The sequence below is a fragment of the Suncus etruscus genome, chromosome 4, assembly GCF_024139225.1.
Source record: "Suncus etruscus isolate mSunEtr1 chromosome 4, mSunEtr1.pri.cur, whole genome shotgun sequence".
Classification (NCBI taxonomy): domain Eukaryota; kingdom Metazoa; phylum Chordata; class Mammalia; order Eulipotyphla; family Soricidae; genus Suncus; species Suncus etruscus.
The window spans coordinates 14924777-15063868 of NC_064851.1; the positions used below are offsets into that span (position 1 = coordinate 14924777).

The 139092-nt window shown below is 50.1% G+C and overlaps 7 protein-coding genes and 3 non-coding genes across 10 annotated transcripts in view; 6 read left to right on the forward strand and 4 right to left on the reverse strand.

Moving 5' to 3' along the window:
* Positions 1 to 1730: 1730 nt before the first annotated feature.
* ATN1 (atrophin 1) lies at positions 1731 to 17858 on the forward strand. Its single transcript, XM_049771957.1, is given in 11 exon segments — positions 1731 to 1911; positions 7091 to 7272; positions 7414 to 7551; positions 7686 to 7799; positions 8616 to 10055; positions 10057 to 10691; positions 12037 to 12259; positions 13090 to 13786; positions 16420 to 16563; positions 17001 to 17181; positions 17309 to 17858. Coding segments are annotated over 10 exon segments (3633 nt in total). The 5' UTR covers positions 1731 to 1911; positions 7091 to 7245; the 3' UTR covers positions 17343 to 17858.
* On the reverse strand, positions 15175 to 15277 carry LOC126008377 (U6 spliceosomal RNA). Its single transcript, XR_007495713.1, has one exon. It is a non-coding gene; the product is annotated as a U6 spliceosomal RNA (small nuclear RNA).
* Positions 17859 to 19299: 1441 nt separating the features above from the next.
* Positions 19300 to 19361, forward strand: LOC126007662 (U7 small nuclear RNA). The gene has a single exon (XR_007495164.1). It is a non-coding gene; the product is annotated as a U7 small nuclear RNA (small nuclear RNA).
* A 216-nt stretch (positions 19362 to 19577) lies between these two features.
* Positions 19578 to 21365, forward strand: C4H12orf57 (chromosome 4 C12orf57 homolog). The gene is made up of 3 exons (XM_049772137.1): positions 19578 to 19712; positions 19958 to 20134; positions 21136 to 21365. Exons 1-3 carry the CDS (start codon positions 19661 to 19663, stop codon positions 21288 to 21290), a joined length of 384 nt encoding a protein of 127 aa, XP_049628094.1. The 5' UTR covers positions 19578 to 19660; the 3' UTR covers positions 21291 to 21365.
* An 11007-nt stretch (positions 21366 to 32372) lies between these two features.
* Positions 32373 to 49258, forward strand: PTPN6 (protein tyrosine phosphatase non-receptor type 6). Its single transcript, XM_049772012.1, has 16 exons — positions 32373 to 32672; positions 32773 to 32895; positions 33116 to 33310; positions 35814 to 36003; positions 36288 to 36404; positions 36501 to 36614; positions 36719 to 36815; positions 39070 to 39149; positions 39488 to 39637; positions 41924 to 42055; positions 42167 to 42321; positions 47029 to 47096; positions 47209 to 47360; positions 47452 to 47543; positions 48804 to 48940; positions 49076 to 49258. Exons 1-15 carry the CDS (start codon positions 32665 to 32667, stop codon positions 48916 to 48918), a joined length of 1788 nt encoding a protein of 595 aa, XP_049627969.1. The 5' UTR covers positions 32373 to 32664; the 3' UTR covers positions 48919 to 48940; positions 49076 to 49258.
* A 7683-nt stretch (positions 49259 to 56941) lies between these two features.
* Positions 56942 to 61966, reverse strand: PHB2 (prohibitin 2). Its single transcript, XM_049772095.1, has 8 exons — positions 61684 to 61966; positions 61453 to 61537; positions 61114 to 61193; positions 59355 to 59539; positions 58521 to 58650; positions 58325 to 58428; positions 57826 to 57903; positions 56942 to 57050 (listed from the first exon to the last, which is right to left on the reverse strand). The coding sequence occupies exons 1-8, from the start codon at positions 61808 to 61810 to the stop codon at positions 56970 to 56972; spliced, it is 870 nt and encodes a 289-aa protein (XP_049628052.1). The 5' UTR covers positions 61811 to 61966; the 3' UTR covers positions 56942 to 56969.
* On the reverse strand, positions 57983 to 58256 carry LOC126008080 (small nucleolar RNA U89). Its single transcript, XR_007495494.1, has one exon. It is a non-coding gene; the product is annotated as a small nucleolar RNA U89 (small nucleolar RNA).
* A 284-nt stretch (positions 61967 to 62250) lies between the features above and the next one.
* EMG1 (EMG1 N1-specific pseudouridine methyltransferase) lies at positions 62251 to 69647 on the forward strand. The gene is made up of 6 exons (XM_049772115.1): positions 62251 to 62427; positions 67823 to 67924; positions 68018 to 68159; positions 68801 to 68859; positions 68948 to 69097; positions 69391 to 69647. Exons 1-6 carry the CDS (start codon positions 62257 to 62259, stop codon positions 69502 to 69504), a joined length of 738 nt encoding a protein of 245 aa, XP_049628072.1. The 5' UTR covers positions 62251 to 62256; the 3' UTR covers positions 69505 to 69647.
* A 407-nt stretch (positions 69648 to 70054) lies between these two features.
* LPCAT3 (lysophosphatidylcholine acyltransferase 3) lies at positions 70055 to 108807 on the reverse strand. Its single transcript, XM_049772162.1, has 13 exons — positions 108631 to 108807; positions 77284 to 77391; positions 76405 to 76511; positions 75143 to 75236; positions 74940 to 74977; positions 74306 to 74484; positions 72746 to 72854; positions 72213 to 72299; positions 71960 to 72126; positions 71199 to 71346; positions 70933 to 71091; positions 70713 to 70841; positions 70055 to 70427 (listed from the first exon to the last, which is right to left on the reverse strand). Exons 1-12 carry the CDS (start codon positions 108782 to 108784, stop codon positions 70725 to 70727), a joined length of 1467 nt encoding a protein of 488 aa, XP_049628119.1. The 5' UTR covers positions 108785 to 108807; the 3' UTR covers positions 70055 to 70427; positions 70713 to 70724.
* A 21471-nt stretch (positions 108808 to 130278) lies between these two features.
* C1S (complement C1s) overlaps positions 130279 to 139092 on the forward strand; it is a 17401-nt gene continuing 8587 nt past the window's right edge. The window contains 8 exon segments of the mRNA XM_049772154.1: positions 130279 to 130468; positions 131640 to 131788; positions 134713 to 134920; positions 135103 to 135153; positions 135155 to 135281; positions 137860 to 137985; positions 138434 to 138632; positions 138979 to 139092. The exon segment at positions 138979 to 139092 is cut by the window's right edge and continues 41 nt beyond it. Of these exon segments, the coding sequence (XP_049628111.1) occupies positions 131748 to 131788; positions 134713 to 134920; positions 135103 to 135153; positions 135155 to 135281; positions 137860 to 137985; positions 138434 to 138632; positions 138979 to 139092 (866 nt within the window). The 5' untranslated portion in view covers positions 130279 to 130468; positions 131640 to 131747.

The following is a 139092-nucleotide window of genomic DNA, read 5'->3' on the forward strand; positions in this document are numbered from 1 at the left end:
CTGTCCTTTGTCCTGGGAGACGATTGTGCTTGGGGTGGGGGGACCAGGAAGACAGAGTCCCCCCAAGAAGACCCTGGAGGGCCCCCAGGAAGGCCCTACCCTGGTAGTATTCTGGGGGAGATGCAATTTCCAGGCCGGGAGTGGCCGGTGGCCCCTCTCACCGTCAGAAGCTGCTGGGGTGCAGTGGAAGGAGAAGCCTGCTGTTGTAGCATCCGGCTCCCCCCCCCCCCCCCAGTTCTAAAGTTGAGGTCCAGAGCACATTGACACTTTAGGAACTGGCTGCATCTGGAGCCTCGTCCCACCCAGAGCCATCACGGATGGATGGCTTCCAGGTCTGGGAAGGAAAATGGAGATAGCCTGGACAAGTAGGGTATTGGGGTGCTGCCTTGTACCCTGGTTACCCACTCTTCCCATGGCCGCTCTGCCCATAGCTGCCCCCCCACTGTCCCCAAAGATCTGGCTTATCTTCACCCCCTCTCACCTTCATGCCTGCCCCCCTCAGTCCCCGGGACCCCACCCCAGAATCCACTGCATCATTGTATCCCCCCCCCCACAACATTCCTTTACTATCTAGGAGCCTAAAAAAAAAAACCCTAGAATATGTATATCTGACTCTCATTCCCTCACCCCCATCTCCTAACTTCTCTCTTGACTTCCCAACATCACCCCCAACCACCCCAAATTCTTAAGATATCTTCTTTTCCTCCACCTACTCAACCCCAAACTCTTCCAGGTACCCCCAGGCCTCCCAGAAGGGCCCCATCCTTTCCTTCCTTCCTTTCCTTCCTCATCCCAAAGCTTCCATCCCTTTAATCCCAAATCGCCCCCCAGCCGGGGTCACACCCCCAGCTTCTTTCCCCTCCTCAAATCTCCAGGCCCTCGCCTCCCCAATCTCGAAGCTTCCCATCCCTTTAATCCAAAAATCGCCCCCCAAGACTGGGATCACACTCCCAGCAGCATGCTTCTTTCTCTTCCTCGAAAATTTCCAGACCCTCGGGCACCATCCCCACACCCTCACACCCCCCACTCTTTCCAGCCGAACCCTATCCGTCACGACCCCCCAAATGCAAATCTGGGCTGGGCTCCCCAAACCAAACCCCTCCATGCATCACCTTCTTTTTCCACCTCCCGGGGCCCCCCCCCAAACTTGGTGGTCCCTAGAGCCTTCCTTCCCTGCCTCCCTCCCTTCTAAGTAAGGGCTTGCAAGGCTCCCTCCCGGGCACCCCACATTCCGCCCCGGCCGCGGCCCCCTCGGCTCCGGCCTCGGCCTCGGTCTCGGCCAACTCGCGTCGCACGGCGCCGCCCCCGCCCGGCCCTGCCCCTCGCCCGCCCGGCGCGCCGCCTCCCTCTCCCCGCTCCCCGCGGCCCCTCGGCGCTCCCCGCTTTCTCCCGCTCGCTCCCCGCCGCTTCCTCCCGCTCCCATCCCCCGCGCGAGCGAGCCAGCGAGCCAGCGAGCCGAGCCGCGCCCGCCCGCCCGCCCGCAGCCCCGCGTCGGGCCGGGGCCCTGGGCCGGGACTCCCGCATCTGGGGGGGTGCACACGCCGCATCTGGGGGCGTCGGGAGGGAGGGAGCAAAGGAGCAAAGGAGGAGCGGAGGCGAGGAGGAGAGGAGGGCCGGGCTCGCGCCGGTGCGGGCCCGGGCGGGCGGGAGGGACAGAGATCCGCAGCGGCGGGGCGATCGGGGGGCGATCGGGGCGATCGGGGATGGGGCCCGGCCTCCGGGGGTGTCGGGGCCGCCGCCGCCGCCGTCCGGGCGGCCTCTGAAGCCGGGGAGACAGGCCTAGAGGGGGCCGGGGGAGCGGCAGCCGCCGCCCCCCGAAGGTGCCGTGCCCGGCCCGGCCCGGCGCGGCCCGAGCCACACCGCCAGCCGGCCCCGCAAGGCCGGGCCCAGTCGAGCCCAGGCTCCGTCCAGGTAAGCTGCAGCCCGGACCAAGCTCGGGGTTCGGGGTTCGGGACTCGGGCCTAGGGCTCCCCACCCCCACCCCCACCCACCCCGCCGTCGCCTCCATTTGTTGTATTTTTTTTCCCTCTAGCCGGGCCGCCCCCCCCCCCTAATCTCTGCAGGCATTGCCGGGCCTGGGAGCTGGGGGGCTCCTTGGAGAGATATTGGGGGACCCCCTCCCCCGGCTCTCCGGGTCGAGTGTTGGTTGCTTGGGGGAGGTAGGTAGGTGCTCCGGAGGAAACTGCGGGGCTACACTGCGTTGGCCCGGGAGGGAGGGAGGGAAGGAAGGAAGGAGGGACCCCGGCCGGGCCCCGAAGCGGAACGCCGAGGTGTGTGGAGGAGGGTTGGCGGTGGAGAAAACGGGGTGTCCTGCCCGTGAAAGGGGGCTTTGGGGAGAAGGTAAAAAAAAAAGGAGGGGAGACATGGCAGCGAGGTGGGGCGCCAGGGAGGGCCCCCTCCGCGGAAAAGCCTCCCTCCCGCGAGCCAAATTTGGCTTTTTTTGGGGTGCTCGGAGAAGAGAGGTGGGGAAGGGTGTGTGTGATGGGTGAGCGGGGGGACTGGGGTGCCCAGGGCTGGACCCACCTTTGCAAAGGGAAGCGTCCCAGTGCTTTTGGGGGGGGAGGAAGTGGGGAGGCCCGCCTTTGTGCCTCGATTTTTCTCCTGCCAGTCTGCCTGCCTGCGAGGGGGGACCCCTCTCCCCATTCCTCCACCTAGTTACTTCTTGGAGGGGCGTGCAGCGGCCGGGGATTGGGGTGTAGGCCTTGCGCAAACTAAGGAGGGAAAGAGAGTTGGGAGAAAGGGTTTCTGGGGTTGTGGCACCCGCGGGAGAATTGGGCAATCCGGCAGGCCGGGCCGGGAAACAAGTTGGGACCTCCACCCCAGCCCACCCCCGTTCCCCAGAGCCCCTTCTGCCCCCCCTTGGTTTCCAAGGAGTGTTCTGGGCTCCCGGTTCCCTTTGTGCCCGGCTTGATTTCTACTGGGGGTCGGCCCTCCAGCGCCCCGTTCGTTTCTCTGGGGGTGCCGGGGAGGTAGGAGTTGCTTTGGCAACTGGAGGAGGTGTGGCTGGCAGGTGGACCCCTGGGGATGGACTCTGGAGGGGCCGGTCTGCCATTCCGTTGCCATGGTAATAATCCAGTGGGATGTCCTAGAGGTGTGTGCTTAGGGGGGTTCAGAAGCTTGACTGGGCCGCAGCCTTCTAGCGGTGTGTGTCCTTGGAACTGTCAGCCGGTTCCGGAGGATGTTTCTGGAGACCTTTACGGGAGGTCCACCCCCTTCCTGCAGGTAGGCCTGTGACAGGTCAGAGGTGTGCCTCCAGCCCCGCCCTAAGTTGGGCTGGTAGGCGGGAACCTGTTAAAATGATTCCAGCTTTTGGCTCTTCTTTCTGGCTGGATCTCCCTCAAGATCAGGACTTGAGGTCTAGCCAGGTTTTATTCCTGCTGACAGTCTTCTCGTGTTTTCTCACATTGGAGCCTCTCTTTTCATGTCTCCCCTTTTCCCATCCAGGCGATCCCCCCCACCCCAAGTGACTGTCCCTTAGCAAACTAACCTCTGACCTTCTATTTCCGCCTCCCTTCTTGTAGGAAGCTTTGGGCCCTCCAGGACCCGGGGACTGTTGTCGAGGATGAGATGGAAATACTCCCGGGTGGGACCTAGGCTGTTCCTCTCATTCTCACCGTGACCTTGGCCAAGTCACTTCTCTTTCTCTTGGAGCTTTCGCATTTTTTGTAAAAGCCAGGAAGGGTCTAGATAAGGTGATCTGGAGGGCCCCCCTCTGGTCACCTGAGGCTGAGATAGTCCTTTCCTCTGCCTCATCCTTATCTCCTGGGCTGTTATCTCAGTCCCTTTGGACTGACTGGTTGGTTATTCTGAAATGATAGGGGCAGGAATCCTAAAATACACCCTGCTGGCCTCGGCTGTGATTACATTCCTTCTGACATCCTTTGAAGATTTCTCTTCATTCCTTTTTTCAGTCTTGACTGAAGAGATTCTTTCCCTATGTCTCACTTTTCCTTTTTTTGTTTGTTTTATTTCTGGCCTTCACCCATCCATGCCTTACTCTGGACTCTGCACTCAAGGATTACTCTTTTAGCAGGGTTTTGGGGACCATTTGTGGTGCTAGGAATTAAACCTGGGTGCATGCAAGGCAAACATTCCACTTGCTGTATTATTGCTGGGGGGGGGGCCCTATTTCTCACTTTTTTTTTCTACCTCACTTTCCCCATTATTCTGACCTAAGGCATGCTGTTTTAGGTGCTTTATGGGAGGTGGGATTCACTGTAAGATCTCTAGAAAGAGGAAAGAGGGTGCTCTGCTACCCAGGAGAGGGCGGGTGGTGCACCTTTGTGGGTGTTGAAACCCGCCAGGCTCAGAAACATATAAAACCCCACCCAAATTCCTTCCCCCCACCCCCACTTCTTATCCTCAGATCACCTATCCTTTTATGAGTGCATTTCTCCTAGGCAAGCCTCTCCCTGCTCATTTTTATCAGATTTCAGCTTATTTAGAAAAAAAAAATGAGGTGGGGGAGGGACACCCTGTTCTTTTTTTTTTTTTTTTTTTCTTTTGGTTTTTGGGCCACACCCGGCAGTGCTCAGGGGTTACTCCTGGCTGTCTGCTCAGAAATAGCTCCTGGCAGGCATGGGGGACCATATGGGACACCAGGATTCGAACCAACCACCTTAAGTCCCGGATCGGCTGCTTGCAAGGCAAACGCCACTGTGCTATTTCTTCGGGCCCAACACCCTGTTCTTAAGGCATTTTTCTATTGCCTTTGGGTCCCCAAGCTGCCTCTGATTGGTGAGGCAAGTTCTGGGAAGTGGACATGGACACCCTCCTCTTTTTTTTTTTTGATTCTTGGGCTACACCTGGTGGCGTTCAGGGGTCAGGTGATGCTTTACCCCTTGCAGCACCGCTCTGGCCTCAGACACCCTCTTGTTGACGAGGTCCCAAAGACCCCCTGTTGCAGACTCATCTCTGCTGGGCTAGTGTGAGGATGCACTTCCCTTTAGTTATGTTGGACTTTGTTTCCTGGGTTCCTTTCCTTTTTGGGGGGTGGGGTAGCAAGGCTTAAATACCAGTCTCCACACACACACACTCAACAATGGGGTGCTAGTTGGAGTTGAAGGGAAGCCTTTGGCCATGGGCATAGACTGGAGGTTCGGGAGCCCTGGAACTCGGTCCCAGCTATTCTGTGGTTCAGACCAATGTCACTCAGTGAGTCAGTCACTTACCCCTCACCGCCCTCCTTGGCAGGGGTTGGGGGAGGTGAGCAAAAGTCTATGAGTCTACACCTTAGGGGGAAATGGCACAGACCCTCCAGAAACAAAGGCCTCCTACCTTATTCAAGTCTGTGAGGTTTTTTTTGGTTTGTTTGTTTTTGCCATACCTGGAAAGTCAGGGCTTACTCCTGGCTCTGCACTCAGGAATCATTCCTGCAGGCCTTTGGGGACCCTATGTATTGCTGGGGTTTGAACCAGGGTTGAAGACAAGCGCCCTACCCACTGTACTATCACTCTGGCTCTGAACTTTGTGAGTCAAACTCATAGGTTATGACCACAGTGGAGAAACAAAACAGATGATACTTTTTTTGTTGTTTGGTGGGGAACATGGAGAGGGGCCACATGGGGTGAAGGGTGGAAGAAATGTGGACAGAGTGGGGCACCCACGGGTGTGCTCTGTGGGCAGGTACCGACAGATGCTGCTAGGAGTTTTCTGGTGAGGGGTACAAATCTTAAGTGTGTGCTACAGGGTGGGGGCATATCTTCCATTACTCAAAGCTTACTTCTGATCACTTTCGGTCGCGCTCACAGGACCATATGGTGTGCCAGTTTGCCCATGCAAGGCAAACACTTTACCCTGCATTATCTCTCTTGCCCCCGAGAAAGCCCATTTTGGGGGGTTTGGTTTTATGTTTTAGGGCCACACCTTGCAGTGCTTTACCCCTTGTATGTATGGTCTCTGGCTCCAGAAGGCTCTTTCTGGGCATTCAGGGCTCAGGCTATGCACTTGGAGGAGCCTGAGTTCACCAAGGTTCTACACTTGGTATTTTTTTTTAGTGGGAGGGCACACCTGGGCAGCTCCTGTGTTGGGACTCAGAGGTCACTCCTGGGAATTCTGAGCCTTTTGGGCTCTCCCTCCATCCCCCCAGGGCAGTAGAATGGGGCATTCTTTCTTCTGCTTTTCAGATCTCTGGGACCTTCTGAGAAATCTCCCATCAGCTTCTGATGGAGCGTAGCAAAGCAGAGAAGCAGAAGCATAGATTCTGAAGGAAGGGGGAGACAGGCTCCTATCTGGTTCAGTGACCCAGTTCCTGGTTCTTTGCCCTGCATCTACTTGAAGTGGGTTGGAGCCAGTTGCCATCTGTTGCAGTCTGTAGGCCTCAGTTTCCTCCCTAAGATAACCGGGTTAAGATAACCCTTTCAGAACTGGAGGGGATAGTACAGCCAGTAGGGTGCTTGTCTGGCAGGTTTGATCCCTAACCCCCCCTTAGGGCCCTCTGAGCCTGCCTGAATGCAGAGCCTTGAGTAAGCTGTGAGCACTGCCTGGTTCGGACCAGAAAACCAAACAATGAAAAAAAAAAAAAAGTCTTCATTTCCGGTCTGGTTGTAAAGACTGAAATAAATTGTTTTCAGTGCCTTTTTTTTTTTTTAATTTTTTTTAATTTTTTTTTTATTTTGGCCACATCCAGCGACGCTGGGGTTACTCCTGGCTCTGCACTCAGAAATCGCTCCTGGGACCATATGGGATCTGGGCATTGAACCCAGGTCCATTCCAGGTCTGCCACATGCCTTACCACTGTGTTATCACTCCAGCCCCAATGCTTGTTTAGGTCAAGGAGCTGCAAAGCCCAGTGAATATGTGAGCTGTGTTTCTTTGTGCTGCTTTGTAAGGCGCTGGTATTTCTGTGCACACACTTATTGCCTAGGGATCACCAAGGGGGGAAAAAACAATGTGAGCTCAGGATCCAGCGCTCCGGGTGCATTTCTGCATTCCCTTGAGAGGAGACCTGAGAATGTGGCGAGGTGGGGGGCAGCGCTCTGGTGCCAGTGTCTGCGCTTTGGGCCAGGGTGGCCCCTTCCTCTGTCCCTGGGCAGAGCCCCCTTTAGATGCTGCTCATCCACGTGGGACCCTCTGATGCTTTTCCCAACAGGCTGCCCTGAAACACAGCCTGCAGGTTCCTGGCACCAGCAGAGAACCTCAGAGTACCTGCGACCTGCTTCCCAGGCCTCCGCTTGGGGTGAAGCAGAGAAGTTTCTGTATTCAGCTGCCCAGGCAGAGGAGAATGGGGTCTCCACAGCCTGAAGAATGAAGACGCGACAGAATAAAGACTCAGTGAGTAGCGGCTCACTGGAGACAGACAGAGAAGGGGCCACGAAGCTCCGGCGCCGGGCCCGGAGACGGGGCGCAGAGAAAGGACCTCCCCGGGCGACCTGCGGACAGCGGCCTTCAGCTGCCTCCTGCCTTCTCCTGCAGATGTCAATGAGGAGTGGACGGAAGAAAGAGGCCCCTGGGCCCCGGGAAGAACTGAGATCGAGGGGCCGGGCCTCCCCTGGAGGGGTCAGCACGTCCAGCAGTGATGGCAAAGCCGAGAAGTCAAGGCAGACAGCTAAGGTGCTTGTCCTTGGGGTCTTCTGCAGGTTGTACGAGCACTATGCTGGGGATGGGTGTGTGTGGGTTGGGGCGGAGGGCGGTGGGAAAGCAGGCATGGGGGTCCAAGACAGGAATCGTTGCTTTTTCTCCCACAGAAAGCCCGAGTAGAGGAGGCCTCTGCCCCGAAGGTCAGTAAGCAGGGCCGGACCGAAGAAATCTCAGAGAGTGAGAGTGAGGAGACCAGTGCCCCCAAAAAGACCAAGACAGAGGTGGGAGACCCTTGCCATCCCCAGTCCCTATTCTAAGTCCCTTTTCTGCCCTAGGTTGTGCAGGGAAAGCCAGGGCCCCAGGCCAGACCAGAGGGGGCCAGTAGAGACTGGAAGAATCCTGGAAGGCAGGGGCCTGGGATGGGGGGTGGGTGTACCTCTCCTGTCCTGGGTTTTGATTTTCCCGGGTTTTGGTGTACCTCTCCTGTCCTGTGGGTTTTTTTATGGCTTGGAGGACCATATGGGAAGCCAGGGGATGGAACCATGGTCCATCCTAGGCTAGCACTGGCAAGGCAGACACCTTACCTTTAGCGCCACCACGCCGGCCCCATGTCCTGTGTTTTTGTTTTTGTTTTTGGGCCACATCCTGCGGTGCTCAGAGGTTACTCCTGGCTGTCTGCTCAGAAATAGCTCCTGGCAGGCATGGGGAACACCGGGATTTGAACCAACCACCTTAGGTCCTGGATCGGCTGCTTGCAAGGCAAACACCGCTGTGCTATCTCTCCGGGCCCATGTCCTGTGTTTTGATTCACTGGCTGGGAAGAAGTTTTAGGGGAAGAAGTCAGTAGTAGATCAGGAGGAGGGGCGGTAAGAGCTCTGCAGCTGAAGGCGGGGATTTAGGTTCCCAAGGGACAGGGGAAAACTGCTGGAGGAAACTTGAGGAAAGAATAGAGTTTTCCAGGGAGGGACAGTGCTGGGGAGCAGTTGAGGACATGGGGGCCCCAGGAGGCTTAAATTCCAGGGTGCTGCAAGGGGGAGTGGGGCCTAATCTATTGGGATGCTGATAGGAAAGGGGAAAACCATCTCCCTCTCCTGCAGCAGGAGCTCCCTCGGCCTCAGTCTCCCTCGGACTTGGATAGTTTAGATGGGAGGAGCCTCAATGATGACGGCAGCAGCGACCCTCGGGACATCGACCAGGACAACCGCAGCACGTCCCCTAGCATCTACAGCCCCGGAAGTGTGGAGAATGACTCCGACTCCTCCTCCGGCCTGTCCCAGGGCCCAGCCCGCCCCTACCACCCCCCTCCGCTCTTCCCTCCCTCCCCATCACCAGCAGACAGCACCCCCCGACCGCCCGAGCCGGGCTTTGAGCCCCATCCTTCGGTGACACCCACTGGCTATCATGCCCCCGTGGAGGCTCCCCCATCTCGAATGTTCCCGGCCCCTCCCGGGGCCCCTCCTCCTCACCCACAGCTCTACCCTGGGGGTGCCAGCGTTTTGTCCGGACCCCCAATGGGTCCCAAGGCTGGAGGGGCTGCCTCTTCAGTGGGGGCCCCTGGTGGGGGTAAGCAGCACCCCCCACCCACCACTCCCATTTCCATCCCAAGCTCCGGGGCTGGTGGTGCCCCCCCGACCAAGCCACCCAACCCTCCAGTGGGTGGTGGGAACCTGTCCTCCGTGCCCCCGCCAGCCACCTTCCCCCATGTGACACCAAACCTGCCTCCCCCGCCAGCCCTGAGACCCCTGAACAATGCCTCGGCCTCTCCTCCAGGCCTGGGGGCCCAGCCGCTGCCTGGGCATCTGCCCTCGCCCCATGGCATAGGGCAGGGTCTGACCGGACTGCCTCCTGGCCCCGAGAAGGGCCCCACTCTGGCTCCTTCACCCCACCCTCTGCCCCCCACTTCTTCTGCCACGGCCCCACCCATGCGGTATCCCTACTCGGCCTCCAGCTCTGCCGCTGGCTCCTCGGTCAGCTCCTCTTCCTCCTCCTCTGCCTCCTCTGCCTCGGCCTCCTCTTCCTCCTCCTCCTCAGCCTCCCAGTACCCGGCTTCCCAGGCACTGCCCAGTTACCCCCACTCCTTCCCGCCCCCCACCAGCCTCTCCGTCTCCAATCAGCCCCCCAAGTATACACAGCCCTCCCTCCCCTCCCAGGCCGTGTGGAGCCAGGGCCCGCCGCCACCTCCTCCCTACGGCCGGCTCTTAGCCAACAGCAATGCCCACCCCGGCCCCTACCCTCCTAACGCGGGGGGCCAGTCCTCTGCCCACCCACCAGCCGCCACACACCACCACCACCACCAGCAGCCACAGCAGCAGCAGCAGCCAGCACCGCAGCAGCACCATGGAAGCTCGGGCCCCCCTCCACCTGGGGCGTACCCCCACCCTCTGGAGAGCGGTGGCACCCACCATGCACACCCTTATGCCATGTCTCCATCCCTGGGGTCCCTGAGGCCCTACCCGCCCGGGCCTGGCCCTGCACACCTGCCTCCACCACCGCACGGCCAGGCGGCCTACAGCCAAGCGGGCCCCAATGTGCCCCCCCACAGCCGCTGCCTCGGCCTCTTCCAACACCTCCTCTTCCTCCTCCTCTTCCTCGCAAGGGCCCTACCCTTGCTCACATCCCACCCAGCAGAGCCAGGGTGGCCAAGGCGCCCCGTACCCCTTCCCGCCGGGCCCACCGGTCACCACCTCTTCGGCCACCCTATCCACGGTCATCGCCACGGTGGCCTCCTCGCCGGCCGGCTACAAGACCGCCTCGCCCCCGGGCCCCCCAACCTACGGCAAGAGGGCTCCTTCCCCTGGGGCCTACAAGACCGCCACCCCACCGGGCTACAAGCCAGGGTCACCACCTGCTGCTTTCCGCACGGGGACCCCGCCTGGCTACCGAGGCGCCTCGCCTCCTGCTGCACCCGGGACTTTCAAGCCGGGCTCGCCCACCTTGGGGCCCGGACCCCTGTCCACTGCGGGGGCTTCTGGCCTGCCACCTCCACCACCACCGCCGCCTCCTCCATCGCAGCCTGCCGCCCCGGCGTCCGGGCCGGCCCTGAACGCCACGCAGATCAAACAGGAGCCGGCCGAAGAGTATGAGACCCCCGAAAGCCCGGTGCCCCCTGCCCGCAGCCCCTCGCCGCCCCCCAAGGTGGTGGATGTGCCCAGCCATGCCAGCCAGTCGGCCAGGTGAGTTACCCGGGCCTGGGTGGGCCAAAACCCCCAAAAATTGAGATCGGGAGTGGGCTGGAGAGGAGAGAGAGCACAGCGGTAGACCATTTGCCTTGCAGCAGCCAACCCAGGAGGGACCTGGCTGGGCTCGATCCCTGGCATCCCATATGGTCCCCAGCCTGCCAGGAAGAGATTTCTGAGCGCAGAGTTAGGAGCAACCCCTGAGCACCTCCTGGTGTGATCCCAAAACAAAACCAAAAAACATTGGGAGGAGCTGGAGAGGTAGCACAGCGGTAGGGCCTTTGCTTTGCATGCAGAAAACCCAGAAGGGACCTAGGTTCGATTCCCAGTATCCCATATGGTCCCCAAAATGGCAGGAGCGATTTCTGGGTGCAGAGCTAGGAGTAACCCCTGAGAACCGCCGGGTGTAACCCTAAAACAAAACAAAAAACTGAGATCGGGAGGAGCTGGAGAGGTGGCACAGCAGTAGGGCCTTTTGCCTTGCATGCAGACAACCCAGGAGGGGGCTAGGTTCGATCCCTGGCATTTTATATAGTCCCCAAACTGCCAATAGCAATTTCTGAGCGCAGGGCCAGGAGTAACTCCTGAGCACCGCCGGGTATGACCCCGAAAACAAACAAACAAACAAAAAAAATGAGATTTGGGGCCAGAGAGATAGCATGGAGGCAGGGCGTTTGCCTTCCATGCATTAGGACTGTGGTTCGAATCCCAACATCCCATATGGTCCCCCAAACTGCCAGGGGGAAATTTCTGAGTGCAGAGCCAGGGAACAAACCCTGAGCACCGCCGGGTGTGACTCCAAAACAAAACAAAACATAAAAAACGAAATCAGGAAGACTTGGAAAGATAGTACAACGGGAGGCCGTTTGCCTTGCATGCAGCCAACCCAAGATGGACCTGGGTTCGATCCCTCGCATCCATTATGGTCCCCCAAATGTCAGGAGCAATTTCTGGAGTGCAGAGCCAGGAACAAACCCTGAGCACCGCCGGGTGTGACCCCAAAACAAAACAAAACAAAACCAAACCATAAAAACGAAATCAGGAAGACTTGGGAGAGATAGCACAACGGTAGGCCATTTGCCTTGCATGCAGCCAACCCAAGATGGACCTGGGTTCGATCCCTCGCATCCACTATGGCCCCCCAAATGCCAGGAGCAATTTCTGGAGTGCAGAGCCAGGAGTAACCCCTGTAAACACTGTGGGGGTGTGACCCCAACACAAACAAAAAGATGGGGGAGAGGAGTGGGCACGGGCGTGGAGGGTCCCCCATGGTGCTTTGCACAAGAACGTTGTTTGCTTCCCTGCCACAAACTGAGCCCCTGCGGTGCACGGCCCCCGCCAGGTTCAACAAACACCTGGACCGCGGCTTCAACTCGTGCGCGCGCAGCGACCTGTACTTCGTGCCGCTCGAGGGCTCCAAGCTGGCCAAGAAGCGCGCCGACCTGGTGGAGAAGGTGCGGCGCGAGGCCGAGCAGCGCGCGCGCGAGGAGAAGGAGCGCGAGCGCGAGCGGGAGCGCGAGAAGGAGCGCGAGCGCGAGAAGGAGCGCGAGCTGGAGCGCAGCGTGGTGAGTGCGCCACTTCCGGCGCGCCTGAACTCAAGGCGCCGCGTCTTGGGGGGCATCGCGCCCCCTGCCGAATGGGCGGAGGAACCGCGGGCCTTGGAATTGCAGGGAGGGATGCGGTTGCATGACATGGGGGTTTTTCTTTTCCCCTTCTTTCTACCGGGTTGCAAAGAGGGGAAGGGGGCAGGTGCTCCAGGCCTTCCTGGGAAGCCTGGCAGCGCTAGGAACCTGCGGAGGAAGAGAGTGTTAGGGTGTGCCCGGAGAGATAGCACAGCGGCGTTTGCCTTGCAAGCAGCCGATCCAGGACCTAAGGTGGTTGGTTCGAATCCCGGTGTCCCATATGGTCCCCCGTGCCTGCCAGGAGCTATTTCTGAGCAGACAGCCAGGAGTAACCCCTGAGCACCGCTGGGTGTGGCCCAAAAACAACAACAACAACAAAAAGATTGTTAGGGTAGGAGTAGCCAGCCAGTCCCCCCCCCCCCCCCATTGCCCTTGAGTTCTCTCCAGGGTGGTGATGCTTTTGGGGAGGCATTGGGCCAGACAGGCCTAACTTACTCATTCTTTTTTCTTTTCTTCTCTTCTTTCTCTTTCTCCTTTTTATTTCTGTTTCTTCTTTCCTTTTCTTTCTTTTTCTTCCTTTTCCTTCCATTCTTTTTCTTCCTTTTTTCCTTTCTTCCCCTTCCTTCCTTCCTTCCTTCCTTCCTTCCTTCCTTCCTTCCTTCCTTCCTTCCTTCCTTCCTTCCTTCCTTCCTTCCTTCCTTCCTTCCTTCCTTCCTTCCTTCCTTCCTTCCCCCTTTCCTTACCCTTTCCCTTTCCCTCTCCCCTTCTTCCAGAAATTGGCCCAGGAGGGCCGCGCCCCCGTGGAGTGCCCGTCTCTCGGACCCGTGCCACATCGCCCTCCGTTTGAGCCGGGCAGCGCCGTGGCCACGGTGCCCCCCTACCTGGGGCCGGACACCCCGGCCCTGCGCACGCTGAGCGAGTACGCGCGGCCGCACGTCATGTCTCCGGGCAATCGCAACCACCCGTTCTACGTGCCCCTGGGTGCAGTGGACCCGGGGCTTCTGGGCTACAACGTCCCGGCCCTCTATAGCAGCGACCCGGCGGCCCGGGAGCGGGAGCGGGAGGCCCGGGAGCGAGACCTCCGGGACCGCCTCAAGCCCGGCTTCGAGGTGAAGCCCAGCGAGCTGGAACCCCTGCACGGGGTCCCCGGGCCCGGCCTGGACCCCTTCCCGCGACACGGGGGCCTGGCCCTGCAGCCGGGGCCGCCCGGCCTGCACCCCTTCCCCTTCCACCCCAGCCTGGGGCCCCTGGAGAGAGAACGTCTGGCCCTGGCGGCCGGGCCGGCCCTGCGGCCTGACATGTCCTACGCCGAGCGGCTGGCCGCCGAGAGGCAGCACGCGGAAAGGGTGGCCGCCCTGGGCAATGACCCCCTGGCCCGCCTGCAGATGCTCAACGTGACCCCGCATCATCACCAGCACTCCCACATCCACTCCCACCTGCACCTCCACCAGCAGGATGCCATCCACGCAGGTGAGACGTGGTGGTCCTACCCACATGCCCGCCCTGCCACCCCTGGCAGGATTGGCTCTATCAGGTCCCAAAGATATCTCCTCGAACCCCAGCTCTCTTTTCACTGCAGCCCCGACTGGAGACCTTTGAGGGACTCCTGCAGTCTACTGCTTTTATCTCTCTCTCTTTTTGGCTGCTTCTCTGGATTCACCACTCTTGTCCTTTCTTGCCATCCCCTCCTTCCACCATCCTTACCTCCACTTGCTCTTTTTGTTCAGTTTTGCTTGGTTTGGGGTCACACCCGGCAGTTATTCCTGGGAGTTAATCCTGACTTTGCACTCAGAATTATGCCTGGCAGGCTCAGGAGACCATAAGGGATGCCAGGGACCAAACCCTGGTTGGCCATGTGCTAGGCATCCACCCTACCAGCCATATAGCTCGAGCCCCTCAACTTGCTTTTTTCTGTAACTCATTGCACTTCTTTTTTGTTGTTGTTGTTGGTTTTTGAGCCACACCCGGTGATGTTCAGAGGTTACTCCTGGCTCTGTGCTCAGAAATAGCTCCTGGCTTAGGGGCCCATATCAAACCATATCGGGCTAGGGATTGAACCCAGATCCGTCCTGGGTCAGCCATGTGCAAGGCAAATGCCCTACCACTGTGCTATCATTCCTGTCCCTCATTGCACTTTGTTTTTCTTCTCTTCCCCTCCCTCCCTTCCCTTTCCCTCCCTTCTCTCCCTTTTCTTGATTCAAGAATCACTCATGAGGGGCCATAGGGTAGGGCATTTGCCTCGCACATTGATGATCTGGGACAGACCCCGGATTTGATTCCCAGCATCCCATATGGTCCCCAGAGCCTGCCGGGGGCAGTAACCCCTGAGTGCCACCGAGTGAGGCCCCAAAACAGAAAAAACAAACAAAAAGAAGGAATCACTCATGAACGCATGCATGAGAGTGCTCAGGGGGCCATATGGGTTGTCGAGGATTGAAGGTGGGTCAGTCAAAGGCAAGGCAAATACCTTACTGGTTGTGCTATTTATTGCTCCAGACCTATCTTCTTTTTAAAAAGGAAAAACAACGGAGCAGTGGCACAGTGGTAGGGCATTTGCCTTGCACGCAGCTGACCCAGGACAGATCTTGGTTCTATCCCCTGCGTCCCATATGGTCCCCCAAACCAGGAGAGATTTATTTCTTTTTCTTTTTCTTTTTCTTTTTCTTTTTTTTGGTTTTTGGGCCACACCCGACGTTGCTCAGGGGTTACTCCTGGCTGTCTGCTCAGAAATAGCTCCTGGCAGGCACGGGGGACCATATGGGACACCGGTATTCGAACCAACCACCTTTGGTCCTGGATCAGCTGCTTGCAAGGCAAACGCCGCTGTGCTATGTCTCCGGGCCCTCTTTCTTTTTCTTTAAAATATGGAACGCTTCACAAATTTGCATGTCATCCTTGCGCAGGGGCCATGCTAATCTTCTCTGTATCGTTCCAATTTTAGCATATGTGCTGCCGAAGCTCCTGGCAGGAGAGATTTCTGAGCACATAGCCTGGAGTAACCCCTGAGCATCACCTTGTGTGGCCCAAAAACACAAAAGAAAAGGAAAAGCAAAAGCGAAAAACAACTCTTGGATTTTTATTTAGTCACCGTGAAATTACAAAGTTATTCATACTTGTATTTCAGGCATACAGTGTTTCAACATCAATCCCTTCAGCAGTGCTCACCCATTTGCCTCCCCATTTGCCTTCCTACCAGTCTACTTCTACTAGAGCTCCTTTTTAATTTTTTTGGTTGTTGTTTTAATTTTTTTCCTTTGTGGGGGGGCACTCCCAGCAGTGATCTGGGGTTATTCCTGGCTCTGTGCTCAGAAGTCACTGCACCGTTGCTCAGGAGACCATATAGGATGGCAGGGATTGAACTGGGTCTGTAAGGCAAACTTCTTACTCCACTATACAGTCACTCCGGCCTGTTGTGCTTTGTTTTGTTTGGGGGCCACACAGCAGCTCTCAGATGTTACTCCTGGCTTTGTGTTCAGAAATTACTCCTGGTGGGATTATATGGGATGCTGGGGGATCGAAACCAGGTCAGCTGTATGCAAGACAAACGCTCTACCCACTGTGCTATTGCTCTGGCCCCCTATGTATAATATATAATAATATTAATAATATACATTATACACATACACACACATATATGGTTTTTGGGTCACACCCAGCGGCGTTCAGGAGTTACTCCTGGCTCTGCGCTCAGAAGTTGCTCCTGGCAAGCTTGGGACCATATGGAATGCCAGGATTCTAAACAGGATCCGTCCTGTGTTGGCTGCATGCAAGGCAAATGCTTTTCCACTTTTTTTTTTTTTTTTTTGAGTCACATCTGGAAGCACTCAGGAGTTACTCCTTGCTTTGTGCTCAGAAATCGCTTCTGGCAGGCTGGGGGACCATATGGGATGCCAGAATTCAAATCATCATCTGTCCTAGATTGGCTGTGCAAGGCAAACGCCCTGCCGCTGTGCTATCTCTCCGGCCCCATGTTTACTTTTTTTTTTTTTAATAAATTTTTCACTGTGTTTTACAGGACTTGCTGATAGGGCTTCATACATTACATTACCTGTCAGCAGCACACTGCCCCTGTGGGTGACACTTTTCTTCTCTCTCCCCTCCAGCTTCTGCCTCGGTGCACCCTCTCATTGATCCCCTGGCCTCAGGGTCTCACCTTACCCGGATCCCCTACCCGGCCGGGACCCTCCCCAACCCCCTACTTCCTCATCCTCTGCACGAGAACGAAGTTCTTCGTCACCAGCTCTTTGGTAAGGATAGAGGTGGACAGAGAAGAGAAGGGCGGGAAGGAGGAAGATCCGGGAGGATTGAAGAGGTGCCCTAAAGAGCAGGGGTTGATGGCAGTGCGGTGGGCTGACACCTGGGCCTAGCAAGGTTCAGGCGTTTTTTTTTTGTCTGTATTAAGTCGCTCCTGGCAGGCTCAGGTGATCATATGGGATGCCGGGATTCCAACTGGGGCCCATCCTGTATTGGCCGCGTGCAAGGCAAACGCCTTACTGCGGTGCTATCTCTCTGCCCCCAAGGTGCAGGCTTTTTATTAAGGGAGAGCAGGTTTGAGTCCTGACCTATAGCTCCCAGCAGCCTCTTCACCACCACCACCACCACCCTGCGCCTGCCCATGAGATCCTGGGGTGTGAAGTTGCAGGCCAACATCTGTCTTGTGTCCCCGGCCCCTTTCTGCCAACAGCTGCTCCATACCGGGACCTGCCAGCCTCGCTCTCGGCCCCCATGTCGGCCGCCCACCAGCTACAGGCCATGCACGCCCAGTCGGCCGAGCTTCAGCGCCTGGCCCTGGAGCAGCAGCAGTGGCTGCATGCGCACCACCCGCTGCACAGCGTTCCACTCCCTGCCCAGGAGGACTACTACAGGTAGTAGGGAGGACATGGGGGAGGCCATCCTCCTGGGTATCTGCAGGGAGGGGAAGCCAGGAGCTGGCAGCCGGTTGGACCTCAGTCTCATCTCTTTTGCTCTGCACCCTGCTTTTTTCCTCCCCAGTCATCTGAAGAAGGAAAGCGACAAGCCGCTGTAGAGTCTGCACGCCCGAGAGCACCCATGGCCCCTGCACCTGCCGCCTAAGAAAACGGGGTGCCGCCCAGTTGCAGGGTCTCGCCACTGGGCAGCCGAAGGCAGGAAGGGACAGCTGGAAGGCCAGAGCTCCTGCAGCCTGCGGAGGTGGAGAGGTGGCAGGGTGGGGGCAGAAAGCGCACAGAATCTTGGACCAGAACACCCTCTTCCTTGTCCCCCTCGCTTTCTTCCACCCTCGTGCCCACCCGACACCCACCACCCCAGTTGCCACCGCCCTCTCCCCTCGCCCCGTTGGTGTGATTATTTCATCTGTTAGATGTGGCTGTTTTGCGTAGCATCTTGTGCGCCCCACCCCCGGCACCCCCAGTTCCCCTCAACCCCCTGTGTGCGCGCCCTCTGCGATGTATGCCCCTTGCCCCTACTCCCACATTAATAATTTATATATATAAATATCTATATGACGCTCTTTAAAAAACGTCCCAACCCAAGCCAAACAAAAACATCTTCACAATTCCCCAGGTATTCGGCTGTGTCCGTTTATTTTGTGGGCTAAGTGGTCGTCGGGGTGGGAAGGTAGCAGGGGGAACTTACTGCGCCTCCAAAGGGTTTTCCAGGGGCTGGAGCAGTGGCGCAAGCGGTAGGGCGTTTGCCTTGCATGCACTAACCTAGGACAGACAGACCGCCGGTTTGATCCGCCGACGTTTAATGTGGTCCCCCAAGTCAGGGGCGATTTCTGAGCACGTAGCCAGGAGTAACCCCTGTGCGTCACCGCATGTGACCCCCAAAACCAATACAACAACAAAAGAAACACACACCAAAAAAGGGGGGAGTTCCTGCAAAATTTGTAAAAGATGGGGTGAGAAGGGCCAGGTCTTCCAAAGACCCTGGGGTTAGGGACCCCGCAGATCAGCAGAGCTGGCACCAGATTGGCAGAGAATTCTCCTGGCATGCCATCTGGTGCCCGTTCACAAGTTTCTTCCCTGGTTGGGAAGTCAGCATTAGGGAGGGCTCGCCCTAAAGCAGCGGTCTCAAACTCAATTTACCTGGGGGCCGCAGCGTGATCCTTGAGTTCAAAGTCAGTAGTAAGCCTTGAACATTGGGGGGTGTGACTCAAACAACTAAAACAAAACAAAACAAAAACGATTCCTCTAGGGCAGGGCCACAAAACGTTGTACGGAGGGCCGCAAATGGCCGGCCTCGAGTTTGAGACCCCTGCCCTAAAGCAACTCGCACCACTGTTCCGGCTGCCGGGCCCTTGAATCCTTTCCGCAGGATACTTTGCAGAACGGGTAGGAAGCCGAGGAGTAAGCATTGAACAGGATTAGAACTCTGGGTGCAGGCCAGTAGAGATAAGATAGCACAGCGGTAGGGCGTTTGCCTTGCACACACTGATCTAGGGCAGAAGGCAGTTTGAATCCCGGCATCCCATGGTTCCCGAGCCTGCCAGGAGCTATTTGTGAGTGAAGAGCCAGGAGAACCCCTGAGTGCCACTGGATGTGAGGCCCCGAAACCAAAACAACAAAAAAAAGAACTGGTGCTTATGCTTGCAAGAGTTAGGGACCTGCAGTGCTTATCAATTTCAATGGGCGGGAAAAGAAACTGGAAAGCGACCGGGTGAAACTCACACCCCTTCACCCCGCCTCTCCTAGTCCGGATCCCTAAGCCACGCCCACCCCAGAGCATCCGCCAATCACAGCCTTCCTTAATCACGCAGGGGGCGGAAGCGTGCCTTCGGCCAATCAGAACGGCCTAATTTGCATATCATTTAAACTTTCATCCACTCTAAAAAAAAAGAGGGATTTCAGAAGTTTCTGGACCACCGCTCAACCTTCAGCAAGATGGGGTGTGTTTGCCTCGTGGCTTAAACCCTAGGAGACGTTCCAAAGCAACCCCAACTATGCTCACCCTCACCGAAAGTGGAGTCCGTGGATCTCCCGTCTTCTCTGCGGGGCTTAAATCCTCAGTGTTACAGCTCTTTTAGAATTTGTCCAGCAGGCCTTCTGGTCTCCACCGGAAGGCCCCCCACCTCTATCTATCGTACCCAATGACAGGCTAAGCTTATTTTTCGCTAATAGTTCAGCGCTGTTTGCAAGCTACTGTACACTGAAAGCATCTCAGCGTTTGAATGTGCTCATGGAGCTGGGGAGGGCCTGAAGCGCTTCCGGCCCGGGCTGATGCTGCTTCCCTTCCGCCGCCCCTGCCGGTCTGCATGAGCTTTCTTTTCTTTTCTTTTTTTTTTTTATTCTTCCTGAGCCTTTTTGTTTTCTCGGGTTCACCCCTGCACGTGCATTGGGAAGTGCAGTGGCAGCCTTTGTTACCCCCATGACGTCCGCCGCGGCCCCTGCTGCGGCCCTGAGCGCCGAGCAGGCCAAGGGTGAGAAGCAAACCAGGCTCGGGTGGACTTTTAGGGCAGAATTGGGAAGAGATGAGATGGAGGTGCTCCGGGGACCCAGATGAGACAGCAGCTGCTGGGTGGGGTGGGTGGATGGGATGGGGTTGGGGAGGTGGGAGGCCGAGTTTCTCGGGTGTCTCTAGCTAGAGTCGCCGCTCAATTCCCCCTTCGTGCCCACCCTCCCCGGGACCCTCCCTCGGCGGCCTTGCTCGCATCTGCGGCCCCAGTGGTCCTGGCCGAGGTGATCCAGGCCTTCTCGGCCCCGGAGAACGCCGTGCGCATGGACGAGGCCCGGGACAACGCGTGCAACGACATGGGCAAGATGCTACAGTTCGTGCTGCCCGTGGCCACGCAGATCCAACAGGAGGTTATCAAGGCCTATGGCTTCAGCTGCGACGGGGAAGGTGCGGTCGGTCGGTGGGTGGCTCGGCCCGGGGTGGGTTGGGTCCCGAGTCTATAGTTAGTTCCCCTTCTGGCCACTGGGTGACAGTCGCAGCCCGACACTGCCGGGGCTTAGCGCGCTGGGGCCCAGTGATTTGGGGGAGGGAGTTCCTTTTCTCTATTTTTTTTTTAATTTTGGTTTTGGGGGTCACACCCGGCGGCACTCAGGGGTTACTCCTGGCTCTACGCTTCAGAAATCACTCCTGGCAGACACAGGAAACCATATGCGATGCTGGGATTCGAGCCACTGTCCTTCTGCATGCAAAGCAATCGCCCTACCACTGTGCTAGATCTCCGGCCCCTCTTTTTCTCTACTTTTTTTTTTTTTTATCAATCTCGTTTTCTAGGAGAAAACCGGCTCTGCTAGGAAATGCGAGCCAGAACACAGCACCGCTCCGTTTGAGAGTTGGCAGTGCAGTTTTCGGGCTGTGATCTAGGGGGAATCCCCCCCCCCCCGGGGGTGTCTCTAGACCTCCCTCCTGGCTGTCACCTAGGTCTCTTGTGGGTGTTCAGATTTTGGGTGCATTGCTTTAGGGAAATTTTCTTTTTTTTTTTTTTTTTTTTTTTGGTTTTTGGGCCACACCCGGTAACGCTCAGGGGTTACTCCTGGCTATGCGCTCAGAAGTCGCTCCTGGCTTGGGGGACCATATGGGACGCCGGGGGATCGAACTGCGGTCCGTCTCCTAGGCTAGCGCAGGTAAGGCAGGCACCTTACCTCCAGCGCCACCGCCCGGCCCCTGCTTTAGGGAAATTTTCATGCAGCACATCCCCGACAGTTTTGCCTGCTTGGGGTAGCCCAGGAAGTGGCACCCTGTCTGCACCCACGTTTTTCTACTTTGCCTGGACAGTGGGGGAGAGGGCAAGGAGGGTGCCCCTCTCCCATCGGACAGACCCTGAACCTGGGCGCCCCATGGTAGGGGGGAGGTGGCAGGGAAGGTTGACCAGCCCTCCCCTTTTCTTGCAGGTGTCCTTAAGTTTGCCCGCTTGGTGAAGTCCTACGAAGCACAGGACCCCGAGATTGCCAGCCTGGCGGGCAAGCTGAAGGCCCTGTTCCTGCCCCCCATGACACTGCCACCCCACGGGCCTGCTTCAGGGGGCAGCAGCGTAGCTGCCTCCTAAGGCTGGGGGCATCCCCCCACAACTGGGAGAGGAGCCCGGGCTGTGCTCAAGGATAATAAACGTGCCTGCCTGTGACTTAGCCTCCACCTGCGTCTCCTGGCCCCCCAAGGACGCCCCAAGCGCCTGGGCTGAGCTTGCCAAGAACCTTGCTAAGCTCCAGGGCAATGGGAGGGGACAGACTGGCGCCTTTGCTCCCTGGCCTGTGCGCATGCGTGTCTGTGTGTATTGGTGGGGTGGGGGTGGGTCAGGGGTGTGGGGGGGGACCTGCCCAGGTGGCTGGCCCCTGAAGAGTGGGGCTTCCTGGGCTCTTTCCAGCCATCCCATTGGAGGGTGCTCCTGGGATGGCCTGCCTGCCAGGCCGCCTTGCTCTTTGCCCTTCCCGCCCCTCTGCAGTGCCAGCTGGAGAGCCAGGTGGCTCCACCCAGCCAAGGGGAGGTGACCGCTGGGGCCAGCAGGTGGCTGGAAGAGAGAGCCACAGGCGACTGTGGGCGGTCTGAGGCCAGCCCCGCCCCACCTGTCCCTTTTCCGGGGACCATTAGCACAGGGGCCTGTCCCTGCAGAACCATTGGTCTGGCAGGCAGCACCGGGGAGGAAGTGGTTGAGACTGGGCGCTGAGTGGCTCCTGGATCTGCATTGGGTCCCTGTTTCTTCGTGTCTTTGCCCCAAAGGGTCATTTCCTGTGACCCCCCCTACCACCCAGCCCCTGGAGATGCTGGCCCGTGGGTAAGTCCCCTGCCTCACCTGGGTACCCTGTTAGGTTGGGAGGGAAGGTAGTTTCCAGGTTGCCTCCTGGCTACTGTGGCCAGTAGCACCTGCTTTCTGATGGTCCAGAACCACAGGCTTCAGCACTAACTCCTGGACAGATGTGTTTGACTTGAGCCTCACTCACCCCTGTATGATCTGCCAGTTTCTGTCCCCGGAGGAAACCCCTGTCACTGAAATGCAAACCCAAGGAAGCTTCACTGGGCTCCTGCTCTGACCCCCCATGGTCCCACCTTCTGCTGTTTCCTCCCCACCTGCATTATTCATTCCTAGATGCAAGTCATGGGTCTCTGCTGCATACCGGGCAATTTTCAAGGGACTGACAACACAGGTGTACAGGATGCCCGCTGGTCAGGCCCTTTTTAGAGATCTTCATTCTGGGGGGAAGTAGCAGGCTGCACAGTGAATTCAAGAGAGAGTCATGCCATGAATCTTTGATGCATGTTCCAGTTGTGGGATATGGACATCCATGGCATCAGCAACTGCAGGGTTCCAGGAAGAGGAGGAGGAGGAGGAGGAAGAAGAAAAATCAGCACCCCCAACATTGCTCAGGACTTACTCCTGGCTCTGTATCACTCCTGGTGGGGCTCAGGAATCCATATAGGGTATTGGGATTGAGCTGGGGTCAGCTGTGTGCAAGGCAAACACTTTGCTGCAGTACTGTCCAGTTTCACTGGCCCCTCTGTCTCACACCCCCACACCACCTTGCTGAGGTTCTAGTCCCTGATGCAGCTCCTGCTGCAGATATTTTTCTACCAGGTAGCTGGCAAAGCTTCCCCAGGGCAGAAGCTTTTTGTATTCTTCAGCTTGGCCTGTGTGCCTCCAGCAGCAGTCCTCCTCCTCTCTGCGGCTGCCCCTTCACACTCAAGGCAGGCACAATGCTGCCTTTACAGAGGCCACCTCCAGAGGACACTGCTTCTCTGTCTTCAATGATGGGCTAATGCTTGAGCTCTTCCTATGGTCCTGCAGAAACCTGCTGAGTGTTCAAAGGGCCTTCTAGGCCTTGGCCTCCAACTTCCTGGCTTGTGACCTTGGGCATTACTTAGCTTCTCTGAGCTTTAGTACTGGTTTCTGATATCTTGCAAATAACTTAGGGGTTGGAGCGAAGAACAGCAGGTAGGCACTTGCCTGGTTCTTGTTGTTTTTTGTGTGTTTTTTTTTTTTTTTGGGTGGGGGTTACCCCTGGCTCTGCTCTCAGAAATTACTCCTGGCAGTCTTGGGAGACCATATGGGATGCTGGGGAGTCAAACCTAGGTTTGCTTCCTGTGCAAGGCAAACACACACACACACACACACACACACACACACACACACACACACACACACACACACACACACACACCACCTTGCTGTGCTCCAGTCCCAGGCACTTGCCTTGCACATAGCCAAACCCGAATCCCAAATGATTCCCTGAGCACTGCCAGGAGTGATTCCTGAAATGCAAGCCCCCATTTCACCCCCACCCCCCAAGAAAGCAACATAAAAGCTGTTGGCAAGGGACAAAGAGATAATTCAGCGGGTAAGGCACTTATAGCCTCCACTCTCCCAACGCCTCCTCCAGCGCCACACTGGTCTCCCTCCCAGCCTATCTCCCTGCTTCCCTAAATAATTTATTTTCTTAATTAACAGGCACTGACTTCTGTAGCTAGGTCTGTCTCTCTCACCCAGTGATGTTCAGAGGTTACTTTTGGCTCAGCATTCAGGAATTATTCCTAGCAATGTTCTAGAGATAATATCATGTTGCGGACTAAAGCCAGGAAGGCCACATGCAAGCCCTACTCACTGTACTGTCATTCTGGCCCCTATGTCTCTTATCTTAATGACTGTCTGCATCTTGGCTTGGCAGCCATTAGAAATCCCTGAATGCAAGTTTCTATGTGCCTAGTTTCTTCCCAACAAATGGGTTTAGAGCTTGGAAGGCTATGGCTGGTGTTTGATGCAGATTTGGGGTTTTAATGTATGGTCAGGATTAATCGGTATGTGTGAACAGGGCGTGTTTGTGTGTGTATCTTATGTATGTTTACATGTGTAAACCTAAACCCACTCATTTGTGTATGACAAGCAGAGCATATGAGTAGGCTGGCTTTGTGATCATGCATGTACCTGGGAACTGCTAAACCTCTGAAAGTTTTTGGTTTAGGGTTGGAAAGATAGTACAGGAGGTAAAGCACTTTCTTGCATGGAGTTCCATCCCCAAGACCCACCAGCAGTGAACCCTGAGCAATGAACCAGGAGAAAGCCCTGAGCACCACTGATATGACCCAAAGACTACTCCCCACAAAAAACAATTAAAGCTTTTTGGTTTGGGGACCATACCTAGCAGTGCTCAGGGGCCACTCCTGGCTTAGTGCTGGGATTGGAGAGGTCAGACCTGGTGGTACTGGGGGACCTGACCTGGCACTCTGCATTCCACTCTTTAAGCCCATGTCTGGACCCGTGATGAGCTATTACTCTGTGTGGGGCCGTGTGTTGAGCTTTGAGTCTTTGCAGTGGTGTCAAAGCCAGTGTTGTTCATGGTACACTCCTCATGGCCAGGCAGCAATGTAGACACTCTTTCTGCCTTGGGTCATGGAGGTGGTTTGTGGATGTTTCAGGCTGTTGAAGGTTGGAGAGATGGACAGTCAGCATTGGACTCCAATCAACATACCAAGCAAGTTCCCCAGAGTGAAATAAGAGACCCCTTTTTTATTGATCAGGGGAGGGAATAAGAGAAAAAGATATTTGATGTTTCATAAAATGATCTAGAGGGGCCAGACAATTAGCATAGTGGGAGGGCCTTTCACTTGCACATAGCCAACCTGGGTTTGATCCCCGGCATTCCATAGGGTTCCCTGAACCTGCCAGGAATAATTGCTGATCACAGAGCCAGGAGTAACTTCTGAGTGCAGCTGGGTATAGCCCCAAAACACATACACACACACACACACACAAACACAGAGAGAGAAAGAGAGAGAGAGAGAGAGAGAGAGAGAGAGAGAGAGAGAGAGAGAGAGAGAGAGAGAGAGAGAGAGAGAGAGAGAGAGAGAGAACTAGGAAATAGAGCAAGAGTACAGTGGATAGGGCATTTGCCTTATATGCAGCAGACCCTGGACTGACACAGGTTTGATCCCCAGCATCCCATATAGTCCCCCAAGACTGCCAGGAGTAATTTCTGATCACAGAATCAGGTATAACCCCTGGACGCCACTGGGTGAGGTCCCAAAACAAAACCAACAAAAGATCTAGAGCAAAAAGGATGTAGCCCAGTGGAAGAGCACCTGCTTTGCATGTTTGCGAATTGAGACCCTGGATTTGATCCCCGCCACACCCTGGCCTCCAGAAAGTAGATAGCATAGGAAAAATACTGTCTTGGGTCCAGACCCAGCAGCAATGCAGGTGGGTGTTGACTCCTGTCTGGGAGCAGGGGCCTCTGATTCCCTGATAAGACTGAACCCAGGGCTCCCAGTATGCAAAGCAGGAACCCCTCCCTGTTGAACTCTCTCTGGCCCAGGAAAAATGGCCTTTTGTTGGGCTTCAGCACTTCCCTTATTCCCTATTATTCATTGTGCTTCCTCCCTGCTTCCCCCCTGCACTTCACTGCTATAGCAATGATCAGGGCTATACATCAGCCTGGCTGAGCTACTCACACAGTTCTGAGCCATGGTGCTTGCCCCAGGTGACACATCGGGCCATGGTGCTCACTGAGCCCAGTGCTCCTTTAGTTGTAATGTTTGCACACGGGAGTCACACTCTGTTTTGTTTTTGGAGCTACCTCTGGCTGTGCTCAGGGATTACTCCTGGCTCAGTGCTCAGGGATCCATCCCTGCTGGCGGGGCTCAGGAGACAATCTGAATGCTGAATGCTGAAGATCCAACCCAGCTTGGTCGCGTGCAAGGCAAGCGGCTTACCACTGTCCTGTCATTTTGGCCCCAGGTCACACTTTTAGTTGACATCCACAGAAGTGACACTTGTAGTGTAGTCCAGAGGTGGCTGTGGCTCTGAGTGAGGGTTTGCACCAGTTTGTCGTGGTGCTCACACATACCTGGCTCCTGGAAAATCACCTGAGAAAAAAAAATCACCTGTGAAAAAGCCCTTGAGGGCCCGGAGAGATAGCACAGCAGCGTTTGCCTTGTAAGCAGCCGATCCAGGACCAAAGGTGGTTGGTTCGAATCCCGGTGTCCCATATGGTCCCCCGTGCCTGCCCGGAGCTATTTCTGAGCAGACAGCCAGGAGTAACCCCTGAGCATCGCCCAGTGTAGCCCAAAAACAAAAAAAACAAAAAAACAAAAAAAAAAAAGAAAAAGCCCTTGAGATCATAGACAGCAGATATGCCAGAAGCCATGCTGGAATAATGGGGGTGGGGGTGCTAGTTATTTGTTTGATTTTGTTTTTAGATTTTGGTGCCAAGGGATCAAGCTTGGGGCTCCAGCAGCAAAGCTTGTGCTCTTTTTGAGCTTTTTTTTTTTTTTTCTTAGTTTTTGGGTCACACCCGGCAGTGCTCAGGAATTACTCCTGGCTCTATGGCTCAGAAATCGCTCCTGGCAGGCTCAGGGGACCATATGGGATGCCGGGATTTGAACCGCCATCCTTATGCATGCAAGGCAAACATTTTACCTCCATGCTATCTCTCTTTTTTTTTTTTTTGGTTTTTGGGCCACACCCGGTGACGCTCAGGGTTACTCCTGGCTATGCGCTCAGAAGTCGCTCCTGGATTGGGGGACCATATGGGACACCGGGGATCGAACCGCGGTCCGTCCTAGGCTAGCGCAGGCAAGGCAGGCACCTTACCACCTTAGCTCTAGCGCCACCGCCCGGCCCCACCATGCTATCTCTTCGGCCCAGTTTGTGCTCTTTTTTTTTTTTTTTTTTGGTTTTTGGGCCACACCCGTTGACGCTCAGGGGTTACTCCTGGCTATGCGCTCAGAAGTCGCTCCTGGCTTGGGGGACCATATGGGACGCCGGGGGATCGAACCGCGGTCCGTCTCCTAGGCTAGCGCAGGTAAGGCAGGCACCTTACCTCGAGCGCCACCGCCCGGCCCCTTTTTTTGTTTTTTTTTGGGCCACACCCTTTTATTGGTTTTTTTTTGGGCCACACCCTGTGACGCTCAGGGGTTACTCCTGGCTATGTGCTCAGAAGTTGCTCCTGGCTTCTTGGGGGACCATATGGGACGCCGGGGGATCGAACCGCGGTCCGTCCTAGGCTAGCGCAGGCAAGGCAGGCACCTTACCTCCAGCGCCACCGCCCGGCCCCAGTTTGTGCTCTTTTTATATTAAAAAAGAATGAGGGGCCGGGCGGTGGCGCTGGAGGTAAGGTGCCTGCCTTGCCTGCGCTAGCCTAGGACGGACCGCGGTTCGATCCCCCGGCGTCCCATATGGTCCCCTAAGAAGCCAGGAGCAACTTCTGAGCGCATAGCCAGGAGTAACCCCTGAGCGTCACAGGGTGTGGCCCAAAAACAAAACAAAACAAAACAAAACAAAAAAACAAAAAAAAAGAATGAGAATAAACAGTGTTGGCGGGGATGTGGAGAAAAAGGAACTCTTATCCACTGCTGGTGGGAATGCCATCTAGTTCAACCTTTATGGAAAGCGATATGGAGATTCCTCCAAAAACTGGAACTCGAGCTCCCATATGATCCAGCTATACCACTCCTATGAATATACCCTAGGAACACAAAAATACAATACAAAAATCCCTTCCTTAAACCTATATTTATTGCAGCACTATTTACCATAGCAAGACTCTGGAAACAACCAAGATGCCCTTCAACAGACGAATGGCTAAAGAAACTGTGGTACATATACACAATGAAATATTATGCAGCTGTCAGGAAAGATGAAGTCATGAAATTTTCCTATACATGGATGTACACGGAATCTATTATGCTCAGTGAAATAAGTCAGAGAGAGAGAGAGAGAAAAACGCAGAATGGTCTCATTCATCTATGGGTTTTAAGAAAAATGAAAGACATTCTTGCGGGGCCGGGCGGTGGCGCTCGAGGTAAGGTGCCTGCCTTACCTGCACTAGCCTAGGAGACAGACCGCGGTTCGATCCCCCGGCATCCCATATGGTCCCCCAAGCCAGGAGCGACTTCTGAGCGCATAGCCAGGAGTAACCCCTGAGCGTCACCGGGTGTGGCCCAAAAACAAAAAAAAAAAAAACAAAAAAAAAAAAAAAAAAAAAAAGAAAGACATTCTTGCAATAATAATTTTCAGACACAAAAGAGAAAAGAGCTGGAAGTTACAGCTCACCTCAGGAAGCTCACCACAAAGAGTGATGAGTTTAGTTAGAGAAATAACTACAGTTTGAACTGTCTTTTTTTTTTTTTTGGTTTTTGGGCCACACCCTGTGACGCTCAGGGGTTACTCCTGGCTATGTGCTCAGAAGTTGCTCCTGGCTTCTTGGGGGACCATATGGGACGCCGGGGGATCGAACCGCGGTCCGTCCTAGGCTAGCGCAGGCAAGGCAGGCACCTTACCTCCAGCGCCACCGCCCGGCCCCAGTTTGAACTGTCTTAATAATGAGAATGTATGAGGGAAATGGAAAGCATGTCTAGAGTACAGGTGGGGGTCCGGTGGGAAGGAGGGAGATTTGGGACATTGATGATGGGAACGTTGCACTGGTGATGGGTGGTGTTCTTTACATGACTGAAACCCAAACACAATCATGTATGTAATCAAGGTTTTTAAATTAAAAAATATATATATACATATACATATATATACACACATATACATATATACATACATATATATATAAAGAAAATAGCTAGTCAAAAAAAAAAGAAAATAGCTAGTCAAAAAAAAATGTTGGCTAGGGGAGGGAGAAAAAAAAAGAAAAAAAATGTTGGCTGAGGCTGGAGAGATAGCATGGAGGTAAGACATTTGCCTTGCATGCAGAAGGATGGTGGTTCGAATCCCGACATCCATATGGTCCTCTGAGCTTGCCAGGAGCAATTTCTGAACAAACAGCCAGGAGTGACCCCTGAGTGCTGCCGGGTGTGACCCAAAAACCAAAATAAAATTGTTGGGGGGCCGGAGCAGTGGCATAAGTGGTAGGGCATCTGCCTTGCACGTGCTAACCTAGGAAGGACCATTATTAGATCCCCCGGCATCCCATATGGTTCCCCCAAGCCAGGAGCGATTTCTGAGCCCATAGCCAGGAGTAACCCCTGAGCAACACAGGGTGCCCAAACACCCCCCCCCCCAAAAAAAAAAGCTGGAAGCAGGAGAGATAGCACAGCAGTAGGGCATTTGTCTTGCACGCTACTGACCCACGACAAACCTGGGTTAGATTCCTGGCATCCCATATGGTCCCCTGAGCCTGCCAGGAATGATCCCTGAGCACAGAGCCAGGAGTAATTGCTGACTGCCATTAGCTGTGGCCCCAAAACATATATATATATAAAATGTTGGGGGTTATATTTGGTAGTGCTCAGGGCTACTTTTGGCTCTGTGCTCAGAGATCAGGGATCACTCCTACTGGTGCAGTAGGGTGTTTGCCTTGTACGTGGCCGACCCAGGTCGGACCTGAGTTCGATTTCTGACTTACTATATGGTCCCCTGAACCTGACAGGAGTGATTTCTGAGCGAAAAGCCAGGAGTAATCCCTGAGCACCACTGGATGTGGACCAAAACAAAAGTACTGATGTTGTTATTTATTTATTTTGGTTTTTGGGTCACACCCAGCAGCACACAGGGGTTACTCCTGGCTCTACACTCAGAAATCGCTCCTGGCAGGCTCGGGGGACCATATGGTATGCTGGGGTTTGAACCACCATCTTCCTGCTTGCAAGACAACCTCCATGCTATCTCTCTACCCTCCCCTCCCCCAAATAAAAGTACTTTGCCAACACCTAGATGTTGCCCACAAATTGCCATTTTCTGATTAACTGATTTTTGGGTTCAGGGCTATTCTAGGTATAGTGCTTGGGAGTTACTCCCTGGTGGTGCCTGGGGAACTCTGTGGCTTTTTGTTTGTTTTTTGTTATTTTGGGACCATGCCTGGTGGTGCTCAGTGGCCACTCCCGGCTCTGCACTCAGAAATCACTTCTAGTGGTGTTGGGGAGATCATATGGGATGCTGGGGATTTAACCCATATCAGCCATGTGCAAGGCAAATGTCCTTCCCACTGTGCTAGCACTCTGACCCCTGGGGGGAGGGGGCTCTGTGGTTCTGGGATTTCCACAGTAGCAAATCATGTGCCACTAAGCCCCCTTTTTGTTTGGGTCACACTTGGTAGTGCTAGGGGTTACTCCTGTCTCTGTGCTCAGGAATCAAGCCCCGGTCAACCATGTGCAAAGCAAGCACCCTTCCCACTATCTCTCCAGATGTGCCTCTAATGCTTTGAGCTCTCTCCCTAACACACACACACACACACACACACACACACACACACACACACACACACACACACACACACGGTTCCTGACTGCACTCAGAAATCTCAGTGGACCGTATGGGATGCCAGGGATCAACCCAGATCCATCCTGGGTCAGCCACCTGAAAGGCAAACTCCCTACCACTGTGCTATCTCTCCAGCCCCCATATCATCTATATATATTTTTGCTTTTTGGTCACATCCGGCAGTACTCAGGGGTTACTCCTGACTTTACACTCAGAAATCGCTCCCGGGGGCCGGAGATATAGCATGGAGATAAGGCGTTTGCCTCTCTTGCAGAAAGTCAGTGATTTGAATCCCGGCATCCCATATGGTCCCCTGAGCCTGCCAGGAGCGATTTCTGAGCATAGAGCCAGGAGTAACCCCTGAGCACTTCTTCCTTCCTTCCTTCCTTCCTTCCTTCCTTCCTTCCTTCCTTCCTTCCTTCCTTCCTTCCTTCCTTCCTTCCTTCCTTCCTCCCTCCCTCCCTCCCTCCCTCCCTCCCTCCCTCCCTCCCTCCCTCCCTCCCTTTTTTTTTTTAGTTTTTGGGCCACACCTGGCTGCACTCAGGTAACTCCTGGCTCTGTGCTCAGAAATAATTCCTAGCATACTGAGGGACCATATGGGATGCCGAGGATTGAACCTGGGTTGGTTGCATGGAAGGCAAACACCCTACCTGCTGTGCTATGACTTCTGCTCCCTGCCATTCCCTTTTTTTTTTTTTTTTTTTTTTTTTAGTTTTTGGGTCACACTCGGCATCGCTCAGGAGTTACTCCTGGCCTCCTGGCTCTATGCTCAGAAATCGCCCCTGGCAGGCTCAGGGGACCATATGAGATGCTGGGATTCGAACCACCATCCTTCTGCATGCAAGGCAAATGCCCTTCCTTCATGCTATCTCTCCGGCCCCTGCCATTCCCTTCTTGAGATGCAGCGGCAGCCCTGGGAACCTCAGTAGTTGGGACTTAGCTGCCTCCCCCTTCCCATCCCTGCCTCTGGACAGAAATCAACCCTGGCACCTAGTCCTGAGCAGACTACTGTGAGTTTACCTTGTGACCCAGGAGGGCCATCACCCCAGGGCTGACAGGCCTTTCTTCCCTCCTTCCCAGATCCCCCAGTTTTCACCACAAGGACAGGGAGGTCAAGGAACAGGACGTTAGAAGACACACGTGACTGGCTGTCTGGGAGCTTCCTGTGGTCTGCTCAGAGGTGTGTGACCACTGACCTCTGCAGGCATCTACCTGGTCTAAGCTCTGACCAGTGGTATTGGGATGCAGCTGCTCCCCCCCATTTGTAAATACATTTTTTGGCCACACTCAAGGGTTACTACTGGCTCTGTGCTCAGAAATCCATTCTGGTAGGTTCTGGGGACCATATGGGGATGCCAGGGATCAAACTCGGGTCCCTCGCTCGTCAGCTCCATGCAAAGCAAACGCCCCACTGCTGTGCTATCGCTCCAGCTCCTGCAGTCTGAATGGAGGAGGCTTTCCCCAGCACCCCTTCTTTGCAGCCCTGAGGCTGGCATTTAGGGGTACAAATCATGGGCTTTGGAACTTGACCATCTGGGTCTGCATACTGGCCCTGCCACTTGGGCTTGACTAGCCTGGAACGCTCCAACCTCCCTGAGCCTCAGGGTCCTTCTCTAGGAAGGGGGAGATCTGGGCTGCCGGAGGGCAGACATCAGATAAGGCAGGTAAACAGCATCCCAGCACAGAGCCTGGCCCTAAGTTTGACTCCAGTCAATGATAGTTGTCTCTTCTTTATTAGTAGCTTGTCCCCAGGAAGTCTGGGGGTGCAGGGGTGGGAGGAGGAGGCGGCCTGTGACTGTGGATTCACGTGGATGAGGCATGACCTTAGCACCCGGTCTGCCTCACGTTGGTGCGACTGGCAGACGCGTAGGAAGGGACGTGTGTGTGTGTGTGTGTGTGTGTGTGTGTGTGTGTCTGTGTGTCTGTGTGTGTGTCCTGCCCCCCACTGCCACCTTGCCTTGCCTTCTCTTCTCCAGACTTTGAAAGGAGAAGTTCTCCACTGAACAGAGAGTTCCCCCCAGGGGTCGGCCGCGCCCCTTCCTGTCCCCGCCCTGCTGGCTGCCCTAGGCTAGTGCAAGTGGCAGCCCCAGAACCTGGACCACGGGGTGCTGGTGAGGCCTGGCCTGGGTGCCCACTGTGTGAGCCCTGAGCCCCCTCAGGCCTCCACCTGCCCACCCTTGCCAGCACTACCTCTTTGCCAGTGCCCACTTCCTCTCAGGGTGTCCCCAAGATGGTGAGGTAAGAAACTGGGAGCCACTTAGAAGGTCAGGGGGACGTGGGAGAGACCGTGGGGAAGGGGGTAGGGGACCCCTCCTCATGACCCTCTCGACCCTCCCAGGTGGTTTCACCGAGATCTCAGTGGGCTGGATGCAGAGACTTTGCTCAAGGGCCGGGGGGTTCACGGAAGCTTCTTGGCCAGGCCCAGTCGCAAAAATCAGGGTGATTTCTCCCTCTCTGTCAGGTAGGTATCCGTTCTCATGCCAGGATCCTCTGTTTTTTTGGGGGTGTGTGGGAGGCTTCTTCTGCAAATGTCTCACTTCAGAATGGACCCCTGCTCCCAGCCCCAGTGCTCCCTGGTCGGGGAGGTGGTCTATCCGGTCTGTCCCACCCGTCCCATCCGCCTCATCCATCCCGTCTGTCTGTCAGTCTGGTCCTTGGGCCTCACCCCGTGTGCTTCGCAGAGTGGGGGACCAGGTGACACACATTCGGATCCAGAACTCAGGGGATTTCTACGACCTGTACGGCGGGGAGAAGTTCGCCACTCTCACGGAGTTGGTGGAGTACTACACACAGCAGCAGGGTGTTCTGCAGGACCGCGATGGCACCATCATCCATCTCAAGTACCCCTTCAACTGCTCGGACCCCACCAGCGAGAGGTGCGGGGTTGGGACTTCTGCCCCAATTCGGTGGGGGCAGTTCCTATGGGGCTCTGTGACTACTCTCCCCACTTTTTCCTCCGTCTCTGGGCACCCAGAGTCTCCACTTTTCTTTCCATTCTCCAAGGAGAGGGGAATGACGGGAGAGGTCCCTTCTGTCCTTCCCCAGGTCCTTGTGAGCTGAACCCTGTCAGGAGACTGTCATAAGAGCCCCCGTGTTTTTAGAAAGACTCTGCCTGTCTTAGTGATACTCAGCCAGGGAGATATGGTTTTGAGGGGACCCTAGAGGGACCTTTAGGAGGCCCCTTCATGCCTTTTCTCAATAACCCAGTGGGTTGCAGAATTTAGGGATCCATATCTGCCTGCGTGGGAGTGGAGAGGGTCAGAGTCAGGGGCTTCCCCCACTCCAGGGCTTCCAAGTTGGGGTCTTCAGAATAGGCCTGACTCCTCCCACTGTGGTCTCCTAGAAGCCAGGCAGTGGGGGGCACCAGTGACCCCCCCTTGACTAAAGTGCTGGTGGCCCCTGTGAAACAGAACCTTCTCATGTAGAGTTGGGTTTTTTATTCCTGGCATCAGCTGCCTAGCCCTGTTCCTGCACTGGTGCTTTTCTCCCTTAGGAGATCGGAATCCCCTTGACCCAGGTTAAAGCCCCTAGCTGCGGGAGGCTCTTTCTAGGCTCATCATGGCTTGGCTCAGGATTGTCCTTGGTCATCTCCTCCCCTCCCTGTCCCTTCTCCTCTACCAACTTCTGTCCCTGGCCCCTTCCTCCTTCTTAGGCCCTTTCTTCCTCCTAGAGGCAGCCAGGATTTGCCTTTCATGGTGGAGGGGAGGGTGGGATGGGTTGAGGGGACCAGAGAGAGGCAAGGGGTTGTGGATGCAGCTGGAGAGGGAAGGAGGAAGTCAGTGGGACCCCCCTCCACCGCACCCCTTCTAGAGAGAACACCAAGTTCTGGGCTGGGAGAAGCAAAGAACAGGAAGGCAGTGTCAGGGTGTTGGGAGGCCAGGGCAGAGGGGACCCGACCAGAACAGCTGCCCCTAGAACCCTTTGGGTTCCTCATGGTGACCCGCACTGACCCTGGGAGGTGTGAGTGAATAAAGCTCTTTCTTCAAACCTCCCTGTGTTCCCTGTGGCACCCTCCACCCCAACTTTGCATTTGTTCCTTCAATGGCCAGGACTCTGCCTCTGGTCACCCTGATATTTGCATGGAAACTTCCTCTTCCTGGGGCATAGGGGAAGGGGTTCAGTTTCTTCCCATAGTTAGGGGGGGTTCCTGGCCTATCCCAATGGTAGAATGAGGGGACAGAATGGAATGGGGGGGCTCTGAAGTCTCAGAGTTTTGACCTCTCTGGGCAGGAGGGAGCTGGGGGTGGCACAGACAGACTCCCCCCCCCCACTCCCCGCCCATCCCTGCGGTTGGAAAATGCCCCCCTGGTCCCTGGGCTGAGGAAACCTCACAACCTCACTTCTCACTCTCTCCCCAGAAGGAGTTTTTTGTTTTTTCCATCACGTGATTTCCTGTGGCCCAGCATCGTGGGGCTACAGTTTCCTCCTGGGAAAGGGGGGTACTTTGGGGAAAGGCCTAGTTCTGCTTTCTGCTCCTTTGAGCCCCTCAAAGCTCCTTTGAGTCCCGGCCTCCCCTCCAATGATGTCATCCTGGCACCCCCAGGCCCCCTCACACTGTGCCCCTGCCCCCCTGTTTTCTGTCTTCCCACTTTCCCAGGGCATCCCCCCAGCTCCCTAGTTGCCTCTTTACTCCCTGCTGGGCTGAGACTGGCTTCTGGCTGCCTTTCTCCTGCCTCTTGTTTTCTTTCTCTGGACTCACTTTGGTTTTGTAGGTTTTATGTGGGCTTTGTTAGTCCTAAAGGTGCTCTTTTTTTTTGGGGGGGGGGGCTGAGGCCACACCTGGCCATGCTCAATAATCACTCCCAAGTGTGCACTTAGAGGTCAGTTTAGTCCTAGCAGTGCTAAGGGGACCAGGTAGTTCTGGGGATGAAAAATAAAAGGGCCCCTGCACGCACAGCACAAATTCAGCCCCTCAGCTCTCTGGGCCCTAGAGATTCCTCCCTGCCCTGTCTTGCCTTAAACTGGACCAGAAAAACTCTCTCTCTCTCTCTCTCTCTCTCTCTCTCTCTCTCTCTCTCTCTCTCTCTCTCTCTCTCTCTCTCTCTCTCTCTCTCTCTCTCTCTCTCAGTTTCCACTTCTGTGAAATGGGGATAGACTGATGCAACAGTTTTCTTTGTTTTGGGGCCATAGCCCATAGTGCTTAGAGCTTACTCTTAGCTTTGTGCTCAGGGATCACTCCTGGTAGGGCCTGGGATGGAATCTGAGTCAGCCACATGCAAGACAAGCGCTGTACCCCCATCTCTCCAGCCCCTTGACTTAGTATTTGAAGAGCAGTGAATGGCTCTGAAGGCTGTGGGCAGGCTCAGTTTCCAGGCCCTTCTCCAGGAGGGACAAAGGGCTCTCAGCACCCACCTTCCGGTCACTGCCCCCTCTCTCTAGGTGGTACCATGGCCACATGTCTGGGAGCCAGGCAGAGACGCTGCTACAGGCCAAGGGGGAGCCCTGGACGTTTCTGGTCCGCGAGAGTCTCAGCCAGCCTGGAGATTTCGTGCTGTCGGTGCTCAGCGACCAGCCCAAGGCCTGCCCTGGCTCTGTGCTTCGAGTCACTCACATCAAGGTCATGTGTGAGGTGAGGCTGCACTGGGGGAGGCAACCTGTGTGTGTGTGGGTGGGGGGTGGAAGTTCCTCCCGTATATTCTTTTCTTTTTTGGTTTTTGGGCCACACTTGGTGACGTTCAGGGGTTACTCCTGGCTATGTGCTCAGAAATTGCTCCTAGCTCGGGGGACCATATGGGATCTGGGGAATTGAACCTGGGTCCGTCCTAGGCTAGCTTGGCAAGGCAGATGCCTTACCACTTGCACCACCGCTCCGGCCCCAACCCCCATATATTCTGACCTGACTTCCCTCGGCAGGGTGGTCGCTATACGGTTGGAGGTTCTGACACCTTCGACAGCCTCACAGACCTTGTGGAGCATTTTAAGAAAGTGGGGATTGAAGAGGCCTCGGGCAACATGGTCTACCTGCGCCAGGTGAGGATGTGAGGGCTGTCCCTTCCATCAGCAGGCCTGAGCCTCCATCTCTCTGCATGGGGCTGATTTGTTTAATGTCATCCCCTCCCCAATCAGCCTTATTATGCCACACGGGTAAACGCGGCAGACATTGAGAACCGGGTTTTGGAACTGAACAAGAAGCAGGAAACCGAGGACACAGCCAAGGCTGGCTTCTGGGAAGAGTTTGAGGTGCGTGATTGCAGGCAGGCCACCCCACTCCTGCTCCACTCATTCCTGTCTGTCCTCGCTGTTAGCTGCAGGGCTAATGCTCCCTTTTCCCTGTCACCCCTCAGAGCCTGCAGAAACAGGAGGTGAAGAACTTGCACCAGCGCGCCGAAGGACAGCGGCCGGAGAACAAAAGCAAAAACCGCTACAAGAACATTCTCCCATGTGAGTGCGCAGGCACCACTGTTTCCTGCTCCACACGCCTCTCTGCTATCTTGGGGGGAGACAGTGTGTGTGTTGGGGGCCACATGCTGTGGTGCTCAGTGCTTATCTTCTCTCTGTGTTCAGGGATAACTCCTAGCAGATAGAGGGACTCTCTGCAGTGCCTGCTGGGGATTCAAACTGGGGCCAAAATCATGCCAGGCACATGCCCCTGGCTTGCTCCTCAAGTCCTTACTTTTCCTTGAACACATATCTCGCTTGCTTGTCTGCTTATTTGACTGCTTATTTCCACTCTGGAGAAGCCTGTGTTCTCTCTTGAACACACATTTCCTTCCTCTCTTTCTCTCCCCTCGTATCTTTCTTAGCAAGTTTCATTCAATAAAACTACTTTAGGGATTGGTGTGATAGTACAGCGGGGAGGGCGGTAGGGTGCTTGTCTTGCATAGAGCAGACCCTGGGTTGAATCTCCAGTATCCCACATGGTTCCATTGAGTCCACCAGGAGTGATTCCTGAGTGCAGAGCCAGGAGTAAGCCCTACCTAAACGTCACCAAGTATTGCCTAAAAACGAATACTTGCCTCCAAATAAAACAAAAACTCCGTAAGACCCCACTTTGCTTCATTAAAAAAAAAAAAAAAGAATAAAGGGGCTGAAGTGATAACACAGTGATAGGGCGTTTGCCTTGCACTTTGGCGACCCAGGATGAACCTTAGTTCGACTCCCAGCATCCCATATGGTCCCCTGAGCCTGCCAGGAGAAATTTCTTTTTTTTTTCTTTGTTTTTGTTTTGGAGTCTCACTTGGCGGCGCCCAGGGGTTACTCCTGGCTCTGCACTGAGAAATCACTCCTGGCAGGCTCGGGGGATTATATGGGATTCCCAGGATCGAAACTGGGCCATGTGCAAGGCAAACACCCTACCCACTGTGCTATTGCTCTGGCCCCCCTCACTGCTATTTTTTTTTTAGGGTCTACACCTCTACTCTTTCCATAAAACCACCTTGCTTTTCCAAAAGCTTCTGCTGTGGGGGCAGTGAAATAGCCCAGGGGCTAAGGTGTTTGCTTTGCACTCATCCTAGTTCAAATTTTTGGTGCTCTATAGGATCCCCTAGACACTGAAAGGAGTGATGCCTGGTCACATTGTCATGAATGCACTTTAAGCATTGCCAGTTGTGGTTCTAAGACAAAAAGTAAGTGGCTGGTGGGCCAGAGAGATAGCACAGTGGTAGGGTGTCTTGCCTTGCATGTGGCCAACCTGGAATGGACCTGGGGTTTTTCGTTTTTTTTGGGGGGGGCCACACCCAGCGGTGCTCAGGGGTTACTCCTGGCTGTCTGCTCAGAAATAGCTCCTGGCAGGCACGGGGGACCCTATGGGACACCGGGATTCGAACCAACCACCTTTGGTCCTGGATCGGCTGCTTGCAAGGCAAACACTGCTGTGCTATCTCTCCAGGCCCCGGATCTGGGTTTTTACCCCCTGCATTCTATATGGTCCCCTGAGCCTGCCAGGAGCGATTTCTGAGCATAGAGCCATGAGTAACTCCATGAGTGTCACTGCCAAGTGTGACCCAAAAACAAAAAACAAAAAACAAAACTAAAAAAAAAAAAAGTAAGTGGCTGGAGCGATAGCACAGCAGGTAAGGCATTTGCTTTGCATGTGGCTGATCCGGGTTCGATCCCCGACATCCCATCCCACCCGAGCTTGCCAGGAGTATCTCCTGACCGCCACTGGGTGTGGTCTAAAAACCAAAAAAAAAAAAAAAAAAAAGTCAGAGATGGGTGACTGAAGAGATAGTAAAGTAGGTAGTGTGTTTGCCTTGTGCTTGGCCAATTTGAGTTTGATCCCTAACATTCCATATGGTCCCCAAGCACCATCCGGAGTGGTCCCTGAGCACTGCTGAGTGTGGCCCTCAAAAACAATAAAATTAAAAAAAAACTCCTCTTGGGGGGTTCTGGGAAGAGGATTCAAAGGGCAGGAGTGCAGGCTTTGCATAAAAAGTCCTGGGTTTGATTCCTAATGGCCAGGCATGACTTCCTCCTGGCCCCCAGGTGCCATGTGATATGGCCCCCAACAAAACACCCCAAAGCAAAGCATCTACTGGCCTACTGGATCTTCCGGGCTTCCTTCTGCTTCTCTTTGCTCTGTGCCCTACCCGGACACCCAAACTGGGTGCTGGGGTGCTCTGGGCTACCAGGATGAAGCCTGTTGAAATAGGGGTGGCACTGGGCTGACCTCTGCTTCCTCCCTGCCTGCCGCCAGTCGACCACAGCCGCGTCATCCTGCAGGGGCGAGACAGCAACATCGTCGGTTCTGACTACATCAACGCCAATTATGTCAAGGTTTGTACGTCAAGAACTTTGGGTTCTTGGGGCTGGAGTGGTGGCACAGTGGTAGGGCATTTGCCTTGCACGTGGCTGATCTAGGATGTACCACTATTCGATCCCCAGCGTTCCATGTGGTCCCCAAAGCCAGGAGCAATTTCTGGGCACAGAGCCAGGAGTAACCCCTGAGCATCACTGGGTGTGGACCAAAAACCAAAAAAGAAAAAAAGAAAGAAAGAACTTTGGGCTCTTGAGTAATTCCAAAGCCTTGCCTCATGGACGGCTTGGGAGGTTGAAGGTGTGTGGGAGGCTGAGGAGGAGCTCACAGTCCTCTATCCCTCTCACCCTGTATGCAGAACCAACTGCTAGGTCCCGATGACAACGCGAAGACGTACATTGCCAGCCAGGGCTGCCTGGACGCCACCGTCAATGACTTCTGGCAGATGGTGTGGCAGGAGAACAGCCGAGTCATTGTCATGACCACCAGGGAGGTGGAGAAAGGCCGGGTAGGGCCCGCCCCTGTGTGTCCTTTTGTGTTCTGTCACCATGAGATTAAAGATGCCTAAACCCTAGGTTGCGCGCACACACACACAGTTCCCTCAGAGAATGAGCTTCGTCCTTTGTGGGAAACCGAGGCACAGAGATGTCCTTTAAATCTGTAGAGGATGCTTCTTGTCTCCAGACCCAGAATGTGTGTGTGTGTGTGTGTGTGTGTGTGTGTGTGTGTGTGTGTGTGTGTGTGTGTGTTGGTTTTGGTGCCAGACCTGGTGGAGTTCAGATAGACCCCTGTGGTACTAGGTATCCAATCTGGATCGGCTGTATGCAAGGCAAGCACTTTACCTCCTGGACTATCTCTCTGGCCCTGCATACATTTCTTTTGGGGGCCAAATCTAGTGGTGTTGGCCTACTGGGGATACTTACAGCTCCTGCAGTACTTGAGGGATTAAATTATGAAATTTTGGGGAATAAATCTGGCATGTTGAGCCTTCAATGCAGAGCAAATCTTGGGGGTCATGCACCCAAAACACGTGCTCCAGCCCTTTGATCCACTCCCCTGGCTCCAGGTCCAGGTTTTTGTTTTGTTTTTGGCCCACACCTGGGGATGCTCAGGGTTTACTCCTGGCTCTGTGCTCAGAAATTACTTTTGGCATGGGCCGGAGAGATAGCGTGGAGGTAGGGCATTTGCCTTGCATGCAGAAGGACCACGGTGGTTTTAATTCCGGCATCCCATATGGTCTTCCAAGCCTGCCTGGAGCGGTTTCTGAGTGTAGAGTCAGGAGTAACTCCTGAGTGCTGCCGGGTGTGACCCCCAAAAACAAACAAAAAAATTACTCCTGGCAGCCTCAGGGGATCCTGTGGAATGTCGGGGGTCAAACCCATGTTGGCCATGTGCAAGGCAAATGCCCTCCTTGCTGTGTTATCACTCTAGGCCCCCAAACCCAGGTTTTATAATTAATTAACCTATTTATTTATTGGTTTTGGGTCATGCCAGGTGATGTTCTGGGGTTATTTCTGGCTCAGTACCCAGGCATCACTTTTGGTGATGCTTGGGAGGAACCATATTGGATGCTGGGATCAAACCTGGGTCGGCCCTATCTCTCTTGCCCCTTAGCTTGATGTTTTCAATAGGCCTCCTCCCTTACCTCATCCAGGCAAATGCACCTCCTTATTGATCTCCTTGGAGCTGGGCCCCTCTGCCCAGCTGGGCTCCCTGTGTCTAGGCTCCCCCCCCTCCCGCAGAGTACCCCCTGTTCCAAGAGCACAAAGACCCCTTGCAAGCAATTGGTTCTGCATCCAGCCAGTCCCTCTGCCAGCTCTTCAACTGCCCCTCCAACCCACTGCTCTTCACCTCATGCTCCTCACCTCCAAGAGTTCATCCTCTTCTGCTGGGGCGGGACTTCCTCTCCCCTTCTCTGCCCCTTCCCCAACTCCTCCCTTTTGCAGACCCTGCTTCCCCCTCTGAGAAGCCACCCCTAATTTTCCTCCCTGGCACTCAGAGGATCCTCTACCTCCACTGTGCTTCTGTGCAGGCTCTTGGAAGCTATTAACTAGTGTCTGCTGTGTGTGGCCTCTGCCCAGTCTATGCTCTTGGGACTTAGAGAATGACCTAGAGTTGAGTAGCTGTGTGGGTCTCTCATACTGTGGCGTAGCTGAGCACTGAGCAGATCCAGGCTAAATTCAGGATCTTCACCCTGCAAAGATTATTTTTTTTATTGATTGATTGATTGTTTGGTTTCTGGGCCACACCTTGCTCAGGGGTTACTCCTGGCTCTGCACTCAGAAATCACCCCTGGCAGTCTGGGGGACCATATGGGATGCTGGGAATCGAACTGGGTCCCCCCCAGATTGATCGCATGCATGGTAAACAACTTACCATTGTGCTATCTCTCCGGCCCCTACCCTGCAAAGTTTTGTTTGTGTTAGGGCTATGTAGCTCCCAGCAATGCTGAGATGGGGACTATTCCCAGCTCAGTGCTTGGGGGACTTGTCTCCAGTGTATAAAGCAAGCATATTGGGGCTAGAGGGAGAGTGCAGGGGTTCAGGTGCTTGCACTGCAGGCAGCTGGCCGTGGTTGGTTCAATCTTCAGCACAACTTATACTTCCCCAAGCACAGAGCTGGGTGTAGCCCCCAAACCCCTGGCAGCTCCCCCTAAAATAGAATCTTCTGCAAAGCGTGAGCATCACCCTTGAGCTCTCACCTGCCTTTATGCAGCAAATGTCACTCGGGCCAGCACCAGGGTTTCGGGGCTCAGAACCTGAACTCATCCGCCATCTTCCTCATTCCTTTCTAGAACAAATGTGTCCCATACTGGCCGCAGGTGGGCACTCAGCGCGCTTATGGCCCCTACACCGTCACCAACCATGAAGAACAAGATAAAGCCGAGTACAAGCTCCGCATCTTACAGATGGCCCCAGTGAACAACGTGAGTGTCCCCTCCTGCCTCCTGAGGCCCCTCCTGCCTGGGCTTTGTTGGGTGTGAGGGAGCCAGGCAAATGCCTATGGCAGCGTTCCTGACACTGTGTCCTCGGTCCAGGGGGATCTGACTCGGGACATCTGGCACTACCAGTACCTCAGCTGGCCAGACCACGGGGTCCCCAATGAGCCTGGGGGTGTCCTCAGCTTCCTGGACCAGATAAATCAGCAGCAGGAAAGTCTGCCTCACGCAGGGCCCATCATCGTGCACTGCAGGTGAGAAGAGGATGGACGCTGAGCAGTGATGTACACACTGCAGCTGGCAGGGGCGCAGAACCTGGCTCATGGGGCCAGGGGCAGAGGGTTAGAGAGATGGGACAGCGGAGAAGGTGCTTGCCTTGCATGCAGCTCACCTGGTTTCCATCTCCTGCATCCCATAGGGTCCCCTGAGCACTGCTGGGGAATGATTCTTTTTTTTTGGGGGGGGGTCACACCCAGGAACACTCAGGGATTACTTCTGGCTCTACGCTAAGAAATTGGGACCGGAGAGATAGCATGGAGGTAAGGCGTTTGCCTTTCATGTAGAGGATGGTGGTTCGAATGCTGGCATCCCATATGGTTCTCCGTGACTGCCAGGGGCGATTTCTGAGCATAGAGCCAGAAGTAACCCCTGAGCGCTGCCGGGTGTGACCCAAAAACCAAAAAACAAACAAACAAACAAACAAAAAACAACAGCAATTGCTCCTGGCAGGCTCAGAAGACCATATGGGATGCCGGAATTTAAACCACTGTCCTTCTGCATGCAAGGCAAAGGCCTTATTTCCATGCTATCTCTCCGGCCCTTAGGAGCGATTTTTGAGTGCTGTCAGTAGTAACCCATAAACACTGCAGGGTGTAGCCCGAAACTAAGAAGACTAAATAAAACCCAAAGGGCCTATACACACGCTTTGCTTGGGGTTTGATGTCTGGCACTATAGGTCCCCAGAGCACCGAGGGGAGGTTCTCCCCCACCCAATAAATGACATCATAGATCACAGAAGACAGTGAATCTTGCGAATGGTGCCTGTTAGCATTTTCCATGAGGGCACAAGGCTTTTGCTCTTGTCTCTTCTGAGATCCCGGAGCCCTTACCCAGCAGATGGGGCCTTGACTCTGCCCTGGCCCCTGTGCCAGCTTCCTCAGAGTCTCCCTAGTACCAGGGCATGTGGGGAAACAGGCCCATTTGCGGAATTCCCCATAGACCCAGGACCCTGCCACCCCCATCTTTTCATACTAGCCTATGCTTCTTTTGCTGTTTGTTGCTGAGCCACACCTAGCAGTGCTCAGATTTCTGGCTCTGCACTCAGCAGTCGTTTGTGTTGGGGCTCAGAGGACCATATGGGATGTTGGGGAATGAACCCGGGTTGGCCGTGTATAAGGCAAACACCTTACCCACTGTGCTATTATTGTTCCTGCTGCATATGTTGTGTTTTTTCTCTATTGATTCTTTTTTTTTTTTTTTTATGGTTTTTGGGCCACACCCGGTGATGCTCAGGGGTTACTCCTGGTTATGAGCTCAGAAATCACGCCTGGCTTGGGGGACCATATGGGGACTGGGGAATTAAACCGAGGTCCGTCCTAGGCTAGCGCTGGCAAGGCAGACACCTTATCTCTAGAGCCACCACGTCGGCCCCTCTCTATTGATTCTTTTTGTGCTGGGAGCCACAGATTCAATGAGTGTCTGTCCCTTTGCTGTTTTGCATGCCAAAGATCTGTGCCAGCCTGTGCTGATGGTATAGATTATCAAGGTTCAGTGGTTGAGGGTCAAATAGTCCCCATACTTTTATTTTTTGCTGGTTGGTTTGTTTTGGGGCCACACCCAGTGTTCAAGGGGTCCTACTGGCTCTGCACTTAAGAATCACTACTGGCAGTCTTGAGGGACCCTATGGTAGTGATCCCTGGTTGGCCATGTGCAAGGCAAGCACCTTCCCTGCTGTGATATCACTCTTGCCCCAGGACCCACACTTTCATCTATAGTCTTGGGTGGGCTTGGCCTGCTCACTGCTCAAGGTACCCACCTGTGTCTCCCTTCCCAGCTCATATCCCCCAATGGGCTCCAGGATTGGGTAGTTGGGAAGGACAGTAACATCTTCAGCAGGGCTCAGCCCCATGAGATAGGTATCCTTATGTTTACCACTAGAAGTTCTGCCAAGATGGGGAGCTGGAGTGAGCAGTGGAAGCAGGGATCCCCAGGCCTCAGTAACCTCACAGTAACCTGAACAAGAAACTTGGGGTACAGGGTTCCTGACAAGCTGCAGACTTCCATGCTAGCTCCTGCCCTCATTGGCCGTGTGACCTCAGCAGATGACTTGACATATCTGATCCTTTACATATCTGTAAAGTCAGGTGCTCTTGGGTTTGTTGGGAAGACAGTGACCCCTCGCCCTGGCACCGCAGTTGCAGAAGGTTTCCTAACTTGTTCCCAGCAGGGGTGGAGAAACATGGGGACTTTCTCTCCGGTGCCCTCCATGTGATCCTGGGCAGAGGGATGCTCCACTCTCTCCTCCCACGTCACTGTCTGTCCTGGGTAGGGTCCTCTTGGTAGTGTCCTCCTGCCCACTGCCTTTGGGACCCCCTAACTCTGCACTCCAGAGATCAGCCAGGTCCCAGGAAAGACCCTCCTGTTGGGTCACACATGCCACCCCGCCTCAACCTCATGAAACCCTCACGGGCTTTATTTAGAAGTTACAGGAAGGAAGTGGGTGAGGGGTTATTTTTGACAATCTGGGTTTGTGTGTGGCAGGGGTTCCTGGAGTGGGGAGTGTCTGTTGATTCCTCAAGTGTCCTGTACTCACCTCCCAACAATCCCTCCTGCCCCCTTACCCCTAGGACTGCCCTTTCCCTGCCATCAGGGTGCAAAGAAAAAAGGGAAATGAGGCTCTATAAATAGTTTGGTCAAGGGCGTGGGTAGGGGCCCCTAGTGCAGGGGAGCCAGTGAGCCATTGAGGTAGTGCTGGGAGGACGGAGGTTGTGTGGGGGGGCTCCTGGTACTGGGGTGTGGCTGCCCAGCCACCAGACAGGAAGGAGTGAGTGTGGAGGCGGTGGGCGTGGACGGAGGCCAAACTTCGTGGGAAAGCCAGGTTCTCGCGAGAAGTCTTCGGATGGTCTCCTGTCCTAAGAAGAGGTCGTGGGTCTTGGTACCTCTGCTAGCTTGCTTCATATGTCCTTGACCCAGGCATATATATGGCGCTCACCTCTCTGGAACCTAACCTCTCCTCTCCCCTCCCCTCCCCTCCCCTCCCCTCCCCTCTCCTCTCCCCTCCCTTCTCCTCTCCTCCCCTCTCCTCCCCTCCCCTCCCCTCCTCCCTTCTCTTCTCCTCCCTTCCCCTCCCCCTCTTTTCTGTCTTTCTTTCTCTTTCTTTCTTTCTTTCTTTCTTTCTTTCTTTCTTTCTTTCTTTCTTTCTTTCTTTCTTTCTTTCTTTCTTTCTTTCTTTCTTTCTTTCTTTCTTTCTTTCTTTCTTTCTTTCTTTCTTTCTTTCTTTCTTTCTTTCTTTCTTTCTCCTTCCTTCTTCCTTCCTTCCTTCCTTCTTCCTTCCTTCCTTCCTTCCTTCCTTCCTTCCTTCCTTCCTTCCTTCCTTCCTTCCTTCCTTCCTTCCTTCCTTCCTTCCTTCCTTCCTTCCTTCCTTCCTTCTTCCTTCCTTCCTTCCTTCCTTTATTCCTTCCTTCTTTCTTTCTGCTATCCTGGCTCTGTGGGACCATTTGGGATGCCAGGATCAAACCCAAGTCAGTTTTGTGCAAGGCGAACACCCTACTTGATGTGCTATCACTCTGGCCCCTCTTTTTTCTCTTAATCTTTTGGTGTTCGGGCCACACCCAGTGGTGCTCAGGGAATACTCCTAACATAGTGCTTGGGGCACCATGTGGTGCCTGGGATGGAACCCCAGAACGTCCACATGCAAAGCTGCTCTTTGAAACATTTGTCTGTCTGGAGCTTGAGCTTCTTTTTAGGGTGTATACCTGGTGATGCTCAGGGCCCAGGGTTTACTCCTCCTTCTGTGCTCAGATTTCACTCCTCCTTTGTGCTCAGGGAACCATATGAGGTGTTGTTGAGTTCAATTCCTGACAGCTACAAGCAAGGCAAGTGCTTTAATCTCTTTTCTGATTCTGTACCCCTGAGCTTGGATTTCTTTTCTTGTTCTTTGGGGGGCCACACCCGGCAGCACTCGTGATTACTCCTGGCTCTATGCTCAAAAATCTCCCCCAGCAGGCTGGGAAGACAATATGGGATGCTGAGATTCGAAGCACCGTCCTTCTGCATGCAAGGCAAACATCCTACCTCCATGCTATTTCTCTGGTCCTGAACTTGGATTTCTTTTTTTTTTTTTTTTTTTTTTTTTGGTTTTTGGGCCACACCTGGCGGTGCTCAGGGATTACTCCTGGCTGTCTGCTCAGAAATAGCTCCTGACAGGCACGGGGGACCATATGGGACACCGGGATTTGAACCAACCACCTTTGGTCCTGGATCAGCTGCTTGCAAGGCAAACGCCGCTGTGCTATCTCTCCAGGCCCCTGAACTTGGATTTCTTTAGTTTTCTTTCTGCTTTTGATTTTTGGGCCATGCCTGGCAGTGTTCAGGTCTTATAACTATCTCTGTTTTCTGGGATCACTCCTGGCTGGTTCAGGGGACCTTATGGGGGAGGTATTGGGTTGTCTGGGTGCAAGGCAAGTGTTCTACCTGCTGTTCTATCTCTCTAGTCCTGAGTCTGGGTTTCTCTTTTCTTTTGGGGGAAGGCTTTAAACTACTCCTGGTGGTGCTTAGAAACCACACCTGGTAGGTTCTGGGGACCATATGGGATGCCAGGGATCTGGTTTGGCCACATGCAAGGAAAATGCTCTACCCACTGTGCTATTACTCTGGTCTGAGGCCTGGTTTTCTTGAGACCCTGGCCCAAGGGACCTGAATCCTGGTGGGTGCAGTTTCTGATCACACTCCTCTCTCCCCAGCGCGGGCATTGGCCGCACAGGCACCATCATTGTCATCGACATGCTGATGGAGAGCATCTCCACCAAGGGTGAGGGGGCCCTGTGGGGGTGCAGGGGGGGCAGGCGGGTGAGCACTCCCCCCCACCCCCAAGGGCATCCCCCTCTCTCTGGACCTGAGCTCCTGCTGCCCTGGCTGCTCAGGGCTAGACTGTGACATTGACATCCAGAAGACCATCCAGATGGTACGGGCCCAGAGGTCTGGTATGGTGCAGACGGAGGCGCAGTACAAGTTCATTTATGTGGCCATTGCTCAGTTTATTGAGACCACCAAGAAGAAACTGGAGGTCATGCAGGTGTGTGCAGGCTGGCGGGGTTGCCCGGGACAGCGGCAATGGGCAACCTCTGCTGTCCTCTATCCCCCAACCATGACATCTCTGCCCTCAGAACCAGAAGATACGGGAGTCGGAGTATGGGAACATCTCATACCCCCCAGCCATGAAGAATGCACATGCCAAGGCCTCCCGCACCTCCTCCAAGTGAGTTAGCCCTGCCTTGGGCTATCTTTACTGGCACCAGGGCTGTTGGTTTCAGTGAGTTCAAGCTGGGTGGGGTGACAGATAAAAGGGCTGGAGCTTGTGCTCTGCATGTACACACAATCACCTCCCTAGAAGAGATTCAGCAGTAGCCCCAGAGCATCCAGAGGCTGGAGTCATAGGATCGTGGGTATGCACTTGCCTAGCATGCAGCTGGCCTGGGTTTGATCCCCAGAACCACCCCATGTGGTCTCCTAGCCTTCCAGGAGTGAGCCTTGAGCACAGGGTACAATAAGTCCTGAACACCAACCACCAGGTGTGGCCCTAACACACACACACACACACACACACACACACACACACACACACACACACACACACACACACACACCACCACCACCACCACCACCACCACCACCACTCACTCAAAACAAAGAAACCCGGGGGCTAGAGAGATAGCATGGAGATAAGGCATTTGCCTTGCATGCAGAAGGACAGTGGTTTGAATCCCGGCATCCCATATGGTCCCCCAAGCCTGCCAGGAGCGATTTCTGAGCGTAGAGCCAGGAGTAGCCCCTGAGTGCTGCCGGGTGTGACCCAAAAACAACCCCCCCCCCCAAAAAAACACCAAAGAAACCCATGGGGCCGGAGAGATAGCATGGAGGTAGAGCATTTGCCTTGCATGCAGAAGGATGGTGGTTCTAATCCCAGCATCCCATATGGTTCCCCAAGCCTGCCAGGAGTGATTTCTGAGTGTAGAGCCAGGAGTAACCCCTGAGCACTGCTGGGTATAACCCACAAACTAAAAACAAAAGAAAACAAAATAAAAACATCCCCCCAAAAAACAAAAACAAACAACCCCAAAGAAACCCAAAGACTTCTCTCAATTTATTTTGGCCTAAGAGGCGGCTCAAAGGATTGGAGCACATGCAGCAGGAGGGATGGAGGCCTGGGTTTGAAGCATGATTCCCGGAGCCCTCTGAGAGTGACCCTGGAACACAGAGCTGGAAATAGCCCCAAGGCACCACCAATTATGTCCTAAAGGGAGGGAGAGTTCAAGTGTGGCTTTAGGCTCTATGATGCTGGCTCTGTGGGCAATGTGTGTGTGGGCCCCCATCTGACTCCCCAAGTGGAGTCTAAAGGCAGGGCAGGGATCTGGTGTCACAGAGTGCTGATCTGGGATGGGTGAGCCCAGAGGTCATTGTGGGGCTTGTGTGGGTCGGGCTATGGGTCCTAACTTGCACCCCTCCATTATTCCTGCAGACACAGGGAGGAAGTGTATGAGAACCTGCAAACCAAGAGCAAGAAGGATGAGAAGATGAAAAAGCAGCGGTCGGCAGATAAGGAGAAAAGCAAGGGGTCCCTCAAGAGGAAGTGAGGTCCAGAGATTGGAGCCCAGGGTATGGTACCAAGGCCCGGGACAACTTCCTGTTCTCCAGGGGTCTAGGCTCTGTGCATTCTCCTGGGTCCAGCTCAGCCTTCCAGACAGCACCTGCTGCTTCTTACTCCCTCTCCCTCTCCCCTTCTTTCCACAGCCTGGGCCCCCATTGCTGCTGACACCTCTGCAGGATGTCCCAACCTGAACCCTGGAGCCGGCCCCCAGTCGATTGTAATTTAAATGGAGGTCTCTCCCTCTCCGTCTGTGACCTGTACATAACCCCGTGAGGCCCCAGGCGGGGTCAGGCCCTTCTGTAAATAAAGCCCTCAAGTCTCTGTGAGACCTCTAACTCCGTGTGCCTGATAGGAGGGGCCAGAGGGGAGAGTGGGAGAGGGCTTGAAAGGAGGATTCGAGCTTGGTCATAGCAGGGCCCCTTCCTAGCCCACATAGCTGGGCTGGAGCTCCAAATCCTATCAAATCAACCATGGGCCCCTGAGTACTACATTGACCTGCTCTGCATAATTAAAAAAATAAAAGGGTGTAGAAAGGACTGGTGTGTGTGTGTGTGTGTGTGTGTGTGTGTGTGTGTGTGTGTGCATGTGCGTTCGCGCGTGTGTGTGTTTGCTGCATTTTGGTTCAGTTGGGCCAATTCCTCAAAGACTCTGAAGGAGAATGACCTTGCAGGTCACAAAGTTGTGCATGGCGACACTGAGGGCCTGAAGAGGAGGCCTGACTATAGACTTTGCATACAGGAATACTGCATTGTGTCCATTTTCCCCTCCAGCCCAAGCCTGGAATAACCCCTGAGCACTGCTGGGTGTGGATCGGCAGCTTAAACCAAAACCAAACCAAAACACCTCCATATATTAATGCCATCCAGGCAATTATCACTCCTGTTTCACAGGGAGGAAATTTGAGGTTCTACTAAATAACTGACTCAAGGTTACAGGACTATGGAAAAGTGAAGCAATGATCTAATAACGAATTAATTTAGGCTTTTGGCAGTCCTCAGGGCTTATTCTTGGCTCTGAGCTCAGGGTTCATCCCTGGTGATGCTGTGGGTTCGAACAATGGCTAGCTGAAAGCATGGTTAACTCCTTAATCTCTTTGAAATCGCTGTGGGTCCAGCAGAGATTTATATTGAATCTAATTACTTTTGGTTTGGGGCCACAATTAGTGGTGCTCAGGACTTACTTCTGGCCCTGCACTCAGGGGTCACTTCTGGTGGTGCTCAGGGTACCATATGGGGTGCTGGGGATGGAATCTTAGTTGGCTGCAAGGAAAACACTCTTCCTGCTTCTTGCTATACTATTATCACTTGGGTCCCCTAGCAGAGATTCTTTTTTTTTTTTTGGGGGGGGGGTCCACACCCAGCAGTGCTCAGGGGTTACTCCTGGCTCTACATCCAGAAATCGCTCCTGTCAGACTCCGGGATCATCTGGGATGCTGGAATTCGAACCATAGCCCTACCTCTATGCTATCTCTCCAGTCCCTAGCAGAGATTTTGTTTAGGAGGCCTCACCCAACAGTGCTCTGGGGATGACAGGGATTGAACCCGGGTCTGTCCTGGTCTGCAATATGCCAGGCAAATGCTCTACTGCTGTGGTATCACAGATATTATTTTGTGTGTGTGACCACACTTGGCATGCTCAGGGCGTGTGGGCAGGCATGTGTGTGTGTGTGTGTGTGTGTGTGTGTGTGTGTACAGCTACATAGCCCTGTCCTCAGATATTCTGCAGCTGAGAGCTAAGAAACTGAATACAGGTTTTGAAATTCAGACTAAGTGGTGCTGCCAGGTTTCTTGGCTCTGCTGGTTCCTACGTGCTCACCTGCTCACCGTAGCACCCAATCTCCCTTTGCAGGGCTCACTCACTTCATCTCCCAGATCAGCTTCCTTTGCCCCAGGTCCTGAGCATAGATTACCTACGGTTCCATTTAGCATTCCAGGTTTTATCTTGATTGAAAATGTCCCCAGGTTTCTATTGAGAGTTAGTTTTTGCAAGGGTTTGGAAATAACTGAGAGATAAAAAAAAGGGGGTGGTGGCTGGAATGATAGTGTAGCAGGCTGCCCATCTCAGGTCCGATCCCTGGCATGCCCATATGGTCCCCTGAGCCTTCCAGGAGCGATTTCTGAGTGCAGAGCCAGGAGTAACCCTTGAGCACAGTAGGGTATGGCCCAAAAACTAAAAAAAAAAAAAATTGGGGGCATGATTGGAGTGATAGCACAGTGGTAGGGCATTTACCTTGCATGTGGCTGGCCCAGGATGGACCTGGGTTTGATCTGCGGCATCCCATATGGCTCTCTGAACCTGCCAGGAATGATTTTTTATTTTGTGTTTGGATCACCCTGGTGGGACTCAGGGGTTATTCCTGGTTCTGCACTCAGATATCACTCCTGGCAGGCTTGGGGGACCATATGGGATGCTGGGAATTGAACTGAGGGTCTGTCCTGGGTTGGCCACATTCAAGACAAACACTCTACCTCTGTGCTATCGCTCCAACCCCAGGAGAAATTTCTGAGTGCAGAGCCAGGAGTAACTCTTGAGCACTGCTGGGTATGATTCCCCCCAAAATAAATAAATAAAGGAGAAAAAAAATTGGGGCCAGCGAGATAGCACAATGGGTAGGGCATTTGCCTTGCAAGTGGCTGACTGAGGTTGAATCCCTGGCATCCCATATTGTTCCCTGAACTCTCCAGAAGTAATCCCTGAGCACAAAGCCAGTAATCAGTAGGAATCAGCTCTGAGCACTGCTCGGTTTTGGCCCTCCCCACCCCAAGAAAGGGAATATAACAAAAAAAAAAAAAAAAAAAAAAAGTAAAAACACTTAAACACAAAAGAAAAAATGATCCTTGTTTCTCAGAACATCACCAGGGAATGAATGAACCAGGGCCTGAGTAATGTGGTATGGGCCCTCCCTAGAAGCATCAATCTCCACCTCGAAAAACTGGAAATGAGTTTTTAGGAGTGTTCCAAGTGTAACTTGTGGGCTTTTGAGTAGGGAGCACTGTGGTGGGAGCATGCGCTCATGATTCAATGTGCGATCCAGCTGGTACCATAGTGGTGCCTATTGTGACTATCTCAATGAGAATGGAGGCCCTGAAGAAAGAGAACATGGGAAATGTGCCTTTCCAGGGGAGTTAACCCCCTGGGTCCTCCTCAGCTAGCCTCCACTGGCTGCCGGGAGATGATCCCTTCCTCATCACTGAGGAGCAGGAGTGTCTGCTGGGGTACCATGGCCAGTAGGACAGCCCCGCTTCTGGAACTGAGCAAACTGTCAAAGGGACAGAAAGAAGCAAAGAAACAGCAACAATGGGGCCAGAAAAGTAGCACAGTGGTAGGGCGTTTGCCTAGCATGCGGCTGACCCAGTACGAACCCAAGTTCAATTCCCGGAGTCCCATATGGTCCCCCAAGCCTACCAGGAGCAATGTTTTTTTTGTTTTGTTTTGTTTTTTGGGTCACACCCGGCAGTGCTCAGGGGCTACTCTTGGATCTACGCTCAGAAATTGCTCCTGGGGGCCGGGCGGTGGCGCTGGAGGTAAGGTGCCTGCCTTGCCTGCGCTAGCCTAGGACGGACCGCGGTTCGATCCCCCGGCGTCCCATATGGTCCCCCAAGAAGCCAGGAGCAACTTCTGAGCGCATAGCCAGGAGTAACTCCTGAGCGTCACCGGGTGTGGCCCAAAAACACCAAAAAAAAAAAAAAAAAAAAAAGAAATTGCTCCTGGCAGGCTCGGGGGACCATATGAGATGCTGGGATTCGAACCACCGTCCTTCTGCATGCAAGGCAAACGCCTTACCTCCATGCTATCTCTCCGGCCCCAAGGAGCAATGATTTTTGAGCACAAAGCCAGGCTGGGTTTGGCCCAAAAACAAACAAAAAGACACAGCAAAAATAAGGACTGAAGGGGATTAAGGATGCAAAGTAGGAGAGAAACAGAGATATAGAGAGATGTGGGAGATTGAGGGAGGAAAGAATGAAAGGGAAGGGGGAATGAGGGAGAGAAGCAAGAAGAGAAGAGAGGCAAAAAGGAGAGAGAATACCAACTTGAGAGAGAGAGAGAGAGAGAGAGAGAGAGACAGAGAGACAGAGACAGAGAGAGAGACAGAGAGAGAGAGAGAGACAGAGAGAGAGAGACAGAGAGACAGAGAGACAGAGAGAGAATGCCCGAGAGTGAATGCCAGCTCAGCTCTGAGTAGGTCGACTCACACAATAGTTCCGGGAGCTCTGGCCCCCAGGGGTGCTGGGTGTGGCGGCACCTGTAGGCCCCAGGGCCCCTCTCCCAGCAACGCCCTTTTCCACCTCAGCCCAGAGTCGCACAAAAGAAAAGCCGGTTCCGCCTCCTCTAACCGCCTTTGCCTTTAGCCCCACTGCTCCCTGCTGGAGGCTGGGCTGGGCTGGGGCGCCTGGCCGGGCCTCCAAGAGTCCTGGGGGCCAGTCTGGGCGGCCCCTGCTGCGAGCCCAGCTGCAGGGCGGGGGGGGGGGCAGGCTTGGGTCACCCCAGGATCCGAGTTGAGTCGGTGGGAATTGCCCAATCTAGCAGGCACTGGGTGGGTGGGGGGAGTAGACAATCACCCCAAACCCTGGCTGGGCCAAGGAGGACTCGCTGACCGTAGGGATCTCTGGTTCCAGGGCTGGCCCTGGGCAAGGAGCTGCTAGGGGCAGCCAGGGCGTGGGGCCAGGCAGAAGGCCAAGGGGCCTGAGCACTGTCCCCTGGTCCCTTGGGGGTCACCCTCTGGACTGTAGGCCCCAGAGGCGGGTGGGCGGCCTGGTGGCGGGGGCTGGGCGTAGGGGAGGTGCGGTTGGCGGGCGCAGGGAGGGAAGGGGTTAAGCGGTGGGGGGGCAGCCTATGGCAGCAGGACACACCTGTACGCAGGGCGGCGGGCGGGGCCCAGGTGGGGAGCCTGCGCGGGCCTGGAGGAGGAGGAGGAGGAAGGAGGAAGGAGGAAGAGCTGCAAGGCCTGGGCGGCAGGATCGGGCGAGGATCTTGGTCCAGCCGTTGGGTCTCTCGCTGCCCCCCGCATGCCTTGTCAGGGGCAGCGGCCTAGTGACAGGTAAAGGCCTCTGGCAGGGGCCCCAGAGCGGAGGTGCATGGGCGGGGAGGAGGGGGTGCATTCTGGCCTTAGGAGGGGCACAGGCTCCAAAGTGGGGTGCAGAAGAGCAGGGTGCTGATTGGGAAGCCACCCAGGGCAGTGCTGGGCTCGCCGGGATGTGTCCCCAGGGGAGATGGGCCTGCTGGAGACTTGGGGGGGCGGCTGTGTCCCTCCCCACCTACCCCCAGGAGCTGGGTCCTAGGATGGATGGCCTGCCTGGACGGGTGGCAGACTGGGTGGGGGCCCTCGTCTTACCCTGCAGTGTTTGGGTGCTGGTTGGGAGTCTCTAATACTGCCGGGTAATGATGGAGGCCTTCATCCCCCTGTCAGCCACCTCCGTCGCCTCAGGGCCTGGGCTCTCAGCTGGCTGCCTACCCCCAAAAGCCTCTTTCTCTGGGGCCTCCAACCAGTCTTGGTTCTAGGCCAGGCAGGGCACAATGTGTTGTGGGGCACAATGGGCCAGCCAGCCCCATGCCCTACCTAGGGGTTTGTCATCTGCTGGATTCCGCACCTATGGTGACCTTGGGCATGTGGGGGGTTGGCTCCTGGCAGCTCCCCTGGCCATGGGACAGGGACAGTTCCAGGCCAGAGCTCGCTGGCCGGCTCTGGGCCCATCTTCCAGTACAGTGTTGGCTGTTCTAATGGTGAAGCTCCTAACACTGTCTGGTAAAGATGGCTCCCGGGCTGGTGCCCTCAGCAGTGACCTTCAGGAACCCTGAAGACCATGGAGGCCTCCTGGCCAACACCCTCTGACCTTTACCCCTCTGGCTGGGGGGGTAAATCCTTACTACTGGGGAACAATGGGGAGGAGACAAAATGGCTGCCTCCAGGATCAGGAAACGGGGAACGCCTCCTGGTCGGTTTGGTTCCTCCAGTCTTCCCGCCCTTGGAATGTGGAAGAAATCAGAGTGTGACTGGGCCTTTGCGGAGCTTGCTTCAGGTCCTTGGGCCTGTCTTTTGTCTTCACTGTCCATCTCCTCTGGGGCTCCCTGCTCCTCAGGACTGGGGTACTGGTATCTTCCCAGCTCCTCAGGCTGTGGGAAGCTTTTTACTTCAACCAACCCCCAAAGCAGAAGAGGAACCGGTTCCCCTGAGCCTGGAAGAGGTGCCTTTCCCTCCCTCCCTCTGGCTACCCTTTGGCTCCAGATGGTTCCTTGTCACTCCACAGGGACAGGACAGGGGAGGGTGTGGTGGCACAGGCAGAGCTGGGGACTCCCTGAGGGCTCACATGGGCGGTTGGGGTGGTGGCCTGGAGCCCAGAGCCTCTTCCAAGGGTGGGTGGGGCCAGCCCAATGGCACACACGTCTTCTCCAGCCTGGGAAGAGTGGGGAGACCCCCTGAGGCTGAGGGTCTCCCCAAGGCTACCAGGAGGAGCCTAACTAACCAAGGCCAAGGAGGCAACTGTGGGGGTCATCAGATTTTTGACCTAGTTCAGCAGAACTACAGCTGTTTTGGCCTTCGGAAAGGGAGATGTTGGTAAATAAATGGGGGTGATATGGTAGGAAACGGGGTGGTGGTGGGGAAATGCAGCCCGGCCTGTTTGTTCCCAGCCTGGCATCCAAGAACTCGTTTCCAGGTGAGCCCAGGCTGGGGTCTGGCCAGCAGCAGTCGTGGCCACAGTCCCGGCGCCCCCTGCTGGTGGACGTCGAGACCCACACGGAGGCAGCCAGCCGCCAGCCACGCATGCGCACTCAGCCCAATTCCCCCCAAGACACGTGTAGCCTTGCTTCTGCCTTTAAGTAATAAAAATTTATTGAGAATTTTCCTGGATTGGTGGTTATTGTCTCCCAACCAGAGGGAGGAACCAACATTGTCGGAAATCACTGAGAAATCACACTGTCCCAGTCTCCTTAGCCCGCGTGGGGGAGGGGGAGGAGGAAGGTTATGCTCCTAATCATGGGCCAATCTTCGTCCATCTTAATCCTTCATCAGGGATGGATGGGTGAGAGGGACTGGGACCATCATGGATATTGGGGTGGCACTGTGGACCCATGTCGGTTCCTCAGACACCGGGGAGAAGCAGATCCATCCATCTGTGGTGGTGGTCTTCATCACCAGGCTCATTTCTTCCCCTTGATGAGACTGTCACTGGAAACAATAGTAGGGAACATCAGTGTCAAAGGCAGAGCACTCCTGGTAACCCCCTCCCCAACTAAAGAAGAGGCAAGGGAGGGTGGGAGTGAATAGTGGGGGGGAGACGGGGTTGGAAAGGCAGGTGCAGGGAATTAAGCTGTACTATCCCAAAGGTATGCCACAATTGACTTACCTTCCCCTGAGGATGCCAGGTGCCCAGGTGAAGAGGAAAAAGAAAAAAGAAACGCACATGTGATTGGACAGCTCCAGGCCTCTAGCCTAGCTCTAAACTCCCCTTTGCCCCCAGGAAAGACAGATACCAATTCTCCTAGCCTCTGCCTGCCTTATGCAACCCATTTAGGCTCAGCCTAAAGAATGGTCTCCAAGAAAGAGTGCTATAAAGGTCTTGCTGCTTTGCAATGTTAGGCTAACAGGCATTTTTTTTTTTTGGGTCACACCCAGCAGCGCTCAGGGGTTACTCCTGGCTCTATGCTCAGAAATCGCTCCTGGCAGGCACGGGGGACCATATGGGACGCCGGGATTTGAACCACAGACCTTATGCATGAAAGGCAAATGACTTACCTCCATGCTATTTCTCCGGCCCCACTAACAGGCATTTTAACAAGAATCCTATTTTATCTCAAGGTCAACCCTGAAAGGGCTGTGGAGATGACTCAAAGGATTAGAGCACAGGGTCTCTCTAATCTCTAATATCATCTGCTCCCCTGAACACCCCCCCCCAAACAGTGCCAGTGTGGCAATAGCATCAAGCCTGGCACACGAGGGATGTGCCAACCATCTACTTTCTGACTGCACTGAGAAACTGTCTTTTAAGGGTCACAAGATAACAAGCAGCTCTGGAACCCAAGTGACCCAACTTGGGCTCCTCACCGAGTAAAACTTTCATCCTGGAGGTTCAAAACGAGGTTGTCAGCAGTGAGATAGATCCGGTTCTGGGATGTGGCGATCTGCAGGGCAAGAGAACCAGCCGTAGTCAACAGAGATGCCCTGATTCCATGGGAATCCAATCCATCATCCCGCGAAAGGGCCTGATGGCTGGGGATAGACCATCTAGGGAGAGGCAATTCCATGCAGAAACAGCCAACTCCTAATTTAGGGTCAGGGTTACTTTTCCTCTTGTATTTTGTGGGGCTCTCTGGTCTCTTTGGAGGAGTCTGTGTTCTTTTTTTGGGGGGAGGGGGGCTCGGCCACGCCCAACAGTGCTCAGAAATCACTCCTGGCAGGCTTGGGAGACCATAAGATGCCGAGGATCAATCCTGGGTCCATCTTGGATCAGCTGTGTGCAAGGCAAACGCCTTACCGCTGTGATATCACTCCAGCCCCTGGAGGAGTCTGTTCTGTTTCTTTTTCCTTAGTAAAATTTCTCTAAGCGGGGCCGGAGAGATAGCATGGAGGTAAGGCGTTTGCCTTTCATGCAGGAGGTCATCGGTTCGAATCCCGGCGCCCCATATGGTCCCCTGTGCCTGCCAGGAGCAATTTCTGAGCCTGGAGCCAGGAATAACCCCTGAGCACTGCCAGGTGTGACCCAAAAACCAAAAAAAAAAAAAAAAAAAAAAAAAAAAAAAATTTCTCTAAGCATGATATCAGGTATTTTATTTTCTGCTTAAAGGCGAAAGACTGTCACCTCACATAAAACAATTCAACAATCCCCTGACACCTATGCTCCATTGTGCAGCAGTTGCACTGCCAGGGCAGGGAGGGGAGAAGGAAGAGAAGACTAACCGTTTTGGAGATGTTCTGGGCAGCCCGGATCTTTCGCAGTTTGATGTAGCCAGGGTTTTTGCTCAGCGCCTCGCCCAAGTGAGCAGGGTGGGGTTAAGGTTCATAGTCCCCACCTGATTCTGCCAGATCCCAGTTTCATAGCCCCCCTTCTCTGGGCGGTCAGATCCAAGGTTGCGCTCAGAAGGTCTCTGCCCAGTCCCACTAGTCCCCTACCTGTGGGCCCCACCTCCAGGCAGCTATTAGGGGCTAGAAACAGCTGCAGAGATGGGAGGTGAGGCTGCTATGCTCTTGATCTGCCCTACAGCGAGGAGCTGGGCCTCAGGGACCCCGCTGAGGTTTCAGATGCCACCAGAAAACCCACCCCCCAGTGGTGGTGGTGGGTCAAGGACAAGGGCTGGAGTCGCATTCGCCTTAGTCTCATCATGAGCCTAGGAGTGGGGAGCGGCAGGGCGGGGCACCCTGGGGTGCAGGAGAGCTCAGCTCGCTGGCCCAAGGATATCATCTTGGCGGCCTCGGCCTCCCCCTCAGCCTGTACGATCTTCTGCCGCTGCTCCTGCTTAGCTTTTTCCACCAAGAACTGGGCCCGCTGGGCCTCTTGCTGGGCTGTGGGCAGGAGGGAGAAGCGGTCACAGGAGCCTCACCCCTCCCACCCCCAATTCTCTGGAAAGCCCGGGCGGCTCCTTGAGGGAACGCACCCACTTGTTTGGCCTCCACAGCAGCTGTGTATTCTCTGCTGAAGCTCAGCTCTGTGATGGCGACATCATCTAGGATGAGGCTGAAGTCCTTGGCCCTCTCAGTCAACTCCCGGCGGATTAACAAAGACACCTGGAGGCAGGGGGAGGGTGAGAGGGGACCAAGCACAGAAAAGGTTCAACTTGCTGCTGTTACAAGAAGATGCCTGACCTGCAAAGGGCAGAGGACACCCCACTTTTATCTTGGCTCACTCCTGGGGACAGATGTGGTTGAATTATCTGGACAGCACTAAACAATGTCACATCTTCCAATACCCCTCTACCGCTTCCAGACATGGCCTAGCCCCCAAGTCCAGTTTGGCTTTTCCCACTTTTCCACAGAACCATTTACAGAGGAACATGGAATATGGGTCCTGATTGTTCACTTTTAGGTCATTTCTGGTAATTCTGGGTTATTCCTGGCTCTGCATTCAGGAATCACTCCTGGTGGGCTTGAAGGACCATATGGAATGCTGGGGATTAGACCCAGTTGGCTACATGAAAGCAAATACCCTTCCCCACTGCTGTTCTATTGCTCCAGCTCTCCTACCCCGATTATTTTTTGGCCATATCTGATGATGCTTAGAAGTTATGAAGGGCTCGTGGTAAACTATGGAATGCCAGGGACTGAACCTGGATCAGCTGTGTGCAAGGCAAAAACTCCCTGCCCTCTCCACTATACTGTTTTCCCCACCTTGGCTCTTTTTGTAATGAGTGACCTTCCCCCCAAGCCCAGTGCTCTGGGCCTAGGAGGAAATACAGACATGATGGAGATGACCCTGTAAGCTGGCGTCACACCTGGGCACGTTGGGTGATGAGCTGTGAGGCATTGAACTTGGCCACCACACTCTTGAGCACCTCGTTGACGATGGAGGGCAGCACCCGCTCTTCATAGTCGAGCCCCAGGCGCTGGTACATGCTGGGTAATTCCATGGCGTTAGGGCGGGAGAGCACCCGCAGGGAGATGTTCACCATCTGCAGGTCTAAGAGTGCGGTCAGTGGTGGTGCTGGGCCAATGCTCACCCTAAGATGTGCCTCGGCACTGGCCTGTAACATTCCCTTCAAGGGAAGCCTTTTCTTTTTGTTTTTGGGCCACATCCGTTGATGCTTAGGGGTTACTCCTGGCTATGTGCTCTGAAATTGTTCCTGGCTTGGGAGGACCATGTGGGACTCCGGGGGATAGAACCTCCTCTCTATGGGCCTACAGAGCCTAACACAATGACTTGCCCCATGAGAGGGTCAGGGACCCCAAGATGTGCCTCAGCACTAGCCTGTAACATTCCCTCCAAGGGGAAGCCTTTTCTTTTTTTGTTTTTGGGCCACATCCGTTGATGCTTAGGGGTTACTCCTGGCTATGTGTTCTGAAATTGCTCCTGGCTTGGGAGGACCACATGGGACCCTGGGGGATCGAACAGCAGTCCCTCCGTCCAGCGCTTGCAAGGCAGATGCCTTATCTCTAGCATCACCACTCCAGCCCCAAGGGGAAGCCTTTGTGTTTAACCTTCCCATTGGCAAAGCAGCCCCCTTTCTGCACCAGGATAACCTGGAATCTGCCCATAGGACTGGAGGACAAAGATTGTTATCTTATGAACCTTTTATTTCCACTGCCTAGCATTTAGTTAATGAATAAGCAAGCAGCACTAAGAAATGGCACAGGGCTGGAGAGATAGCATGGAGGTTAAAGCGTTTGCCTTGCATGCTGAAGGATGGTGGTTCAAATCCTGGCATCCCCAGCAGCGTTTGCCTTGCAAGCAGCCGATCCAGGACCTAAGGTGGCTGGTTCGAATCCCAGTGTCCCATATGGTCCCCCGTGCCTGCCAGAAGCTGTTTCTGAGCAGCCAGCCAGGAGTAACCCCTGAGCACCGCTGGGTGTGGCCCAAAAACCAAAACCAAAAAAAAAAAAAAAAAATCCTGACATCCCATATGGTCTCCCCCGAGCCTGCCGGGGGCGATTTCTGAGCATAGAGCCAGGAGTGGCCCCTGAGCACTGCCAGGTGTAACCCCAAAACCAAAAAAAAAAAGAAATGGCACAGAAGACAGACCACAAGAAGTGAGGGACTTGCCATCTATGTGTTCACATTTGGGGTGGTACTTGGGAATCCCAGGGGTTAAGGTTTAAGGAGCTCTGTGGCCGCTATCCTCTCTGGGGAGGAGCAGGCTCAGGCCAGGAGTTTGGGGAGAGGTCTAGGAAGGAACAAGTGAACTGGAGTTGGAAGCCAAATTTCTCCCAGACTATGTTTACCCACAGATGATCTGAATAAGAAAGTCAAACAACTAAAAGGAATAGACCTTCCAAAACAACCCTGGATGCAGGCGGTAAAGCAGAGAGAACCAGGAATTCAAGGAGTTCAAGAAGTTCAAGAAGTTGAGTGTGTGTGTGTGTGTGTGTGTGTGTGTGTGAAATGAATAAATGGGAATGTAGTTGTCCGCCAGGCAGATACTTGGGTCACACTTATTTTGCATGTGTAGGCACCGGAGGCAACAGGTGTCCCCTTCCATCATCCCAGAGGCACCCCCTATTTGCCTGCCAAGTGCCTCCCAAATGCCCCAAACCTACCTTTGGAGCCTGTGGGGGAGGAAATTTTCCGGGGCCTGGCCCGGATGTCATAGATGATGGGGTACTGGAACCAAGGGATCCTGGAGAGGAGGAAAAAGCACAGAGATGCATGTTGGGAGCCTGCCCTGTCACACCTCCCCACACACCACGTGTTTCCGAGTCGTTCTTCCTCTCAAGGGCCACTACCCTTGAGAGAAAGAGTTGGTTTTTGCAGGACTATGTGCAAGTGCTGGGGTGTGAGGCAACAGCGTGGGAAGGGGACTGAGCCACTATTGGGGGCCGTGTGCAGGTCCGACAGGGTGAAGGGTCAGGGTCATGGGGCTGGGCCCCGCCATTTACCTGAAGTGGAGGCCCTCGGCCAGGATGGTGTCCTGCTGCACTCCCCCGATCCGGTTGAAGAAAATGGCTCTTTGCCCGCCTTCCACTGTGTGTGGGGAGAGGGGAAGGGGGATCATCAGGCCTGGCTGGAGAGGGGAGGGGATCAGGCCTGGCCGGACACGGTGGGTGCGAGTCCATGCTCGGCTAGGGGAGGCGGGGTACGGGGTGCGGGGACGGGGCAGGGCGGCTCACCGGTGAACACGGACTCCCGGACGCCATAGGCCACGGCGCCAGCACCCAGCAGCAGCTTCAGCGCCGTGCCCATGCCCCGGGGCCCGGAGGGCAACCTCCCCGCTAAGTCCTTCAAGTTCTGAGCCATGGCCGATCCCGAGACAGGGAGTGGGGGCACCGGAGGTCAAGCAGAGAGGGTCCCGGCCAGCCTGGAACCCCACACCCCGCACCCCGCACACAAGGGTCCCGGGCGCCTTAGTCGGGCTTTGTAGGAGAAAGGGCACCGGAAGTGCGCGTCCTTCTAAGCCCGCCTCTCTTTCCCGCCTACTTCAGGCGCACAGGAAGTGCGTCACCGGAAACACCGCCCCTCTGCCCGCCCGCCCAGGCTGGCTTCGGCTGCGTCCGGTAGCGTGCTCGCGTCGATAGCGAGTGCCCGCTTTCAAGATGGCTGCCGAGCGCGTCGCTCCCCAAGTGCCCGTTTTCAAAATGGCTACCGAGATAGGACGCATGCGCTCTGGTTGGAAGAGGGTGAGGCCCCCTCTCCACCTCCTCCCCGAGGCGGAAGCGCTGAGCGGACTTCCGGTCCGGTTCAAGATGGCTGCGCCCAGTGGAGGTTTTCCACCTCGTGAGCGGCGAGGCGGAGAGCGTGAAGAGGACTATGGGGAGGTGGTGGCCCCCAAAAGGCCCCGCTTCGGGGCGGGAAGCAAGATCGGAGGCCGAAGGCTGATTGTGGTGTTGGAAGGGGCCAGTTTGGAGACAGTCAAGGTAACTTGTAAGAGGCCGGAGAGATAGCATGGAGGTAGGGCGTTTGACAGTGATTCGAACCTCGGCATCCCATATGGTCCCCCGAGGCTGCCAGGAGCGATTTCTGAGCATAGAGCCAGGAGGGACCCCTGAGCGCAGCTGGGTGTGACCCCAAAACAAAAACTAAAATAAAGAAAAAGAGAGAAAGAAGAAAAATATCTGCCCCATAGGCAGGAAGGGTGGGAGGGAAACTGGGGACATTGGTAGTAGGCAATGTGCAATGATGAAGGTTGGTATGCCTTGCATGACTGAAACACAAGCATGAATAACTTTGTGTCTGTGAAAAAATAAAAATAAAAACCCAGCTATGGGGCTGGAGCGACATAACAGTGCTAGGGCATTTGCCTTGCACGAGGCTGACCCCGGACAGACTGTGGTTCGAATCCCGGCTTCCCATATGGTCCCCCGAGCCTGCTATGGGCGATTTCTGAGCACAGAGCCAGGAGTAACAACCCCTGAGCACGCCGGGTGTGACCCCCCCCCCCCACAAAAAAAAAGGTAACTTGCAAAATGAAGCTGAACTAGCCTTAGATCCATATTTTGGGACTCGGTGGGATGGTTCACAGTGGAATGCCCCATTAAAGGAAGGATGGCTTAAATGTCTAAAGTTCTGAATGAGCACTACATCACTTTCTTATTGTCCTGTCCTTGTCGAGGTTGATTTATCGTGATAATGCGATATAAACTTCATCTGAGGGGACAGAAGTTTTATCGTTGGCGTGGTTCCATATTCTAAGGCATTAGGATAAGGGAGCAAGGTGACTAGGATACCGTAGTCTTGTCAGCCCTTCTTTTTATTAGACTTGACACATTTCCATTTGCTGAAGGTGTCTGCTGTCAGATTTCTGTCTCTTGAAACTTCACCGTTGCACCCTATTTTTCATGGAACACTTCTGTCATTCACCTCTACCCAAATATACACTGCAAATCTCTGGGCTCCCCCTACTGTTCTACTGTGTCTTTTCCATTCATATACATAGATATTTTTGGGGGTGTTGCTTGGTGATGCTCATTTGCTACTATAGGCTCTATGCTCAGAAGATCTCTGCAGTATTCAGGAGACCATGGTGTGTATCTGGGATTTGAGCTGGACTTAGTAGGATGCAAAACATGCCTTAACCTTTATTTTAACCTTTCTGGCTCTATGTAATTGATATTTGTTTTTTTATTGTCTTCTTTTTTTTTTTTGGTGCTATATCCAGTTGTGCTCAGGGCTTTCTCTTGGCTCTGTGCTGAGGGATCATACCTGGTAGGTTTGGGGAGACCATATGTGATTCCAAATATTGAACCCAGGTTGTCTGCATGCAGGGCAAGTGCCCTGCCTGCTATACTATTTTTCCAGTTTGTTTTGAGTGGTTACTTAATTTCCTCCCTTTCTCCCTCTCTCCTCCTTCCCTTTTTTCTTTTTTTTTTTTTGGGGGGGTCACACTTGGCTCTGCACTCTGGACTCATTCCTGGCAGTACCCAGGGGACCATATAGGATGCAAGGGATTGAACCCAGGTCAGCTGCATGCAAGGCAAGCACCTTACCTCCTGTATCATTCCAGCCTTCCAGCTATTTTCTTTCTTCATCCATGGGAAATATACTAGTATCTAATGGATTGTGGAGAGATATAAAGGAATTAGTATGTGAAGGATTTAGAATAATGGTTATTAGTTGGAATTATATATTCCAAGTTCTTTAGTCAGAAATGGAAAAGGTCACGGCCAAATTAAAGTTCATCTAGCATGTTCTGGAAGAATTGAGGCCATGTTGTCATTACTGGTACTTGTCAGAAGACACATTTCATAGTTGGAGGAAATCTTCTGTACTGCCTTTTTTTTTTTTTTTTTGGTCACACCCAGCAATGCTCCTGGCTCTACGCTCAGAAATTGCTCTGGCAGGTTGGGGGGACCATATGGGCTGCTGGGATTTGAACCACAATCCTTCTTCATACAAGGCAAATGCCCTACCTCCATGCTATCTCTCCGGCCCTTCTGTACTGCTTCCTTCCTTTTGGGCTTGTACATTTTGCTTTATTGGTGCCAGAATTCAAACCTGGGTTGTCACCCTGTCCACTGTACTGTCATTCTGGTATTTGAAACAGCTGGAATTCGGGCTGGAGAGATAGCATGCAGGTAAGGCGCCTTTCATGCAGAAGGTAATTGGTTCTAATCCCGGCATCCCATATGGTCCCCTGAACCCTCCCGGAGCGATTTCTGAGTGTGGAGCCAGGAGTAACCCCTGAGCGTGCTGGGTGTTATCCAAAACAAAAACAAAAACAAACAAACAAAGAAACAGCTGGAATTCTCTTGATCACTGTATGTTAACTGGCTGGCAGTTACCCTTACTCTGGCTCTGCCTCCATCCCAACTTCGTTTATTTGTTCAACAGTTGCTCTCTTTCTCCTTATTCTTCATTAAGTTAAATTTTGCTTACTGAGAGAATGCGCTTCCTGTTATAAATCAGGCTCTTACATTCAGAGTCATTTATTTTTCTTCAGGTCTGTCTCAGTTGGACCTACTTACTCTTTATCTCTCTGTCACATAACCTCCACTGGAAGGCTACGCGAAGGCAAAGAATAAAGTCAAGAAACTTTTTCGCATTTCCAGTACCTGTGACAGAAAACAAGTAACAAATGGTACTCATTCCCTAATTTGTCTAGTTCGTGATTTTTCAGCTTATTAAGTACAACTCACAGTAGGAACATTGCAGTTAGCCAGCAGCTGCTCGACAATATGGAACCAACCATCTGGTTGTATCAAAACAAATGGGTTGATACTGGAGTCTTCTATTCAAGAGTATTTTCTCTCAGTGACAGTTTCATTAATTCAACTTCCATATTGTGACACTGTTCTTTCATCTAGTAATTTTGAAATCTTCATCCCTCTAACCTCAAGCTATTGCCTGACATGCCGAGATCCTGTTGAGACATCAGAGCTTCTTTTGTACACCTGTCTCTGTACCTCCTAGTGTGTTCTTAAACTTTATAGACCATATGAATGCTCATTAAAACTTCACATTGCTCCCACAGAAGTGTCTAGCCAAATCTTCCTTCAGTGGAACTTTCCAGTTACATTTTCAGCTTAGAGCTGCCAGGCTAAGACTCCTCTGCCTCATCAAACCCCAGAATTCCCTGTGGCTTTTTTTTTTTTTTTTTTTTTTTTTTTGGCCCACACCCGGCAACATTCAGGGGTTATTCCTGGCTCTGTGCTCAGAAGTTGTTCCTAGCAGGCTCGGGGTGGGGTGGGGCATATGGAATGCCGGGAATCAAACCTGGATCCTTCCCAGGTCGGCTGCGTTGCAAGGCAGATGCCTTCCCACTGTTCTATCACTCCAACCCCTGTACTCTACTCTTTCATTTATAACCATTAGTGTTCACATATTTTTTTTTTTATTTTTGGGCCACGCCCAACAGTTCTCAGGGGTTACTTCTGATTCTATGCTCAGAAATCACTCCTGTCAGGGTACCATATGGGATGCTAGCTGATTGAACAGATTCAGCCACATGCAAGGCAAATGTCCTACCCATTACTGCTATCGCTCCGGCCCTATTTTTTTTATTTATTTATTTATTTATTTATTTATTTATTTATTTATTTATTTATGGTTTTTGGGCCACACCCAGCGTTGCTCAGGGGTTACTCCTGGCTGTCTGCTCAGAAATAGCTCCTGGCAGGCACGGGGGACCATATGGGACACCGGGATTCGAACCAATCACCTTTGGTCCTGGATCGGCTGCTTGCAAGGCAAACGCCACTGTGCTATCTCTCCGGGCCCCCTATTTTATTTTTTAAGCATCATTTAAGTTCTTGCTCCCCTTTATTCCATTCCTTCCTTTGTTTGTACTACTCTTAAAAATTGAGAATCGGGGGCTGGCAAGGTGGCGCTAGAAGTAAGGTGTCTGCCTTGCAAGCGCTAGCCAAGGAAAGATCGAGACTGCGGTTTGATTCCCCGGCATCCCATGTGGTCCTCCCAAGCCAGGAGCAATTTCTGAGCACTTAGCTAGGAGTAACCCCTGAGCATCAAACTGGTGTGGCCTGAAAAACCAAAAAAAAAAAAAAAAGAGAACGGGATTTGGAGAAGTAGTACAGTAATGCTTGCCTTGCACATGGCTGACCCTTGTGTAATCCTGACACCTTGTATGGTTTCTGAGTCCACCAGTAGTGATTCCTGAGCAGAGCCAGGAAAAAACTCTGAGCACCATTGGTGTGCCCCCAAAACATAAAGCAGGGCATAGTGTCTGTTTTACTTTTGAGAATCCCTTGCTTCTTCCCAGCAGTTGTGTCGCTTCTTCCTATTGAAGTTTGCACTGTCTCACCTATGTGTTCATTATAAGTCAACTAGGAACCAGGCACATTTCCCTCAGTACATAACTTGTGGCTTTATATATGTATATATTTTTTTGGGGGGGTATTTCCAAAGTAATGCTTGGGATGGGACTGTTCTTGCTGAGACTCACTCTGCTAGTTTGTCTGTTCTCTTATGGGTACAGATTAGGAATGTGGCATTTTTGATAAAACACCAAAACCAGAAACCAAAATCGCTGGGATCCCACGACCAGTTGCTGTGCTAAGGTGGGGAGACACTCTGCTGGGGATCACCTGGCCCTTTGAACAGCCTTCTTGGTTTCTCCCAGCAAATACTTCATGTTCTTGGAAACTCAGTCAGCCTTTCTCACTAACCTTACTCTTGCCTGGTGCCAGAGCCCCTCAAAGGTGTTTTGTCAAACAGCCAGTCTTAAGGTTGTTTTCTTTGTTTTGGGGTCACTGTACAAGAGCTCAAATATGGGTCTCTTCGCATGCAGATATGTTATCTGGCCCTTTGACTGGCTTCCTAGCCCAGGCCTTTAAAATTAAATCTAGGGTCGGAGTGATAGCACAGTGGTAGGTAGGACATTTGCTTTGCATGCAAGCTGACCCGAGAAGACCCAGGTTCAATCCCCAGCATCCCATATGGTCCCGAGTCTGTCGGCAATTTCTGAGCACATAGCTAGGAGTAACCCCAGATAGCCACCAGCTGTGGCCCAAAAAACCCTAAACAAACAAACAGACAAACCCATTTTAACAAATTAAATCTACTTTGAGTTTTTGTTTCTGGGTCACACCCTGCTGAGCTCAGGGATCATCACTGGAGGTACTTGGAGAATCTTGCATGGTACTGGGGAATTGAATCTGGGTGGGTTGTGTGCAAGGCAAGCACCCACCTCGCTGTGCTATCCCTCCGGCCCTAAAGCCACTTTGGGTTCTGTGAAATCATGGACATAGAACATAAAGGTGGCCAGTCATCTCCTGAAGGTTTGCTGAGCCTCTGAACTGGCCTGACCACTGGTTGGGAATGCCTGTGGGCTGCTCCATCATGTGTCCTATCCCTCAGGTGGGGAAGACCTACGAGCTGTTGAACTGTGACAAGCACAAGTCTCTACTCTTGAAGAATGGCCGGGATCCCGGAGAAGTGAGGCCAGATATAGCTCACCAGGTAATTCAGGACACGTGCTCTTGGGGCTGGGAGCGGAGCAGGAACCACGCGCTGCTTCACTCCCCACTCTCCCATGGTCTCTGTCCCCTCCAGAGTTTACTGATGCTGATGGACAGTCCCCTGAACCGGGCAGGCTTGCTCCAGGTGTATGTGCACACACAGAAGAACGTGCTGATTGAAATCAACCCCCAGACCCGGATTCCCAGGACCTTTGACCGATTTTGTGGCCTCATGGGTGAGAAGCAGCCTTAAGAATGTTCAAACCGGGCCCGGAGAAATAGCACAGCGGCGTTTGCCTTGCAAGCAGCCGATCCAGGACCTAAGGTGGTTGGTTCGAATCCCGAATCCCGGTGTCCCATATGGTCCCCCGTGCCTGCCAGGAGCTATTTCTGAGCAGACAGCCAGGAGTAACCTCTGAGCACCGCCGGGTGTGGCCAAAAAAACAAACAAACAAACAAAAAAAAGTGTTCAAACCTGATCCACTTTTGGTTCAGAATGACCAGTAGTGAACCAGGAAGAGAAGGGCCAAATTAAATGTGATTTTTTTTTTTTTGTGGGGGACAGAGTGGGTGGGAGTCCATGTTTAAGGTCAGAACAAGGATTTTTTCCCCCTTCTTTTTGGACCAGACCTGGTGGTTCTTGGGTGGACCGGGCAAGCACCGTATCCACTGCCCTAACTTGGTCCCTTCTCTTCTCCACTTCAGTACACAGTGAGCCCCTGTGCACAAACCCATCCCTGAATATTGAGGCCTGGGAAAATGTGGGTGCAGAGGACACATGGAGGCCCCAACACGGGGAGGAGGGTGTTAAGATTTTCTGGTTAGTCTTGCGCAGACCTAAGAAGCCTCTCTACTTAGCTCTCTTTCTTCCTCCTAGTTCAGCTTTTACACAAACTCAGTGTTCGAGCAGCTGATGGCCCCCAGAAACTCTTGAAGGTGAGCAGCTGGAACTTAATGATCTGGAGATTGGGGTCAGAGAAGGGCCCTTTCCTCAAGACTGTTTTTCCTCTGCCCCTTTCCTTAGGTCATTAAGAATCCAGTGTCCGACCATTTCCCTGTGGGCTGTATGAAAATCGGCACTTCCTTCTCCATCTCGACCGTCAGTGACGTGCGAGACCTGGTGCCCAGCAGTGACCCCATTGTTTTTGTGGTGGGCGCCTTTGCTCACGGCCAGGTGAGGTGTGGGTGCAGCATGCAAGTGGGTTGTTTGCGGAGCCCATGCTTGGTACTGAATTGGAGTAGCGGGCATCTGGCATGCCTTGTCCTGAGTTGGGAGTGAAAAACGGACATACCCAGCCCTGAGAGTGCTGCACGTCTGTCCCTCACCAGAGCCTGTGATCAGCTTCATCCTTTGTACAAGCTGGAGATTCCTCAGCACTGTGGAGACACCAGCTCAGTCCTGGCACTTGGGGCTCTGGTGTGGTTCACTGCAGGGAACATTGGGCTGACAGGATGATCTCTCTGCAGGTCAAGGTCGAGTACACAGAGAAGATGGTGTCCATCAGCAACTACCCGCTGTCTGCTGCCCTCACCTGCGCAAAAGTCACCACGGCCTTTGAGGAGGTCTGGGGGGTCATCTGAGAACAACCTGGTTCTGAAGCGCACACACTGGACTTTACTACTGCCTTTGGCTGGAAGACGGCCTCCTTGGCATAGACACTTGGGTGGGGAAGTCGAGACTGGACATCTGTTTGTTTCTTCTATAAATATGTTCTTGTAAACTTGCTGGTTCTTGAGACTCTTAGGCCCAGCAGTATCCAGTGGTGTAAGCTGGAGATTGTCCTTTATTTTCCTTACTTTTTTTAAATTTTGGGTCACTTCTGGAAGGGCTCAGGGGACCCTATGAGGTGCCGGCATTTAAACTGGGATGGCCAAGTGCAAGGCCATCGCTATGTCCCGTCTACTCTCCAAGCTGGGGTTCTTGAACTTCAGGGAATGACCGGGGTTGGGGGGGAGTTGGAAGGGGCACTTATGTATGGCATATAGGCCGGGGACCATCCTGTGGAGCCTGCTGTGTTGTAAACAGGCCTTGAGACTCAGCCAGGGTCTCCCCAATCTGTCCCTGCATGTCCCCCTGACCCCCAAAACTGTCAGAAAGCAGCCAGGAGTGCCAGCAGTGAAAAAAAAAAAATGGAACAAACAGAAGTGATTTTTATCTGGTACAGTTCCAAGGTAGGAAAAGTGGAGCGGGCAGAACCTTGTACCCCTTCCCGCCCCCCCATAGGGGGGGTGGTGGCGGCAGCACGTACAATCATGTAAATCGGCAGAAGAGAAACACCACAGATTCCTGGCTAGAGGGGGAAGAGATAAGGCAACGTGCATGTGGGGAGCCAGAGGGGAGCCAGGCCCCTCTGCTTCTCCCACGAGAGTTTCCCCTTTGGCCCCGAGTGAAGTGTAGGCTGGCAGTAGCGCGCTGGGGGTGTCTGTCTTCTGTTCCGGGTGCAGGAGTGCTGTGAGGGGAGACGGGTCACTTCTGCACCGGTCCTGCTCCTGCTTGGGGCCACCTGCATGGAGAAGACAGGACACACGTCAGCCCTTTGCCATGACAGCAGCCCCCTTGGCCCACCGAGCGTCTTATTAGGTTGCCTTGCGGCTCACCCCAAACTTCTCTGCCTGGCTGTGCTCAGGGGTCACTCTTGGCAGTTCTTGGAGATGTGACCAGGCAAGTGCCTGAACCCCTGTGCTAAGCCTCCGGGCCCTTCCCATGCCCCCACCCCCAAATCGACGGTGTTTCTGGCTTTGGCACTTTTTCGTTTTTCCTTTTAACATCCAGCCGGTGGGTCACTTACCACGGAGGCAGATTACTTCACTTTCTTTAGCTTTTCTTTTCTTGGCACCATGACTTTGTGAACGTAAGGCAAGATGAAGAGGAGGCTCAGGAAGAGGACGTGGCCCAGAAAGTAGATGGATTTATACACCTGTAGAGAGATCCCGGCAGCTGAGGCGGCCTGAGCATGGGCCTGGGTCTGGGTCGGCAGCCCTCCCAAGCATGGAATGGCCCTCACTTGCCTTGTACCATTTTTCCCAGGTGAAGAGGCAGAAGGCGGTCATGGAATAGCCCATGAAGAGCCAGTGGATGGTCTGCTGCACCAGGTAGTAGAATGGCTGCAGGATGGTGATGGAGGCCAGGCTGCTCAGGAGCGGGCTCTCTCGGATCAGGGCGGCAGCCTAAGAGGAGGCAAGAGGGCCCGGCCCTGTCAGGTCCAGTCGGCCCCCCTGAAGGATTCCCCCCTTACACCTTACCCCCCTGATCTCAAGGCCTGCCTGGGTCCTACCTGTCTCTCCACGAGAACAATGAGGAACTCCATCTGGAAGCAGACCAGGTACCCTGAGTGTAGGCCATGCCAGAGGGCCAGGAACAGCAGCGACAGGCCCTGGGACAGTTCTTTACTCCCCAGGAACTTGAGGCGCTTGAAGAAGTAACTGGAGGGAAGGATGGGCCTCAGCCTATGCTTGGCACCCTCCTGTACCCCTCCTCACCTGCTTCTCAGCACCCCATGGGGGCAGTGAGTAGAATTCCTGGGGTGGGGAGGGGGGAAGGGAGGCAATGAGATCTGGTAGAGAGGAACCTTTTCCTTTCCTTTTTGGGTGTGGGGCCACACCCACTAGTACTCAGAGCTGAGTCCTGCACTTTGGAATCACTCCATTACTTGGGGGGATGTCGGGGATTGAACCCCGTTTGCCGAGTGCCAGACAAGAAGCACCCTACCTACTGTACTGTCTTATTTGGTCCAGAGAGGAACTTTGATGGTTTTTTTTTTTTTTTTTTTTGGGAGGAGGGGGTATTCCAGGTTCTGTGCAACCCTCATCTCAGGGATGCTGAGACCAACACTTGATCCTAGGCCCCCTAGGAGCCTCAGTGCTGCCGACTGTCAGATGACAGAGTCCAGGAGGCGAAGATGCCCTTACATCAGTGGAGACACACAGAGGTGACAGTGTTTCTGAGTGGCCAGGGCTTACTGCCGTCCCCACCTTGTTTTCTCGAGTGTCTTGGAAACGGGCAGGTACCCAAGTCTGTGTGGGAATTGGCGCTTACCGGGATACCCAGGCGTTGGTGTTGATGTTGAAGGAAGCGATGGTGCCTGTGAAGCGGGGGGTGGTCTCAAACAGCCACACCTTCATGTTGGCGCAGGCGTCCCACTTAGGCTTCCCATTTTCATCAAAGCCGTTGAAACCCAGCCCAGTGAGGATGCAGACACCTTCCTGAAAAGGAGTTGGCTCAGCAGGCTCGTTCCATTCCTCCCCACCAGCAGCCCCACTCCACCGCCCCCTGCTCTTGCTCAGCTTACCGTGACCAGCCAGCACGTGACATATTTGTACAGGACGAACTTGCCCCAGATCAGCATGTACATGCAACGAAACCAGAAGTCGCGTTTCTGCAGGGGAGAGAGATGCCTGGTGTTAGTTCCTCAGCCACAGATTTGTAGCCTAGCCACACTAATGCCACAGTTGGCTGATGGTAGGGATCAAACCCTTTCCAGGAATTAAGCGAGGCCTCCAATACAGTCAGTGCCACCTGAAGGAGACAGTTGGCATGACACCTGTCACTGGGTAGGAGCAAACACCAGCGCCTCCCTGAATTTCTGGAGGCTTACTCCACACACAAGCCTCCAGCTCAATGGTCTGGAGAAGATCAGAAGCTGCTATGAGCCAAGGAGCCACATGGTGGCGCTACAGCAAGCCAGAAGCTGCTTCCTGGGAGATAGTTGGGGGTGACCCTGACACCACTCCCAGAAGGAGAGCAAAACCTGGGTGCTTCTGTGCATGCTGCGACCCTAGGCTCGGTGGGGGGGTGGGGGGCGGTATCTGTGGTGGCACTCACATCATAGTCATCCGTGAGGAGATAGTCTTCGGAGATGTGGGGGCTGAGTGCGGTGTAGCCCACCAGGTACACGAGGCCCAGACCCAGGCGCTTGAGAGCAGGTATGACGCTGGAAAGGAAGCCGAAGGGTCATGGGGCGCCCCCCCCCCCACAACCCTGGTGGATGGAGGATACTGTTTTGGAGTCTGGCTTTCCTTGCGGAGGGGGAGCAGTCCCCCTGCTCCAAATCCATGCTCAGCTCCAAGCAAAAGCACTGTCTCAATGTATGAAGGTGGACCTCGGGAGGGTGGGGTGGCCGGGCAGCTGCCCTTCCAGCCTGAGCTTTAGGGTCCCCCCATTTTGTCTCCCAGGACAGGTGGAAGTGACTTTTGAATTACGTGTTCTCTGGGTCCTGATGGAATTATGTTTGGGATCAATTGACTGGACACATTTTCAGCAAAGTGATTCTTCCTATAACTGAATGGTCTACTGTGATAAGTATTTATATATTGTAAAGATGTTTGTTTTGGGGGCCACACCCAGCTGCTCAGGGATCACTCCTAGCGGTGGTGCTTTTGTTACCATATGGGATTGTGGGGATTGAATCTGAGTGGCAAGCATCTTACTGCTGTCCTATCTTGCTGGCCTAAGAGAGAACGAGTACTTACGTGTATATATATATATATATATATATATATTTTTTTTTTTTTTAAATAAGCAAATGGGGGCCCGGAGAGATAGCACAATGGCGTTTGCCTTGCAAGCAGCCAATCCAGGACCAAAGGTGGTTGGTTCGAATCCCGGTGTCCCATATGGTCCCCTGAGCCTGCCAGGAGCTATTTCTGAGCAGACAGCCAGGAGTAACCCCTGAGCATCGCTGGGTGTGGCCCAGAAACAAAAACAAAAACAAAAAAAAACAAAAAAAAAAATAAAGCAATGGGCTTTAAAAGGAATCTGGGGGCTGGAGAGATAGCACAGCGGTAGGGCATTTGCCTTGCACGTGGCGGACACAGGACCAAGAGTGGTTCAATTCCCGGCATCCCACATGGTTTCCTAAGCCTGCCAGGAGTAACCCCTGAGAGCTGCCGGGTGTGACCCCACCCAATGCCCCCCCCCCCAAAAAAAAAAAGAAAAAGAAAAAGGAGGAATCTGCCTTGAGTCAAATACTGTGGCACAGACATGATTTAAAAAAAAATCTGTTTTTTTTTTTTTTGGCTTGGGCCATATACAGCAGTGTTCAGGGCTTACTCCTAAATATGTGCTTAGGGGATCACTCTTGGTGGGCTCAGGGAATCACGTGGGAAACAAGGGCTCAAACCCAGGTAAATGCAAGGTAAATGCAAATGTCATAGCCACTATAAAGTCGCTTTGGCACCACAGAATTTTTTTGTTCAGGGATCTGAATGGATGGCTACAATTTCCTCCTGGCAATCAGAAAAAAGCCAGGGACAGTCCAGGTTGTGTGTGTGTGGCCTAGGCCAGGGCACCAGGGCAAAGCTAGAGAAAGTGGCTAGGCTGGCCTTCAGGAAGTGACTGGACAGGAGACACCAACATAGAGTCTCGGTGGAGAGCGACAATTACCTGTTTGGTATCTGCCCGGGCTTGTCGCTCAGCTGTCCCTGCACCAGCTTCCTGTAGTGGTTCATGGAGAACTGGGGCCCCACCAGGAAGGCCCCATAGAAATAGGAGAAACCGGCCACTTCCAGCAAGGATGGGACACCCTGGATGGCAAATTTCTGTTGCTCAGAGGACAAGGAATTCTGCCAGGAAGAGAATGGGGGTGCTTTAGGAGAGCAGGGACTTCGCCCCACACCTCCCGAGAGCCAAGAGCACCCCTGAACCCTTGGAGTTCCTCCAAGAACCAGCCCCTGGAGGGGTGACATGGAGTGAAGGAAGTGGTGGCTTCCCTTGGCACTATGACTGGAGGGAAGGGGGTGGTGCCATGGCTGCTGGCTCCTAGCTTTCCAGATGCCCTGCTGGCACTGCTCTCTGGACTTTGTGCACAAGCTGGAGCCTGGGCAAACAGATTTGGCGAGCCTTGCTCAGGGCTCTTGGAAGTGGAGGGTGTAACTACCGGAAGTGGAGCGTGAGCAGACTGAGGACGAAGGAGAGGCCTGGCCTGGCTTATTGGGTCACCTGTAGGGAGCAAGGTCTTACTCCTTCCCTGGGTGTTGGGAGGGTTTCTTTCCCTCTCTGCAGAGGACTGGGTACTTACCAAATCCTTCCCTCCGTCAAAGTAGTCAACAGCCAAACCTGAGCAGAGAGAAGGGGTGTGTGGTGTAGAGGAGGAGACCCTGGGGGATGTGGCCTGTGGACTGTGTGGTGCCAGGAAAGCAAGCCTGCGGCCAGTGTGGGGAGGCTGGTTGGGGGGGAGTAGAGTAGAAAGGGGAAAGGCAGCAACCTCGCCACTCCACTCACCGATCAGCTTCAAGGTCAGCACGCAGTGTGGCATTGTCCACTTGATATCGTAGTTGCCAGTGGCTGTGTAATAATAGCCAGCCAGAAGGTAGGCCTAGGAGAAGGAGAAGTACTGAAGGAGAAGTTTACTGCTTCACCCATTTCTTCACTTGCCTGCTCAGAATTCCAGGACATCTTTCCCTTTCCCTTCCTCCTAGTCTCATGAGTACAAGTGGGGCTACAGCTCAGGGGGCAGAGCATGTGCTTAGCATGTGCAAAGTCCTAAGTCTGATCCTGGCACCACATGGATCCTCTTCCCACACACTGCTGAGAGTGGCCTCTATAAAAGGTAAAAGAAGTGATTGTAAAAAAAAAAAAAAAAAAAGAAAGTGATTGTGGGAGCCACACTGTACAATGGGCAGTGTGTTTGCCCAAGCTGGGTTCGATCCCTGGCACCTCATATGGCATATGGTTGGTCAAGCACCACTAAGACCAAGTCCCGAGTGCAGAACCAGGAGTAACCCCTGAGCACCATTGGGTATGGCCCCAAAACTAAAAAAATGGTCAAAGAGAGAAAGGACAGGGATGAAGACACTTAGTTTCCAACTGCAGAAGAGAAGAGGGCCAAGAATATGCCCAGAGCTATCTTGGGTGTGGCCCCAATTTTCCCTCTCCAAAAAAAAAAGGGGGGGGCAAGAGAAAATGTTTTCAGAAGTTCCTATAAATGGAAACTAGTTTCCATTTGTGTGTGTCTGTGTGTACCTGGTGGAACCAACACCTGGCTGTGCTCAGGGGCCACTGCTGGTGGTGCTCAGAGTACCCTATGGGTCAGCTGTGTGCAAGGCAGGTGCCTTACCTGCTGTATTCCTTTTGGCTCTAGAAACTCAACTTACAGATGGGAAGCGATTTGATTAAGGCTTCTCTCAGTAAATCGAGGGCTGTGCACAGAAGTGGGGTGCCTTTAGCCACGCATGTGCTGCAGCTCATTTTGGGCTCTGCCTTGAAGTGACACTACACCTCCCCAATCCACTGAGAGCGAGTTGGGCAAAGCCTGTTCAGAACCAGGTTCTGATTTGTGGTTCGGCCTGGCAAAGGATGAGATGGCCAGGATAGGCTGGGTGAGCAAGGGGGAGCCAGCCACTGAAGGGCCCGCCTGGGGCCAGAAAATTCAGCAGTTGCGGGCAGAAAAAGATCCAAGACTGGGTCTCTGATTTCCGTGCCTTTTCTGGTCTTCCCCACCCCCATTGCATTCTGGGTGGGAGAGAGTGGCATGCAGATGTTACCATCTGGAAGCAGAAGGTGGTGAGGACAGCCGTGATGGTGCGGCCCATGAGGCGGAGGATGAGGAACTGCAGCACGATGCATAGCAGGGAGTGGTAGAGCTGGTTTCCTGTGGGCAGAGCAGAGGCCCTGTAAACCCAGAGGGACTTAACTCTGAGCATTCCCACCCTTCCTGGAACTTACAAATAACAAAAGAAATATATAAAGAGAGAAAAAAAATTGTAGCATTGGCCTTTTCCCCCCCCTTCTCCTTTTTTATTTTTCCCCCTAAAATAGCCTCATGTTTTGGAGGAAGGAAAGGAAATTCATTGTCTATAAGAAAGGGATCCGCAGGAGGGCTGATTTCTGAACCGCCTGAAGCCAGGGGAAGAGTACTTGGATCTTCTGGTCAGAGAGAAGCATGTTCTTCTCTGGTGTTGGGCTCTGGCTGGGAAAACTATCCTCAATGTGTTCTTTTGGTTGGGGGGCCCCAGTAGTGGTGCCCAGGAGGCCTGGAGGGTGGGATGTGGTGGCAGGGATATATCAAGTACCCTGGCAGTATTCTACCCACTAGCTCATTACTCAGGCCTACGGATATGGTACTCCTTGGGCCCATCAGAGCCACATTCAGAAATACTGGGGGGCCCTCCAGAGGGGACTGAACCAGGGTTCTGCACATGCAAACATATGTTCTCAGCCCAGGGTGATCTGCCCCCTGCCCACTCCCTCACCCCAAGTATTTCTGACTTGGGGGTCTAAAAGCAAAGTTGAGCTGTATTCGGGCCACACAAAGTCGCTCTGCAAATGGCCACTTTGCACTTCCCCACTCATCCAGCTCAAGGGAGTTCTGCTCCAGTCTATTCCTTCCCTGTTCCTTCTACATGCGATCGCGATCGACTCACCGAAATTAAAATAAGCAATTGAGAGGCCTGAAAAGGTGTGGAAGAGATGGATGAGGTAGCTGTCCTTGTAGAAAAGGAAACTCCGGTAAAACAAAGCTAAGGGGTAACCTGGAGGGTGAGAAAGAGGAGAGGTTAACTGGTACATCCCCAATTTGTTCTGGAACTTATCTGACTGAAACTTAGCCCAGAGAGAAAAGCAAACATTCTACAGATGTCAGCAGAGATCATCACTGTATTCCCAAGTATTTGTAAATACAAATTTAAAAGTAAAGATGCCAATTTATTTATTTTTGGGTAATAAAATAATGTGGGCTACACTCAGTGGTGCTCAGGGCTTACTCAGGGCTCTGCATTCAAGGATTATTCCTAGTGGGGCTTGGAGGACCTTATAGGGTGCTGGGGATGGAAGTTAGGTATCCCAAACCTGGGTGCTGAGATTTGGTTTCATTGACAGTGTATTCAGTTGCTGAGAATTTTGGCATGTAGGCTCCTAAGCCTGATGTAAGAGTGCAGGGTACCCAACAAAGCTTTCCCCTTATTCTAGACTTCTCAGGCCTATGGTTCACTATCATCACCTGTTCTATCCTAACAGCAGAGTTAATAGCAGTCTGATGATTACGATTATGAAAGCATAAATATAAATGAGCACCAGGCTATAGTCAGGCAACTGCTGACAGTTATAGGTATTTTAGACGTGCTTCACCTGCTGAGAACTGAGGATTAACCAATACATCAAATCTATCTAGGTAGATTAAAAAAAAAACTAATTTTTTTCCTTGGGCCATACCCTGAGATGCTCACAGCTTACTCCTGGATTGGGGAATCATTCCTTGAGGGCCTTGGGAGGACCACCAGGGATGCTGGGATTGAACCAGAGCTGGCTGCATCAAAACAAGTGCCCCCAGGTAAAACAAATGTGATAAAAAGTAATGGTGCCAAAATGATATCATGCTAGACATTTTCCATTTAACAGCATATCTTGGGAAGAGGAATAGATATTATTCTATAGGTTCAGTGATGTGGTTATAATAGCTATGTAAAAAATTTGAGTGGGGTAGCACATCCTTACCCACTGTGAAAGCAAACCCTTTTAGGACAGCATGAACAAATGGCTGTGTGTGTGTGTGTGTGATCCAGCTGTATTTAGGGTTTATGCCTAGATTTGAGCTCAGGTATGAACAGATGGCTGAATGTGTGTGTGTGTGTATGTATGTGTGTGTGTGTGTGTGTGTGTGAGAGAGAGAGAGAGAGAGAGAGAGAGAGAGAGAGAGAGAGAGAGAGATCCAGCAGTATGTAGGGTTTATGCCTAGATTTGAGCTCAGGTATCACTGGTGAGGCACATTGGATCATATGAGGTACCAGGGATTAAATACAAGGCAGCAGCATGCAAGGTCAGTGCCCTATCAGCGCTTTAATATAGGTATGAATTATTTTTAAAAAGTATGGGGCTTGGGGCTGGAGCAATAGGGCATTTGCCTTGGATGCAGCAGACTCAGTTTCAATCTCTGGCATTCAATACGATCCGCCAAGCCTGTCAGGAGTAATTTCTGAGCATGGAGCAGAAGTAAACCCTGAGCGCTGCTGGGTGACCCAAGAACAAAATTATGGGGCTGAAGCATACATAGTATAGAGTTTAAGACACTTAATGTACACATGACCAAATCTGTTTTCTTTCTTTCTTTCTTTCTTTTTTTTTTTTTTTTTTGTCACACCCGGCAGTGCTCAGGGGACCATATGGGATGCCAGGATTTGAACAACCGACCTTCTGCATGCAAGGCAAATGCCTTACCTCCATGCTATCTCTCCAGCCCCACCAAATCTGGTTTTATCTCCAGAACCATGTATAGCAGCAGGAGTGATTCCTGAGCACGAAGCCAAGAGTAAGCCCCGAGCATTGCCAGATGTGCCCCCCTCCCACCAGTTACTATTCCCCACCTCAGACATGTGGTTGTTGTAATGATGGGGGTGCGGGATGTTTGGCTGCGGAGCTTGTGCACTTGCAAAAGAGAACAAATGTCACTAGGAAACTCTAGAATCAAGATCATCAACTGCTTGATAAGTTACCTGAGAAATCTTGGGCCCTTGAAAGCAAGGCTGTGATCCTAAATTCAAAGAAAAAAAAGTATGGGGGAGAAAGACTGGAAGGCTATGAGTCAATGATGATCATTTAAATATAGAGCTAGGAGGGTTCCTGCTTGCCTTGCACACAGCTGACCCGGGCTTGATCCTCAAGAGCCCATATGGTCTCGGAAATCTGCCATGAGTATTTCCTGAGGACAGAGCCAGGAGTTACCCCTGAGCATCCCCAGGTGTGGCCCCAAAGAAAACAAACAACCCCGAAAACCTCCTGTGTAAGCCCTAGAAGCCCGGCAGCTGACATGTGCAGCATCATGCAGTTTTAGAGCTTATGCGGTGGGTCCATCGGCCTATAGGCCAAGCAGCCCGTTCAGGGAGTATCTGAAGGAGGTGGCAGGTGGCAGTTTCTTTTCTAACAGGCTGAGATAAAGTGATCTAGGATTACTAGCTCCAGCCACAGAAGACAGCTGTGACCCTTTCACAGTCACAGGAGTGAGCAAAGATCTCGGATCGAGTCTCATAGGTATCACATGGGCAGAACTTTGGCAGGGATGGAACAACAGGTTTTGCAAATAGCAGCAAACATTGCTAAGAACCAGAGCCAGATCCTAGACAGTCCTAGAAAGCGTTGAGTAAGATCCCACTTCAACCTTTTATTTTATTTGGGGGTGGGAGGCTCTCCCAAGTGGCACCCAGGGATCACAGAAACCACCTCAGCAATCCTCCGCCTACCAGAAGAGTGGTTCAATGACAAGGCCTGAGGATGTGGTACTACTACTGGCCCAGGTGATCCTCAGCAACTCAGGGACACAGCAGGTGCTACTGGTGGGGGACCATGTAGTGCTAAGTTGGGTGCATGACTTCAGGTCTTGCAAGCGTTGTCATTCTGTTAACTGTCTCCCCGGGCCCTACAACTTGTGCTTTCATTGTCAATGTTCTAGAAAGGGGCTAAAGAATAAAAATCACCCAACAGTGGGGAGTGCGGTCCTCCAGAGAACACAGAGACTAGACCTGCACTGTGGAATGTTTGCCTTTTCAAGCACCAAAACCCTGAACCTGGGCCATTTTTTCAAACCAAAAGACAAAAACGCGTGGCTGGGGAGATAGTACAGTGGACAGAGCACTTGCCTTGTACACAGTCAGCCTGGGTTCAAACCCTGATACCCCAAAGGGCTCCCTGAGTCCGTCAGGAGTGATTCCTGAGTGCAGAGCCAAGTGTAACATCTGAGCACCCTTGGGTGTGGCCTCTAAACAAAACACCCAGAGGTACTTAGGGGCTATTCCTGGCTCTATGCTCCAGTGAGTGCTTCCATGTTGCTGCGGGTTGTACTGGAGTCGGATGTGTGTGAAGCAAGCGCCTTAACCCTTGTAACATCTCCCTGCTCCAAACCCTGAACCACTCCAGTGCTCAAAATTATAAACCACTAAGCATATTATGTTGCCTCCATAAATGGAATATTATTTAACCTTTTTTTTTTTTTTTTTTTTTTTTGGTTTTTGGGCCACACCCAGTAACGCTCAGGGGTTACTCCTGGCTATGTGCTCAGAAGTTGCTCCTGGCTTGGGGGACCATATGGGACACCGGGGGATCGAACCGCGGTCCGTCCAAGGTTAGCGCAGGCAAGGCAGGCACCTTACCTTTAGCGCCACTGCCCGGCCCCTATTTAACCTTTTTATGGTCATCTGGATAATTATTCTAGAGCAGTCTTTTGCTTGTTTGCTGTAAGAAGGCAGATTTCCAAGGCATCAGTGATTTCCCCCCCTTTAAAGGGGGCAGAAGGCCCTCTTCTAGGAACCTCTGCTGCAAAATGATGTCAAGTTTTCAGGCCCTGCTGAGGTGTATGAAGTTTTGCTTAGAAAGCACACACTCTCTTCTCAGTCTCTGGATCCATTTCTTTGTGGCTTTTCTGCCCCTTTCTTTGCTCGTCAGGGATCAATAGTCACTTCTTGAACTTCTGACCAAGTTGTGATTGTTCTGATCAAGAACAGTTCCTCCTTTCCGTGCTTCTAACTTATTGGAGGTCTCAAAGAAAAAAAAATCATAGTTGTATTTTAAAGACAGGAAGACAGAGAAGGTAGGGAGGAAGGGAGGGAAGATGGAATTAAAAAGAAGGGCAGGAAGGTAGGGGGGAAGAAAAGAGGGAGGAAGGGAGAAAGGAAGAAAGAAAAGAGAAGGAGGGAAGGAATAGAGAGGAATGAAGGGAGGAAGGGAGAAAGGACAGAGGGAAGAAAAAGGGAAAGAAAAATGGAGGAAAGAAGGAAGGAAGGAAGGTAGGAAGGAAGGAAGGGAAGGAGGGAGGGAGGGAAGGAGGGAGGAAGGAAGGACAGGTATGACCAGCTGGGTACGCGGTCTTAAGTACTTTGATACAGACAAGTGCAGGCCTGTTCCTTCCTGTTCTAGTCACCAGTTTTATTTTTGTTTATTTTCTTTTGCAAACTCCTGTTTTTCAGGTGGAGTTGAGGGTGTGGAGGAAATTTATTTGGTGCTGTGGCAGAGAAAAATCATTGCACATAGATCTAGACTAAGAAGCTGGGGGAAATCGGAAGACAAAGGAAGGCCAGGTTACCAAGAACATTAAGATCCAAACAGAACAGCAGAATTTGGACTAGAGTCGCAGAGGGGAAGGAGGAGTGGGGCGGGGAGTTGCTGTGACAACCCAGAACCACTTGGAGTGTGTCAACACCAAGCCTTGTGCTTGGCTTCGGCTCAGCTCAGCAGGCATCGGAGCCCAGCTGCCCAGACACTCGTCAAGGACATGGGGGAGGCTGCGCTTCTGCGAGCTGTTTCTGAGTCTCACTCACTGACGGGAGCTGATGTTTCATACACAGACACTTGAGGAATCTTTCTGCTTTTGTTTTTGGGCCACACCAGGCAGTGCTCAGGGCTCAGTACTCACGGCCCTGGGGATGAGAAGCTGGAGATCGAACTTGGGTCAGCTGTGTGCAAGGCAAATGCCCTACTTGCTGTACTATCGCTTTAGCGCCAGTTGGGACATCTTTAAAAAATGATGCACAGTAAGGTGCTCGCAAAGGCCCCAGTGCTAGGCAGCAGTGCCTGGAGTCAGCAGTGAGACCTCCCGTTGGTGTCTAGAGATTCTCATATTTTCTTGAAAAGCACCAAGAGGTGGGGGCTTGCTTCATCAAACTGGTCAGGAGAGTTCTTGGGATGTGGCTGGCAGAAGCTCAGCTGTTTCTTCCTCGGGATGGTATGTTTAAAGGGATGGTATGTTTAAAGGAGGGCTTTTGGGGGGTGCCGGCATGGTAGTACAGCAGGTAGGGAACTTGCCTTGCACATGGCTGACCTGGGTTCTATGCTTGGCACCCTAGGTGGTCCCCTGAGCACCTCCAGTAATGATTCCTGAGTGTAGAGCCAGGTGTGTGGCCCCCAAAACAAAAATAACCACCACAAAAAGAAAAAAAAAAGGAGGGCTTTTGGAAAGAGCTTAGCAGATGAAGGATTTGATCTAAATTCCCGAAGACCCTCCCTAATAGATGAGTACTTTAAGATAACAACAGAAACAGTGTGAGAAGCCCAGGGCACTAGTACAGTGGGTAGAGAGCTTGCATGTGTCTAATCTTCGGCATCCCTTATTGTCCCACTGTGCTCACCAGGAATGATTCCTGAGCTCAGAGCTGGGACTAACACCTGAGCACTACTGGTGTGGCCCCCAAACAAACAAAAAACAAAACGAACTAGGCCATGGGGCTGGGGAGACTGTAGGGCTGGAGTTCATTACTGGCAAACAAAACAGGACTTCAATTTTTGCACCCTGACACCCCCACTCCCCAGCACAGCTGGGTGTAGTCTGATGGCTCCCAGCAGCACTGCCAGGAGTGCCAGTACTGGATCTCTTGAGCATCACATAGGAGCACTCTTCCACTACCATTCAAACAAAAAATTGGGCTTTAAGCTGGCCTGATCCTCAAAGCAGATGAATGGGAAACCCAGATTTCCTCTGTGCTGGGAGATGTGTGGTCAGGGATGTGCCATTTAGACCTCTCTATGTGGCATATTTATGTATGATTTCTGGGCCACACCTGGAAGTGCTTAGGGGTGTCCTGGAGGGACAGAGCACTGAAATGAGGGAGGCCACATGCCAAGCATGGATCTAGTCCTCTGGACTAGCTCTTTGGCTTCAGGCCCTGGTTTAACTCAGATCCAAATGCAGGCAGAACTGGGCAGGACCTGTCAGCCTGGATTGCTAGTGGAACACCTTGTCTGTATAGCAGCTGAGAAATTACCAATGAGTCTGAAAGGAGCTGAGGTTTCACTGAAGAGACAACCAGGCAGTTCTGAGTAAGACCGTTGAGCCCCAATAGCTGTTTTGAGGCTCTGCGGGAATAGACAGCTCCATTTGGTCAGTTAAGGGTTGGTGGAATGGAAATACAGCATGGGAATAGGAGTTGCTCAACAGTGGGGCAACTGCCTGGCAGGTGTAAAGCATTAGGTTAGATCCCTGGCACCACCCAAGAAAAAAGAAATGAAGAGCCAGAGAGATAGGACAGTAGGTAGGGCACTTGCCTTGCACACAGCCAACCTGGGCTTGATCCACAGCACCACGTATGGTCCCTGAACAGTGCCAGGGCACAATATTCCAGGCTAGAGTCAGGAATAAGACCTAAACTACACAAGAAGCCCAAAATTCAACCTCCCACTCCCTACACCAAAGAGAGGGAGAGGGAGAGAGAGAGACAAGAAAGGTGAGTACACTTTGGTAAGAATAAGGGCAGAGGGGTTGTAGCAATAGTACAATGGGTAGGATTCTTTTTTGTTTTGTTGTTTTTTGTTTTTTTTTGGGGGTCACACCCGGCAGTGCTCAGGGATTATTCCCGGCTCTGTGCTCAGAAATCCCCCCTGGCAGGCTTGGGGGACCATATGGGATGCTGGGATTTGAAGCACTGTCCTGTGTGCAAGGCAAACGCCCTACTGCTGTGTTATCTCTCCAGCTCCATGGGTGGGATTTTTTTTTTTTTTTTTGGTTTTGGTTTTTGGTTCACACTCGGCAACGATTAGGGGTTATTCCTGGCTCTACACTCAGAAATCGCTCCAGGCTGGCTCAGGGGACCATATGGGATGCTGGGATTCGAACCACTGTCCTTGTGTATGCAAGGCAAACAGATTACCTTCATGCTATCTCTCTGGCCCCTCATGGGTAGGATTCTTGCCTTGCATATGGCTGGCCTGGGTTCCATCTCTGGAATCCGACATGGTCCCCTGAGCACTATCATGAGTGGTTCTTGAGTGAAGAGCCAGGAGTAACCCCTGTGCATTACCCAGTGTAGCCCAGAAAACAAACATACAAACAAAAACAAAAACAAAACAAAAAAAAAAAAAGAAAAAGAACAAGGGTGAGGCCGAATCAAGAGATAGCATAGTAGATAGGGGTCTGGCTTTGCATGTGGCTGACTTAGGTTTCATCTCTGGTACCACATATGGTCCCCGGAACTTGCCCGGAGTAAATCCTGAGCACTGTTGGAAGAGGTCCCAAACAAAACGACACTAATATGAGAGGAAGTGGGCAGGAGCAGTCAGAAGCCCCGAGCAATGTTAGGGTATGACCCCAAAACAAATAACCAAAGAATAAGGGAGAAGAGATCATCACACAGAATTCAAGGTGCATTTATATTAAAGCATGTATCAACACTTAATTTTGTTGTTGTTGTTGTTTGTTTTTTTTTTGGGGGGCACACCCAGTAGTGCTCAGGGTTTACTCCTGACTCTGCTCAGAAATCACTCCTCGAAGGCTCTGGGGACCATATGCGATGCTGGGGATAGAACCCCGTTCCGTCCTGGGTTGGCCACATACAAGGCAAACATCCTACCACTGTGCGATCATTTCGACCCTATTTAACTATTTTTTATGGGTGACTTGTATAACTTGGTAAAGTTATACTAAATTTTGCTTATCGATTCATCAACTGCTATCTAGATTGCTTCATTTTGGAGGGTATTATGAATGAGGCTGCTATGAACATTCATGTACAAGCTTTGATATAAACTTATATTTTATTCTTCTTTTCCTTATAGCAGGAATTTAACTTAGGACTTCATATATGCAAGGAAAATGTTCTAACACTGAGTTACATTTCCAATTTCCCCCACTATCCCCCTCACTTTTTATGGTGTCGGGGACTGAATCCAAGGCAGTTTCAGTTCTCCAAAGTTTATGACTAGGAGAGGATCTTGTGTTGTTTTATACTCTAATTCAGCGCTTCTCAGATTTTAAAAAAATACTGGTGTAGGCCAGTTTTTAAAATTTTCCATCAGTTGTGGACAAATGTTTTTGTAAAACAGAGTCCTATGATTGTGGGACAGGACATGGTTAAAGTGCCCCAGAAGTTTATCCTTCCTTCAGACTTACACGTTCATCCTTACTCTGTGCTCACTATGATCACCAAAGGGTAGCCAACTGCAATGTGAAGAGATTGCGTCAGCCATGGTCTCTCTCAATGAGGTCTTTTAGACTGGCTCCTGCATATGGCCGACTTCCAGGAGTCCATCTTGGCCCTCCAAGGCCTCTTGGGAAACTGTCTACTCTATGAATCTTCATGCCAAAGACAATTACATTTGAGTCCTACTTCTTCAGGGTCAGCCTCGTAGCCCCTACTTCCGGGCGGGCCATTTGTAGCCTCAGCTGGCATGCTACCAGACTCTCTGACTGGAACACGACTCCCGCTCTTCTCTGCACAGCCTTCACTTGGCTTCTTCTTTTTCTTTATTAATGATGTTATCATTCTACCTTCCAGGTCACTCAGTCATCACATTCAAAACCTAGTTGGCTCAGGGCTTACTCCTGGGCTCTGTACTTAGGAATTGTATTCCAGGGACCATATGGGATGCCTGGGCTCATGTGTAATGCAAATGCCCTGTTTGCTCTATTATATTGCTCTGGCACCTGGATCTCATTTCTGCTATTCAGAGTTGTCTGTGGCTGGTAGATTAGTGAAACTTTCTTGGAGAACAGGGGTTTGGGGGAAGTGGTGCTCAGGGCTTAATTCTGGTTCTATGCCAGGGATAACTCCTATGGGTTCAGAGGACCATATAGGGTACTGGGGATCAAACCTGGGTTAGCTGTGAGCAAGGCCTACCTAAGCGCCCTACCTGCTTTACTATATCTCTGACCCCTAGGTTAGCCTTTTTGGTCCTCAATTGAGTTAGAACAAAAGTAAGGGCAGTAGCAATACTTCTAGAAAGTATGTTGAGTTCATACAATAAGATGGGTTACATATTAGATACTCAATAAATGTGAGCTTGGGACCAGAGAGATAGCCTGGTGATAAGGTGTTTGCCTTTCATGCAGAAGGACGGTAGTTTGAATCCTGGCATTCTATATGGTGCCCCGGGCCTGCCAGGGGTGATTTCTGCGCATAGAGCCAGGAGTAATCACTGGGCGCTGTTGGGTGTGACCCAAAAACCAAAATAAATAAAAAAATAAATGTGAGCTTGCCTCACCTCTACTATCAAAGGCTTCACTGTTTCAGGTTTTGCAGCTCAGAGATGAGCCTCCTGGATCTCCCAATGCCAAAGTTTCAGTAATTACCTGTTGACAGATGTCTCCTTTGCATACCACACTTGCATTGCCTCTGCAATGCCTCAGGCAGTGCATGACTCAGTTGGTCTTCCAGACCAGACTGCTGACTCCCTCTCCCCAGCACCATCTCTCTTGCCCTCACTTTCCCCATTTCAGCCAACAGCAGTTCATCTATTCATACACCATAATCATTCCTGACCCTGCTCCACCATCCAACCCAGTCAGTCAGCAAAGCCTCAACTTGGGCCCCTTCTTTTCCCAGCCCAGCCCAGCTCTGTCTTCTGAGTTGTCCATCTAAAAAGCCAGCCCTGGCTTTGTCTCAATCTCTCTTCCCCCTCAGTCCTGGGGGCAGCATGCCTAGGGATTCTCTCCTGATAGTCAGATCAGCAGAGTCAACTTTCAGAGGAAGGCAGAGTCTGACCAGCACTGGCACCCTCCTCACCCCTCATGGCCCTGTCTTTTTGCATCTTCCTCCACACCAGTGCAGCCCAGTGAGGTCAGCTTTATGGCCCGCCCAGGACAGTTTCTGGCCTAGAATGTTCTTTCCACAGATCAGGGCTTTCCAGCACTTCAGATCCCCAACTGAAAGTCACCATTTGGGCCTGGATAGCACGGCGGCGTTTGCCTTGCAAGCAGCCGATCCAGGACCAAAGGTGGTTGGTTCAAATCCCGGTGTCCCATATGGTCCCCCGTGCCTGCCAGGAGATATTTCTGAGCAGACAGCCAGGAGTAACCCCTGAGCAGCGCCGGGTGTGGCCCAAAAACCAAAAAAGAAAGTCACCATTATTGGGGAGACCTTCCCAGCACATCTTATCTCAATTCACACATTTCCCCACTACCATCCACCCCTACCCTCCACCTCTACTTCCTGTTCATCTTTCCTACCTCCTTTCCTATTACCCCTCAGGACTTAAGACTTGCTCACATACTAGATCTTTTTGATCTTTTCTTTCTTTTTTTTTTTTGGTTTTTGGGCCACACCCAGTAACGCTCAGGGGTTACTCCTGGCTATGTGCTCAGAAGTTGCTCCTGGCTTGGGGGACCATATGGGACACCGGGGGATCGAACCGCGGTCCGTCCAAGGCTAGCGCAGGCAAGGCAGGCACCTTACCTTTAGCGCCACCGCCCGGCCCCGATCTTTTTTTTCTTAACTAATCTTATCAGTCTCTGGAAGCAGGGAGTATTTTTTTGGCTCTCCATACCCCTGTACTTCCTGGTTACACAAAAAGTCTCAAAAATATTCGTAAGAATGAAGTGAAAGCATGTTCTGGACTCTGGGCAGTCAATAAAATATTTATTTAGCATCCATTATGCAGTCTGCATTGCATTAAGCAAAAAGGGAAAGGGAGGATGTGGGCGATATCTAAGAGTTACCTTTTTAATGCCGAGTTACTTATTTATTATTTATTTAAATTTAACTTATTTGCGGTACCTGGATGGAACCCCCTCCCCACACTTGAGGTAGGTCATCTACCAATTAAGGAGCTTTTAAGGCAGAGAGGAAAAGAAATCTCAAATGATGCTTTTCTACAGTTATTCAGCAGATGCACAGACTTAATGTAGCAGAGGCTGGAAAAAGAGTGAACCTAAGGAGTGAGCAGCATCAGGATGAGGATGGTTTGCACAGCGAGGAGAAGAAGAAAGGGAGAGGAGGAGGAGGATGCAAGACAGAGATGGGAGCAGGAAAGAGCAGGGAGCAGTCCCTCCAAGAGGAGCAAAGGCACAGTGAATGAGGACAGGAAGGTCTGCAAAATAAGGAAGAGTTTGAAGGTGATAAAGGACAAACAAACAAACAAACAAAAAAGACCCGACAGAACTCACTGGATGTGGGGATAGATGAGGGAGAGGAGAAACCAAACTGTTGCAATGGTCTTCATGCTTTCTAAACACACACACACACACACACACACACACACACACACACACACACACACACACACACACACACACACACACACACTCTGGATGTGGGGATAGATGAGGGAAAGGAGAAACCAAACTGCTGCAATGGTCTTCATGCTTTCTGGCTAAACACACACACACACACACACACACACACACACACACACACACACACACACACACACACTTTTATTCCTCCAGTGCTAGGGAACTGAACTATATTTCACACAAGCAAGTCAAACACATGCACATTTCTACATACTGGGCTCTAAGCACAGCTCTAAGTTGCCACCTAACATTTTTAAACTTTTAGCAATGAATGATATGGCTTTTTTATTTTTTTTAAATTTTGAGCCATACCCAGAGATGGTCAGGGGTTACTTCTGGCTCTGTCTGTGCTCAGGAATCATTCCTGGTGCTGGGGGGACCATATGGAATTGAACCCTGGTCAGCTGCATGCAAGGCAAGTGTCCTACTCGATGTTCTCTCTCACCAGGACCCAATGCTGTGTTTTTGAAAATTGCAGAGAAAAAAACGCTGCAGAGGAATAAACCTGCAACTGGAGCCAAAGCGACAAGTTCGGTCCATCCAACCAGTTTGTCAGAAGTCATTTTTTTTAAATTAAAAAATTTAGATTATTATTTTTTAATATTTTGGGGGCACACCTGGTGATGCTCAGGGGTCACTCCTGGCTATGTGCTCAGAAATTGCTCCTGGCTTGGAGGACCATATGGGACGCCAGAGGATAGAACCAAGGTCCTTCCTAGGCTAGCTCGGGCAAAGCTTTACCACTTGCGCCACCACTTCGGCCCCTAAAAAATTTAAATTTTTTTCAGTTCTGATAAAATGTCAATAGCTCAAGGCAACCAATTTCTTTGCTGTTTTTCTTTTTCTTTTTCCTGGTGAGGGGGCATGCTCAGGGTTTGGCTTATTCTTGGCAGGGCTGGGGGAGGCCATATGTGATCTGGGGATCAGGTTTGGCCATGTGCAAGGCAAGCACCTTATCCCCGGTGGTCCTTATCTGGCTCGGACCATTTTATTCAGAATTCTACTGTGTGTGGTCACCTGTCAGTGCTGGGGGGCAAGGTGCTTTCGATCAAACTGGGCAGAGCTGTGTATCAATCCCCTTGAGTTTTCTCTGATTCCCTAAAAATACTTGTAAAATTCTTTTTGGTTTCTGTGCCATGCCAGTTGGTGTTCAGGGATCATTCCTGGCAGTACTCGGGTGACCATAGAACATAGTGCAGGGATCGAACTGGGGCCCACATGCAAGACAAAACTGTCTAATCCCCTGTATTCTCTCTTAGGCCCCATGGGTTCTACTTTTGAGACTGAAAGCAGAAAGCTGTCATCAATTTGCTGCTTGAATAAAACCAAACTGCTGTGCCTTGAAGCCTTATTTTCAGGGTATCCTATGACATTTATGCCTTGGGGACAAACCTTGGTGTCTGTCTCCAACCCCCCACCCCTTCTTTTTTTTAAGGCTGGAAAGAAAGACTGAAAGATTTAGAGAAATAGACCCCTCTGGGCAGACCATCTCAAGTACATTTATTTTAGAAAAGAGTAGAAGCTGCTGAAACTTCGGAAACTTAATTGCCTTAAAGCGATAGACGTAAGCCATGCACCCCCAGAAAGCCTTGGGAACCCGCAGCCCAAGGTGAAGACCACTGACCTCAAGGTTCCGTGTCCTGGTGGTCAGAAAGAAGGTGGTGCCCTGGACAGACACAAAGACTGGAGGAGAGAGCTGGTGCAGGTGGTGGTGGTGGTGACAGGTGGAGGCAGGACAAAAGGGACGTTCCCACAGGGCCCGACCACAAAGAAGGGTAGGCCAAGGGCGGAGTCGTGGAAAACGCCTGTATGTGAGGGAGTTTAAGCACAAGAAGGTGAGGTGAGAGAAAACAGAAAACAAGGAGGTCAATTCAGGAGAGATTACATGGGGAGAGGAAGACTTTGCCCTGGAGTTGTACTAACACGAAACGCCACAGAGTCTGAGGTGGGAGAGGAAAAGGCAGGCATGGCTGAACTGCAGTTTCCCTGGGAACTGAGAGAGCAACAATGTGATGGGGATGGAGGCCTGGATGTGGGCTTGTGATGAAGGAAGTGAGCACAGAGAGGAGAGTGGGAAAGGCGCTTGGTATGACACTGACCCGGCATCAGTATCTGGCACCCACAGGGTCCTCCCCTGAGCTTTGCAAAGAGTGATTCCTGAGCAGAGAGAGAGAGAGAGAGAGAGGAGTATATGGCCCCAAATTAAACCAAACCAAAACAAACCAAACCAACAACAACTATAGGTAGATATATAGATATCTCAATGGAGAGTTAGCGGGAGAAGAAGCTCTGCTTGACAGTTTTTCTTTTTTTAAGGTTTTAAGGTACAGATAACTTAGTTACTGATTCCCAGATCACAAGAACACTTCGATTATGAACACTATAGGGGGGTGTCCTCTTGGCTACAGATTGATTTCCTTGGAGCTGGTCTTTTGTTTCGTTCAGGAGACGAAGCCTTGATAGTAAGGGCAAGATGCCCACATACCTTTTCCCTCCACACCTACAATCTCAGGGTAGCCTGGGGTGGGGGATAAGTTACCCGCAGCAACGTTAAGTATGGGCATACACAGAATTCTTATAGCCTGAGAAACCTGGAAATCACCGTGGGCAGACCTTTAGTGAAATAGATAAGGAACGAGGCCAGAGGTGAAAAGCACACAGTGCAAGAGGGCGGCAGGCATCTCCAACGCTGGATTTCTGTTCTGATTTTCTTGCCACATGCCTTCGCATTTGGCAGTGGCCTAGGGGTGAATCACTCCTAAGTGGTGTGTGCTTTTATAAAGCCACAGCTACATTATCTCGATTTCTCAACCCTTCCTAACAGCCAGGCTCAGAGTCACACGGGCATGCCCGTGTTTAGATTTGCTTATCTTTTCATCTACAGCATTCCCAAGCCTCATTTTCAATTCAGTTGAGGTGTTCTCTAGAACTGTCTGTTCACATGGGACTCGAGTAGCCTCCTTGTCCCAACTCCCATTATCAGTGCATTAGTAGTAGTCAGGCTCATTTCTCAAAGTCATCCCCAGCTGAATAGTCAACATTTCCCCAACTAAGGTCTAGGACTCAGGGAAACTGGGTCAGGGATGAAAAAATAAATAACATCTTCATGAGCAACAGGTTTAGGGGTCACACCTGGCATGCTTGAGGGCTCCTTCCAGTTTGGTGCTTGTGGGTGGAGAGAGTGTGCGCTGGTGGGGCACATGAGACCAAATGGCGATGTGGGTCACGTCTTTTCTCATTCTGGGGGTTACCTTTTCATTTTGATTGAATTCTTTGTAGTCCTGGAATTTTTTTCATTTTGTTTGTGTTTATTTTTATTTATTTGTTTATTTATTTGTGGTTTTTGGGTCACACCTGGCAGAGCTCAGGGGTTACTCCTGGCTCCATGCTCAGAAATTGCTCCCTGCAGGCACAGGGGACCATATGGGACACCGGGATTCGAACCGATGACCTTCTGCATGAAAGGCAAAAGCCTTACCTCTATGCTATCTCTCCGGCCCCATTTGTGTTTGTTTTTGGACCATATCCAGCAGTGTTTAGGCTTTACTTCTGGCTTTGAGCTCAAGGATTAATCCTGGTGGGTTCAGAGGACCATGGGGGATGCCAAAGAGCAAATCTGGGCGAACCATGTGCAAGACAAGCGCTCTACCCACTGTACTATCTTTTGGCCCCAAAAGTTTTTCATTTCAATTCACTCCCATTTATCCCTGATCATATAGGCTGGAAATTACCCGGTTCTTTTCACATTGGCATCTGAAAATTATTTGGTGGAGATCTAGTGGGGGGTAGGATGGTCAAAAGATGAAAAATCGGGGCTCGGAGAGAGAGCACAGCGGCGTTTGCCTTGCAAGCAGCCGATCCAGGACCAAAGGTGGTTGGTTAGAATCCCGGTGTCCCATATGGTCCCCCGTGCCTGCCAGGAGCTATTTCTGAGCAGAGAGCCAGGAGTAACCCCTGAGCACTGCCAGGTGTGGCCCAAAAACCAAAAAAAAAAAAAAAAAAAAGAGATGAAAAATCATTTATTTTTACTTGCTCTTGGAAGCCTATGTTTTCCCTTGAACACATCTCACTTGCTCGTCTCTTTCTTGCTTATTTATTTCCACTCTGGAGAAGCCAATGTTCTTTTTCTCCCTTTACATCTTTCTAAGCAAGTTTTACTCAATAAAAAACAACATTGCGGGCCCGGAGAGATAGCACAGCGGCGTTTGCCTTGCAAGCAGCCGATCCAGGACCAAAGGTGGTTGGTTAGAATCCCGGTGTCCCATATGGTCCCCCGTGCCTGCCAGGAGCTATTTCTGAGCAGACAGCCAGGAGTAACCCCTGAGCACCGCCGGGCGTGACCCCCCCAAAAAAACAAAAAACAAAACAAAACAAAAAAACAACATTGCTTCACTTAAAAAGGAAAAGAAAAGAAAAAGACAACCATATTTTTTACAGTGTAATAAAAGGACACATCTCATTCAGGGCCAGAGATATAGTACAATGGGTAGGGCACTTGCCTTGCATGCAACCAACCCCAATTCAATCTGTAGCATCCCATATGGTCCCCCCAGTACCACCAGGAGTAATTCCTAAGTGCAGAGCCAGGAAAAATCCCTGAGCACCACTGAGTGGGGCCCCAAACCCAAACCCAAACAAAATAAAAAGACAAGTATTTAATATTTTAAGCCAGGGCTTCAATATTTGATTTCTACCTGTAATCAATCTTTCACTTGTCTGACTGAGATCTGTGTCGGTGGAGCATGATGCGGCACTATTCCAGCTGGCTGGCCAGCAGCACTTTTATATTTATGGACAGTAATTCAGAGTGGAGTCCAAATCTGTCCGAGTTTAGAATCCGAGTTTAGAATTGCTATCGCACCAGAAACTGGAAACCTCAAGAGCTAGAATCCATTTACCTCATTAACAGGGCTAGGCTCCCTTCTCTTAAACTGCATCAGGACTATTTTTTTCAGTCTCACTGTTAGTTCATTTGCTTTTTTGGGACCATACCCAGTAATGCTCAGGGGTTACTCCTGGCTTTGCACTCAGGAATCACTCCTGCCAGGGGGACCTCATCAGATGCTGGGGACTGAACCTGGGTTGACTGCATACAAGACAAGCACCTTACCCATTGTACTCTCATTTCCAGCCCTCTTCTTTTTTTTTTTTTTTTTTTTAAAAAAATATTCACATCTTAATTGCCTGCAAAATGACTCTCTTCCCATTTATAATTTTATGTAACAGCTACGACCATATAAGCTTTCTGTATGAAAATGCCATAGCAACAAGGAAAGTTGGTACTGAAAAGCATCTAGAACTGACAAAGCGTTTTTATTTTTAATTTAAACTAGTCTCTGGCTAGAGCCAGGCACTTATATACTCTACTTGAGTGAGTGAAGAACACAAGTTGGGGGCTGGAGCTATAGCAGGTAGAATGTTTGACATTGTACACAGTTGACTGAGTTCAATCCCCAGCACCATTTGTGGTCCTCTGATCCCCACTAGAAGTGATCCCTGAGCACAGAGCTAGAAATAAATACTGAGTACTATTTGGGAGTGGGGGGAAGAGAGAGAGAGAGAGAGAGAGAGAGAGAGAGAGAGAGAGAGAGAGAGACAGAGACAGAGAGAGAGACAGAGAGAGAGAGACAGATAGAGAGAGAGAGAACACAAAACACAAAAGCTGGATGGGATCAAGTAGAACTGACTTTGCCTCTTTTTTTCTGCTGCCCTGAAGTTATGAAATGCTGATATTCCTGTTAGCTGCTTCTAGAGACAATTATGGTCTATGTATGTGTTTCTTTGAAGTCTTCACTTAAGGTCTCCAGAGTGTCACACATCTCACATACCTTCACAGAGTCACTAACTGAATAGGGAGGAATTTAAATCTGTAAATAAAAGAGCCTTCTTTTTCCATTTAGTTTCAGTGTTGGGATTGAACCCAGGGCCTCACAAAGGGAAGCAGGCACTTTATTTTTGAGATACTCCCTCCCACAAAATGATATTAAAAATACTCTTTTGGGGGGGCCAGAGAGATAGCGTAGAGGTAGGGCGTTTGCCTCGCATGTAGAAGGATGGTGATTCGAATCTCAGCATCCCATAAGGTCCCCTGAGCCTGCCAGGAACGATTTTTGAGCATAGAACCAGGAGTAATCCCTGAGCGCTGCCAGGTGTGACCCAAAAACCAAAAAACAACCACAAACTATTTTGGAGAAGGGCCACACCTGCAGATACCACTCTTGGCTGGTGTGTGGGGATCAAGTGCTGGAAACTGAACCAGGATCAGTAGTATGCAAAGATTATACCTTAATCTCTGTGTTATTTCGGTGCCCTCATCAGCTCAATTGTGTTTCTAATTATTATTATATATTATATATTATTATATATAATGTTTCCTAATTATTTTTCTCCCCTTCCCATTTTGAAAATAGGAAAAATAAAGATGAATAATACACTAGCTTTTGGCCCACACAAATTATGGATAAATGCTGAATGTCTTTAGAAAGCTATTATTCCCCAAGAGAACCAAGTGGGCCATGAATATCCTAGTGCCCGATCATTTGGAAAAATGTCAACATAATACGCACACTCTAGACCAGCTAGGAAATGTCAAATTCACACACACATACACACACACACACACACACACACACACACAAATCCTTGATCAGCTGTGGAAATATCAACACACACACACACACACACACACACACACACACACACACACACACCCCTACCTACCTACCCCACACAACTACTAAAGATTGTTTTTTTTTAGGACAGTTTGCTTACAACAGCTTTCCTGGCCAGCTGCAACCAGGGCACCTCATCTTTGTTGAAGCTACAAGCCATAATTTATTTACTGTATTAAGAAATGTGACACACTCCAGCAGGGGAATGCTATATTGCTCAAGGTCGCTGATGCAAGTAAGGGTCAGGGATGGGGCTCAGTGGAGTAGGCTCACTCTGCATGCATGAGGTCTTGGCTTTGATCCCAAACACCACACAAACCAAGCCAACAGGGGTCTAAGAGAGTAGAGGGGTTACAGGTGCTTTTCACTGGTGTTTGTTTGCACGTGGCTGACCTTGGCTCAATCCCAGCCTTCCTAAAGCACCTCGCCCCAATGAAGCTGGGAGAGACCCCAGCCTAGAGGGGTGGGAGCCCCGAAGCACTACAGGGTGTAGGCTAAAATACACAAAATGGTTGATGCGAGATGGAAAAGGAAAAATGGAACTATTGAGTTCAACAACTTTAGGAGGAAAAAAAAATCTCTATATTTTTAACCTCATTGAAAAGTGTGAGGCAGATGGCGTAATGATGCTGATAGTTATAATGAAGATAATGCTGTAGCACTATCACTGAGAGAAAGGAGATTCACGGTGACTCACTAATAATCATATTTGAAGAGTGACAAGAAACGTAGACAAATGGGGAAAACAAATTTAGAAAGAATCTGAGAGGTTTTTTGTTTACTTCAAATGCTCAGGATACAACAGCACTTAAAAAAGTCCTCTTAGGACCTATTTTATTCGATACAGGCTTCCCCATTAGAAAGCAGAATAGTCTATTTTGGTACCACTTAGTGGGTTATTTTGGGAGTGGAAATTACATTACTTTCTTTTTTTTTTTTTTTTTTTGGTTTTTTTTGGGTCACACCCGGCGGTGCTCAGGGGTTACTCCTGGCTGTCTGCTCAGAAATAGCTCCTGGCAGGCTCAGGGGACCATATGGGACACCGGTATTCGAACCAACCACCTTTGGTCCTGGATCGGCTGCTTGCAAGGCAAACACCGCTGTGCTATCTCTCCGGGCCCAACATTACTTTCTATGAAAAAAAATTTTTTCTTTTGGGGGTTTTGGGCCCCACCTGGCTCGGCTCCAGGTTTACTCTAGGCTCAGGGCTTAGCGATCTCTCCTGGCAGTGTTTGGGTGAACTATAAGTAGAGCTGGAAATTGAACTGGGATTAACTGGGTACAAGGCAAGCACCTTAACCCCTGTACTATCTTCTAGTTTTGGGAAATTTTTTGAGTGTTCTTAAGACTTTCAACAAAACTGCTAAATTCTGCCAAATAGGAATGTTTTATACTTTTAGGATGCAGTTAGGGGAGGATATACTTGAAGAAATAAATTTCTTTTGTTTAATGGGCCATACTCTGCATTGCTCTGGTTGGAGGCTTGCGCCTTGGTCAGCTGCATGTAAAGAAAGTGCCTTACTCTTGCACCAATCAGGCCCAGGAAGTCTTCAGTGTTCTCTTCCATTAGTCTGGGGTAGGTCAGGAAACTTGTCTAAATGTCTCCAGGAGACACAGAAACTCTATAGATTCCAAGACCATACTTGGAATCCCCTTGGAAAGACAGGAGATACCCATTTATAGAGAAGGAAAGAGGAGCATTTAAAACTACTTGGGTGGAGGGGCTGGAGAGATAGCCTGGAGGTTGAGTGCCTGCTTTGCATAAGGGAGACCGAGGTTTCACTGAGTCCTGAGTCCTACCAGTGTGTCCCAAAATCAAACTATAAGCAAAGGGGCTGCAGTGATAGCATAACAGACAGGGCGCTTGCCTTTCATGTGGTTGACTTCGATTCAGTCTCCAGTACCACATGTACACTCTTACAGTATGTGAAAGCTCTTTTCTAGAAGTTTCTGTGGTGACTTGACTGCTTGTAAAATAAAAAAACTCTGTAATTTTTGTATCATTTCTAAATATGGCTGTTACTTGATAGAAACAGTATTAAAATTTTTAAAAAAGCCAGAACTCCCTGTTAATAGATAAATGGCATAACTTTTTTTTTTTTTTTTTTTTTTTGGTTTTTGGGCCACACCCTATGGTGCTCAGAGGTTACTCCTGGCAGGTTTGGGGAACCATATGGGATGCTGGAGATGGAATCCGGTGCCGTCCCAGGCCATCAGCATGCAAGGCAAAAATGTTCTACCGCTGTGCTATCACTCCATTCTGACCCCTGTATAACTCTACCTTAATTTTGGCTTTTATTTTGGAGTCTGAGGAGCTGGATGGCTGAAGTAAATAGTGAAACAATCTGTGGGGAAACAGTAGTCGTGTGTGTGTGTGTGTGTGTGTGTGTGTGTGTGTGTGTGTGTGTGTGTGTGTGCACGCTAACTCTCCAGCCCCCCAGCCACCTTTTAAAAAATGGAATTTATCTTTCAATAGGAAAAAGGCTTTGGGGCTGGTGAGAGAAGGTATTTGCACTGCATGTGGCCAACCAGGGTTCGATCCCTGCCATCTGTTCCCTGAGCACTGTCAGGAGTGATCCTGAATGAAAAGCCAGGAATATCCTCTGAGCATTGCCAGATGTGGCCCAAAACCAAAAAAGAAAATGGCTTTTCGCCTCGGCCTTCAAGTGTATGGAAGAGTCTAGTCAAGCAGAGATGAGGGAGGCCATCCAGCTGCAGAGAATAACAAGCATATATAGGGCTGAGAGAAAGCCAGTACTCGGGTGTCGCAATAGAGGAGTCATGGAGAAGTCAGAAAATCCTGACAGACTTCAGGCAGGCTGGGGGTGGAGTGGGATGAGAAGGCCAACTAAGTTCTAGGTTGGAGGAAGCACATTGTCTGCATTGACCTGCCACCCAGGTGCAAATTCTTGATGTAAGACTACAGTTTGGGGCTGGAGAGATAGCACAGTGATACGGCGTTTAACCTGCAGGAGGCTGACCCATATGGTCAGTCCCCCATGCCTGCCAGGAGTGATTTCTGAGCACAGAGCCAGGAGTAAGTAATCCCTGAGCACCACTAGGTGTGACCCAAAACCTCAAAATAAATAAATAAATAAAATAAAAGGTGGCTCACCTGAATATAGCCACTGCATTTCCACAGTTGACAGGCAGGTTTAAGGTTAGCGGGTATGTAATTCTTACTCCTGTTTCTGTACTCAGAGGTCACTCTTGGCAGGGCTTGTGGGACCATACTGGGTGCTGAGATGGCTTCATGCAAGCCCTATTCACTGTATTATCTCTCTGGTCCTCCTTCCTTTTTCTGGTGAAATGTATTTTATATATCATCTCATCTCATGTACCCTTTTTTGTCCATACTTCTGCAGAGAAATGATGCTATCTGATATTAAAGTTAATGGTGGGGTGGGGGTGGGAGCTGGGCAGAGAGGCAGTAAACCCATAAAGTCAACCCCTGTTGAAATCCTTCATACCACATAATGGTCCCCCATGCACTGCCTGAGCCACTTCTGAACACCAGATATAACCCCCTTAGCACCTCCAGATATGGTTCTACCCTCCCATCAAAAACAAACATATATTATAAAGTTATTCAAAATATGAAGTTTTAGGGCTGGAGAGGTGGCACTAGAGGTGAGGTGTCTGCCTTGCAAGCGCTAGCCAAGAAAGGACCGCGGTTTGATCCCCCAGTGTCCTATATGGTCCCCCCAAGCCAGGGGCAATTTCTGAGCGCTTAGCCAGGAGTAACCCCTGAGCATTAAATGGGTATGCCCCCCTCCCCCCCCCCCCCAAAAAAAAACCAAAACCCAAAAAACATGAAGTTTTGTGCAAAGTAAGGCACAGGAGGGTTCGATTAAAAAACAGCAGCTGGGGGCTGGAGAGATAGCATGGAGGTAAGGCATTTGCCTTTCATGCAGGAGGTCATCAGTTCAAATCCCAACGTCCCATATGGTCCCCCGAGCCTGCCAGGAGCAATTTCTGAGCATGGAGCCAGGAATAACCCCTGAGCACTGCCGGGTGTGACCCAAAAACCATAAAAAAAAAAAAAAAAAAAAAAAAAAAAAAAAAAACAGCAGCTGAGGGGCCAGGAAGATGGCGCTAGAGGTAAGGTGTCTGTCTTGCAAGCGCTAGCATAGGACGGATCTCGGTTCGATCCCCCGGCGTCCCATATGGTCCCCCCAAGCCAGGAGCGACTTCTGATGCATAGCCAGGAGTAACCCCTGAGCGTCAAACAGGTGTGGCCCAAAACCAAAACCAAAACAAAACAAACAAAAAAACCCAGCAGCTGATAGGTTGGAGAGATAGTACAGTGGATAGGGTGCTTGCCTTGCATGTGGCCAACTTGGATTTGATCCCTGGCATCCCATATGGTCCCCTGAGCACCTCCAAGACTGATTTCTCACTGTAGAGCCAGGTATGGCTCCAACTCAAAACCAAAAGAAGTGGCTGGTGGTGGTGGTCCACACCAAACTGTGCTCAGGATTTACTCCTGACCCTGTGTTCGGGGATCACTCCTAGTGGGGCTCAGGACCATATGTGGTGCCAGGAATCAAAGCTGGGTCAGCCTCTTGCAAGCTACCCAAGGTGCTCTCTCAGGCCCCCTGGAAAAAGATTCAGATGCCCAGGGATATGCGCAGTTGTTAATAACTGCCTGGCAGGTAGGAGGCGGTGAGCTGGATTCCTAGAATCCACCCACCTACAGAGCTCAGTCACAGCACCACAACAAAGGGTGTAATCCCAGGTGACACCCCCCCACCACCCACCATGGCAACAACAACCGGAAAAGAGAAAACAAACCTGCAAACCGGAAGCTTTCAGCAATGTTGAAATTTGTGACTAAGAATTAAAATAAAGTCTAAACAAAATATGTAGACTAGGGGGGCTGAGAGCTCGTGCAGGAGATAAGGCCTTCCTTGCAGCCAATACTTGCAGCTTAACTCCTGCTACAAGTGGTCCCCGAGTCCTGCCAGGAGTATGCCCTGAACACCCGGCTATTCAGGGTGGAGGGCCTTAAAACCAAACAAGAAATTAAAATGTAGAGGGGCTGGGGAAATAGCACAGCGGGGAGGGCGTTTGCTTTGCCAGGGTTTGATCCCTGGCATCCCATATGGTCCCCCGAGCCGGCCAGAAGAAATTCCTGAACGCAGACCGAGGAGTAATCCTTGAGTATTGTTGGGTATAGCCCCCAAATCAAACAACAAAATAAAAAAAAAATTGAAATATAAAGTTCAAAAACTACAAGGGGGAAAAACACAATTTGGGAAGGATAGGGCATTTGCCTTGCAAGTGGCCTACCCTAGTTTGATCCCCAGTGTCCCATATGATCCCCCGAGTATACCAGGAGTGATTCCTGAGTGCAGAGCCAGGAGTAACCCCTGAGCACCATCAGGTGTGACCCCCAAACAAACAAAAACCCCTATCACAATTAAAATGATTAAATATACTTATGACTTTTATAACTAAGATAAGAATCATTTAGAACCAACTCTTTTGTATGTGGTGGTGGTGGTGGTGGTGTGTGTGTGTAGTGTGTAGTGTTGGGCCACACTCAGCTGTACTAAGGGCCAATCTCTTGCTCTTCACTCAGGGATCACTCCTGTGATCTCAAAGGGACTGTATAGGATTATGACCAGGGATTAAATCCTGGTCAGCTGCATGCGAGGCAAGTGCTTTTCCTGCTGTATTTCTCTCCAATTTCCCTGACTCCTTCTTTTAGAGAAATGGATTTGGGGTCTAACTTGACGGGAGGGTTTCATTTGCTTAGTTAATGCTGTGTTGCTTCCACCCAGTTTTGCTTTGGTGTCTTTATATATAGGGCTTTCAATGCCACCCGAAAAAAAGCTTCTGGCAGTGGATAAAGGCATTAGCTCTGAAGCTCTGATTGGACCAAAGGAAACAGAGCGGCAGGACTTCCTCTGCTTTTAACGGTTGCAAACCTCAACGAGGCCAATTTGGAAGCGCTGAGGAATGAATCCCTTCCACCTTCAAGTGCCATTTTTGCTGAGTCGAACAGCCAAGATGCATTCGTGGCCAAGACTTGAGGCAAACATTCCTACTAAGGAGGATGGCCATCTGTTCCACTTGGCCAGCGTTGGCTTCGGGTGCTGGAAGGTACCTTCTAGGCGGATGGCATCTAGGTTTGACCACACCGAGTGAGAAGTGAAACAGAGACCTAAGGCATTTATCTCCTCACCCCCACACTCCTCCAGATCCCTAGCCAGTTGAGAGCAAGGTCTCTAGGGTGGGTAGAAATGGGTGTGAGCAGAGTTATTCAACCTTTATATCCCCCAGATCCCCACCTGCATAGGGAGATAACAGAAATAGGCGTTATCTAGTGGCTAGTGGCAAGTAAGCAGATTTAGGGTTTGGGAGCGGGGCTGCCTGTTGAATATTTTGAACAAGGTCTGGTGTGTAGCAAATTCATCCTAAATGTTGTCATTTTCCTGTATTTTATTCCCTCCCTGATCCAATTATAACATCACTATCACTTTGGGTTTATTTTGGGGGGGGGGCACATCTGGTGACACGCAGGGGCTACTCCTGGCTATGCGCTCAGAAATTGCTCCTGGCTTTGGGGAATCATATGGGACGCAGGAGATTGAACCCAGGTCTATCCTGGGTCAGCCGCATGCAAGGCAAAAGCCTCATTGCTGAGCTATCGCTCCGGCCCCATAAAAATGGGATTTTGAGCCCAGACTCTTTTTGTTGGTTTCTTAGATATTTGGGCTGCACCCTGCACTGCTCTGGGTTTACTCCTGGCTCTGTGCTCAGAGATCACTTGGTGGGGATTGAATCCAGGTCAACTGAGTGAAAGCAACGACGTTAACCCCTGTGCGAACTCTGGCCACTGAGACCCATTTCTTTCTTGAGCTTGGGATACAGTTTCTCAACTCTTAAGACACTAGGAATTGGCCTTGGATCCTAAAGCAAGTCCCAATCTAGGTCATTATGTGGACTGAAACACTATTTACTTAATAAAAGCCTTGTTATACCGCAATTGTGATTGCAATTGTGAATCATCTTTCTGGCTATTTTGATGAAATATTTGTTTTATTTTGGGGGGAATAAGGGTGAATACAGGGTCATCCTTGGGGTCTTTGAGGGACTAGTGGCTCTGTGCGTGGAGCCACTTCTGGGGGGTGCCAGGGAGGTAACAGATGTTCGTCATATTCAAGGGAAGCACCTTAATCCTTGTATTATTGATCTGGTCCTTCTTTTTTGGGGGGCCACACCCACTGAAGGGGTTACTCCTAGCTATGCACTCAGAAATCACTCCTGGCTTGGGGGACCATATGGGACACTGGGGTATCAAACTGCGGTCTGTCCTAGGCTAGTGTGGGCAAAACAGACACCTTACCTCTAGCGCCACAGCGCTGGCCCTTGGTCCTTTTTATTTTATTAAAATTAACTAATTTGGAGCCAGAGGGATAGTACAGTGGGTAGGGTGCTTGTCTTGCATGTGGCCAACCTGGATTTGATCCCTAGCACTCCACGTGGTTCCCTGAGCACATCCAGGAGTGATTCCTGAGTGTACAATCAGGAGTGACCACCTGATCACTATGGAGTGCGGCCCAAAACAAACAAACAAACAAACAAACAAAAAAAGCCATTAAGTCATTTAATGTTCGGGGGACCATATGGGATGCCGGGATTTGAACCACCGTCCTTCTGTATGAAAGGCAAATGCCCTACCTCCATGCTATCTCTCTGGCCCCTGCCAGGAGCAATTTCTGAGCATATAGCCAGAAGTAACCTCTGAGCAATGCTGGGTGTGACCCAAAAAACCAAAACAAAGAAAGAAACAAAAAAAGAGACCAAGTAAGAGGTCTCTACTTGGGTGGTTCTGGAGATAGTGGGGGGGGGGAGGGTGTGGTTGTACTTATTATTTATTTTTGGTTTGGGGCCACATTCAGCAGTGCTCAGGGCTGGCTCCTGGGCTTTGCACTCAGGATCACTCTTGGCAGGGCCTCAGGTGATCATGGATATGATGCCAGATATGGAACTTGGTTCACTGTGTGCAAGACAGCCTAACCGCTGTATTACTTATTTATTTTGGTTTTTGGGTCACACCTGGCAGTGCTCAGGGGTCACTCCTGGCTGTCTGCTCAGAAATAGCTCCTGGCAGGCACTGGGGACCATATGGGACACCGGATTCGAACCAGCCACCTTTGGTCCTCGATCCTGCTTGCTGCTGTGTTATCTCTCCGGGCCCTAACCACTGTATTACCGCTCCAGACCAAAGCAAATGTATTTAGACATGCCTTAGAGGCACTTGAGGTCCTAATGGCTGGGATGTTGGGAAAGGGTGTGTGTGTGTGTGTGTGTGTGTGTGTGTGTGTGTGTGTGTGTGTGTGTGTGTGTCTGGATGATTTTTGGGGTTCTAGCATGAGCAGCTGTGTAGATAAACCTGTTTATAGGCTCTATTAGCACAAGATTCTGGGCTCCTCAAATAGCTCACAAGATCCCTACTTACCCCTCTTCTCTTTGTGCAACCACTGGCCTTCCGGCCATGATTATTAGGAACTTTGTTCTTTCTCATCAGTTCCCCTAACTCCTGTCTATGCTAATTCCTTTGTCCAGTCTGGCCACACAAGTCTCCATTCTCAATGTCCAAGGCCTGTCCTCTACTTAAGACAAACCCGTGATATTGGCTTTGAGGGTTTTTCAGAATCTAGCTGCCAGGTCTTATTTTCTATCCCCCCACTTCCCGAGGTAAAGCCCACCCCAACTACTTTCTGGTTCCTTGAAGAAGTCCTTACACAATTCCACCTCAGTCTTTCATAGTTGATGCTGTTCCTTCTGTCTCACCCTCGACGTGTGCTTGTTCAAAGTCAAAGTTCATGAAAGGTCCAATCTTCAAATCTCATAAAACCCAGCAATTCTCTTAGGGCAGCTACACTTCTCTGCCTTTTTATTGTGGTTACTTATTAGAGGTCTTATCTCATGGACATTCCCTATCCCCTAACAGACCAATATGCAATATCTGTGAGTGCCTGGCTCCCTTACTCACCCTGTGCCAGGCCCTTATCCTTCTAACAAATTCAAGCATATATCCTTGCAGCCTTCCCCTAAAGTAGGTATACTGGTTGGACAATTCACAGTAGGATCTATTCCAAGGAGGGATGAAACACAAATAGTACCCTGCCCACTATACTAGCTATCTGGCCCCTTTTAAGCCTACATTTTCCTCAAACTGTTGAATACTGAAAATCCCAATCTCTGACTCAGGTTTTTTTCAAATTACTTTCTTTTTCTTTTCCTTTCGTTTTTTCAGGGATCAAACTCAGTGTCTCACCTTCAAAGGCAAGGACTCTTATCCATGAACCACCTCTCCAGCCCTCAAATAACTTAGGACAATCAATTATTGAGTCAAGAGATCAATTTAGTGGGTCATTAACTGAAACATAAAATTAGGAGAGAAAAGAGCTTAAACATTCTGCCTCTAGTAAAGATAAGCTAAAATTTTTTTTAGTTTAAATGAATATGTATAGATATACGTGTGTGCTGGGACGTGGTATCAAACACATTTACACATTTCAAGCTAGCTTTGCCTATTCCCAGAGCAATTTCACTTAATTTTACTTTATGGGACTCCCTTGCTAATCTTATTTTGTTTGTTATTTGTTTTGGGGACACACCCAGCAGGGCCAGGGTTACTTCTGACTCAGAAGTCATTCCTGGCTTGGGGGAACACATGGGATGTGGGGAATTGAACCCGTGTCCATCCTGGGTCAGCTGTGTGCAAAGCAAATGCCCTACTGCTGTGTTAACCACTCTGGCCCCACTAATCTTATTTCTTAAGTAAACTATGTTTTGTTTGTTTTGAGTTTGGGGGCCACCATCTGGCATATGGGGTGCTAGGGATCAATCCCAAGTCGGTCACATGCAAAACAACAACTTACCAGCTCTGGCCCCTCTAAATAAACTAATTTTCTTTAAAACAACCAACCAACCAACCAACCAACCAACCATATTGCTTACCATGGGTCCCTGTAAAACAGTCTCAAAGCTAATGCTAGAGTGCCTATATGTTCAGCACATAGAATTCAAGGAGAGGAAGATGTTAAGGAAACAGTACTGACAGAAATGATTACTCACACTATAATGTAAACGGCTGCTAAAATGAATTTACCTTCGGGAGATCTGCAGTAAGGTGCCACCCAATTCATTTGAAATAATTGAGTCAAATAATTTTGGGCTACAGGCCTTCTGGGCACCCAGGGTTTCTTCTCACACTGCAGTGCCCCTGTAGAACTGGGCTCAGGAAACAGGATCTCTTTAAGTTGAATGGATTCTAGTTAACAATCCATACAAGTGACAAAGTCTTTCTAAGGAGAGTGGATTTCCCGTGAGGATATACTTTTTCTCCATGCCCATGTCAAAGTTATCAACTTAAGTTTATTTTATAGTCATGTATTGAAATAATTTTGTTTTGGTTTTGGGGAGTCACATTGGCAGTGTTCAGGGCTTACTCCTGGCTCTGTACTCAGAGATCACCCATGGTGGGGTTCAGGGTGCTGGAGATTGAACCTGGGTCAGCTGGATGCTGAGCCACCAAGGCTGGACCTTCATTCCAGTTCCTTCATTTACACCCAGAGAGGAGTTGTGGATGGCTGAAGCGTGGGCATGTAGCAGAAAAGAGACAGCAACCAGTCCTGGTTGATCTCAAAAGGAGATATGCTGAGTTATCAAAGGCCAGGTAAGATAGGAAGAGAACCAACAATATAGGTGGGGCTCAGCAGTCCAGATGATGCAATATTCATTCAGTCTATATTTAAGGGCCACAGGTGGACCTTAAAGAAGCAGAGCAAAACACTGGAGTTCAGAGAAAAGAATTTCCCAGTCAGTTCCCCAGCCTGTAACGGCCCCCTGGGAGTACAAAGGCAGTGCTAGATTATACCAGCACAAAACAGACAAACTCCAAATTCTTTCCAGTCCCAACTCCATTGAACAGGTCCCACTTTCAAGTTTACAGCCTAGAAAGCAAAAGTCAGTTTCCTAACTCCTGAATGTAAACCACTCCTAATTACCAATTACACTTGCAGGAAATGACCTGTTTAAAAGTAGGTGGAAGGAGTAGGAAGTTCAAAGCTAGGGTTGTGCAAAGAACTTTAGATTGGGGTGTTGATAAATTTGAGTTACATCTGGGTCACAAGGAGGAATCAAACACAACACTGAGTCCCTTCTATGTTAGAAATGATACCATGGGGGCCAGAGAGATAGCACAGTGGTAAGGTGTTTTCCTTGCATGCAGCCAACACAGGACAGACCCGGTTGGATTCACGGCATCCCATATGGTCCCCCAAGCCTGCCAGGAGCGATTTCTGAGCACAGAGCCAAGAGTAACTCCTGAGTGCCGCCACCGGGTGTGACCCAAACCCCCTCCTCCTAAAAAAAGATACCATTGGGTGGAGAGTGGGGGTGAGGCACCCTTACTGTGAAAGAAAGGAAGATCATCTGAGTTGCTATTACAACAGGCAAATTGCTATTAACTAAGGCTGTTTAAATATGAATTAATGTGTCTTCCATTATCTGGTTCTGGTTAACACCCTCAGGTGATATTAGATGTCTGTGAGTACCAAAGAGACTAGAGAGCACATTCCAAACTTCTTTCTGGCATTTTAGGCTTCTCACACCTGCCAAAAGAGCCCACGCTTCTTGGGGTGAAGAGCTTCAGTCCCAGTCCCAGTTTGCTGAATTCTTTCTCACTCGACTCTCCTTGCTAATGTCCCACATAACCTTCACCCAATGACGCCAATACTTATGCATCAAATCTTTGAATTCCTATAGTGATCCTATGAGGCAGTGTGACAGTCCTCTTGTCCTGGCTAAGAAAACAAGCTCAGAAGAGTTTGGCTTGACAGGTGTCTCAGAGTCCCTAAGAAGTGGCAGCAGTCTTTCTGCTGGTGCCCAGCTGCTTGCTTGTATTAAACACACACACACACACACACACACACACACACACACACACACACACACACACACACACACAATTGGGATGCATTTAAAAAAGAAAAAAGCCTATAAAACAGTTATAACACAGCTTGTGACATCAATTCAGATGCACCACATCCTTTGAACTATGAGTAATAAATGCTTGGGGTAGTTTTGAAAGGTGCGGTCAGCAGTTGTCCTGCTTCCCAAATTCAGCACTGAAATGGTCAAACCTAGGATAAATAAATGACCGGTGTGAGGATGTAAAGTTGAAAGGCGGAGGAGATAGACGGCTGGCAGGGTGGGTGGAGTGGGGTAGGGAAGAGTCAGAGTGGCAGAAGACACTATTAAGACACGAAGGGACAGAAAAGAGCTGATGTTCGGTGTCATAGAAGCAGGCAATTTGCACTTGAATGCATTTGAGTGCAATGACTTATGAAGGGGGGGGGGCATCAGGAATTGCAATAGAGTGCAATGGTTTATGTTACGATAAGGGGCCGGGCAGGTCCACCCACAGGGCTGAAAGAAAATTCCCAAAGTTAGGGTTCCTCTGAGAAATGAAGTGTGTGAAGAAGGGTGATGTCAAGAACAAGAACACATGGACAGAGAGGACTCAGAGATCATAAGGACGGGTCAGGTGGGGACACAGATAAGACAGTGGCTTGAGAAGAGAGAGAGGAGGGGGTCCAAGAGGGAAAGAAATTAAGAAAGGCGTGCAGGTTAAAGGTCAAAGCACCTCCAGACCCCAGGCAGGCAAGCAAGATTTGTCTTCCTCTCCACCTCTGGACTGGCAGGTAAGCCAGTGGCTTGAGAAGTGAGGAGTGGGTCCAAGAGGGAAAGAAAGGAAGAAAGGGGGTGTTGGTCAAAGGTCAAAGCACTTCCAGACCCCAGGCAAGCAAGACTTGTCTTCTACTCCACCTCTGAGTTGGCAGGTAAGCCCGTGGCTTGAGAAGTGAGGAGTGGGTCCAAGAGGGAAAGAAAGAAAAGGGGTGCGGGTCAAAGGTCACAGCACCCCCAAACCCCAGGCAAGCAAGACCTGTCATCCACTCCACTGTCATCTGGGTTGGCATGATCACATCCACACCCCACTAGAGCCCTTGCTGGGTGGTGTTGGCTCAGGGAGGTCGTGTCCCCCCTTCTCCCCCAGAGAGGGGCCTGGTGGGGGGCCCCAGGAGGAGGGTCCTTACCCAGGAAGATGGAGATGATGAGCCTCAGCGCCTGTTCCGACGCGCCCAGGGACGACGACAACTTGTCCAGGTTCAGCTCTTCTAGCCCCCATCGCAGGACCCTCACCAGCTCCGTCGGGACCATCCCCGCGGCCCCTTGACTCGCCGACGCCATCTTAGCTCCGGGCGCCCCCCAAAGGGACCCACCCCCCCCAAGCTCCGCGCCCCGAATGCGGGCACCGGCGCCGAGCGCTTCACCCTCCAATTCCGGCCCTTTCCCGGAGCCCGCCCACGGCGTGCAAGCATTGGCTGCGGGCCCCGCCCAGGGACGCCATGTGGGCTTCTGATTGGTCAATCCCTGAGATGGGGGCGTGGCTTATCGCGGTAAGTTATAAGGCCGAGGGCGGGTCTGAAGCCTTGTTAGGTAAATGGGACTCGGGCGGTGGGCGGGATCGGTGGGCGGGATAGGGCGGGGCTTAGGACCGGGAACTAGAGCGGCGATTGGCCCGAGTCTTGTACAACTCCGCTCTAACCGCTTGGGGGCGGAGTCTGGGCGGGGAGAGGCCGGCCCGCGCTAGTGCGCGGCTTTCCTATTGGCTGAGAAGCGAGCAGGCGAGAGTCCGGGCGGGGGGGGAGGCCCGTCACCCGACCGCGAGGTTACTCTCGGTCGCCGGCGCGCTGGGGTTACTGGGGCATGTAACGGATAGGGCGGGAATCCCGCGGCCGCCTCGAGAGCGCCTCCTAACGGTATCTGCCGGTAGTTCCCAACCGTTAGGCGGCCTGCAGCTGTCAGTTAGTCACACTGACACCCCAGGGTCTTGAGAGAGCAGAGTGCTCCTGAGCACAGTGTTTGCTCTCTGTTATTTCAGCATTGCCCCTTCATCTAATTTTCTATGTTAGAACGAGACCTGACAGCCCCTGAGAGGTGATAATGAAGAAATGCCAGTTTAATATTTTTTATTTTCATTAAAAATTTGTTGCCACAATGGGGGAGTGGTGGTAGGGTGCTTGCCTTGCACATACATACATGGCCTATCTGGGTTTGATCCCTGGTTCTACATGGTCCCCTGAGCACTGCCAGGAATCATTCCTGAGTGCAGAGCCAGGACTAACCATTGAGCATCATCGCTGGGTGTGGCCCTATAAGCAAATATGTAAAATAAAATCATAAAAATCAACCCTCAATACAGGTTCACGATCAAAATGGAGTACAGGAACAAAACTAAAGCTTTTTTTTTTTTTCCAATCTCATCTTCCCATTTTTTTACTTCCTGTAGAAAACCACTGTTCAGATGAAATGAATGGGCCAAGGATGTAGATAATATTGTAAAGGGTTTTGTCTGGCATGCATGAGGCCCTGAGGTTGATCACTAGCACTGAAAAAAAAAAAAAAGCAACAAAAAGAGGTTGAAAACACTTGGTGCGTGCCAGGAACTGAGCTCTGGCAAATCTATAATGATGAGCCCAAAGCCAGGACTAAGGCTGTGGCAGTCACATAATAGCATTTAGCCTTAATGCTTGTTGATTGCAGAGCAAGTAAGTGCTCTGAAGGGAAGAATGAGGCTGTAGGAAAGCAGAAAACTGAGTTCCTGTAATGATGGGAATTTGCAGGACATTCTTCTCCAGTTATAGTTCATGCTTTTGTAGCCCTCGGCACTTTATACAGTACTAATATCCATATTATTTCATATAATTTGATTGTCAATGGGCCAGGGAGATAGCTCAAAGAGCAGAGAACGTGTGGGAGGTCTGGGTTCAATCTTCAGGATCTCATGATTTTCTGAGCACCACATGAGTTCTGGAGTGCAAAGCTGGGTTGTGGTCCTCCAGCCTCCCAATTTTGTTAAACGAATTCTTTATTATTGTCATATTATCTTACAGAGACTTGGAGAAATGAAGAAATTCCTTTCCTAATAAGTGGTAGAAAGAAAAATTAAACCTAAGTCTATTAGATTTTATTTAAAAATATTTTAAACATATAAAATAATCATACAGGGGCCGGAGAGATAGCACAGTGGGAGGGCATTTGCCTTGCACGCAAACGATCCAGGACAGACAGTGGTTCGAATCCCGGTATCCCATATGATCCCCTGTGCCTGCCAGGAGCAATTTCTGAATGCAGAGCCAGGAGTAACCTCTGAGTGGGTTAGATCCAAAAATCAAACAAACAAAAAAATCATAATACTTAGAGAACCAGAGAATATTATAACCTCCCTCAGGTTAAGAAACAAACATGATGGGGCTGGAACAATAGTACAGTGGGTAGGGCATATGCTTCACACACAGCTGCCCCAGGTTCACTCCCTGACACCCCATATGGTCTCCTGAGCAGGAGAGATCTCTGAGAGCTGCTGAATATGGCTCACACACAAACTAAAAAGAAACAAATTTGGGGCCCGCAATGATAGCACAGCAGTAGGGCCTTTGTCTTGCATGTGGCTAACCTGGGACAGAACCAAATTTGATTCCCAGCATTCCTTATGGTCCCCAAGCCTGCCAGGAGCAATTTCTGAGCCCATAGCTAGGAATAACCCCTGAGTGCTGTCGGGTGTGGCCCCCAAACAAACAAACAAACAAAAACAAATATGACAGTCACAGCTCAAGGGCTTGTTCTATTCTTTCTCAATCCTTCTCTTAGCGCTCACCACTGTGCTGAATCTAATATTTATCATTCCTCCACCTATTCTAGATTTTACCCACTATATCCAGAAACAATCAGTACAGTTTTGTAGCTTTGAAACTATATCCAATGGCATTACAATGACTAACATTCTGCAACTTCTTTTAGAGAGGCCACCCCCAGGAGTATTTGGGATCAGAATCTCATACATATGCTATGGTGTCCTTTATCTATTCCCCTGACCTCTTCTTGTTTTGGGGGGAGCACCACATTCTTTGGTGCTCAGAACTTACTTCTGGCTCAGGGGACCCTATGGGATGCTGGGATTGACACTGATCAATCAAGACAAAATGACCTATTTATGGCCCCTATATAGATATAAATCCACCAGGATCCGGTGAAAAAAGAGCCTTCATTCACTGTTGATGGGAATGTTATCTGGTTCAGCCCCTGTGGAAAATCTTGTGAAGATTTCTCAAAAAAAAAAAAAAAAAAGCAGGGGGAGTAGAGAGATAGCACTATGGTAGGGCATTTGCCTTGCACGCTGTCAAATCCAGGATGGATGGTGGTTCAAATCCTGGCATCCCATATGGTTTCCTGTGCCTGCCAGGAGTGATCTCTGAGCACAGAGCCAGGAGTAACCCCTGAGCGCCACTGGGTATGGCCCAAAAACCAAAATAAAATAAAATAAAATAAAATGTTTAAAAAAATAAGAAGGTGGCTGGAGTGATAGCACAGTGGGTGTCTTGCCTTACATGCTGCCAACCCAGGTTCAATCCCCAGTACCTCATATCATCCCCTGGATGATACTATGTAATACTATGTATTACTATGTAATATTATGCACCACCAGAAGTAATTCCTGAGCATAGAGCCAGAAGTAATCCATGAGTTCTGCCAGGCAGGTGTGGCCCAAAAAACAAAAATCCAAAACAGGGCTAGAGAGGTGGTGCAACTGGTAAGGCATCTGCCTTGCATGTGCTAGCTTAGGATGGGTCATGGTTCAATCCCTCAGTGTCCCATATGATCCCCCAAGCCAGGAGTGATTTCTGTGTGTATAGCCAGGAATAACCCCCGAGTATCACTGGATGTGGCCCCAAAACAAAAACAAAACAAAATAGGAGAACTTTCAGGTAATCCACTGATATCATTTTTTAGATCTACCCTCAAAACACACACACAATATATATATATATATATATATATATATATATACACTTAAGTATAATAGCCAGAATATGAAAACAGCCCAAATATTTAAGGACAATTGATTAAAGAAGTTGTGTGGTACATATACACAGTAGAACAATATATATACACACACTATGAATTACTAAGAAACCCTAAGAAAAGATAAACATGTGCAGTTCACTACAACTTAGATGCAACTAGAAGATATCACATACAATGAAATAATCCAGGAGGACAGCTACCAGATAACCTCATCCATGCATGGTCTATAGCAGGGGTCTCAAACTCAATTTACCTGCGAGCCGCAGGAGTCAAAGTCAGGGTGAGGCAGGGCCGCATAAGAGATTTCACACACAAAAAAAGTCCTCAAACGTCATTATTAACAGTTTTAATTATTTCTTCTGAACATGAATAGAACATTGAGTGAAGATCATGAACAGTTCTTCTGAACATGGCATCTTTTGCCTATTCCTTGCTGCCAGATACTTAACAGCGCTTCTTCTCACAAATCTGAACCACATTTGGCTTTAGAGAGGAAGCAGTTGAGACCCTCAGTATGGCTTGAAGATGATCATCATTAAGTCTAGACCTGTACTTTGACTTATTGAAGTTCAATGTGGAGAATAACTTTTCACACAAATATATGCTCCCAAAAAGGCACATGGTGTGCTTGAACATTTGGGAAAGCTCAGGGATGCTGGGGAGCAATTCTCTCAAAAATTGCCCATGCATGTCTGCTTTTCCACTAATCTCCCTGAACTTGGCTTTGAGATCAGAGTTGCATTGCAGGTCAATGAGCTCCATTTGAAGCACAGGAGGGGCATCTAGCACATCAAAGAAAAAGGGGTCCACAAAAATTTGGAAAGTGGCTCTGTGCTTTTTGAAGTCTGCAAATCTGTGATCAAATTTCTTCTCTAGCTTAAAAATAGCATCAACCATATTTCTCACCACTGAGTGATATGCTTGCATCCACAAGTTCCTTGAATGCTGGGAAATGGCAAAGGTTTGTCTGAGAGAGCTGGGATTTCCATAACACAAGTTTTGTGGAGAATGCTCTCACGTTATCATAGGCAGCACTGATAAGATGCCCCAGGCCTTGTAACATCTTGTTTAGTACATTCAGCTTATGTGTGATGTCAACAAGAAAAGCTAAGTCCATGAGCCATTTGTGATCACTCAACTCAGAAACAGCATTCCCATCCTTCTCCATGAAGGCTTTCACTTCTTCTCTCAACTCAAAAAATCTTTTCAGGACATTTCCCCTGCTGAGCCAATGTACCTCAGTAAAATAGAGCACATCTCCATATTCTGACTCCATATCCTCTAAAAAAGCACGGAACCTCCTGTTATTTAAGCCCCTGAATCTGATTTGGTTGATGCATTTCACAACAACATACATCACATTGTCACATGGCAGGCATTTACTGCAAAGGGCCTGCTGATGAATAATGCAGTGAAGAGCAATGGCCTTCTCTACACCCTCCTCTTCAAGTTTTTTTTGAACAAGAGCCACCAGTCCATTTTTCCTCCCTGTCATTGATGGCGCTCCATCGGTTATTATTCCAATAAACCTCTTCCATGCCAAACCTGCATTCTCAATGGCCAAAATATCTCATTAGTGGTGGTCTGGCCATGCATTGGAATTATTGTGAGCAGCTCCTCTGTCAATTCAAAATTGCAATCAATACCACGGACATAAATTGTGAGCTGTGCAGTGTCTGTTATACCTGTGCCCTCGTCAAGAGCAACTGAGTATGCATCAAAACATTTGGCTTTCTCACACAGTTGATGATAAATGTCACTTGACATGTCAGAAATGCGCTCTGCCATAATGTAGGCAGAAAGGCTGATTTGCTAAACTATGCTAAGCATTTCTTTTCCAGACAGATAATACTTGCAGCCTGTAACATGCATTTTTTTTAGTATATGTGCTGCCGAAGCGAGCACAACATGCATTTTTTTTTTAAACAAACTCTCCTTCTGTGAATGGTTTCCCTGCCATAGCAATCATCTCATTAACCATGTAACTAGCTAGCTTTGACTGATGTAATGTTTTCTTTGGTTGCTTTCTTGAAGAAATCTTTTTGCCTCATTAGACATGCTTTAAGACTGGCCACCTGCTTGGCTCTCTCATTTCCTTGATATTTTGCACATTCCTCAGCCTGTTTAGTTGAATAATGGCGTTTCAAGTTGTATTCCTTGTGCACTGCAACTTTCTCTGAGCAAATCAGACATGTGGGGATGCCCCGTGCTCAACAAAGAAGTACTGCGTCTCCCACTTTTTCTGAAATTGTCTGTGCTCATCATCAATCTTTCTCTTCACTGCAGGCTTTGATGAAGTCATGATGAAGGTATGACAAAATCTAATTCTGAAATAAACTTCCCTCTCTTCTCTCCCTTTTCTCCCTTCTCTCCCTTAGGCCTCCGATAATGCAAGGGACAGCGGGCAGGAGCAGTGGAAATGACATCTGCGCTAGGCGCAAAGTATTCACGATTATTCTCTTACAGAATATTTGCAATAAAAAATCGCATAAGTAAGAAAAAAATCACATTAAACATTTGCATATCCCGAACGGAACTGCTTGGGTTATGTGAATGTTCAATGCGATTTTTTTCTTACTAATGCGATTTTTATTGCGATTATTTGGTAAGCGAATAATCGCGAATACTGCGATATTTGAAGGCTGGCTGTGGGCCACAAAATGTTGTACGGAGGGCCACAAACGGCCTGTGGGCGCGAGTTTGAGACCCCTGGTCTACAGAGAAACAAAACAAGAACAAGATAGTATTAACTGATGGCATGCCCTTGGCCCTGGGTATCAATTGAAAAAAAAAAACAAAAAACAAAAAAAAAGTAATCTATCCTGACAACATACCACCAAATAGAATCATTGCCTTCTCCTACTTTTCATCTACCTTTTCTCTACCCACCCTTTCTTTCCTCTCTTCTTCTTCTTCTTCTTCTTCTTCTTCTTCTTCTTCTTCTTCTTCTTCTTCTTCTTCTTCTTCTTCTTCTTCTTCTTCTTCTTCTTCTTCTTCCTTCTTCTTCTTCTTCTTCTTCTTCTTCTTCTTCTTCTTCTTCTTCTTCTTCTTTCTTCTTCTTCTTCTTCTTCTTCTTCTTCTTCTTCTTCTTCTTCTTCTTCTTCTTCTTCTTCTTCTTCTTCTTCTCCTCCTCCTCCTCCTCCTCCTCTTCCTCCTCCACTTTCTCCTCCTTCTCCTGCTGCTGCCGGGGATTTAACTTGGGTCTATCCCAGGTCAGCTGCATGTAAGACAAACACTCTACTGCTGTGCTATCACTCTAGCCCCTTGTGTCAATGTCTTTTGGTTTTTCTTTTTTTCCCGGGGGGGGGGGTGCACACCCTTTGAAGATCAGAGGTTACTCCTTGCTCTGTGCTCAGAAATCGCTCTGGGATGCCAGAGTATCGAACCGTAGATCATCCTAGGCTAGCGCTTGCAAGACAGACACCTTACCTCTAGCGCCACAGCTCCGGTCCTCGGTTTTTCTTTTGGAATGGGGATGTTGGATTTGGAAACCAAAGCCTCATACATGAGAGACTTACACTTGAACCACTGAGTCATATCCCCGCTCCTTCACTGGCTTATTTTCATTTTCTTGCATCAATATTTTTCCCTTGCACACACGTGTGAAATTATTTAATATCTATTTCCTTTAGATTCATTTCACTCTGCATAATCCCCTTGAGTCTCTCTGATTTTGCCACAGATGTAAAATTTAATCTTTTAAAAAATATTGACTTGGGCTGGGTGGTGGCACTAGAGGTAAGGTGCCTGCCTTGCCTGTGCTAGCCATCAACGGACCGCAGATCGATTTCCCCGGTGTCCCATATGGTCCTCCAAGCCAGGAGCAACTTCTGAGCGCATAGCCAGGAGTAACCCCTGAGCGTCACCGGGTGTGGCCCAAAAACAAACAAACAAAATATTGACTAGTATTTATTGTGTATATATACTACATCTTTTTTGGGGGGAGGGTCACACCTGGCAGTTCTCAGGACCTATTTTCAGCATCATGCTGGAGTTCATTCTTGGAGGTACTCTGAGGACCATCTGGTACTGGAGAATGATTGTGGGCTTTCTCCATGCAAAGCATGCTCACTAGCTTCAGCCCCACCATATATTTATCAATTAATAAGCACTTCCATATCTATATTGTTTTATTTTTTTGTGAATTTGGGTGATACTTGGCTGTGTTCAGGGGTCACTCCTGATGATTTAAGAGGGACTTACATGGATGGTGCTGGTGACCAAACCAGGTCAGTTCTGCCATATACAAGAAAAGCTTCATTCTCCTTGTACTATTGACTCTTGGCAGTTTCTATATTAGCTCTTGTAAAACATACTGCAATAAATGTTGGGGTGGATATAACTTCCTGTTGAGACCAGAGAGATAGTATAGTGGGTAGGGTGCATTCTTTGTCTGTGACCAACTTGGACTTTGATCCCATATGATCCCTGAACACAAAAGAGTAAGTCCAGAACACTGCCAGGTGTGGTCCTCAAACAAACAAAACAAACAAAAAATAAATAGGGACTAGAGCAGCACTACAAGAAGTAAGGGTCTTTGCTTTGCACATGGCTGACTCCTTTCTGATCCCTGGCATCCAGGATAGACCCCTAAGCTTGTCAGCAGTGATCCCTGAATGTAGAGCCAGGAGTAAGCTCTGAATACAGCCAACTATGGCACAAAACCAAAAACAAACAGCAAAAGGATATACTTTTTTGTTAATGTTTTTGTATTCTTTGGTTAGATATCCAAAACTGGGATAGCTGCATCAACTGGCCCTCCTTTTAGTTTATATATATATTGGTTTTTGGGCCACACCTGTTTGACGCTCAGGCGTTACACCTGGCTAAGCTCTCAGAAATCGCCCCTGGCTTGGGGGGACCAAATGGGACGTCGGGGGATTGAACCTCGGTCCTTCCTTGGCTAGCGCTTGCAAGGCAGACACCTTATCTCTAGCGCCACCTCACCAGCCCCTTTGGCCTCTGGTTTAATTAATTTAAAAAGATGCTTATCAAGGAGGCTGGAGTGATAGTAGACTGCCTTGCATGCAGTCGACCCAGGATGGACCTTTGTTCAATCCCCAGCATTTTATATGGTCCCTCAAGACTGCCAGGAGTGATTTCTGAGCACAGAAATAGAAGTAACCCCTGAGTGCAGCCGAGTGTGGCCCCAAAACAAAACAAAACAAAAAGATGCTTAATTGGGGAGGCAGAACTTCTGTCAAAAAGTATGGTGATTTCTCAAAAAATGTAATAAGGGGGGGGTGGGGGTGGAGAGATAGCATGGAGGTGTTTGTCTTGCATGCAGAAAGACAGTGGTTCTAATCCCAGCATCCTATATGGCCCCCTGAGCCTGCCAGGGGTGATTTCTGAGCATAGAGCCAGGAGTAGCCCCTGAGCGCTGCCAGGTGTGACCCAGAAATAAAAAAAATGTAATAAGGGGCCAGAGAGATAGTATAGCCCAAAAGTCACTTGTCTTACGTGTGGCTGAACTAGAATCCCTTATGGTCCCCTGAGCCCCACCAGAAGTGATCCCTGAACACAGAATCAGGAGTAAGCACTGCCAGGTGTGTCACAAAATCAACAATAACCAAAAAAGATGAAAGATGCTTACTGGATCTAGTAACTTGGTTTAAGTGTGTGTGTGTGTGTGTGTGTGTGTGTGTGTGTGTGTGTGTGTGTGTGTGTGTGTAACTGGGGGATTGACTCATACCTAGAGGCAGTACTCAGGGGCGATTGCTGCCCCTGTCCTCAAAGAACTATAAGTGGTGCTAGAGTTTGAATCAGGATCATGGCCACCACAGCCACATGCAAGGCAATTGTCTTCTCTCCTGTACTATCTCTCCAGATTTGAATTTTTTGTATGTGGAGGAATTTTGGACCACACCTGGAGACATTTAGGGGTTACTCCTGACTCTGTGCTCAGAAATTGCTCCTAGCAGATTTGGGGGACCATATGAAATGCTGGGGATTGAACCTGGGTCATCCTGGGTTGGCCATGTGCAAGACAAACACCTTAACACTTAGGTCTGGCTCCAGTCTTGGATTTAACTGTTTACTAGTTCTTCATGACCCTCAGTATAGAAAATATTCTTCTGTGGTTTCTGATGTGGAGAGGAAAGGAAATTCCCCCTTAGGTCCTTCTTCAGATGGTCAAATTAATCAGACATATTCATTAGTTAAACATTCCTTCCTCCAATTGAAAAACAAACACATGGAAAATCTATATAGGTGTAGACTCCAAAAATAATGAACGGGGTGAATGATAATTTATATAGTGAGCTAAGGAATGGGATGAGAGCCTCAAAGAGCAAGGGGTGTATGAATACGTGTGTGTGAGTGATTGTGTAAATGTGTGTGTGTGTGTGTGTGTGTGTGGTGCATAAATGTGGTATGACAGTGGCACGAGCCACTGTCACTAAAATATATTTTCAAAAGATGATAAAATGACTTCTTTATAATTAGGGTCCAGAGAGGTAGCATAGCGGTAGGGAGTTTGTCTTGCACACAGCTGTCCTGGAACTAACCTGGGTTAGATCCCTGAAATCCCAGAGCCTGCCAGGGGTGATTTTTGAGAGGAGCCAGGAGTAACCCCTGAGCACAGCTAGGTGTGGTCCCCAAACGATTAATATATTTATGTATATATAAAAAATTAAACACAATCATGAAGATCTTTTTGAGTTAAGGTCTGCAATGCATCCTCTATATATATGAAGATGGCTACGATCCCACTCTTTTTTTTTTTTTTTGGGCCACACCCGGTGACGCTCAGGGGTTACTCCTGGCTATGCGCTCAGAAGTCGCTCCTGGCTTGGGGGACCATATGGGACGCCGGGGGATCGAACCGCGGTCCGTCCTAGGCTAGCGCTAGCAAGGCAGACACCTTACCTCTAGCACCACCGCCCGGCCCCCTACGATCCCACTCTTGCCCTCAACAAGCTCTTGGGAGGGGCCGGAGCGGTGATGCAAGCGGTACGGCGTTTGCCTTGCATGCGCTAACCTAGGACTGACCACAGTTCTATCCCCAGCGTCCCATATGGTTCCCGAAGCCAGGAGTGATTTCTGAGTGCATAGCCAGGAGTAACCACCGGGTGTGGTTCAAAAAGTAAAAACAGAAACAAAAGGCAAAAAACCAAAAAAACAAAAAACCAAGCTCTTTGGAAGGTTCAGCAGGTGGGGCGTTTTGCCTTGCACCCTGCTGACCCAGGTTCAATCCCTGCCATCCCATATGGTCCCCTACAGCACTGCTAGGAGTAATTACTGAGTGCAGAGTCAGGACTAATTCCTGAACAAGACCAGGTTTGATCCCCAAACAAAAAATTAAACCAAAAGAGAAGGTCTGTGGTAAGAAGAATTAGAAGAGAAAATTAGGAAACCATGTACAAGTGTTTGTATAGAAGGAAGTAGAGTGTCTTGCTGTTTCTATAGATTCTGCCTATCTTCTGAGTTGCTGTGGATAGTATTTAAGAGTCAATATCTTCATTGTTACAATTCTTTTTTTTTGGGGGGAGGGTGTTTGGGTCACACCCTGAAGTGCTCAGGGGTTACTCCTGGCTCTGTGCTCAGAAGTCACTCCTGGCAGGTTGATGGGGTGCCAGGATTAGAACCACCATCCTTTCTGCGTCAGCTGCGTGCAAGGCAAACACCCTACTGCTGTGCTATCCCTCCGGCCCTGGTGTTACAATTCTTGATTTCACAGCTCACATAGATATATTTCTGCAGGATGCAGTAGTCACAGAAATAGTAATCTCTACAAAAAAAAAACAACACTTTTTTTGGGGTGGTACATCTAATAATGCTCAGGAGTTACACCTGACTCAATGCTCAGGAATTACGTCTGGAAGTGAGCTCAGGGACCATATGGGATGCTGAGGATCAAATCCAGGTCAGCCATATACAAAGTAAACACCCTGCTCACTGTGCTATCACTCCAACCCCCCCAGCTAACATCACTTTTACTTTAGCAAAAAATATAGCTTTGGGGTATTACTATCCCTTCCCCTCTACTTAAGGTTATTGGGGTTGGAGAGATAGTACAGTGAGTAAGATGGTTGCCTTGCACATGATCTGTCTGGGTTCAATGCCTGGCACCCCATATATCTCAGCCCCACTAAAAATAATCTTGAATGTAGAGCCAGAAGTAAACCCTTAGCACTATTAGGTATGGTCCCAAACCAAACCAAATCAAACCAAACTAAACCAGTATTACTGCTTCAACTTACCCTGACTAATATACCCACTACTTATTTTTTTTATTCCCATTAGCATTTGAAAAAAATTTCCACCATTTTTTTTTACCATGCCTGGCAGTGCTTAGGACTTCCTCCTGGCTCTGCACTCAGGGGTCACTGCTGGTGGGGCTCAGAGTACCATATAAGATGCCTGCGACTGAACTCTGGCCTTGTGCAAGGAAAATGCTCTACCCACTGTACTATCTCTCTGGCCCTTCACCATTTTTAAAGCTACTTACGTCTAGTGCAAATATTCTATAAGAGTGACATTTACCCTCCTTCCGCTATCTCATATTTCTTAATTTCCAGGAGACTTGTTTATTTATTTTTGATTTTCGAGCACCTAGTGGTGCTCAGCCTTTACTTCTGCTTTGTACTCAGGGGTCACACCTGGAAGTTTTGGAGTACAACATGTGATATCAGGTATCAAACCTAGGCCAGCCGTGTACAAGACAAGTGCTCTACCTAGTACAAGTGCTGTACTATCGCTTCTCCCTAGAATAATATTTTTTAATGTTGAAACATCCCTCCATTCAGTACTGAAGTTATCTGAATGTAATCTTTCATTTACATTTAGAGAACTTTAATTGGGGTTATCTGTAATAGCTTTTTTCTTTATTTTTTTTCTTCTTATTTTATTTTCTGCATTTCCCCTGTTAGCCTCTGACGGTTTTCTTTTTGTTGCTTGCGTCTCTTTTATGTTGGTGACATCCTTTCATAGACAAACAAGGAATTACAAGGTGAATTGGAAGAGAATTACTGTAACTAGTATTCACTGTAAGTGATTGTGCTGGGAGCAGCCCTTTTGGTTGTGAACATTCCAAAGTCAGTACGTGGAGGGTTTATGGAAATTTGCCAGTTTCCTACGATGAAGGTCTATGCTTGTTTTGTTTCCTTGTTTTTATTTTGGGGCCACCTGCAGTTGTGCTTAGGGCTTACTCTGGGATCTGAATTTAGGGTTCACTCCTGACAGGGATCAGGGGACCATATGTGGTGTTGGGGTTTGAATTTGGGTTGGCAGCATGAAGATAAGCATCCTACATACTGTCACTATTGCTCTGTCACTCCGACCCTGTATATGCTTGTGTTTTTTTTTTTTTTGTTTGTTTGTTTTTGGATTTTGGGCCATACCCGGTGGTGCTCAGGGGTTACTGCAGGCACGGGGGACCATATGGGACACCGGGATTTGAACCAACCACCTTTGGTCCTGGATCGGCTGCTTGCAAGGCAAACGCCGCTGTGCTATCTCTCCGGGGCTTGTTTTTTTTAATATGCTGTTTTTAATTCATATATTTTCCCATTTTTCTCAGTCATTGATGCCCCCAGAGTCCTCCGTATCTGTGCCTGCTTTTTCAGAAAACATATCATTAAATTATCAGCAGGCTGGTGGGGGCGTTAACTGACTGCGCTAGATGGCGAGGGAACCTAACCTTTTCTAACTCAGGCCTGTCTTCTATTTTTGATTGCTTGATTGGGGGAGGGGAGTTATCTACCTTCTGCTCTATAGCTGTTATTGCTTCATTTTCTTTCCATTTTCCAAAAATGTGTATAAATGTGTCATTTCCTGGCGTGTCTTCCTCCATTCATCTATATATTTAAACCTTCCCTGCTCCACCCTTAAAAACTATTTTAGTGGGGTTCTCAGGCACAAGAGGCAAGGCAAGCTGCCATTTTTTTTTAACAAGTTTCTTCATTTTTCAAAAAATAAAAGAATTATTTTAAGTGTTTTACTTTCAGGGACCAAGGCATATGGCTGACCCAGTTCAATTTCTGGCATCATATATGACCACCCAAGGACTGCCAAGAATGACTCTAGAGCACAAAGTCAAGGTAGTCCCTGAGCATCCTGAGTGTTGTCCTCTCCCTTTCCCCAAAAGAGAAAAAAACCTTACAAAAATCTTTCCTGGCTAAAGAGTTAGTTCATTGGACTCAGGGCATGCTTTACCTATTGGAGGTCTGGACTTCATTTCCAGTACCTTATGGGTCCTGGAATACTGCCAGGAGTCACATTCAAAGATAGGGCTGGGGTCAGCCCCATCCAACACAATAATAACACCCCCAAATAAATAAATAAATAAATAGAAAAATCTACTCAAAATTAATTTGATAATAGCTTTCTATCTTCAAGGCATATGCTAGGCTCCTGTATTAGTCTGGAATTTTGCAGAGAAATACAATCAGTTTGAACATTTACATTTTTTTTTAAAACAAGGAATTTATTGACTTATGCAATCCAAAGGCCAAAGACTTCTAGGAACTACAACCAGCAAGTTGAGAGCCCAGAATGCTCAGAGAACAGTCTCAGTTCTGGTCTGAGACCAGGAGAGCTGATAGTATCGGTCTGCAGGCAGGAGATCAATGCTTTAGCTGAAAGCCAGACAGAGCGCTCAATTCTTTCTTCCTCTCTCTTGTTTCTATTGAGGGCCTTCAGAATTGAGTGCAAAAAATTGAGTGAGAACCATCAAGAGCAGGGACTGCTTTACTTGGCTAACACTTGTGAATTCATCCAGAACCGTTCCAACAAATATGCCCAGGATAATGTTTAACCACGAATCTGGACACCACATAGGCCAGCCAGGTTAACAGGTAATTTAACCTTTTGTCATCCACCGTCCACCAGCTTGGTGCCCACCCACATCTCCTTGAACTGTACTTACCTGAAAATAAATACACAAACAAGGTCACCATCCTGCTTGACATGATACAAGCATTCAGTTGTACAGTGTTGGGTACAACTGGACACGTAGCAATCCTTTCCCTGGAAGATGAGGTATGTCTTTGATATTTTCTCCTTGAGGTCATAACTTACATAGCTATGTGTAAAATTAAAAACACATTACACTCTAATCTAGCATATGTTACTTGGGAAGAAAATAGGAGAAGGAAAAAAACAAAACATATCTGTAACATAACAAGTAGGAAAGGATCATGACAATTCCACATTCTTGTTGTTGTTGTTGTTTTGGTTTTTGGGTCACACCCAGCTGCGATCAGGGGTCACTCCTGGCTCCATGCTCAGAAATCGCTCCTGGCAGGCTTGGGGGACCATATAGGATGTCGGAATTTGAATCACCGACCTTCTGCACGCAAGGCAAACTCCTTACCTCCATGCTATCTCTCTGGCCCATTCTTGTTTTTATTTTTTGGGGGAATCACACCTGATTGTTCCCAAGGCTTACTCTTGGCCTTCTTTCCTCCTCCTCTATTTTTCTCTTGCTCCTCTTTTTCTTCTTTCTTTCTCTCCCTCCTCCAAATAACTATTTATTGGCAATAAGCCTCAAAGAGTGATGGAATTAGCATACATGGATAATACACCAATAACTATTAGGGAGGTAAAACTGTAGGAAAGAGCATCCTAGAGCCTGGAATGAGTTTTTTTTCTTTAAGAGTGAGTGGGAGGGACTGGTGTGGTGGCGCTAGAGGTAAGGTGTCTGCCTTGCCAGCACTAGCCTAGGACGGACCTCGGTTCAGTCCCCCAGCGTCTCATATGGTTCCCCAAGCCAGGAGTGACTTCTGAGCGCATAGCCAGGAGTAACCCCTGAGCATTACCGGGTGTGGCCCAAAAAACAAAACAAACAAACAAAAAAGAGTGAGTGGGAAAGGTGGGAGATTTAGGGCATTGGTGAAATGTCGCACTGGTGAAGGGGGGTGTTCTTTATACGTCTGAAACCCAACTACAATCATGTTTGTAATCAAATTGTATTAATAAAGACATTAATTAAAAAAGTGAGTGTGGGCTGGTTGGAGCGATAGTACAGCAGGTAGAGTGTTTGCCTTGTAATTAGCCTTTCCTGGGTTTGATCCCCAGCATCCCATATGGTTCCCTAACCTGCCAGGAGTGATTCTGTGCTTAGAGCCAGGAGTAACTCCTAAGTGCTGCTGGGTGAGGCCCAGAAACAAACAAACAAAAAGTGAGTGTGGGAAGAACATGACAAGAAAAAAAAATCCAACCTCATTAAAAGATGGAGAGAAGAAGAAGAAATTTCCTCACAGAAGAAATACAAATAACCAAAAGCTATAAAAAATGCTCTGCATCACTAGACATCAGGAAGATGCCCCCAGATGTCATTTCCCACCACAGAGACTGGCACACATCACAAAGAATAAGAACAATCAGTGCTGGTGGTCGAAGCAATAGCACAGCAATAAGGCATGCAGCTTTGCATGCAGCCAACCCAGGACAGACCCAGTTGGATCCCCGGCATCCCATATGGTCCCCCGAGCCTGTCAGGAGCAATATCTGAGTACAGAGCCAGGAGTAACCCCTGAGTACTGCCCTGCTGGGTGTCCCCCCTTCCCCCCAAAAAAGAATAATCAGTGCTGGATGCAGGAAGAAAGGGACTCTGAATCACACTACTGGTGGGAATGTAGACTGGTCCAGCCTTTATTTTTTTTTAGGGGGGAAGCACACCTGGTGACGCTCAGGGATTACCCCTGGCTATACACTCAGAAATCACTTCTAGCAGGCTTGGGGAACCATATGGGACTCTGGGGATGGAACCGAAGTCCATCCTGGGTCACCCATGTGCAAGACAAATGCCCTTCCGCTGCACTATCGCTCTGACCCCTGGTCCAGCCTTTTTGGAAAACAATATAGACATTCCCAAAATTCTAAGAATTAAGCTTCCATTTGACCTTGCAATTCCACTTCTCGGAATATACCCCAAGGGCCCAAAACAGAATGGAGAAAAGACTCTTGCATCCTTATGTTTTTTACAGCATTATCTACAATAGCCCAAATCTGGAAACAATTCAAATGTCCAAGAATGGATGACTAGAGAGATTGTGATACATATAAGCAATGGAATATTACTGGGTCATATGAAAAAATAAAGTCATGCAATCTGCTGCTACAACAGGGAGCCTGGAGACATTCATGTTTAGTGAAGTTAGTCAGAGGGAGAGAGACCAAAACAGAACAATCTCTCATATGATGGAATAATGAATGCCCAAAGACTATGGAAAACAGGGGCCAGAGAGATAGCATGGAGGTAAGGCGTTTGCCTTTCATGCAGAGGGAAGGTGGTTTGAATCCCGGCATCCCATATGGTCCCCCATGCCTGCCAGGGGCGATTTCTGAGCATAGAGCCAGGAGAAACCCCTGAGTGCTGTCGGATGTGACCCAAAAACAAACAAACAAACAAAAAGACTATGGAAACAAAGAACATGAGAACTTGTCTTCAGCTGGAAAAACACTGCTTGAGGGGGCAGGGGCAGAGGACAGGGAGGGGCAATGACTATGGTGAAGAGAATTGTTCAGACAGGAGGGAGCTGGAGAGATAGCTTGGAGGTAAGGCGTTTGCCTTGCAAACAGAAGGACGGTGGTTCGAATCCCGGCATCCCATATGGTCCCTCAAGCCTGTCAGGAGTGATTTCTGAGTGTAGAGCCAGGAGTAACCCCTGAGTGCTGCTGGGTGTGACCCAAGGGGGGGGGGGGGAACAAACAGGAGAGGAAGTGGTGCTGAAAGATGGCAAATTGTTATGTATGAAATTCTATCCGCAAGTCCTGTACAGCACAGTCCAAAAACATATATATATATATCATGTATATATATATGAAAGTCTTATTTATTTATATTATTTTGGCCACACCCAGTGGTGCTCAGGGATTACTCCTAATTTTGCACTCAGAAATCACTCCTGGCAGGCTCAGGGGACTAGATAGGATGCTGGGGATCAAACCTGGTCAGCTTTATGCAAGACAAATGCCTTACCCACTATAATATTTCTCAGATTCCTCAAAGTACCTTTTGTAGTAGACTGGTGGGTGGGAAGCAAATGAGGATTGGGGGGAGAGTCGTGGAGGGAAGTGAAGACTAATGAAAGAATCAGTGTTGAAACAGTGTATGCCTAAAACTCAATCATCGGGCCCGGAGAGATAGCACAGCGGCGTTTGCCTTGCAAGCAGCCAATCCAGGACCAAAGGTGGTTGGTTCGAATCCCGATGTCCCATATGGTCCCCCGTGCCTGCCAGGAGCTATTTCTGAGCAGACAGCCAGGAGTAACCCCTGAGCACCGCCGGGTGTGGCCCAAAAACCAAAAAAACAAAACAAAACAAAACAAAAACAAAAAATTCAATCATCAATAACTTCATAATTGAACAGTGATTAAATAAACAACAAATAATAAATAAACAACAAATAATAAACATATAGAATATAATGTTTCAATAGAAGTTTGAAATTTTTTATTAAATTTTAAGAAAAAGGGGTCCAGAGAGATAGCATGGAGGTAAGGCATTTGCCTTGCATGCAGAAGGACGGTGGTTCGAATTCCATCATCCCATATGGTCCCCCGAGCCTGCCAGGAGTGATTTCTGAGCGTAGAGCCAGGAGTAACCCCTGAGAACTGGTTGGGTATAACCCAAAAACAAAAACAAAATGAAAAAAAAAATGTATGAAGTATGTAGGTTTGACTGTTGAGTGCAACCTTCAAATCACTTCACCTATAGGCTCACCTATAGGTGCCAACTATAGGCTCATAGGATGGTGATGGCTACAGCCCCAGCCTGACCACTGGGGATGGACTTCCTGTGGCAGGTGAGGCTGGTGGCCAGGACCTTCCTGCTGTTTACCTCCTGGGAAGTCTCCTGGCTCTCTTCTTCCCACCCCAGGCTTTTAGGGCAGAGGGCCAACAAGTTGGGCTGGAGAAGACTTCCTACCTTCTCAGATGGTGCTTACTGATGGCCTTGCAGTTAAGGGATGCCTACTCCTCACTCAGGCCTCCAGAGAAGAAAGTGCTATGAAACTGAGTGGCAGTGCTGTGACAGTTGCCATGACAATGTCCTGATGTCTGGTGCCAGCATGACCTGGGGTTACCAATGTTGGGCTTCAGCAAGGTGTAGAAGAAGGCTGTGGAGCCATGTAGCTATTAGCTAAAACTTTCTTGGTTATTGCTGGAGCAATAGCACAGCAGTAGGGTGTTTGCCTTGCATGCGACCAACTTGGGAAGGAGCTGGGTTCAATCCCCAGCTTCTCATATGATCCCTAGAGCCTGCCAGGAGCGATTGTGTGTGTGTGTGTGTGTGTGTGTGTGTGTGTGTGTGTGTTTGGGTCACACCTAGCAGTGCTCAGGGGTTACTCCTGGCTCTTCACTCAGAAATCACCCCTGTCAGGCATGGGGGGACCATAGAGGATGCTGGGATTTGAACTACCATTCTTCCTGAATCGACTGTGTGCAGAGCAAATGCTCTACTGCTGTGCTATCTCTTTGGTCCCAGCTAGGAGCAATTTCTGAGCGCAGAGCCAGGAGTAATCCCTGAGCACCACCATATGTGGCCCACCCCAAAAAACAAATAAACAAACAAAAACAACCAAAAAAAAAAAGAACTGTCTTGGTTAGATTCCAACAGCACAGCCAGTCATGGTTCACATCAGGTGAACTCTGGAGCGACAGTGGGCACATGCACCCACCTCACGAACTTGGGCATTGGCTTTTTTCCTGGTGGTGAGACCTGAGGGGATATGCAAGGACTTCCTCAGCCCAGCCTCTCCTTGTGTAGCTGTGACTTTCATTTTTTGTTTCCACCAGGATTATGGCACCTTTGTCCAACTTCATCCTCATAACATCATCATAAGCATCGATGATTTGGGGGCAAGGAAGGCCCATCATTTGCTTTCTGCATCTCATGGAAGAGGAGATGGCATGCCTAGCCCCGGGGTTCACACAGTCAGTAGCTGTCAGCAGCAATTGGCCATAGAAGCTCAGATTCTCTGTGGCATTCTCAGGGCCGATGGGCTGGAAGCACTTGGCAATGCACCCACTGGCCTCATTGACTGCCAGGATGCTCTTGCCCAGAGCCTGTCAGAAAACTTCTTCCATTCCAAGGTGGAGGCCACGGTCTCCAACAATTCCTGAGAGAAGCAAGCAGTGTCTTATCAGTTGCCAGTTACCAAGCTCATATATAACTTCCCTCTCTGCCATCTTGTTCTGAATTCTGTTGGGCAGTGATCAGGATGGCTGGAGGAAGAGACTGCAGCACCCCTGCAGAATAAGTCATTCTAGTCATGGATTTTTAATTTATTATTATTATTATTATTATTATTATTATTATTATTATTATTAGCCATGACTGGTGGTATTCATGACTTATTTCTGGTTCTGTACTCAGATCATGGATCAACTCCTGTCAATGTGAGGGATCAAATCTAAGCCAGTTGCAGGTAAGGCAAGCACTTTACCTGCTGTACTATCTCTCTAGCCCCTCTGTTGATTTTTTTGGGCCACTGGAAGCACTCAGGGGTTACTTCTGGTTCTGCACTCAGAAATTGCTCCTGGCACACTCAGGGGACCAAATGGGATATATACGAGGGTATAGATCAAACTTGGGTTGGTCGTGGGTCAGCCACATGCAACGCAAATGCCTTACCCACTGTGCTATTGCTCTGGCCCCTGTTAATTGGTTTGTTTCTTTGTTTTGGGCAATACCCAGCAGTACTCAGGGCTCATTCGTGGCTTTTGGAGTGGCAGGGATTGAATCCAGGTGGTTCTACACATAAGGCGAGTGTCCTACCTACTGCCCTATCTCTCTGGCCCTCATCCACTGGGGTTCTTGTCTACCCTCCTGCTGTCTCCTCAGAGTCTCTCTCCTGCAGAACAGCTGAATTCTGTAAGTGCTCAGAACCTCTGGCAGTTTCAGTTTCTATCTGTGAGTGCCTGGAGTTCTAAATTGGCCAGTTCCGTTCCAAGTTTAGGGCCAAGGAGGAAATGGGCAAGTCTGACCTTGAATTCAAATGACTTGTTTATTTGAATAAACTGCAAGTGGAATGTTCTCCAAACATTGACCGGATAGGTTTCAAAGAGATTCTCTGGCATTGCCTGTGTCCTCAAGGGAAACCTGCTGTGCTATTGCCCCCCCCCCCATCCCGAATATGGACAAGGAACAAACGTTACCTCTAACTGGGTCTTGATTGGTGGATAGAATGGAGATTTATAGAGCCAGAGGAATGGTTACAGAAGCTGAGTATAGACTTCGTGTGCAGGAGACCTGGGCTTGAAGTACCACTGAGAGTGATCCCTAAACACTAAACTAGAAGTAATCCCCAAACACCCCTGAGTGTGACCCAACCCTCATCCCCTCAAACCCCCTGCCCAGAAAAGAATTGAAATGTTTGGTGATATGGAAAGGATTCTTTGGAAGTGGGGGAAAAAACATGACCCATACCAGCATGAAGCCAGTATATGCCATTATTCGACTAGATTTTTTCAAGGCAAAGAGAATCTTTTGTTTGTTTGAGGGTTCAACCCAGTTGTGCTGGGGAGCAGATGTGCTGCAATGGAACCCCAGATCACTTCATGCATGCCTCAGCTGCTCTAGCCCAGTGGGAATTTGGACTTTCTGGGGTTGGTTTTTCCCTCCTGTGCTAATCCTCTCCTTTTTCCCCAAAATCACCTGACTTTTTAGAAAAGAAGAAAATGAAAACCATAACCCGCCCTTTGGCTGAGACAGAACATGAAGCAATCTGTGCAATTCCTCTTTCTCCCCACAGTCCTGCTTCGAGAACTCTCCCCTGTAAGTAGTCCTGATTTCAAAAGCAGGGGGAGCTCCAAGATCAAGGCTGAGTTACCCTTAGCCTCTGGCATGGTCTCCCAGCCCCCTCTTTGTTTCGACCAGGGAATTTCAGACATGCACACTGGGCTGGGGAATCCCGGGAACAGAGCCTGAACGGGTCGACTGGTGTCTGTAGATTAGCATCCAGGCTCTGAGCTGCTCTCCCGGGGACCGCCAGCCTTAGCCCAGCATGTCCGCTGGACAGAGCAAGGGGACTGACCCACTTATGACCAACAACTCCTGAAGGTAAAAAAAAAAAAAACCTTAAAGACAAAAAACAGGGCTTTGATGGGCAACTTCACAGAGGCAGCTAGAGGGGTGGGGGGCAGGATGGGGCACTGGAAAGATGGAGCACTTGCCTTGCATGTGACTGACCTGGCTTCATTCCCAGGCATCACAGAGGGGTCCCTGAGCCTACCAGGGGTGATCTCTGAGCACTGTGGGGTGTGTCCACTCACCTCCAAAAGAGAGCATATAGATTACCCACTTCCCTTTCAGTCAATGCTTTTCTCGCTCCCCCTCCATCAGCCCCCTGGTCACCAAAGATGGCAGAATGTGCATATTTGGCATTCTAGGAACTACAGGAAGCTAATTGTCTTTTTCAGTAAAGGAAAGGGAAAACTAATCCCTGGGAAATGTGTATAAATGTTGGCAATAGAAGACATGCCTGACTTTTTAGTTCAATGGTTTCTTGCCTTCAGTAGCTCCCTTGCTCCTTCTTCACCCAATCTTGGTCTCAGCCCAGTCGGCCCAAAACCCCCATGTGTCCCCCCCCCAAACTCAGAGAAGGTCATTCTTCTAGGGGTTCTTGGACCACCCACAGGAAGACCTGCACTAGTGAATGTAGCAAAGACAACTTGGTGTGCAGTGAGAAGGGGGTGATGGTGGCTTGTCTCGATCTGGTAATGATGGGGAGAGAACTATAGAAATGCTGCATGTAAATGGGGAGTTGGTTTGGGGGGCAATAGAAGAGAGTAGGAGAGAGGGGTCAGGGGCCAGAGTGGGTTGGGGTACACTGAGGAAGAAGAAACTAGGAGAGGACTTTTGTGGTCATTTTTCTCTGAGAAGCCTGGGGTTAGGAGTAGGCTTTGCTTTATTTATTTTTTAAATTGATATATATATGTGTATATATAATATATATACATATTCCAGTATATTAATTTTTGGGTCATACTCAGCAATGCTCAGGGCTTATTTCTGGCTCTATGCTAAATGAACACTGCTGGATGGGTCTGGGGGATCAGATGTGGTGTTAGGGACGGCCATGGTGCAAGGCAAGTGACCTATCTGCCGAACTATCTATCACTCTGGCTCCCAGCTTTCGCTTTAGTCTGAAGGTAGAACTGGGACAATGGGCATGGAGAGATGTCACGAGGGTATGACATGACTCTGTTTAACCTGTGTGATTCTTACCAAGGTGACACTGAGCCCCCCCGGTAACCCCTGACCACCCAGGCAGGCTGCCTGTGTTTGTTTGAGAAATATAGCTCCAAAGTCCAGAGCTACAGAGAGCCAGGACCAAGAGATGGGCGACTCACCAGGGCTGGACACAAAGCCAAAGATGTGGTAAGTGATCACTAAAAATTCAGTTCTCTTCGTCTTTTCGGAAACAGGGTTCAGAGCCTTCCAGAAATCTTTTAGAGACAGAACCCATTTCATTCCAACCCAAAATTCTCCTTCATGCACTCTTTTTTTTTTTAATTTTTTTATTTTTAATTATGAGAACAAAGATGCAAAGAAAGAGGACAAGGTAAAGTTACAGTGGAAGGACAATCACCCATAACATAATTCTCAGAAGTCCCCTTGCTGATATCTTAACTTTGAACTTTCAGCCAAAGAACATTAAGGTAAATAAAACAGAATCCATGTACAATTACTTTGTCCCTCAAGTCCCCAGATTGTAACACATTATAATATTTCTTTTTTGTTTTTGTTTTTGGGCCACACCTGGCATTGCTCAGGGGTTACTCCTGGCTGTTTGCTCAGAAATAGCTCCTGGCAGGCACGGGGATTCGAACCAACCACCTTAGGTCCTGGATTGGCTGCTTGCAAGGCAAACACCGCTGTGCTATCTCTCCGGGACATTATAATATTTCTTAACAGCACACAAGGCAATCTAAAGCCATAAAACTTACATAACTCCTTAAACATTAGAAGCATAGTATTTTTTACATTTTCATGAACATGCATATTAGCTTAAGTTAACCTCAAATTTTTTTTGGTTTTTGGTGTTTGGTTTTTGGGTCACACCCGGTGGTGCTCAGGGGTAACTCCTGGCTGTCTGCTCAGAAATAGCTCCTGGCAGGCACGGGGGACCATATGGGACACCGGGATTCGAACCAACCACCTTTGGTCCTGGATCGGCTGCTTGCAAGGCAAACACCTCTGTGCTATCTCTCCGGGCCCTAACTTCAAATTTTAAGTGTTTTTTTTTTTTTTTTTTAAGGATTAGAGTCAAAGGAGCACAGTAAAAACGGTGTTAGAGTGGCAATTGTTGTTTGCATAGGCCCACCAAAATATGAGGGGAATGGAAAGGAATAACCTTGGCCTAAATACAAAGAGACCAGACCCCTTAAGTTTCCTGGCATAAGACCAACTCTAGGCTCCAGGCAAGCTAGATCGTCCAATCCAAGACATTGTCTGTAGTGCCAACACACTTTTATTTTTCACACAGTCTCTGTTGTTGGTATCATGTTTCTGTATTAAATATCCTGGAATCTGCATATCCTACATTGAAGTCAGGATGTGGGGTGTCTTCTCGTTTCACCTCACCATTAAAGGGCAATGCAGAGAGCCCTGTCCTGTAAGCAGGTCGTTGTTGTTGTTATGTCTTCTCAGAGTTAAGGGAAGTCTCTGTTGAGCAGGTCGATGTCTGAGCAGTGGTAGGGTCTTCCGTGGTAGAGGATTGCTTCCAGGTGATATTATAGACAAACCTGGATGTTTCGTGGATGGCTTCCCTGGTTCAGGGGTGAATGGAAAATGCCCTTTCTTCTGAGGCCTGTGCCAGGTCGTTATGTCAGTGTTCAGGGTGTAAGGTCCCTTTGCACTACAAGATTTGTGTGTTCCAATTTCTATTAGATAGGATATTATTTGTATGTATAGTATTTTCCCATTTTAATGTGCCTATGCAAAAAAGGAGCAATGCCACGTGGCGTTTTTGGCGCATATGAGGGCCATAAGAACAAGTCCAATAATCCCCCTGACATGGTTCAATCATAAGCATTAAACTGGGGGACTCTTTCAACAAAATTCCTTGTTGAATAGCTCATAAAGAGAAGATAAAAAGTGGTTAGAATCGTCACTGTATAAGAGAATATTTAGTAAGACTTATAGCTATCAGAGAAAAAACACAAAATATTCTAAAGAAATATGTGTTCATTTTATGTCTTTTGAAACAGTTTGGGGTTGTCACACAATGCACGGCTTTGGTCTGTGATAAGGATTGTGCAGTACTGAAGTTAAAGAGTAATGTGGGTTAGTGATGTTTGGGAGGGTGAGAGAGTTAAGGAGTAAAAATGAGCTTTGTAGGGGTGTGGGAAAGGGTAGAATACATAATGGACATTCTGGATACGCAAAACATAACATAGAGATAAGGAATACTCTTTTTTTTAATTTAAACACCTTGATTACATACATATTTGTGTTTGGGTTTCAGTCATGTAAAGAACACCACCCATCACCAGTGCAACATTACCGTCACCAATGTCCCAAGTCTCCCTCCTCCCCACCCGACCCCCGCCTGTACTCTAAACAGGCTCTCCATTTCCTTCATACATTTTAGGAATACTCTTAATACATACAGTGCGCGCGGGGCGGTAGCCCCTGCGCGGTTTTCCATGTGTGGACTAGTCAGAAATTGCCCGTGTCAAACTTAGCGAACCGAGTAAATCTCAGCACACCCCAAGTTAAGACCCACCATTTCTGGCCGCCTGGCTGCCACCCCAGAAGGTGAACTAGCCTCCAGCTCAAGAGAGGATCGAGAGAGAGCCAGAAGCCAGGATCTGCCCGCCCTACACCCTGTGCCCTTCCCTCCCTGGAGCTGAGGGAAGGGCGGGGAAAGCTTGGGACGCCATCCAGGAGGGAACCCCCCGACACCCACCTTGTCTGGCCGCCTGGGCTGCCACCCCAGAAGGCCTGGAGGCCGGGGGCAGAAGAGGGGAAAGCTGGGAGCCTATCGAGGCTCCCAGTGCACCCAAGTTAGGGAGAAGGCCTTCCACCTCCTTCATGCACTCTTAACTCCTCTCCCTCTCTTCCTTTTCTCTTATTTTTAAATAATTTGGCCACTCCCATCAGTATTCTGGCCTTATTCCTGATGGGTTTGAAGAATCCTAGGGGGTGCCAGGGATCGAACCTGGATCAACCATGTGCAAAGCAAGCTCCCTACCCACTGTGTTATCTTTTTGGCCCCTTCCTTCCCTCTTCTTGATGACAATTTCTAAAGCTTCACCCCAATCCTTGTCACCCAAATCTCCATATTTTCTTTGTTCTAGGTGCATTGTTCTGTTTTCCTTTTTGGTGGGAGTCTCTGCTGAGCCAACCTTGTATGGGGAGATCCTATCTCCTAATTACCCACAGGCATACCCTAATGAAGTCGAGAAAACTTGGGAAATAGAAGTTCCAGAAGGATATGGGATCCACCTCTACTTCACCCATCTGGATATTGAGTTGTCAGAAAACTGCGAATATGACTCAGTGCAGGTATGGTAGGAAAAGCAACAATCCCACAAGGGACAGAGGTGAAAGGTCAAGTCTGGGTTAGAGAAGAAAGATATTGGTAAGAGAGTCAAAGGCTCACTGTGACCCAGGTTCTAAGAATCCTAGTTTTGTAGTCCCTGTACCAAATAGTGCACTTTCATTGTTTCTCTTGGACTCTTCTTTAGATAATGTCAGGAGGCCGTGAAGAAGGAAAATTCTGTGGACAGAGGAGCAGCAAAAAATCCCAACTCTCCCATCATGGAAGAGTTCCAGGTCCTTTCCAACCGTCTCCAGGTGATCTTCAGGTCGGACTTCTCCAATGAAGAACGGTTTACTGGATTTGCTGCTTATTATGTTGCTGTGGGTAAGACTCGTTCTTTACTATGTGCTTTTTGATCAAGCTAAAAGAGTAAAGGCAGGACCAGGAGAGCTAGAACAGCAGCTAGAATAGCAGGATAAGGCACCACACGATCTCCAAGTACTGCCAAGAGTGAGCTTGAGCTCAGCCAAATGTGGCCCCCAAATAAACACAAAACATTAGCCACTGGACAAATACTGAATAAGGTAGGGCTTCAATGCCCAAGGAATTTAGTTTTATTTTTCCCCAGGGATTTGTGCCCCACCTGGCAGTGTTCAGAGACTACATTTGGCTCTATGTTCAGGGGTCACTCCTCGTGGTATCTCAAGGAGGACCCTGACATACCAGATATCAAACCCAAGTTCCCTGCATGCAGAGCATGTGCTCAGCCCTTTGAATTATTCTTTCAGCCATGCATAAATTTCTATTTATAAACAAGAGTTGACTTAGCTTGGGCCATCCCTTTGTGAAGTTCAAACACATTCATATCCTGGTGTGGTGATGATAATGGTATTAACATAATAAGGAACAATATTTGAAGAGGTACTATGGACTGGTACTGTAGTAGGTATTTTTCCTTGATGAACTTGCGCTTGACTCTTTAAGAAAGGTATATCTGGGGCCGGAGAGATAGCATGGAGATAAGGCATTTGCATGCAAAAGGTCGGTGATTCAAATCTCTGGCATCCCATATGTGGTCCCCCGGGCCTTCCAGGAACAATTTCTGAGCATAGAGCCAGGAGTAACCCCTGAGTGCTGCCAGGTGTGACCGCCCCCAAAAAAGAAAGGTATACCTGAGGCCAGAGCAATAGCACCACAGGGAGAGCATTTGCCTTGTACGTGGCTGACCTGGATTCAATACTCATATGGTCCCCTGAGCCTTCCTTCCTTCCTTCCTTCCTTCCTTCCTTCCTTCCTTCCTTCCTTCCTTCCTTCCTTCCTTCCTTCCTTCCTTCCTTCCTTCCTTCCTTCCTTCCTTCCTTCCTTCCTTCCTTCTTCCTTCCTTCCTTCCTTCCTTGTTGTGTTAAATAAATAACGATGGGGCTGGATGGTGAAGGATGCCATCCAGCCCACGTGGCTCTGCAACCTCCATGCAGCCGGCGAGTTCCAGGCCCAGGTGAAATTACTCACTCACACGCAGCCATCAGGAAGAATCATCTTTATTCATGCCCTTGCCACCACAGGTGTGTGGCCTATGTCAACCTTTCAAGCACAGCTATATTTTGCTAGCCCTGCATCTTATCTCCTGTTAGCCATCTTCCCTTTGGGCTCCATGCGGCCCAAAGATCCAAAAGCCAGGAAGCCAAGCCGGGCCAAGAGAGAAACGGCAAAAGGGCCGAATCCCCTGGCTCAGAGGTTTATCTATCCTTTTCCAGACCCCTCCCAGAAATGGGAGGTCTTGCAGGTAGTTACACCTATTATCCGGTTCCCAAGACCCCTCCCAGATATGGGTGGGTCTTAGGGTCTTTGCACCCAACTTCAGGGTTTTAGCTAGGTACACCAACACTTCCTTCCTTCCTTCCTTCCTTCCTTCCTTCCTTCCTTCCTTCCTTCCTTCCTTCCTTCCTTCCTTCCTTCCTTTTCCTTCACTTCCTTCCTTTCTTCTTCTTCTTTCTTTCTTCTCTTTCTTTCTTTCTTTCTTTCTTTCTTTCTTTCTTTCTTTCTTCTTTCTTTCTTTCTTTCTTTCTTTCTTTTCTTTCTTTCTTTCTTTCTTTCTTTTCTTTCTTTCTTTCTCTTTCTTTCTTTCTTTCTTTCTTTTCTTCCTTCTTTCTTTTTTTGTGCTTTCTATAAAATATTTATTTAAGCACCATAATTAACAAGCATGTTTGTAGTTGGGTTTCAGTCATAAATAGAATACCCCACTTCACCAGTGCAACATTCCCACTACCGTTGGGAAGTAATTTATGCTCACTGAACCAGAAGTAATCCCTGAGCACCACCGGTACAGGCTCAAAACAACAAACAAACAAACAAGCAAACAAAAATATACCCTCATTATCAATTTCACTTCAACTCTTCAAAGTACCATAGCTCATTAACTATAAAGATATAGAGGACTGGGAAAAGCGAAATCAGTTGCCAAGAATCATATATGGAACTAATGATATTCAAATCCATTCAGTCATGTGGCAAAGAAAACTTCAATTTCTGTATACTTCTACATTTAGTTCCAGGCAAAAATAGAGTTAGCATAGCTCATAAAGTCAAACCACTGCTTAGATTTGCCAGGAGGATCAACATCCTATAAAATAACCAATTTATGAATTGTTCCTTCCTGCCAAAACCCAATAATCAGGTTTAGATTAAAGTGTATCATGTCTATAGTTGAAATGCTTCATATATGAGAAAAGTCAAGTGTCCCTGGCATTGAGAATCCCTGTTAGCTGTGTAATGGTAGGCCACAACTAGGGAATTATATTTCAGAGTGTAACGTAGAATCGTACTATCTGTGAAATGTAATTCAGGGAAGGTCTTGGAGAAACAGGTCTTTCTTACTCCTGTACCCTTATTCTTATGGGCTTAACCTCATTCTTCTTTCTTGGTCTTTTCCCTTGTCCTTGATCTCTTTCCCTACTCTTTGCAGATATAAATGAATGTGAAGACTTTGCTGATTTCCCTTGCAGCCACTTCTGCAACAACTTCATTGGGGGTTACTTCTGCTCCTGCCCACCTGAATACTTCCTTCATGATGATATGAAGAATTGTGGAGGTGAGCTTGGCATCAACACGATGCATTTTCCTAGAGAAGTTGGAAGGACTTGAAGCTTCTGTAAGGGCTTCATCTCCCTTCCAGTTGCCTAGCTTCCTTACTTTGATGTAACATCTGTTTTTGGCTATCAGTAAGCTGGGAGAGTCAGAAGCAATAAGGAGGATTAGGCTACAGAGTTAAGTTGATGGAGGGGAAGATGCCTGTGAAGAGATTATTTGCACCTATTTATTCATAAGCATGAATGCTATAGAGACACATGACAGTGTCTCTATCATAATGCAATGGAAAACATAATGCACGGGCATTAGTTAGCTCTACTGATAGACTTTGAGTGTGTCCATGGTTGTAGACTCAAGTCATTATCTGTTCATGAGAGGAGTCATACTGGGGATGAGTTGCCTTTGTTTGGCCTCATGTTTGATCTACACTATTTTTTTTTCTCCTTTAGTCAACTGCAGTGGGAATGTCTACACTGAACAGATGGGGGAGATCACCAGTCCCAATTACCCCAATTCATACCCAGAGAACTCAAGGTGTGACTATCAAATCCGCTTGGAAGAGGGGTTCCGAGTGGTAGTGACCATGCAGAGAGAAGATTTTGATGTGGAACCGGTTGATTCCGAGGGGAAACTGCCCAGGGACTAATTTAATTGTGCGTGATGACTGATGAATTTCTCTTCCAACTCACACTGACATTTCTCCTTGGAGACAAATGATTTATCCTTATGCTCGTTCTTCTCCCTTTTCAATTCTTCCTCTTTCAAATTTTATCTGTTTTGTCACATCTGTTATTGCTTAGGGGGCTAGTCTTGGCTCTGTGCTCAAGGGTCACTGATGGTGGTGTTCAGGGGACTATACGATGTCAGGGATCAAACCTCTGCATGCCAAAACATGTGCTCAGTCTGTTAAGCCACAGTCTCTCTTATTTCCACATTGCATTCTTCTTTTAGTTCTCTCTCTCCCTTCTGATTTCATTATCTCCCCTCCACCTCAGTTTATTTCAGGAAATCAGCAATATGGTCCTTACTGTGGTGATGGATTCCCTGGGCCACAGAAAATCGAAACCAAAAGCAATATTCTTGATGTTGTCTTCCAAACAGACCAAAC

Bases quoted from the DNA above. Each gene is read 5' to 3' on its own strand.
- PTPN6 (XM_049772012.1), top strand. The intron at 32,896-33,115 runs GTAGGTATCCGT...TGTGCTTCGCAG, and splicing joins GATTTCTCCCTCTCTGTCAG to AGTGGGGGACCAGGTGACAC. The intron at 33,311-35,813 runs GTGCGGGGTTGG...CCCTCTCTCTAG, and splicing joins TCGGACCCCACCAGCGAGAG to GTGGTACCATGGCCACATGT.
- PHB2 (XM_049772095.1), bottom strand. From the start codon at position 61,810: ATGGCTCAGAACTTGAAGGACTTAGCGGGGAGGTTGCCCTCCGGGCCC. The intron at 58,651-59,354 runs GTGTGACGCCAG...CCCTGCCTCCAG, and splicing joins TCATCACCCAACGTGCCCAG to GTGTCTTTGTTAATCCGCCG. The intron at 58,429-58,520 runs GTGCGTTCCCTC...TCCTGCCCACAG, and splicing joins TGTGGAGGCCAAACAAGTGG to CCCAGCAAGAGGCCCAGCGG.
- LPCAT3 (XM_049772162.1), bottom strand. From the start codon at position 108,784: ATGGCGTCGGCGAGTCAAGGGGCCGCGGGGATGGTCCCGACGGAGCTG. The intron at 74,978-75,142 runs GTGAGTGGAGTG...CTCTCTGCTCAG, and splicing joins GCTGACCTTGAAGCTGATCG to GTTTGGCTGTTGACTACTTT. The intron at 72,127-72,212 runs GTAAGCTGAGCA...ACTCCTTTTCAG, and splicing joins TCACGTGCTGGCTGGTCACG to GAAGGTGTCTGCATCCTCAC.
- EMG1 (XM_049772115.1), top strand. From the start codon at position 62,257: ATGGCTGCGCCCAGTGGAGGTTTTCCACCTCGTGAGCGGCGAGGCGGA. The intron at 67,925-68,017 runs GTAATTCAGGAC...TGTCCCCTCCAG, and splicing joins GGCCAGATATAGCTCACCAG to AGTTTACTGATGCTGATGGA. The intron at 68,160-68,800 runs GTGAGAAGCAGC...TCTTCCTCCTAG, and splicing joins CCGATTTTGTGGCCTCATGG to TTCAGCTTTTACACAAACTC.
- C4H12orf57 (XM_049772137.1), top strand. From the start codon at position 19,661: ATGACGTCCGCCGCGGCCCCTGCTGCGGCCCTGAGCGCCGAGCAGGCC. The intron at 19,713-19,957 runs GTGAGAAGCAAA...CTGCGGCCCCAG, and splicing joins GAGCGCCGAGCAGGCCAAGG to TGGTCCTGGCCGAGGTGATC. The intron at 20,135-21,135 runs GTGCGGTCGGTC...CTTTTCTTGCAG, and splicing joins CTTCAGCTGCGACGGGGAAG to GTGTCCTTAAGTTTGCCCGC.